Genomic DNA, 144,179 nt, shown 5'->3' on the forward strand with positions numbered 1-144,179 from the left:
AAAAGATGTCGAAATCAATTATTACATCATCAGTGATGTCACAATTGACATAATCGGTTTTAAAATTACTGTCGTATATGATGTCCGTGCCATCCGTGAGTTCAGAAGCGTCAATTTTACAGTTTTGAAAAGATGGTCAAAATCAATTATGACATCATCAGTGATGTCACAATTGACATTATCGGTTTTAAAATTACTGTCGTAGATGATGTCCGTGCCATCCGTGAGTTCAGAAGCGTTAATTTTACAGTTTTGAAAAGATGGTCAAAATCAATTATGACATCATCAGTGATGTCACAATTGACATAATCGGTTTTAAAATTACTGTCGTAGATGATGTCCGTGCCATCCGTGAGTTCAGAATCGTCAAATTTACAGTTTTGAAAAGATGGTTAAAATCAATTATGACATCATCAGTGATGTCACAATTGACATTTTCGGTTTTAAAATTACTGTCGTAGATGATGTCCGTGCCATTCGTGAGTTCAGAAGCATCAATTTCACAGTTTTGAAAAGATGTCGAAATCAATTATTACATCATCAGTGATGTCACAATTGACATAATCGGTTTTAAAATTACTGTCGTATATGATGTCTGTGCCATCCGTGAGTTCAGAAGCGTCAATTTTACAGTTTTGAAAAGATGGTCAAAATCAATTATGACATCATCAGTGATGTCACAATTGACATAATCGGTTTTAAAATTACTGTCGTAGATGCTGTCCGTGCCATCCATGAGTTCAGAATCGTCAAATTTACAGTTTTGAAAAAAAGGTTAAAATCAATTATGACATCATCAGTGATGTCACAATTGACATTTTCGGTTTTAAAATTACTGTCGTAGATGATGTCCGTGCCATTCATGAGTTCAGAAGCGTCAATTTTACAGTTGTAAAAAGATGGTCAAAATCAATTATGACATCATCAGTGATGTCACAATTGACATAATCGGTTTTAAAATTACTGTCGTAGATGATGTCCGTGCCATCCGTGAGTTCAGAATCGTCAAATTTACAGTTTTGAAAAGATGGTTAAAATCAATTATGACATCATCAGTGATGTCACAATTGACATTATCGGTTTTAAAATTACTGTCGTAGATGATGTCTGTGCCATCCGTGAGTTCAGAAGCGTCAATTTTACAGTTTTGAAAAGATGGTCAAAATCAATTTTGACATCATCAGTGATGTCACAATTGACATTATCGGTTTCAAAATTACTGTCGTAGATGATGTCTGTGCCATTCGTGAGTTCAGAAGCATCAATTTCACAGTTTTGAAAAGATGTCGAAATAAATTATTACATCATCAGTGATGTCACAATTGACATAATCGGTTTTAAAATTACTGTCGTAGATGATGTCTGTGCCATCTGTGAGTTCAGAAGCGTCAATTTTACAGTTTTGAAAAGATTGTAAAAATCAATTATGACATCATCAGTGATGTCACAATTGACATAATCGGTTTTAAAATTACTGTCGTAGATGATGTCTGTGCCATTCGTGAGTTCCGAAGCATCAATTTCACAGTTTTGAAAAGATGTCGAAATCAATTATTACATCATCAGTGATGTCACAATTGACATAATCGGTTTTAAAATTACTGTCGTAGATGATGTCTGTGCCATCCGTGAGTTCAGAAGCGTCAATTTTACAGTTTTGAAAAGATGGTCAAAATCAATTATGACATCATCAGTGATGTCACAATTGACATAATCGGTTTTAAAATTACTGTCGTAGATGCTGTCCGTGCCATCCGTGAGTTCAGAATCGTCAAATTTACAGTTTTGAAAAGATGGTTAAAATCAATTATGACATCATCAGTGATGTCACAATTGACATTATCGGTTTTAAAATTACTGTCGTAGATGATGTCCGTGCCATTCGTGAGTTCAGAAGCATCAATTTCACAGTTTTGAAAAGATGTCGAAATCAATTATGACATCATCAGTGATGTCAAAATTGACATAATCGGTTTTAAAATTACTGTCGTAGATGATGTCTGTGCCATCCGTGAGTTAAGAAGCGTCAATTTTACAGTTTTGAAAAGATGGTCAAAATCAATTATGACATCATCAGTGATGTCACAATTGACATAATCGGTTTTAAAATTACTGTCGTAGATGATGTCCGTGCCATCCGTGAGTTCAGAAACGTCAAATTTACAGTTTTGAAAAGATGGTTAAAATCAATTATGACATCATCAGTGATGTCACAATTGACATTATCGGTTTTAAAATTACTGTCGTAGATGATGTCCGTGCCATCCGTGAGTTCAGAAGCGTCAAATTTACAGTTTTGAAAAGATGGTTAAAATCAATTATGACATCATCAGTGATGTCACAATTGACATTATCGGTTTTAAAATTACTGTCGTAGATGATGTCCGTGCCATCCGTGAGTTCAGAATCGTCAAATTTACAGTTTTGAAAAGATGGTTAAAATCAATTATGACATCATCAGTGATGTCACAATTGACATTTTCGGTTTTAAAATTACTGTCGTAGATGATGTCCGTGCCATTCGTGAGTTCAGAAGCATCAATTTCACAGTTTTGAAAAGATGTCGAAATCAATTATTACATCATCAGTGATGTCACAATTGACATAATCGGTTTTAAAATTACTGTCGTATATGATGTCTGTGCCATCCGTGAGTTCAGAAGCGTCAATTTTACAGTTTTGAAAAGATGGTCAAAATCAATTATGACATCATCAGTGATGTCACAATTGACATAATCGGTTTTAAAATTACTGTCGTAGATGCTGTCCGTGCCATCCATGAGTTCAGAATCGTCAAATTTACAGTTTTGAAAAAAAGGTTAAAATCAATTATGACATCATCAGTGATGTCACAATTGACATTTTCGGTTTTAAAATTACTGTCGTAGATGATGTCCGTGCCATTCATGAGTTCAGAAGCGTCAATTTTACAGTTGTAAAAAGATGGTCAAAATCAATTATGACATCATCAGTGATGTCACAATTGACATAATCGGTTTTAAAATTACTGTCGTAGATGATGTCCGTGCCATCCGTGAGTTCAGAATCGTCAAATTTACAGTTTTGAAAAGATGGTTAAAATCAATTATGACATCATCAGTGATGTCACAATTGACATTATCGGTTTTAAAATTACTGTCGTAGATGATGTCTGTGCCATCCGTGAGTTCAGAAGCGTCAATTTTACAGTTTTGAAAAGATGGTCAAAATCAATTTTGACATCATCAGTGATGTCACAATTGACATTATCGGTTTCAAAATTACTGTCGTAGATGATGTCTGTGCCATTCGTGAGTTCAGAAGCATCAATTTCACAGTTTTGAAAAGATGTCGAAATAAATTATTACATCATCAGTGATGTCACAATTGACATAATCGGTTTTAAAATTACTGTCGTAGATGATGTCTGTGCCATCTGTGAGTTCAGAAGCGTCAATTTTACAGTTTTGAAAAGATTGTAAAAATCAATTATGACATCATCAGTGATGTCACAATTGACATAATCGGTTTTAAAATTACTGTCGTAGATGATGTCTGTGCCATTCGTGAGTTCCGAAGCATCAATTTCACAGTTTTGAAAAGATGTCGAAATCAATTATTACATCATCAGTGATGTCACAATTGACATAATCGGTTTTAAAATTACTGTCGTAGATGATGTCTGTGCTATCCGTGAGTTCAGAAGCGTCAATTTTACAGTTTTGAAAAGATGGTCAAAATCAATTATGACATCATCAGTGATGTCACAATTGACATAATCGGTTTTAAAATTACTGTCGTAGATGCTGTCCGTGCCATCCGTGAGTTCAGAATCGTCAAATTTACAGTTTTGAAAAGATGGTTAAAATCAATTATGACATCATCAGTGATGTCACAATTGACATTATCGGTTTTAAAATTACTGTCGTAGATGATGTCCGTGCCATTCGTGAGTTCAGAAGCATCAATTTCACAGTTTTGAAAAGATGTCGAAATCAATTATGACATCATCAGTGATGTCAAAATTGACATAATCGGTTTTAAAATTACTGTCGTAGATGATGTCTGTGCCATCCGTGAGTTAAGAAGCGTCAATTTTACAGTTTTGAAAAGATGGTCAAAATCAATTATGACATCATCAGTGATGTCACAATTGACATAATCGGTTTTAAAATTACTGTCGTAGATGATGTCCGTGCCATCCGTGAGTTCAGAAACGTCAAATTTACAGTTTTGAAAAGATGGTTAAAATCAATTATGACATCATCAGTGATGTCACAATTGACATTATCGGTTTTAAAATTACTGTCGTAGATGATGTCCGTGCCATCCGTGAGTTCAGAAGCGTCAAATTTACAGTTTTGAAAAGATGGTTAAAATCAATTATGACATCATCAGTGATGTCACAATTGACATTATCGGTTTTAAAATTACTGTCGTAGATGATGTCCGTGCCATCCGTGAGTTCAGAATCGTCAAATTTACAGTTTTGAAAAGATGGTTAAAATCAATTATGACATCATCAGTGATGTCACAATTGACATTTTCGGTTTTAAAATTACTGTCGTAGATGATGTCCGTGCCATTCGTGAGTTCAGAAGCATCAATTTCACAGTTTTGAAAAGATGTCGAAATCAATTATTACATCATCAGTGATGTCACAATTGACATAATCGGTTTTAAAATTACTGTCGTATATGATGTCCGTGCCATCCGTGAGTTCAGAAGCGTCAATTTTACAGTTTTGAAAAGATGGTCAAAATCAATTATGACATCATCAGTGATGTCACAATTGACATTATCGGTTTTAAAATTACTGTCGTAGATGATGTCCGTGCCATCCGTGAGTTCAGAAGCGTCAATTTTACAGTTTTGAAAAGATGGTCAAAATCAATTATGACATCATCAGTTATGTCACAATTGACATAATCGGTTTTAAAATTACTGTCGTAGATGATGTCCGTGCCATCCGTGAGTTCAGAATCGTCAAATTTACAGTTTTGAAAAGATGGTTAAAATCAATTATGACATCATCAGTGATGTCACAATTGACATTTTCGGTTTTAAAATTACTGTCGTAGATGATGTCCGTGCCATTCGTGCGTTCAGAAGCATCAAATTTACAGATTTGAAAAGATGGTTAAAATCAATTATGACATCATCAGTGATGTCACAATTGACATTATCGGTTTTAAAATTACTGTCGTAGATGATGTTCGTGCCATTCATGAGTTCAGAAGCGTCAATTTTACAGTTTTGAAAAGATGGTCAAAATCAATTATGACATCATCAGTGATGTCACAATTGACATAATCGGTTTTAAAATTACTGTCGTAGATGATGTCCGTGCCATCCGTGAGTTCAGAATAGTCAAATTTACAGTTTTGAAAAGATGGTTAAAATCAATTATGACATCATCAGTGATGTCACAATTGACATTTTCGGTTTTAAAATTACTGTCGTAGATGATGTCCGTGCCATTCGTGAGTTCAGAAGCATCAATTTCACAGTTTTGAAAAGATGTCGAAATCAATTATGACATCATCAGTGATGTCACAATTGACATAATCAGTTTTAAAATTACTGTCATAGATGATGTCTGTGCCATTCGTAAGTTCAGAATCGTCAAATTTACAGTTTTGAAAAGATGGTTAAAATCAATTATGACATCATCAGTGATGTCACAATTGACATAATCGGTTTTAAAATTACTGTCGTAGATGATGTCCGTGCCATCCGTGAGTTCAAAATAGTCAAATTTACAGTTTTGAAAAGATGGTTAAAATCAATTATGACATCATCAGTGATGTCACAATTGACATTTTCGGTTTTAAAATTACTGTCGTAGATGATGTCCGTGCCATTCGTGAGTTAAGAAGCATCAATTTCACAGTTTTGAAAAGATGTCGAAATCAATTATTACATCATCAGTGATGTCACAATTGACATAATCGGTTTTAAAATTACTGTCGTATATGATGTCTGTGCCATCCGTGAGTTCAGAAGCGTCAATTTTACAGTTTTGAAAAGATGGTCAAAATCAATTATGACATCATCAGTGATGTCACAATTGACATAATCGGTTTTAAAATTACTGTCGTAGATGCTGTCCGTGCCATCCATGAGTTCAGAATCGTCAAATTTACAGTTTTGAAAAAAAGGTTAAAATCAATTATGACATCATCAGTGATGTCACAATTGACATTATCGGTTTTAAAATTACTGTCGTAGATGATGTCCGTGCCATCCGTGAGTTCAGAAGCGTCAATTTTACAGTTTTGAAAAGATGTCGAAATCAATTATTACATCATCAGTGATGTCACAATTGACATAATCGGTTTTAAAATTACTGTCGTAGATGATGTCCGTGCCATTCGTGAGTTCAGAAGCGTCAATTTCACAGTTTTGAAAAGATGTCGAAATCAATTATGACATCATCAGTGATGTCACAATTGACATAATCGGTTTTAAAATTACTGTCGTAGATGATGTCTGTGCCATCCGTGAGTTCAGAAGCGTCAATTTTACAGTTTTGAAAAGATGGTCAAAATCAATTTTGACATCATCAGTGATGTCACAATTGACATTATCGGTTTCAAAATTACTGTCGTAGATGATGTCTGTGCCATTCGTGAGTTCAGAAGCATCAATTTCACAGTTTTGAAAAGATGTTGAAATCAATTATTACATCATCAGTGATGTCACAATTGACATAATCGGTTTTAAAATTACTGTCGTAGATGATGTCTGTGCCATCTGTGAGTTCAGAAGCGTCAATTTTACAGTTTTGAAAAGATTGTAAAAATCAATTATGACATCATCAGTGATGTCACAATTGACATAATCGGTTTTAAAATTACTGTCGTAGATGATGTCTGTGCCATTCGTGAGTTCCGAAGCATCAATTTCACAGTTTTGAAAAGATGTCGAAATCAATTATTACATCATCAGTGATGTCACAATTGACATAATCGGTTTTAAAATTACTGTCGTAGATGATGTCTGTGCCATCCGTGAGTTCAGAAGCGTCAATTTTACAGTTTTAAAAAGATGGTCAAAATCAATTATGACATCATCAGTGATGTCACAATTGACATTATCGGTTTTAAAATTACTGTCGTAGATTATGTCCGTGCCATCCGTGAGTTCAGAATCGTCAAATTAACAGTTTTGAAAAGATGGTCAAAATCAATTATGACATCATTAGTGATGTCACAATTGACATTATCGGTTTTAATATTACTGTCGTAGATGAAGTCCGTGCCATCCGTGAGTTCAGAAGCGTCAATTTTACAGTTTTGAAAAGATGGTCAAAATCAATTATGACATCATCAGTGATGTCACAATTGACATAATCGGTTTTAAAATTACTGTCGTAGATGATGTCCGTGCCATCCGTGAGTTCAGAAGCGTCAAATTTACAGTTTTGAAAAGATGGTTAAAATCAATTATGACATCATCAGTGATGTCACAATTGACATTATCGGTTTTAAAATTACTGTCGTAGATGCTGTCCGTGCCATCCATGAGTTCAGAATCGTCAATTTTACAGTTTTGAAAAGATGGTCAAAATCAATTATGACATCATCAGTTATGTCACAATTGACATAATCGGTTTTAAAATTACTGTCGTAGATGATGTCCGTGCCATCCGTGAGTTCAGAATCGTCAAATTTACAGTTTTGAAAAGATGGTTAAAATCAATTATGACATCATCAGTGATGTCACAATTGACATTTTCGGTTTTAAAATTACTGTCGTAGATGATGTCCGTGCCATTCGTGAGTTCAGAAGCGTCAAATTTACAGATTTGAAAAGATGGTTAAAATCAATTATGACATCATCAGTGATGTCACAATTGACATTATCGGTTTTAAAATTACTGTCGTAGATGATGTCCGTGCCATCCGTGAGTTCAGAAGCGTCAAATTTACAATTTTGAAAAGATGGTTAAAATCAATTATGACATCATCAGTGATGTCACAATTGACATTATCGGTTTTAAAATTACTGTCGTAGATGATGTTCGTGCCATTCATGAGTTCAGAAGCGTCAATTTTACAGTTTTGAAAAGATGGTCAAAATCAATTATGACATCATCAGTGATGTCACAATTGACATAATCGGTTTTAAAATTACTGTCGTAGATGATGTCCGTGCCATCCGTGAGTTCAGAATAGTCAAATTTACAGTTTTGAAAAGATGGTTAAAATCAATTATGACATCATCAGTGATGTCACAATTGACATTTTCGGTTTTAAAATTACTGTCGTAGATGATGTCCGTGCCATTCGTGAGTTCAGAAGCATCAATTTCACAGTTTTGAAAAGATGTCGAAATCAATTATGACATCATCAGTGATGTCACAATTGACATAATCAGTTTTAAAATTACTGTCATAGATGATGTCTGTGCCATCCGTGAGTTCAGAAGCGTCAATTTTACAGTTTTGAAAAGATGGTCAAAATCAATTATGACATCATCATTGATGTCACAATTGACATTATCGGTTTTAAAATTACTGTCGTAGATGATGTCTGTGCCATTCGTGAGTTCCGAAGCATCAATTTCACAGTTTTGAAAAGATGTCGAAATCAATTATTACATCATCAGTGATGTCACAATTGACATAATCGGTTTTAAAATTACTGTCGTAGATGATGTCTGTGCCATCCGTGAGTTCAGAAGCGTCAATTTTACAGTTTTGAAAAGATGGTCAAAATCAATTATGACATCATCAGTGATGTCACAATTGACATAATCGGTTTTAAAATTACTGTCGTAGATGATATCCGTGCCATCCGTGAGTTCAGAATCGTCAAATTTAGAGTTTTGAAAAGATGGTTAAAATCAATTATGACATCATCAGTGATGTCACAATTGACATAATCAGTTTTAAATTTACTGTCATGGATGATATCTGTGCCATCCGTGAGTTCAGAAGCGTCAATTTTACAGTTTTGAAAAGATGGTCAAAATCAATTATGACATCATCATTGATGTCACAATTGACATTATCGGTTTTAAAATTACTGTCGTAGATGATGTCCGTGCCATTCGTGAGTTCAGAAGCATCAATTTCACAGTTTTGAAAAGATGTTGAAATCAATTATGACATCATCAGTGTTGTCACAATTGATATTATCGCTTTTAAAATTACTGTCGTAGATGATGTCTGTGCCATCCGTGAGTTCAGAAGCGTCAATTTTACAGTTTTGAAAAGATGGTCAAAATCAATTATGACATCATCAGTGATGTCACAATTGACATTATCAGTTTTAAAATTACTGTCGTAGATGAAGTATGTGCCATCCGTGAGTTAAGAATCGTCAAATTTACAGTTTTGAAAAGATGGTCAAAATCAATTGTGACATCATCAGTGATGTCACAATTGACATTATCGATTTTAAAATTACTGTCGTAGATGATGTCCGTGCCATTCGTAAGTTCAGAAGCATCAATTTTACAGTTTTGAAAAGATGTCGAAATCAATTATGACATCATCAGTGATGTCACAATTGACATTATCGGTTTTAAAATTACTGTCGTAGATGATGTCTGTGCCATCCGTGAATTAAGAAGCGTCAATTTTACAGTTTTGAAAAGATGGTCAAAATCAATTATGACATCATCAGTGATGTCACAATTGACATTATCGGTTTTAAAATTACTGTCGTAGATGATATCCGTGCCATCCGTGAGTTCAGAATCGTCAAATTTAGAGTTTTGAAAAGATGGTTAAAATCAATTATGACATCATCAGTGATGTCACAATTGACATTATCGGTTTTAAAATTACTGTCGTAGATGATGTCCGTGCCATTCGTGAGTTCAGAAGCATCAATTTCACAGTTTTGAAAAGATGTCGAAATCAATTATGACATCATCAGTGATGTCACAATTGACATTATCGCTTTTAAAATTACTGTCGTAGATGATGTCTGTGCCATCCGTGAGTTCAGAAGCGTCAATTTTACAGTTTTGAAAAGATGGTTAAAATCAATTATGACATCATCAGTGATGTCACAATTGACATTTTCGGTTTTAAAATTACTGTCGTAGATGATGTCCGTGCCATTCGTGAGTTCAGAAGCATCAATTTCACAGTTTTGAAAAGATGTCGAAATCAATTATGACATCATCAGTGATGTCACAATTGACATTATCGGTTTTAAAATTACTGTCGTAGATGATGTCTGTGCCATCCGTGAATTAAGAAGCGTCAATTTTACAGTTTTGAAAAGATGGTCGAAATCAATTATGACATCATCAGTGATGTCAAAATTGACATAATCGGTTTTAAAATTACTGTCGTAGATGATGTCTGTGCCATCCGTGAGTTAAGAAGCGTCAATTTTACAGTTTTGAAAAGATGGTCAAAATCAATTATGACATCATCAGTGATGTCACAATTGACATAATCGGTTTTAATATTACTGTCCTAGATGATGTCCGTGCCATCCGTGAGTTCAGAAACGTCAAATTTACAGTTTTGAAAAGATGGTTAAAATCAATTATGACATCATCAGTGATGTCACAATTGACATTATCGGTTTTAAAATTACTGTCGTAGATGATGTCCGTGCCATCCGTGAGTTCAGAAGCGTCAAATTTACAGTTTTGAAAAGATGGTTAAAATCAATTATGACATCATCAGTGATGTCACAATTGACATTATCGGTTTTAAAATTACTGTCGTAGATGATGTCCGTGCCATCCGTGAGTTCAGAATCGTCAAATTTACAGTTTTGAAAAGATGGTTAAAATCAATTATGACATCATCAGTGATGTCACAATTGACATTTTCGGTTTTAAAATTACTGTCGTAGATGATGTCCGTGCCATTCGTGAGTTCAGAAGCATCAATTTCACAGTTTTGAAAAGATGTCGAAATCAATTATTACATCATCAGTGATGTCACAATTGACATAATCGGTTTTAAAATTACTGTCGTATATGATGTCCGTGCCATCCGTGAGTTCAGAAGCGTCAATTTTACAGTTTTGAAAAGATGGTCAAAATCAATTATGACATCATCAGTGATGTCACAATTGACATTATCGGTTTTAAAATTACTGTCGTAGATGATGTCCGTGCCATCCGTGAGTTCAGAAGCGTCAATTTTACAGTTTTGAAAAGATGGTCAAAATCAATTATGACATCATCAGTTATGTCACAATTGACATAATCGGTTTTAAAATTACTGTCGTAGATGATGTCCGTGCCATCCGTGAGTTCAGAATCGTCAAATTTACAGTTTTGAAAAGATGGTTAAAATCAATTATGACATCATCAGTGATGTCACAATTGACATTTTCGGTTTTAAAATTACTGTCGTAGATGATGTCCGTGCCATTCGTGCGTTCAGAAGCATCAAATTTACAGATTTGAAAAGATGGTTAAAATCAATTATGACATCATCAGTGATGTCACAATTGACATTATCGGTTTTAAAATTACTGTCGTAGATGATGTCCGTGCCATCCGTGAGTTCAGAAGCGTCAAATTTACAGTTTTGAAAAGATGGTTAAAATCAATTATGACATCATCAGTGATGTCACAATTGACATTATCGGTTTTAAAATTACTGTCGTAGATGATGTTCGTGCCATTCATGAGTTCAGAAGCGTCAATTTTACAGTTTTGAAAAGATGGTCAAAATCAATTATGACATCATCAGTGATGTCACAATTGACATAATCGGTTTTAAAATTACTGTCGTAGATGATGTCCGTGCCATCCGTGAGTTCAGAATAGTCAAATTTACAGTTTTGAAAAGATGGTTAAAATCAATTATGACATCATCAGTGATGTCACAATTGACATTTTCGGTTTTAAAATTACTGTCGTAGATGATGTCCGTGCCATTCGTGAGTTCAGAAGCATCAATTTCACAGTTTTGAAAAGATGTCGAAATCAATTATGACATCATCAGTGATGTCACAATTGACATAATCAGTTTTAAAATTACTGTCATAGATGATGTCTGTGCCATTCGTGAGTTCAGAATCGTCAAATTTACAGTTTTGAAAAGATGGTTAAAATCAATTATGACATCATCAGTGATGTCACAATTGACATAATCGGTTTTAAAATTACTGTCGTAGATGATGTCCGTGCCATCCATGAGTTCAGAATCGTCAAATTTACAGTTTTGAAAAAAAGGTTAAAATCAATTATGACATCATCAGTGATGTCACAATTGACATTATCGGTTTTAAAATTACTGTCGTAGATGATGTCCGTGCCATCCGTGAGTTCAGAAGCGTCAATTTTACAGTTTTGAAAAGATGTCGAAATCAATTATTACATCATCAGTGATGTCACAATTGACATAATCGGTTTTAAAATTACTGTCGTAGATGATGTCCGTGCCATTCGTGAGTTCAGAAGCGTCAATTTCACAGTTTTGAAAAGATGTCGAAATCAATTATGACATCATCAGTGATGTCACAATTGACATAATCGGTTTTAAAATTACTGTCGTAGATGATGTCTGTGCCATCCGTGAGTTCAGAAGCGTCAATTTTACAGTTTTGAAAAGATGGTCAAAATCAATTTTGACATCATCAGTGATGTCACAATTGACATTATCGGTTTCAAAATTACTGTCGTAGATGATGTCTGTGCCATTCGTGAGTTCAGAAGCATCAATTTCACAGTTTTGAAAAGATGTTGAAATCAATTATTACATCATCAGTGATGTCACAATTGACATAATCGGTTTTAAAATTACTGTCGTAGATGATGTCTGTGCCATCTGTGAGTTCAGAAGCGTCAATTTTACAGTTTTGAAAAGATTGTAAAAATCAATTATGACATCATCAGTGATGTCACAATTGACATAATCGGTTTTAAAATTACTGTCGTAGATGATGTCTGTGCCATTCGTGAGTTCCGAAGCATCAATTTCACAGTTTTGAAAAGATGTCGAAATCAATTATTACATCATCAGTGATGTCACAATTGACATAATCGGTTTTAAAATTACTGTCGTAGATGATGTCTGTGCCATCCGTGAGTTCAGAAGCGTCAATTTTACAGTTTTAAAAAGATGGTCAAAATCAATTATGACATCATCAGTGATGTCACAATTGACATTATCGGTTTTAAAATTACTGTCGTAGATTATGTCCGTGCCATCCGTGAGTTCAGAATCGTCAAATTAACAGTTTTGAAAAGATGGTCAAAATCAATTATGACATCATTAGTGATGTCACAATTGACATTATCGGTTTTAATATTACTGTCGTAGATGAAGTCCGTGCCATCCGTGAGTTCAGAAGCGTCAATTTTACAGTTTTGAAAAGATGGTCAAAATCAATTATGACATCATCAGTGATGTCACAATTGACATAATCGGTTTTAAAATTACTGTCGTAGATGATGTCCGTGCCATCCGTGAGTTCAGAAGCGTCAAATTTACAGTTTTGAAAAGATGGTTAAAATCAATTATGACATCATCAGTGATGTCACAATTGACATTATCGGTTTTAAAATTACTGTCGTAGATGCTGTCCGTGCCATCCATGAGTTCAGAATCGTCAATTTTACAGTTTTGAAAAGATGGTCAAAATCAATTATGACATCATCAGTTATGTCACAATTGACATAATCGGTTTTAAAATTACTGTCGTAGATGATGTCCGTGCCATCCGTGAGTTCAGAATCGTCAAATTTACAGTTTTGAAAAGATGGTTAAAATCAATTATGACATCATCAGTGATGTCACAATTGACATTTTCGGTTTTAAAATTACTGTCGTAGATGATGTCCGTGCCATTCGTGAGTTCAGAAGCGTCAAATTTACAGATTTGAAAAGATGGTTAAAATCAATTATGACATCATCAGTGATGTCACAATTGACATTATCGGTTTTAAAATTACTGTCGTAGATGATGTCCGTGCCATCCGTGAGTTCAGAAGCGTCAAATTTACAATTTTGAAAAGATGGTTAAAATCAATTATGACATCATCAGTGATGTCACAATTGACATTATCGGTTTTAAAATTACTGTCGTAGATGATGTTCGTGCCATTCATGAGTTCAGAAGCGTCAATTTTACAGTTTTGAAAAGATGGTCAAAATCAATTATGACATCATCAGTGATGTCACAATTGACATAATCGGTTTTAAAATTACTGTCGTAGATGATGTCCGTGCCATCCGTGAGTTCAGAATAGTCAAATTTACAGTTTTGAAAAGATGGTTAAAATCAATTATGACATCATCAGTGATGTCACAATTGACATTTTCGGTTTTAAAATTACTGTCGTAGATGATGTCCGTGCCATTCGTGAGTTCAGAAGCATCAATTTCACAGTTTTGAAAAGATGTCGAAATCAATTATGACATCATCAGTGATGTCACAATTGACATAATCAGTTTTAAAATTACTGTCATAGATGATGTCTGTGCCATCCGTGAGTTCAGAAGCGTCAATTTTACAGTTTTGAAAAGATGGTCAAAATCAATTATGACATCATCATTGATGTCACAATTGACATTATCGGTTTTAAAATTACTGTCGTAGATGATGTCTGTGCCATTCGTGAGTTCCGAAGCATCAATTTCACAGTTTTGAAAAGATGTCGAAATCAATTATTACATCATCAGTGATGTCACAATTGACATAATCGGTTTTAAAATTACTGTCGTAGATGATGTCTGTGCCATCCGTGAGTTCAGAAGCGTCAATTTTACAGTTTTGAAAAGATGGTCAAAATCAATTATGACATCATCAGTGATGTCACAATTGACATAATCGGTTTTAAAATTACTGTCGTAGATGATGTCCGTGCCATCCGTGAGTTCAGAATAGTCAAATTTACAGTTTTGAAAAGATGGTTAAAATCAATTATGACATCATCAGTGATGTCACAATTGACATTTTCGGTTTTAAAATTACTGTCGTAGATGATGTCCGTGCCATTCGTGAGTTCAGAAGCATCAATTTCACAGTTTTGAAAAGATGTCGAAATCAATTATGACATCATCAGTGATGTCACAATTGACATAATCAGTTTTAAATTTACTGTCATGGATGATGTCTGTGCCATCCGTGAGTTCAGAAGCGTCAATTTTACAGTTTTGAAAAGATGGTCAAAATCAATTATGACATCATCATTGATGTCACAATTGACATTATCGGTTTTAAAATTACTGTCGTAGATGATGTCCGTGCCATTCGTGAGTTCAGAAGCATCAATTTCACAGTTTTGAAAAGATGTTGAAATCAATTATGACATCATCAGTGTTGTCACAATTGATATTATCGCTTTTAAAATTACTGTCGTAGATGATGTCTGTGCCATCCGTGAGTTCAGAAGCGTCAATTTTACAGTTTTGAAAAGATGGTCAAAATCAATTATGACATCATCAGTGATGTCACAATTGACATTATCAGTTTTAAAATTACTGTCGTAGATGAAGTATGTGCCATCCGTGAGTTAAGAATCGTCAAATTTACAGTTTTGAAAAGATGGTCAAAATCAATTGTGACATCATCAGTGATGTCACAATTGACATTATCGATTTTAAAATTACTGTCGTAGATGATGTCCGTGCCATTCGTAAGTTCAGAAGCATCAATTTTACAGTTTTGAAAAGATGTCGAAATCAATTATGACATCATCAGTGATGTCACAATTGACATTATCGGTTTTAAAATTACTGTCGTAGATGATGTCTGTGCCATCCGTGAATTAAGAAGCGTCAATTTTACAGTTTTGAAAAGATGGTCAAAATCAATTATAACATCATCAGTGATGTCACAATTGACATTATCGCTTTTAAAATTACTGTCGTAGATGAAGTCCGTGCCATCCGTGAGTTCAGAAGCGTCAATTTTACAGTTTTCAAAAGATGGTCGAAATCAATTATGACATCATCAGTGATGTCACAATTGACATAATCGGTTTTAAAATTACTGTCGTAGATGATATCCGTGCCATCCGTGAGTTCAGAATCGTCAAATTTAGAGTTTTGAAAAGATGGTTAAAATCAATTATGACATCATCAGTGATGTCACAATTGACATTATCGGTTTTAAAATTACTGTCGTAGATGATGTCCGTGCCATTCGTGAGTTCAGAAGCATCAATTTCACAGTTTTGAAAAGATGTCGAAATCAATTATGACATCCTCAGTGATGTCACAATTGACATAATCGGTTTTAAAACTACTGTCGTAGATGATGTCTGTGCCATCCGTGAATTAAGAAGCGTCAATTTTACAGTTTTGAAAAGATGGTCAAAATCAATTATGACATCATCAGTGATGTCACAATTGACATTATCGCTTTTAAAATTACTGTCGTAGATGATGTCTGTGCCATCCGTGAGTTCAGAAGCGTCAATTTTACAGTTTTGAAAAGATGGTCGAAATCAATTATGACATCATCAGTGATGTCACAATTGACATAATAGGTTTTAAAATTACTGTCGTAGAAAATATCCGTGCCATCTGTGAGTTCAGAATCGTTAAATTTACAGTTTTGAAAAGATGGTTAAAATCAATTATGACATCATCAGTGATGTCACAATTGACATTATCGGTTTTAAAATTACTGTCGTAGATGATGTCCGTGCCATTCGTGAGTTCAGAAGCATCAATTTCACAGTTTTGAAAAGATGTCGAAATCAATTATGACATCATCAGTGATGTCACAATTTACATTATCGGTTTTAAAATTACTGTCGTAGATGATGTCCGTGCCATTCGTGAGTTCAGAAGCATCAATTTTACAGTTTTGAAAAGATGGTCAAAATCAATTATGACATCATCAGTGATTTCACAATTGACATTATCGGTTTTAAAATTACTGTCGTAGATTATGTCCGTGCCATCCGTGAGTTCAGAATCGTCAAATTTACAGTTTTGAAAAGATGGTCAAAATCAATTATGACATCATCAGTGATGTCACAATTGACATTATCGGTTTTAATATTACTGTCGTAGATGAAGTCCGTGCCATCCGTGAGTTCAGAAGCGTCAATTTTACAGTTTTGAAAAGATGGTTGAAATCAATTATGACATCATCAGTGATGTCACAATTGACATTATCGGTTTTAAAATTACTGTCGTAGATGATGTCCGTGCCATTCGGGAGTTCCGAACCGTCAATTTTTCAGTTTTGAAAAGATGGTCGAAATCAATTATGACATCATCAGTGATGTCACAATTGACATAATCGGTTTTAAAATTACTGTCGTAGATGAAGTCCGTGCCATCCGTGAGTTCAGAAGCGTCAATTTTACAGTTTTGAAAAGATGGTTAAAATCAATTATGACATCATCAGTGATGTCACAATTGACATTATCGGTTTTAAAATTACTGTCGTAGATGATGTCCGTGCCATTCGTGAGTTCAGAAGCATCAATTTCACAGTTTTGAAAAGATGTCGAAATCAATTATGACATCCTCAGTGATGTCACAATTGACATAATCGGTTTTAAAACTACTGTCGTAGATGATGTCTGTGCCATCCGTGAATTAAGAAGCGTCAATTTTACAGTTTTGAAAAGATGGTCAAAATCAATTATGACATCATCAGTGATGTCACAATTGACATTATCGCTTTTAAAATTACTGTCGTAGATGATGTCTGTGCCATCCGTGAGTTCAGAAGCGTCAATTTTACAGTTTTGAAAAGATGGTCGAAATCAATTATGACATCATCAGTGATGTCACAATTGACATAATAGGTTTTAAAATTACTGTCGTAGAAAATATCCGTGCCATCTGTGAGTTCAGAATCGTTAAATTTACAGTTTTGAAAAGATGGTTAAAATCAATTATGACATCATCAGTGATGTCACAATTGACATTATCGGTTTTAAAATTACTGTCGTAGATGATGTCCGTGCCATTCGTGAGTTCAGAAGCATCAATTTCACAGTTTTGAAAAGATGTCGAAATCAATTATGACATCATCAGTGATGTCACAATTTACATTATCGGTTTTAAAATTACTGTCGTAGATGATGTCCGTGCCATTCGTGAGTTCAGAAGCATCAATTTTACAGTTTTGAAAAGATGGTCAAAATCAATTATGACATCATCAGTGATTTCACAATTGACATTATCGGTTTTAAAATTACTGTCGTAGATTATGTCCGTGCCATCCGTGAGTTCAGAATAGTCAAATTTACAGTTTTGAAAAGATGGTCAAAATCAATTATGACATCATCAGTGATGTCACAATTGACATTATCGGTTTTAATATTACTGTCGTAGATGAAGTCCGTGCCATCCGTGAGTTCAGAAGCGTCAATTTTACAGTTTTGAAAAGATGGTTGAAATCAATTATGACATCATCAGTGATGTCACAATTGACATTATCGGTTTTAAAATTACTGTCGTAGATGATGTCCGTGCCATTCAGGAGTTCCGAACCGTCAATTTTTCAGTTTTGAAAAGATGGTCGAAATCAATTATGACATCATCAGTGATGTCACAATTGACATAATCGGTTTTAAAATTACTGTCGTAGATGATGTCTGTGCCATCCGTGAGTTCAGAAGCGTCAATTTTAGAGTTTTGAAAAGATGGTCAAAATCAATTATTACATCATCAGTGATGTCACAATTGACATTATCGGTTTTAAAATTACTGTCGTAGATTATGTCCGTGCCATCCGTGAGTTCAGAATCGTCAAATTAACAGTTTTAAAAAGATGGTCAAAATCAATTATGACATCATCAGTGATGTCACAATTGACATAATCGGTTTTAAAATTACTGTCGTAGATGATGTCCGTGCCATCCGTGAGTTCAGAATCGTCAAATTTACAGTTTTGAAAAGATGGTCAAAATCAATTATGACATCATCAGTGATGTCACAATTGACATTATCGGTTTTAATATTACTGTCGTAGATGAAGTCCGTGCCATCCGTGAGTTCAGAAGCGTCAATTTTACAGTTTTGAAAAGATGGTTGAAATCAATTATGACATCATCAGTGATGTCACAATTGACATTATCGGTTTTAAAATTACTGTCGTAGATGATGTCCGTGCCATTCAGGAGTTCCGAACCGTCAATTTTTCAGTTTTGAAAAGATGGTCGAAATCAATTATGACATCATCAGTGATGTCACAATTGACATAATCGGTTTTAAAATTACTGTCGTAGATGATGTCTGTGCCATCCGTGAGTTCAGAAGCGTCAATTTTAGAGTTTTGAAAAGATGGTCAAAATCAATTATTACATCATCAGTGATGTCACAATTGACATTATCGGTTTTAAAATTACTGTCGTAGATTATGTCCGTGCCATCCGTGAGTTCAGAATCGTCAAATTAACAGTTTTAAAAAGATGGTCAAAATCAATTATGACATCATCAGTGATGTCACAATTGACATAATCGGTTTTAAAATTACTGTCGTAGATGATGTCCGTGCCATCCGTGAGTTCAGAATCGTCAAATTTACAGTTTTGAAAAGATGGTCAAAATCAATTATGACATCATCAGTGATGTCACAATTGACATTATCGGTTTTAATATTACTGTCGTAGATGAAGTCCGTGCCATCCGTGAGTTCAGAAGCGTCAATTTTACAGTTTTGAAAAGATGGTCAAAATCAATTATGACATCATCATTGATGTCACAATTGACATAATCGGTTTTAAAATTACTGTCGTAGATGATGTCCATGCCATCCGTGAGTTCAGAACCGTCAAATTTACAGTTTTGAAAAGATGGTCGAAATCAATTATGACATCATCAGTGATGTCACAATTGACATAATCGGTTTTAAAATTACTGTCGTATATGATGTCTGTGCCATCCGTGAGTTCAGAAGCGTCAATTTTACAGTTTTGAAAAGATGGTCAAAATCAATTATGACATCATCAGTGATGTCACAATTGACATTATCGGTTTTAAAATTACTGTCGTAGATTATGTCCGTGCCATCCGTGAGTTCAGAATCGTCAAATTAACAGTTTTGAAAAGATGGTCAAAATCAATTATGACATCATCAGTGATGTCACAATTGACATAATCGGTTTTAAAATTACTGTCGTAGATGATGTCCGTGCCATCCGTGAGTTCAGAATCGTCAAATTTACAGTTTTGAAAAGATGGTCGAAATCAATTATGACATCATCAGTGATGTCACAATTGACATAATCGGTTTTAAAATTACTGTCGTAGATGATGTCTGTGCCATCCGTGAGTTCAGAAGCGTCAATTTTACAGTTTTGAAAAGATGGTCAAAATCAATTATGACATCATCAGTGATGTCACAATTGACATTATCAGTTTTAAAATTACTGTCGTAGATTATGTCCGTGCCATCCGTGAGTTCAGAATCGTCAAATTAACAGTTTTGAAAAGATGGTCAAAATCAATTCCTAACCCTAGTTTAATTGAACACCTGCAGAACCAGCCACAGATAGTTGATAACAAGAGCATTCTTTACCAATTGTCTTGCTGGTTAAAGACTATTTCATGATGGTCCCAGCAAAAGTTGTAAAATAGAAAACTGTTGACTGACATTACATAAACCAATCAGAATGGCTTATTTTGAATGACAATTGCATCAACCAATCAGATGATCTCAATGCTAAACTAATTTGCATAATGGCTTTATTTGCTCTCCATAACTTACTGAGGTCCTTCCTAACCCTAGTTTAATTGAACACCTGCAGAACCAGCCACAGATAGTTGATAACAAGAGCATTCTTGACCAATTGTTTTGCTGGTTGAAGACTATTGAATGATGGTCCCAGCAAAAGTTGTAAAATAGAAAACTGTTGACTGGCAGTACATAAACCAATCAGAATGGCTTATTTTGAATGACAATTGCATCAACCAATCAGATGGTCTCAATTCTGAACTAATTTGCATAAGGGTTTTATTTACTCTCCATAACTTACTGAGGTCCTTCCTAACCCTATTTTAATTGAACACCTGCAGAACCAGCCACAGATAGTTGATAACAAGAGTATTCTTGACCAATTGTCTTGCTGGTTGAAGACTATTGCATGATGGTCCCAGCAAAGGTTGTAAAATAGAAAACTGTTAACTGACAGTACATAAACCAATCAGAATGGCTTATTTTGAATGACAGTTGCATCAACCAATCAGATGATCAAAATGCTAAACTAATTTGCATAATGGCTTTATTTGCTCTCCATAACTTACTGAGGTCCTTCCTAACCCTAGTTTAATTGAACACCTGCAGAACCAGCCACAGATAGTTGATAACAAGAGCATTCTTGATCAATTGTCTTGCTGGTTGAAGACTATTGCATGATGTCCCTGCAAAAGTTGTAAAATAGAAAACTAATGACTGACAATACATAATCCAATCAGAATGGCTTATTTTGAATGACAGTGGCATCACCCAATCAGATGGTCTGAATTCTGAACTAATTTGCATAAGGGCTTTATTTGCTCTCCATAACTTACTAAGGTCCTTCCTAACCCTAGTTAAATTGAAAACCTACAGGACAAGCCACAGATAGTGGATAACAAGAGCATTGTTGACCAATTGCCTCGCTGGTTGAAGGCTATTGCATGATGGTGCCAGCAAAAGTTGTAAAATAGAAAAATGTTGACTACATTCTTGACCAATTGTCTTGCTGGTTGAAGACTATTGCATGATGGTCCCAGCAAAAGTTGTAAAATAGAAAACTGTTGACTGACAGTACATAAACCAATCAGAATGGCTTACTTTGAATGACAATTGCATCAACCAATCAGATGGTCTCAATTCTAAACTAATTTGCGTAAGGTCTTTATTTGCTCTCATAACTTAAGTAGGTCATTCCTCACTCAAGTCTAATTGAAAATCTGCAGAACATGCCACAGATTGTTGATAACTGGATCATTTTTGTACTTTTGTATTGGTGGTTGAAGACTATTGCATTGATTGTCCCAGCAAAAGTTTTAAAATAGAATACTGTTGACTACTTTTTTGAACAATTGTCTTGGTGGTTGAAGACTGTTGCATGATGGCCCAGGAAAATATGTTGACTGACAGTACATAAACCAATCATAATGGCTGATTTTGAATGAGAATTGCATCAACCAATTACATGGCCTCAATTCTAAACTAATTTGCATAAGGGCTTTATATGCTCTCCATAACTTACTTAGGTCCTTCCTCACCCTAGTCTAATTGAAAACTTTCAAAGCCAGCCACAGGTGGTTCATAACATGAGCATTCGTGACCAATTTTCTTGCAGGTTGAACACTATTGCGTGATGCTCCCAGCAAAAGTTGTATAATAGAAATTTGTTATCTGATAAACCAATCAAAATGGCTTATTTTGAATGACAATTGCATCAATCAATCAGATGGTCTCAATTATAAACTTATTTGCATAAGGGCTTTATTTGCTCTCCATAACTTACTTAGGTCCTTCCTCACCCTAGTCTACTGTCGTAGATGAAGTCTGTGCCATCCGTGAGTTCAGAAGCGTCAATTTTACAGTTTTGAAAAGATGGTTAAAATCAATTATGACATCATCAGTGATGTCACAATTGACATTATCGGTTTTAAAATTACTGTCGTAGATGATGTCCGTGCCATTCGTGAGTTCAGAAGCATCAATTTCACAGTTTTGAAAAGATGTCGAAATCAATTATGACATCCTCAGTGATGTCACAATTGACATAATCGGTTTTAAAACTACTGTCGTAGATGATGTCTGGGCCATCCGTGAGTTCAGAAGCGTCAATTTTACAGTTTTGAAAAGATGGTCAAAATCAATTATGACATCATCAGTGATGTCACAATTGACATTATCGCTTTTAAAATTACTGTCGTAGATGATGTCTGTGCCATCCGTGAGTTCAGAAGCGTCAATTTTACAGTTTTGAAAAGATGGTCGAAATCAATTATGACATCATCAGTGATGTCACAATTGACATAATCGGTTTTAAAATTACTGTCGTAGAAAATATCCGTGCCATCTGTGAGTTCAGAATCGTTAAATTTACAGTTTTGAAAAGATGGTTAAAATCAATTATGACATCATCAGTGATGTCACAATTGACATTATCGGTTTTAAAATTACTGTCGTAGATGATGTCCGTGCCATTCGTGAGTTCAGAAGCATCAATTTCACAGTTTTGAAAAGATGTCGAAATCAATTATGACATCATCAGTGATGTCACAATTGACATTATCGGTTTTAAAATTACTGTCGTAGATGATGTCCGTGCCATTCGTGAGTTCAGAAGCATCAATTTAACAGTTTTGAAAAGATGGTCAAAATCAATTATGACATCATCAGTGATTTCACAATTGACATTATCGGTTTTAAAATTACTGTCGTAGATTATGTCCGTGCCATCCGTGAGTTCAGAATCGTCAAATTTACAGTTTTGAAAAGATGGTCAAAATCAATTATGACATCATCAGTGATGTCACAATTGACATTATCGGTTTTAATATTACTGTCGTAGATGAAGTTCGTGCCATCCGTGAGTTCAGAAGCGTCAATTTTACAGTTTTGAAAAGATGGTTGAAATCAATTATGACATCATCAGTGATGTCACAATTGACATTATCGGTTTTAAAATTACTGTCGTAGATGATGTCCGTGCCATTCGGGAGTTCCGAACCGTAAATTTTTCAGTTTTGAAAAGATGGTCGAAATCAATTATGACATCATCAGTGATGTCACAATTGACATAATCGGTTTTAAAATTACTGTCGTAGATGATGTCTGTGCCATCCGTGAGTTCAGAAGCGTCAATTTTACAGTTTTAAAAAGATGGTCAAAATCAATTATGACATCATCAGTGATGTCACAATTGACATTATCGGTTTTAAAATTACTGTCGTAGATTATGTCCGTGCCATCCGTGAGTTCAGAATCGTCAAATTAACAGTTTTGAAAAGATGGTCAAAATCAATTATGACATCATTAGTGATGTCACAATTGACATTATCGGTTTTAATATTACTGTCGTAGATGAAGTCCGTGCCATCCGTGAGTTCAGAAGCGTCAATTTTACAGTTTTGAAAAGATGGTCAAAATCAATTATGACATCATCATTGATGTCACAATTGACATAATCGGTTTTAAAATTACTGTCGTAGATGATGTCCATGCCATCCGTGAGTTCAGAATCGTCAAATTTACAGTTTTGAAAAGATGATCGAAATCAATTATGACATCATCAGTGATGTCACAATTGACATAATCGGTTTTAAAATTACTGTCGTAGATGATGTCCGTGCCATCCGTGAGTTCAGAAGCGTCAATTTTACAGTTTTGAAAAGATGGTCAAAATCATTTATGACATCATCAGTGATGTCACAATTGACATTATCGGTTTTAAAATTACTGTCGTAGATTATGTCCGTGCCATCCGTGAGTTCAGAATCGTCAAATTAACAGTTTTGAAAAGATGGTCAAAATCAATTATGACATCATCAGTGATGTCACAATTGACATAATCGGTTTTAAAATTACTGTCATAGATGATGTCCGTGCCATCCGTGAGTTCAGAATCGTCAAATTTACAGTTTTGAAAAGATGGTTAAAATCAATTATGACATCATCAGTGATGTCACAATTGACATAATCAGTTTTAAAATTACTGTCGTAGATGATGTCTGTGCCATCCGTGAGTTCAGAAGCGTCAATTTTACAGTTTTGAAAAGATGGTCAAAATCAATTATGACATCATCAGTGATGTCACAATTGACATAATCGGTTTTAAAATTACTGTCTTAGATGATGTCCATGCCATCCGTGAGTTCAGAATCGTCAAATTTACAGTTTTGAAAAGATGGTCAAAATCAATTCCTAACCCTAGTTTAATTGAACACCTGCAGAACCAGCCACAGATAGTTGATAACAAGAGCATTCTTTACCAATTGTCTTGCTGGTTAAAGACTATTTCATGATGGTCCCAGCAAAAGTTGTAAAATAGAAAACTGTTGACTGACATTACATAAACCAATCAGAATGGCTTATTTTGAATGACAATTGCATCAACCAATCAGATGATCTCAATGCTAAACTAATTTGCATAATGGCTTTATTTGCTCTCTATAACTTACTGAGGTCCTTCCTAACCCTAGTTTAATTGAACACCTGCAGAACCAGCCACAGATAGTTGATAACAAGAGCATTCTTGACCAATTGTTTTGCTGGTTGAAGACTATTGAATGATGGTCCCAGCAAAAGTTGTAAAATAGAAAACTGTTGACTGGCAGTACATAAACCAATCAGAATGGCTTATTTTGAATGACAATTGCATCAACCAATCAGATGGTCTCAATTCTGAACTAATTTGCATAAGGGTTTTATTTACTCTCCATAACTTACTGAGGTCCTTCCTAACCCTATTTTAATTGAACACCTGCAGAACCAGCCACAGATAGTTGATAACAAGAGTATTCTTGACCAATTGTCTTGCTGGTTGAAGACTATTGCATGATGGTCCCAGCAAAGGTTGTAAAATAGAAAACTGTTAACTGACAGTACATAAACCAATCAGAATGGCTTATTTTGAATGACAGTTGCATCAACCAATCAGATGATCAAAATGCTAAACTAATTTGCATAATGGCTTTATTTGCTCTCCATAACTTACTGAGGTCCTTCCTAACCCTAGTTTAATTGAACACCTGCAGAACCAGCCACAGATAGTTGATAACAAGAGCATTCTTGATCAATTGTCTTGCTGGTTGAAGACTATTGCATGATGTCCCTGCAAAAGTTGTAAAATAGAAAACTAATGACTGACAATACATAATCCAATCAGAATGGCTTATTTTGAATGACAGTGGCATCACCCAATCAGATGGTCTGAATTCTGAACTAATTTGCATAAGGGCTTTATTTGCTCTCCATAACTTACTAAGGTCCTTCCTAACCCTAGTTAAATTGAAAACCTACAGAACAAACCACAGATAGTGGATAACAAGAGCATTGTTGACCAATTGCCTCGCTGGTTGAAGGCTATTGCATGATGGTGCCAGCAAAAGTTGTAAAATAGAAAAATGTTGACTACATTCTTGACCAATTGTCTTGCTGGTTGAAGACTATTGCATGATGGTCCCAGCAAAAGTTGTAAAATAGAAAACTGTTGACTGACAGTACATAAACCAATCAGAATGGCTTACTTTGAATGACAATTGCATCAACCAATCAGATGGTCTCAATTCTAAACTAATTTGCGTAAGGTCTTTATTTGCTCTCATAACTTAAGTAGGTCATTCCTCACTCAAGTCTAATTGAAAATCTGCAGAACATGCCACAGATTGTTGATAACTGGATCATTTTTGTACTTTTGTATTGGTGGTTGAAGACTATTGCATTGATTGTCCCAGCAAAAGTTTTAAAATAGAATACTGTTGACTACTTTTTTGAACAATTGTCTTGGTGGTTGAAGACTGTTGCATGATGGCCCAGGAAAATATGTTGACTGACAGTACATAAACCAATCATAATGGCTGATTTTGAATGAGAATTGCATCAACCAATTACATGGCCTCAATTCTAAACTAATTTGCATAAGGGCTTTATATGCTCTCCATAACTTACTTAGGTCCTTCCTCACCCTAGTCTAATTGAAAACTTTCAAAGCCAGCCACAGGTGGTTCATAACATGAGCATTCGTGACCAATTTTCTTGCAGGTTGAACACTATTGCGTGATGCTCCCAGCAAAAGTTGTATAATAGAAATTTGTTATCTGATAAACCAATCAAAATGGCTTATTTTGAATGACAATTGCATCAATCAATCAGATGGTCTCAATTATAAACTTATTTGCATAAGGGCTTTATTTGCTCTCCATAACTTACTTAGGTCCTTCCTCACCCTAGTCTACTGTCGTAGATGAAGTCTGTGCCATCCGTGAGTTCAGAAGCGTCAATTTTACAGTTTTGAAAAGATGGTTAAAATCAATTATGACATCATCAGTGATGTCACAATTGACATTATCGGTTTTAAAATTACTGTCGTAGATGATGTCCGTGCCATTCGTGAGTTCAGAAGCATCAATTTCACAGTTTTGAAAAGATGTCGAAATCAATTATGACATCCTCAGTGATGTCACAATTGACATAATCGGTTTTAAAACTACTGTCGTAGATGATGTCTGGGCCATCCGTGAGTTCAGAAGCGTCAATTTTACAGTTTTGAAAAGATGGTCAAAATCAATTATGACATCATCAGTGATGTCACAATTGACATTATCGCTTTTAAAATTACTGTCGTAGATGATGTCTGTGCCATCCGTGAGTTCAGAAGCGTCAATTTTACAGTTTTGAAAAGATGGTCGAAATCAATTATGACATCATCAGTGATGTCACAATTGACATAATCGGTTTTAAAATTACTGTCGTAGAAAATATCCGTGCCATCTGTGAGTTCAGAATCGTTAAATTTACAGTTTTGAAAAGATGGTTAAAATCAATTATGACATCATCAGTGATGTCACAATTGACATTATCGGTTTTAAAATTACTGTCGTAGATGATGTCCGTGCCATTCGTGAGTTCAGAAGCATCAATTTCACAGTTTTGAAAAGATGTCGAAATCAATTATGACATCATCAGTGATGTCACAATTGACATTATCGGTTTTAAAATTACTGTCGTAGATGATGTCCGTGCCATTCGTGAGTTCAGAAGCATCAATTTAACAGTTTTGAAAAGATGGTCAAAATCAATTATGACATCATCAGTGATTTCACAATTGACATTATCGGTTTTAAAATTACTGTCGTAGATTATGTCCGTGCCATCCGTGAGTTCAGAATCGTCAAATTTACAGTTTTGAAAAGATGGTCAAAATCAATTATGACATCATCAGTGATGTCACAATTGACATTATCGGTTTTAATATTACTGTCGTAGATGAAGTTCGTGCCATCCGTGAGTTCAGAAGCGTCAATTTTACAGTTTTGAAAAGATGGTTGAAATCAATTATGACATCATCAGTGATGTCACAATTGACATTATCGGTTTTAAAATTACTGTCGTAGATGATGTCCGTGCCATTCGGGAGTTCCGAACCGTAAATTTTTCAGTTTTGAAAAGATGGTCGAAATCAATTATGACATCATCAGTGATGTCACAATTGACATAATCGGTTTTAAAATTACTGTCGTAGATGATGTCTGTGCCATCCGTGAGTTCAGAAGCGTCAATTTTACAGTTTTAAAAAGATGGTCAAAATCAATTATGACATCATCAGTGATGTCACAATTGACATTATCGGTTTTAAAATTACTGTCGTAGATTATGTCCGTGCCATCCGTGAGTTCAGAATCGTCAAATTAACAGTTTTGAAAAGATGGTCAAAATCAATTATGACATCATTAGTGATGTCACAATTGACATTATCGGTTTTAATATTACTGTCGTAGATGAAGTCCGTGCCATCCGTGAGTTCAGAAGCGTCAATTTTACAGTTTTGAAAAGATGGTCAAAATCAATTATGACATCATCATTGATGTCACAATTGACATAATCGGTTTTAAAATTACTGTCGTAGATGATGTCCATGCCATCCGTGAGTTCAGAATCGTCAAATTTACAGTTTTGAAAAGATGATCGAAATCAATTATGACATCATCAGTGATGTCACAATTGACATAATCGGTTTTAAAATTACTGTCGTAGATGATGTCCGTGCCATCCGTGAGTTCAGAAGCGTCAATTTTACAGTTTTGAAAAGATGGTCAAAATCATTTATGACATCATCAGTGATGTCACAATTGACATTATCGGTTTTAAAATTACTGTCGTAGATTATGTCCGTGCCATCCGTGAGTTCAGAATCGTCAAATTAACAGTTTTGAAAAGATGGTCAAAATCAATTATGACATCATCAGTGATGTCACAATTGACATAATCGGTTTTAAAATTACTGTCATAGATGATGTCCGTGCCATCCGTGAGTTCAGAATCGTCAAATTTACAGTTTTGAAAAGATGGTTAAAATCAATTATGACATCATCAGTGATGTCACAATTGACATAATCAGTTTTAAAATTACTGTCGTAGATGATGTCTGTGCCATCCGTGAGTTCAGAAGCGTCAATTTTACAGTTTTGAAAAGATGGTCAAAATCAATTATGACATCATCAGTGATGTCACAATTGACATAATCGGTTTTAAAATTACTGTCTTAGATGATGTCCATGCCATCCGTGAGTTCAGAATCGTCAAATTTACAGTTTTGAAAAGATGGTCAAAATCAATTCCTAACCCTAGTTTAATTGAACACCTGCAGAACCAGCCACAGATAGTTGATAACAAGAGCATTCTTTACCAATTGTCTTGCTGGTTAAAGACTATTTCATGATGGTCCCAGCAAAAGTTGTAAAATAGAAAACTGTTGACTGACATTACATAAACCAATCAGAATGGCTTATTTTGAATGACAATTGCATCAACCAATCAGATGATCTCAATGCTAAACTAATTTGCATAATGGCTTTATTTGCTCTCCATAACTTACTGAGGTCCTTCCTAACCCTAGTTTAATTGAACACCTGCAGAACCAGCCACAGATAGTTGATAACAAGAGCATTCTTGACCAATTGTTTTGCTGGTTGAAGACTATTGAATGATGGTCCCAGCAAAAGTTGTAAAATAGAAAACTGTTGACTGGCAGTACATAAACCAATCAGAATGGCTTATTTTGAATGACAATTGCATCAACCAATCAGATGGTCTCAATTCTGAACTAATTTACATAAGGGTTTTATTTACTCTCCATAACTTACTGAGGTCCTTCCTAACCCTATTTTAATTGAACACCTGCAGAACCAGCCACAGATAGTTGATAACAAGAGTATTCTTGACCAATTGTCTTGCTGGTTGAAGACTATTGCATGATGGTCCCAGCAAAAGTTGTAAAATAGAAAACTGTTAACTGACAGTACATAAACCAATCAGAATGGCTTATTTTGAATGACAGTTGCATCAACCAATCAGATGATCTCAATGCTAAACTAATTTGCATAATGGCTTTATTTGCTCTCCATAACTTACTGAGGTCCTTCCTAACCCTAGTTTAATTGAACACCTGCAGAACCAGCCACAGATAGTTGATAACAAGAGCATTCTTGATCAATTGTCTTGCTGGTTGAAGACTATTGCATGATGTCCCTGCAAAAGTTGTAAAATAGAAAACTAATGACTGACAGTACATTAACCAATCAGAATGGCTTATTTTGAATGACAGTGGCATCACCCAATCAGATGGTCTCAATTCTGAACTAATTTGCATAAGGGCTTTATTTGCTCTCCATAACTTACTAAGGTCCTTCCTAACCCTAGTTTAATTGAAAACCTACAGAACAAGCCACAGATAGTGGATAACAAGAGCATTGTTGACCAATTGCCTTGCTGGTTGAAGGCTATTGCATGATGGTGCCAGCAAAAGTTGTAAAATAGAAAAATGTTGACTACATTCTTGACCAATTGTCTTGCTGGTTGAAGACTATTGCATGATGGTCCCAGCAAAAGTTGTAAAATAGAAAACTGTTGACTGACAGTACATAAACCAATCAGAATGGCTTACTTTGAATGACAATTGCATCAACCAATCAGATGGTCTCAATTTTAAACTAATTTGCGTAAGGTCTTTATTTGCTCTCATAACTTAAGTAGGTCATTCCTCACTCTAGTCTAATTGAAAATCTGCAGAACATGCCACAGATTGTTGATAACCGGATCATTTTTGTACTTTTGTCTTGGTGGTTGAAGACTATTGCATTGATGGTCCCAGCAAAAGTTGTAAAATAGAATACTGTTGACTACTTTTTTGAACAATTTTCTTGGTGGTTGAAGACTGTTGCATGATGGCCCAGGAAAATATGTTGACTGACAGTACATAAACCAATCATAATGGCTGATTTTGAATGAGAATTGCATCAACCAATTACATGGCCTCAATTCTAAACTAATTTGCATAAGGGCTTTATATGCTCTCCATAACTTACTTAGGTCCTTCCTCACCCTAGTCTAATTGAAAACTTTCAAAGCCAGCCACAGGTGGTTCATAACATGAGCATTCGTGACCAATTTTCTTGCAGGTTGAACACTATTGCGTGATGCTCCCAGCAAAAGTTGTATAATAGAAATTTGTTATCTGATAAACCAATCAAAATGGCTTATTTTGAATGACAATTGCATCAATCAATCAGATGGTCTCAATTATAAACTTATTTGCATAAGGGCTTTATTTGCTCTCCATAACTTACTTAGGTCCTTCCTCACCCTAGTCTAATTGAAAATCTACAGAACCAGCTACAGGTGGTTGATAACATGAACATTTTTGACCAATTGTCTGGCTGGTTGCAGATTATTGTATGATGGTCCTAGCAAAAGTTGTAAAATAGAAAAATGTTGACTACATTCTTGACCAATTGTCTTGTTGGTTGAAGACTATTGCATGATGGTCCTAGAAAAAGTTGTAAAATAGAAAATTGCGGAGTGATAATACATAAACCAATCAGGATGGCTTATTTTGAATGACATGCTTAATTTGCTCTCCATAACTTACTAAGGTCCTTCCTCAGCCTTGTCTAATTGAAAACCTAAATAACCAGCCACAGATGGTTGATAGCAAGAACAATTTTGACCAATTGTCTTGCATGATGGTCCTAGCAAAAGTTGTAAAATAGAAAACTGTTGACTGCTTTTTTGACCAATAGTCTTGGTGGTTGAAGACTATTGCATGATGGCCCCAAGAAAAGATGTCAAATAAAAAAATGTTGACTTATAGTAGATAAACCAATTAGAATGGCTTATTTTAAATGACATTTGCATCTCCCAATCACATGGTCTCAATTCGAAACTAATTTGCATAAGGTCTTTATCCGCTCTTCCCAACTTACTCAGGTCCTCTCTAACCCTAGTCTAATTGAAAACCTACAGAACCAGCCACAGATGGTTAATAACTACAAATTTTTGATCAATTGTCTTGCAGGTTGCAGATTTTTGTATGATGGTCCCAGCAAAAGTTGTAAAATAGAAAAATTTTGACTACATTCTTGACCAATTGTATTGCTGGTTGAAGACAATTGCTTGATGGTCCTAGCAAAAGTTGTAAAATAGAAAACTGCAGAGTGATAGTACATAAACCAATCAGAATGGCTTATTTTGAATGACAATTGCATCAACCTATCAGATGATCTCAATTCTAAACTAATTTGCATAAGGCCTAATTTGCTCTCCATAACTTACTAAGCTCCTTCCTCACCCTAGTCTAATTGAAAACCTAAATAACCAGCCACAGATGGTTGATAGTAAGAACACTTTTGACCAATTGTCTTGGTGCTTGAAGAATGTTGCATGATGGTCCTAGCAAAAGTTGAAAAATAAAAAAACTTTTGACTGCTTTTTTGACTAATTGTATTGGTGGTTAAAGACTTGCATGATGGCCCCAAGAAAAGATGTAAAATAAAAAAATGTTGACTGATAGTAGATAAACCAATCAGAATGGCTTATTTTGAATGACAATTGCATCACACAATCACATGGTCTCAATTCTAAACTAATTTGCATAAGGTCTTTATTTGCTCTTCCTAACTTTCTGAGGTCCTCTCTCACCCTAGTCTAATTGAAAACCTACAGAACCAGCCACAGATGGTTAATAACTAGAAATTTTTGATCAATTGTCTTGCTGGTTGAAGACTATTGCTTGATGGTCCTAGCAAAAGTTGTAAAATAGAAAACTGCTGACTGATGGTACATAAACCAATCAGAATGGCTTATTTTGAATAACAATTGCATCGCCCAATCACATGGTCTCAATTCTAAACTAATTTTCATAAGGTCTTTATCTGCTCTTCCTAACTTACTGAGGTCTAGTCTAATTGAAAATCTACAGAACATACCACAGATTGTTGATGATGAACATTTTTGTACTTTTGTCTTGGTGGTTGAAGACTATTGCATGATGGTCCCAGCAAAAGTTGTAAAATACAAAACTGTTGACTGACAGTACGTAAACCAATCAGATGGTTTAAATTCTAAACTAATTTGCATAATGGTTTTATTTGCTCTCCATAACTTAATTAGGTCCTTCCTCACCCTAGTCTAATTGAAAACTTACAGAACCAGCCACAGGTGGTTGATAACAAGAGCATTCTTGACCAATTGTCTGGGCTTTGCAGCCTTTTGGCCCGGGCTGAGGTCTGGGCCTGAGGTTGTGAGGTTGGAAAACTTTTCTGTGGGATCTACTACGCTGAGGAGGTATCAACACCGCAGGAATTTTGAAGCATCATGGCTGGAACACCTGGACTGAAGAATTCAATCTGTTTTTTCGTGCAAGAAAGAAGGAGGAAAGATTGTGGACTTTATCATCTCGTGAGGGAAGTTTTAGTGGAGCTAAGTACTATTTTTTGTATCCAAGATTTTCCTAACCAGGGCATGTATGATGTCAGTTTTTTCGATGGGAAAGACAGTTACAAAGTTTATGAAATGTTAAAAGAGAAATATCTGGACCCTAAAATGGAGGGGATAGAAATGTTTCCCCTATTTACTGCACAAGAAGTCCCAATCACAGTACATGCTTACAATCCGTTTATGAACTATGATTTGTTACTTGCTTTCCTTGCAAGGTATTGCAGTTCTGTGAGAGGAGGGGAATTTTTGAAAAACAGTATGGGTATCTTTAATGCCAAAAGAAAATTTTGGTGTAAACTAAGGAGGGATGATAGATGTCCAGGTGGGGTAATGCATCCTCCTGCTAATTTCACAATTGGAGGCAACAGGTGCTTCCTATATTACCCCACCCAACCCAGATTCTGCAGAAAATGTTTTGAAAATGGCCACACAAGGGAAGAGTGTGAGAAAGGGAGAACCTGTAGAAACTGCAGAAAAGAGGGGCATGAAGCAAACCGGTGCCCAGAGGAACGCAAATGCGACCTCTGCGGGGAACCTGGACATTCTTTCAAAACATGCTCAGAATTCACCAAAGCTCGAAAAGAGCAAGGTGCTCAAAGATTAGCTGAGCAAGCTGAAAGAGAAGCCAGAGAGGCAGCATGCCAAATGGCTAAGGATACTCGCACAACAGAGGCTAAAAAGACATGTATAGCCCCGGTGCTTGTTGTGCAAAATGGAGTAAAGATGGAGGTGGAGGCACAGGCTACACCAGATCCACAACAGCCAGTTAAGGCAATGCAAACTGCTGATACTGCAACTGACCACAGTGAGGAGCAGTTGAAAGTCTTTGCAGCTGAGGCTAGTCAACTCGTTACAGAGAGTGATGAAAGCTCAGCTGAAAGTCAAAATTTAGATTCAGAGGATATTCAAAGTGCTGATACCATATTGTCTGATGAGGAGTCTATAAAACTGAGGAAAGCAACTCCTGATGGAAGGGCTGTTAAAAAAGCCAGAATTGAAAGGGTTAAATACAGTCCCTGAGCAATTGAACCAGATGGTATGGATACTACCTTAAGTTCCGAAGACAATGCCAGTTCCCCATCTTCCACTGAATCTTCTAATATTTTTGGGGCATCCAAACAGTCAATCGCACGTTTGACTGGGAAGGAGAACTATGATGAAATTGGATGATGCTGATTTAAGTTGTGTTTTTGTAACCAACTACCTTGAAATTATTTATGGGACTTCTAAATCTACCTATGCCTAATATTACAAGCAACATTAGTGTAAAAGTTGCAACATTAAATGTCAGGCTGATAACAAGCAGACCCAGGCGTGCTGCGGTTTTTGAAATATTAAAAAACTTAAAAGCTGATATAATTTGTGTACAGGAATGTGGGATTTCAGAGCCCATTAAAAAAGAAGTGTCACAAACCGCAGATCTCACCATCGGAAACATCGCTCATTACCATCTCGATGGTCTGTACTGCGTGAGAGGTCTGTCATCCGCGTGGCTTCCGATGTGTGGCGCGATGTCCCCTGTGTCCCCACGGTCCGTTGCCATAGTTCCCTGCCAAGCGCACGCCGTTCCCGGGCAGCATGGGTGCCGCCATGACACTCTCAAGTCAGCTGATTCCCCAGACCAATCCCCGCTGTCCATTCACGTCACCTCTGACCCACACACCTGCACCTGGATCAAGGTGTATGCTCCTTTCCCCAGCATTGATTGGTGTTGCAGCCGGCAGCCAATCACAGACAAGCAAGGGGGATAAAGCCGGCCTGCGGCCTTCCTTCCTTGTCTTGAACAATTGCTTACCTGCTCTCAGTATTCTCCTGTGACAGAGAAGTTCCAAGACTCCGAGATCTCCAGGCTCCCCTGTGATTCTCTCCAGCGTTACCTGCACCCGCTATATCTACCTGGGTTGTCCATCTCCAGAAGACTCCTGCCTTTCCACCTCTGCAGTTGAGTACAGGTGCCTCGCCATTACCACCATTGGCTTCCAAGCCTTTCAGAGACATTCTCCATCTTGTCCTGAACTAGCGACTGGCTCCGTCGACACCAGCGTCGACATTCAGCTGCTGTGCTCTATAGAGACATTACCACCTACGTCCTATTGCTCCAGCATATACCTGAGTCATTCACCAGCCGTCGGCACCATTGTCGGCACCACAGTCTACCTCAGTTGTCGACATCCTGTGCAATCCTCCGCAGCCCCCAGATTGCCTTCTCCTATTCATTATTACCTCCAGTATCATCTCCCTTGCCTGCGTCCAGAGGACCAGGGCAGGGGGCCGCGACCTGCCTGTCAGACGCAGCTAAGTCCAAAGTTCCTTGCGGGGCTCCCTGGTGAATACCGCTGGCAGGTTAGACTCCGCGCCCCTGTTCCTGGTCTCCGTCAACTCTCTGGTTCGCTGTGCCCTGATCTCCCCGTGTATGTCCTACATCAAACCTTCTGCCTTTGGCTCTCCAGCGCCCTCCACTGGTCCACCACGGTCACAGCCGGGAACACAAAACCCGCCTGCGCTGACAGTTTGTTCAAGACCGATGGACTCGGCTCAAGACCCCAGTGTGGGACCAGCGGTCATTCAAAATGTTACCGCCCGAATAGAGACTCAAGAAGCCACACAGCAGCGTGTGATAAAATTCCTTCAAGAGGTATCCAATCGATTGGACACATTGCAGCAGTCATTGCCGACTCCTGTGTCAACTGCCCAGGGGAATCTGTCTCCACCCGCTGCTCTACCTTCTCGTCTCCTGCTACCTGTTCCCAGCAAATATGACGGCGATCCAAAACTCTGCCGGGGGTTTATCAACCAGTGTCAGATCCAGTTTGAACTTCTTCCACACAATTTCCCTACCGCCAGAATTAAAATAGCCTACATGGTTTCTTTGCTAACTGGCTCCGCCCTCAATTGGTTATCACCGTTATGGGAGAGATCTGACCCCCTGTTGTCAGACTATGGCAAATTCTTACAGACTTTCCGCCGTATATTTGATGTACCTGGACGCTCTACTTCAGCATCCACAGATTTACTACGAGTCAAACAAGGGTCCCGATCCATGGGACAATATGTGATCCAGTTCCAGACTTTGGCCTCTGAGTTACAATGGAATAATGAAGCCCTGACAGCCGCGTTCTGGCTAGGGGTATCAGACCGCATTAAAGACGAACTGGCCACCCGCGATCTTCCTGATTCCTTGGAAGACTTAATCTCCTTGTGTGTAAAGATTGATCTCCGCCTCAGAGAAAGAGGTCTAGAGAAACAAAAGAAGTTAATTCCCAAGTTTACTCAGAGTCAGAGTCCCCTGCGAGTGAAGAACCAATGCAAATAGGTAGATCACGCCTGACTCCTGAGGAGCGTTCCCGTCGACAGCGCAACAAACTCTGCATTTACTGTGCTGCTCCTAGTCACTTCATCAATGATTGTCCCGAGCGGTCGGGAAACTCCAGGGCCTAACCTGTAACGGAGGAGTTAGGTTAGGTCATGTCTCAAAGTCTCCTCCCTGTACTGACTTTATCCTTCCAGTGTCCTTAGAGACCCCCGCTGGACTCAGATCAAGCTCCGCTTTGGTCGACTCCGGGTCGGCAGGAAATTTCATTTCTCAACATCTTGTTACCAAGTTACAAATTCCCGTGATGCCTCTACATCCTCATCTCATTGTCACAGCAGTGGATGGCAGTAAAATTCCGGGCAGTGAGGTACGTGCCTGTACCAAACCGGTTCTGCTGAAAGTGGGCACATTACATCAAGAGCACATCAAATTTTTTGTCATTCCTAAAGCGTCTTATGATATTGTATTGGGCCTTCCCTGGCTCAGGCTCCACAACCCCACCATCAACTGGTCGCTTTTACAATTAGAGCAATGGAGTCATCATTGTCTTCAGCATTGCATTAATCCTGTGATACCTGTGCGCTCTGCTGTGGCCACCTCTGTGCCTGGCCTCCCTGAAGTTTACAGAGACTTTGCTGACGTGTTCTGTGAACAATCAGCCGACACACTGCCGCCCCACCGTCAGTAGGATTGTCCAATTGACCTTCTTCCTGGAAAGACTCCTCCCAAGGGACGTACATACCCCCTATCGGTCCCTGAGACTCAAGCCATGTCTACATATATTCGTGAGAACTTACAGAAAGGCTTCATCAGACCCTCAAAGTCCCCAGCGGGCGCAGGATTCTTTTTTGTAAAAAAAAAGATGGTGGTCTGCGACCTTGTATTGATTACAGAGGGTTAAATAACATCACAGTCAAAAACAGCTATCCGCTCCCCTTGATTACAGAATTATTCGATCGAGTGAAAGGTGCCTCCGTGGGGCATACAACTTGATACGTATCCGCAAGGGTGATGAGTGGAAGACTGCATTCAATACGATGGATGGTCACTACGAGTATTTAGTGATGCCCTTCGGCCTCTGCAATGCCCCAGCTGTCTTTCAACAATTCGTTAACGAGATCTTCCGGAACATGCTGTACATCTGTCTTGTGGTCTATTTGGACGACATTCTAATATTCTCCAGAGATTTACATTCACACCATTCCCAAGTCAAAGAGGTCCTCCTCCGTCTCAGAAAAAATCGACTCTACGGCAAGATTTCCAAATGCACATTTGAGGTACCTTCTGTCCCATTTCTAGGATACCTAATTTCCGGGTCACAACTGAGCATGGATCCCGAGAAATTGGAAGCCATCACTGGGTGGTCTCAACCCACTACATTGAAAGCCGTACAACGCTTTATTGGCTTCGCCAACTATTACCGAAAATTCATCCGGGGTTTCTCCACTCTGATTGCTCCTATTACGGCCCTCACCTCAAGGGTAGCAACCCGTCTGTCTGGTCCCCAGAGGCCTTGTCGGCATTCCAGTTGCTGAAACAATCATTCATCTCTGCACCCATCCTGTCCCAGCCTGATATGGAACGACCTTTCTCCCTAGAAGTCGATGCCTCTAACATAGGGGTAGGTGCAGTACTGTCTCAGACATCCGAGGATGGGAAACAGCATCCCTGTGGTTTTTTCTCACGCAAATTCTTACCAGCAGAGAGAAATTACTCCATAGGCGACCAGGAGTTACTGGCTATTAAATTAGCACTCAAAGAATGGAGGTATCTCCTGGAAGGTGCCAAGTTTCCAGTCATCATATACACCGATCATAAAAATCTCCTGTACTTGCAGTCGGCTCAGTGTATGAATCCTCGTCAGGCCCGGTGGTCTTTATTCTTTTCCAGATTTTCTTTCAAGATCTTGTACCGTCCTGGTTCTCAAAATGTAAAGGCCGATGCCTTATCTCGTTCCATGGAAGAGGATCCTCTAGTACCCGAGAATCATCCCATCATTGACCCCATCGCATTTGCTCCCACGCAACTGTCTCCGGTACCTCCTCCTGGCAAAACTCTTGTACCCCATGAGCTCCGCCAAAGACTGCTGTCCTGGGCTCACACGTCCTTATTCTCCGGACACCCTGGCGTCCAGGGCACTTTTGAAATCCTTCAACGTTCTTACTGGTGGCCCCAGATGAGAAAAGACGTCAAAGACTTTGTGGCATCGTGTACTGTTTGTACCCAGCATAAAACCCCTCGTCAAATTCCTGCTGGGAAACTGTGCCCCTTATCTATCCCAACACGTCCATGGATGCACATCTCAATGGACTTCATCACAGAGTTACCCAAGTCCCAAGAATACAACACCGTCTGGGTGGTAGTTGATCGTTTTTCGAAGATGGCCCGATTCATACCCCTCTCCGGGTTACCCTCCGCTCCTAGTTTGGCGCAATTATTCGTGCAGCACATCTTCAAAAGCCATGGCCTGCCTACAGAAATCGTCTCTGACCGAGGAGTGCAATTTGTGGCACGCTTTTGGAGAGCACTGTCTTCAGCCCTTCAAATTAAATTGAAGTTTTCATCTGCTTATCATCCGCAGTCCAATGGCCAGACAGAAAGAGTCAATCAGGACCTCGAGACATTCCTACGGCTATACATCTCATCCTCCCAAGATGATTGGGCCAAGCTACTCCATTGGGCTGAGTTTGCCCATAATTACAGGTACCAATCATCCACAGGTCACTCCCCCTTCTTCATTGTTTATGGCCAACATCCCAGGCCACCCACCTTCGAGGCATTAGCAACCATCGAAGTGCCAGCAGCTACCGCAGCCCTGAGACACTTTTCACAAATTTGGAAAAAAAGGCACTTCAATCTGAAAAAAGCTTCTGTTCATTACAAGTTCTTTGCGGATCGTAAGAGGCGTGCAGTACCAGAATTCCGTCCTGGTGACAAAGTATGGCTTTCTACCCGAAACATACGACTGAGGGTCCCCTCGATGAAATTTGCGCCTTGATTCATAGGTCCATACATTATCGAACAGAGGATCAACCCGGTAGCATACAAAATAAAATTACCCAAGTCTTTGCGCATTCCCAACTCCTTTCATGTCTTTTTGCTACGACCTCTAATTCTTAACCGCTTCCAGTCCTCGTCCCCAGTATCACCGCAAGTCAGAACTGAGCGAGGAGTTGAATTTGAGATAAAAAAGATCGTGGATTCTCGCCATCGTTATGGACGCCTTCAGTATCTCATTGACTGGAAGGGATATGGTCCTGAGGAGAGAAGTTGGACTAATGCTGAAGACGTTCATGCTCCTCGTCTAAGGGAAAAGTTCCATCAGGAACATCCTTCCAAACCCAAAGGGTGTTCGGTGCCCACCCTAAAAGGAGGGGGTACTGTCACAAACCGCAGATCTCACCATCGGAAACATCGCTCATTACCATCTCGATGGTCTGTACTGCGTGAGAGGTCTGTCATCCGCGTGGCTTCCGATGTGTGGCGCGATGTCCCCTGTGTCCCCACGGTCCGTTGCCATAGTTCCCTGCCAAGCGCACGCCGTTCCCGGGCAGCATGGGTGCCGCCATGACACTCTCAAGTCAGCTGATTCCCCAGACCAATCCCCGCTGTCCATTCACGTCACCTCTGACCCACACACCTGCACCTGGATCAAGGTGTATGCTCCTTTCCCCAGCATTGATTGGTGCTGCAGCCGGCAGCCAATCACAGACAAGCAAGGGGGATAAAGCCGGCCTGCGGCCTTCCTTCCTTGTCTTGAACAATTGCTTACCTGCTCTCAGTATTCTCCTGTGACAGAGAAGTTCCAAGACTCCGAGATCTCCAGGCTCCCCTGTGATTCTCTCCAGCGTTACCTGCACCCGCTATATCTACCTGGGTTGTCCATCTTCAGAAGACTCCTGCCTTTCCACCTCTGCAGTTGAGTACAGGTGCCTCGCCATTACCACCATTGGCTTCCAAGCCTTTCAGTGACATTCTCCATCTTGTCCTGAACTAGCGACTGGCTCCGTCGTCACCAGCGTCGACATTCAGCTGCTGTGCTCTATAGAGACATTACCACCTACGTCCTATTGCTCCAGCATATACCTGAGTCATTCACCAGCCGTCGGCACCATTGTCGGCACCACAGTCTACCTCAGTTGTCGACATCCTGTGCAATCCTCCGCAGCCCCCAGATTGCCTTCTCCTATTCATTATTACCTCCAGTATCATCTCCCTTGCCTGCGTCCAGAGGACCAGGGCAGGGGGCCGCGACCTGCCTGTCAGACGCAGCTAAGTCCAAAGTTCCTTGCGGGGCTCCCTGGTGAATACCGCTGGCAGGTTAGACTCCGCGCCCCTGTTCCTGGTCTCCGTCAACTCTCTGGTTCGCTGTGCCCTGATCTCCCCGTGTATGTCCTACATCAAACCTTCTGCCTTTGGCTCTCCAGCGCCCTCCACTGGTCCACCACGGTCACAGCCGGGAACACAAAACCCGCCTGCGCTGACAAGAAGAATGGGACAAAGGGGATAGTTTTTGGTCTGGGTCTTGTTTAAATAAAAATGATGGGGTGGGTATTGTAATAAATAATAGGGATATTATAGGGGAGGATTTTTTTGTGGTGGAAGAAGGGAGGTGTATTCAGGGCCGGCTCTACCCACTCAGCAGCTCCTGCAAAGCAGGGAGGCGCCAGGCTGAAAAGGCGCTGTCTCCCTCCCTGCTCTGCAAAAGTTGCCTCAGCCCTGTCTGTCACTGCCTCCTGCACGCCGCCCACAGCGCCTGTCTGACAACTGGCGGGCAGCAGTATAAATAGCTGCTCCCTGCACCGCGCACACACTGTCCTCCTCCTGCGACCTGACCCCTCTTCCTCACAGACACTTGCGCTGAGGCATGAAGCGCTGTCTGTGAATGCCTGGATGTCCGGATCCGCCCCCTACCCATTGCTTCCTGCGCCTGTCAGCTGTCAAACAAATGACGAACAGGCAGCAGCGTCGCCTCCCCTTCCTTCCCTCTTCTCAGTGTGCTGTGCCAGTGCCACTGCCAGTCCTCAACACTCCGCCCCCTCTATCTCCTCCCCTCTTCTTCCAACTCCTCCTTCTCTCCCCTCTTCTCCCCCTCATTCACGAGAGGGGTGTAATGGCATCCTCAGCGTCCTGCCTACGCAGATAGAAGAGGAGGGACTGCACAAGAGTTAAACAGCAAAAGAACAGTGAGTCTTTTATTATACATTTATATTTAGATTTTTTTATATTAATTTAGACACTTTTTAAATAACGGGCTGAGTTATGTGCCTAAAGGTGGCCATACACGCTCCAATAGCAGTGTGCAATGCGATGTGCGCTCCTGCGGACATCGCACAGTACAAAAAGTATGTGCTGCACATACTTTTTGTACTGCTTTCGGATCGCATCACACACACATTGCATGCATGCCGTGTGATGCGATCTAGCCCATAACGTATGCGAATCTCGCAGCGGGTATGGGCACCTTTAGTGCTGGCAACATTTTGCGGACACAGCACTGAGATGGTGTATGCATACATGTACATGCACCTGAGATCCTCCATAGAATCGCATGTTGCATACGCTCCCACAATCGGGCTTCAGCTTGTTGCAATGGCAATGTGAAAGGGCGCAAATTTTATGGTTTGCAGGAGGGCGCCAGACACCCTAGCACCGGCCCTGGGTGTATTGTTGGGACTTTTAGTCTTAGAGGGTGGAGGTTTAGGATCATCTGTATATATGCTCCTGCTTGTAAATTAGAAAGAAAGAAATTGTTTGATAAGATAAGGTTATTCCTTCCTGGAAGAACACCCCTTATGTTAATGGGGGATTTCAATTGTATAATTGAGAAAAGTGGGAGAGGATATGGAAGTACTAGGAGTGTTGATATAACTGGGAATATATTAAATCAGATTATTACGGATTTTTCCTTTATAGATGCAGCTGCGGTGTGTATGGGGAAGCCACCTCCACCAACGTATATTGCTGATAGAGGAGGCATAACTTCCAGAATTTACTATATTTTCATATCCAAAGGTATATCATGTATGAATGGAGAGCAGGTAAGAATGCCTTTTTCAGATCACGAATGCATTATTTGTGAAGTCCAAGGGAATGGAAACAATGTATATGGTAGAGGTATATGGAAATTAAATGTTCGTTTGCTAGAAGACTGTAAAGTAAGGGATGATTTGATTAAGATGTATGCAATATGGAAGAGGAGAAAAAATGACTTTGAGAATATATTAGTATGGTGGGAGTGGCTGAAAGTTAGGATGAGGTGTTTTTTCAGAAAATGGGGAATCAAAAAAGTAAGGAAGGAAAGAATGAGGTATGAGGCATTATGTGTAAGAATGAGGTATCTTTACAAAATGAGAGATCTAGGATTTGACATGAGTGAAGAGATTGTGAAAGAAAGGTGTGTGTTAAACAACTATTTGGAAAATAGGGGGAAGAAAATCATTTTTAGAGCGAAAGTTGAGCATCAAGAGAAAAAATGAGAAATGTACAAGGTTTTTTTTCAGGAAAATATGTAAAAGGAAAAATGATATGGATGTATTAAGGAATGGAGAAGGAATGGATGTTAGTGGTGGTAAATTAACAGAAGAAGTAGTTAAGTTTTACAAAGAATTGTATGGAAGGAAAAGTATTGAAAGTGATATGGGAGATGAAGTTTTAAGTGTATTACAGAATGAAGTGAGTCAGGAAGATAAAAGTGTTTTGATGGAAGATAGTGGTGTGGAAGAAGTAAAAATGGTGGTTATGAATGCAAGAAAAAACAAAACTCCTGGGCAAGATGGATTGCCAGTAGAGTTATATTGTATGTGTTGGGATATGTTGGGAAGTGATTTAGAGGAAGTATGCCAGTTTATGTGGATAAATGGTATAATTGGCAAGTCTATGGGTAAGGGTGTTGTAGTTTTAATATATAAAAATAATGATAGAAGAGATCTGGGCAACTGGAGGCCTATAACTTTGTTAAATTCAGACTACAAAATATATTCAAAAATTTTGGCGAATCGAATGAGAAGTGTAATAGGAAAAATTGTGAATGAAGACCAAGTATGTGCTGTACCGGAACGTAAAATTAGTGATAATTTGATTTTGTTAAGGGATATACTGAGAGATTGTAAAGATAGGAAACAAGGTTGTGTGGTTTTGAGTCTTGATTTTGAAAAAGCCTTTGATAAAGTTGCACATGAGTTTATGTTCAGAGTTTTGTTAAAAATGGGGTTTCCCGCTGGGTTTGTAGAAAGAGTAAGAAGTTTGTATGTTTTGGCATTGAGTCGTATGTTGGTGAATGGGAATGTGAGTGAGGAGATCATGGTTAAATCAGGTGTAAGGCAGGGGTGTCCTGTGTCCCCTGTGTTGTTTATTTGTGTGATGGAGCCACTGTTACAAATGATTAGGTGTGATAAGGTTTTGAGAGGAGTACCTGGGAGTGGTGGTAAGAGTGCTAAAGTAATGGGGTACATGGATGATGTGGTAGTATTGTGTCAAAACCAAGCAGCCTTAAACAGGACAAGATTATTAGTGGGGTTTTTTTGTAATGCATCAGGCTTTAAAATTAATTGGGATAAAAGTAATTATAGAGTGTTTGGTGAAATTAATGTGGAAGTGAATGAGATTACAAGAGTGGTAGGGGGGATAAAGGTGTTGGGTTTAATTTTCGATGATAACTTAAAAGGTAATGATAGTTGGAATGAATGTAATAGGAAGATTATGAAGAAATTGGATTTCTGGAAATTAAGAAATTTATCAATGACAGGGAAAGTACTAGTTGTGAAGAGTGTGATTCTTCCCATAATATTGTATGTTGCATGTGTGTTTCCCCCCCCCCCCAAATGGTGTTTTTAGAAAAATTGTAAGGAAATGTTTTGTTTTTTTCTGTGGGGTAGTAAAATGGAGTGGTTGAGACGTGAGAATGTGGTTAAATCTAGGATTAAAGGAGGGGTAAATTTTCCAAATTTTGATAGATTTATAGGAGTGAATTATGTGGCAATTGTGGCGAGATTGTTAAAGGGGAGTTCAAAAACCTCATGTATGACAAAATACCTGGGTGGATGGATGTTGTGTGGGATTGGATGGATGAAGAGGTCTTTGAGTGTGCCAATGGCCTTCAGTTGCCCAGAATGGTATGTGTTTGTGGAGCGATTTATTAGGAAGAATGATTTGTTAAGTATGAGTATGGAAGATTTTATGGGGAGGAAGAAAATAATAAAGATTTTGAAAGACAGAGAAACTGTATGCAATATTCAATATTTGAGATTGAAAGAAGCAGAAGAGGTGTGGAAGAAAATGGAAATGAATGGGATGTCAAATAAACAAAAAGATGTGGTTTGGAAAGTTATGCATGGTGTCTTGCCTGTAAGAATGGTACTTAAAAAGAGAGATTTAACAAGAATAGAAATATGCCCGAGAGAAGAATGTGGAATAAATGAGACAGTATTGCATGTAATGTGGGGATGTGGTTTTGCTAAAAAAGTATGGAAGGGTATGAGTGGATTATGTAGAGAATTGTGTGGTGTAAATGGGATTTCATGGAGGTTGGCAATGTTTGGTTTGGTTTGGGAGTAAATGGGAAAATAAAAGAAAGAGTGATGTGGCTATTAATGTGTTGTGTAATGGAAGTATTGTGGGATAATAGGAATATGTATGTGTATAAGAAAGAAGATAAAAGTGTAAATGATTGTATTAGGATGGTGTTGGGGAAATTGTATACATGTTATTTGTTTGATAAAGAAGGTGGAGGTGGTATGGATGCAGAGGGAGTGTGGAAAGTAAAGAAATGGATGCATGTTGTAAAATTTGTATAGTTTAGGGGAGAGGGGATATGTTACATAGTTACATAGTAGGTAAGGCTGAAAAAAGACTTGCGTCCATCTAGTTCAACCTGGTATAGATATCCATTGCTAATTTGGTAGGTTCTGGTATTTTACAGACAAATTATATTTCTTATTTGTACCCATGGATGTTTTCCTCCAGTAAATGTTTGTCCAACCTTGCCTTGAACGCATTTAATGAGCCAGCCGTTACCACCTCTCTGGGAAGAGAGTTCCAGAGTTTGACTGTTCTGACCGTAAAGAAATTCTTTCTACTAGCTGAATGAAATCTTTTTTCTTCTAATCTATACTCATGCCCTCACGTCCTAGATTCCTTTCTAGTAGAAAATAGGGTGTGTGACAGTTCCTTATATTGGCCCTTGATATACTTGTACATGTTGAGCATGTCCCCCCTTAAACGTCTCTTTTCTAATGTAAATAGTCCCAAATTGCTTAATCTCTCCCCGTAGCTTAAATTCTCCATTCCCCTAATAAGCTTTGTTGCTCGCCTTTGGACTTTTTCTAATTCTATGATGTCCTTTTTATAGTGTGGGGCCCAGAACTGTACTCCGTACTCTAGGTGAGGTCTCACCAATGCTTTATATAGTGGCATAATTACCCTTGAGTCCCTAGTTTCCATTCCCCTCTTAATACATGCCAGAATTTTGTTTGCCTTTTTTGTAGCTACATTACAATGGGCACTACATCCTAGATTGCTGTCTATTTGGACTCCTAGATCCTTTTCAAGTATGGAATTACCCAGTTCCTCTCCGCTAAGGCTGTAACTTGCACACTGGTTGTGTCTCCCAAGGTGCATAACCTTACATTTATCTACATTGAACCTCATCTTCCATTTTTTTGCCCACTCATCTAGAATTGCAAGATCATTTTGAAGCATGGTGACATCTTCTGGTGATTTGATGACTTTGCTAAGTTTTGTATCGTCCGCAAAGATGGATACATTGCTGAGTAACCCTATCCCAATATCGTTAATAAAAATGTTAAACAAAATGGGCCCCAAAACCGAACCCTGGGGCACTCCACTTAGTACCGGTATCATATCTGATACGGCACCATTCACAACCACTCTTTGTTCTCTATTACATAGCCAATTCCCTACCCATCTGCAGATATTTTCACCCAATCCTATGTTCTCCATTTTATTAATCAATCTCTTGTGTGGGACAGTATCAAATGCTTTAGCGAAATCTAGGAAAATCACATCTACAGCATTTCCATTTTTGAGGTTTTTGCTAACCTCTTCATAGAACCCTAGTAGATTAGTTTGGCATGAACGATTTTTCACGAACCCATGTTGGTTAGTACTGAGTAGACGGTGATGATCTAAATATTCCTGGATACCATCCCTTAAAAATCCTTCAAATAGTTTACCCACAATTGATGTTAAACTAACGGGTCTGTAATTAGCGGGATCTTCCTTTTTTCCTTTTTTGAATATTGGCACTACCTCTGCTATTCTCCAATCTTTTGGTACTATACCTGACGATAGTAACTTGCTCAAGATATAATGTAGGGGGGTAGCTAGTTCATCCCTTAATTCCATTAATACCCTTGGATGAATCCCATCTGGCCCTGGTGACTTATTTGTTTTGAGTTTGCTTAGCCTCAGTATTATTTCCTTCGGCGTGAAATCCACAATGAGATCTGGCTTATTTGTCCCCTTTGTGGTGAATGTTCGTTCCACAGTCTGCTCTCCCTTAGTAAATACTGATGAGAAGAACTCATTTAACAGTTTTGCTTTTCCCTTGTCCTCAGTAACACTTTTTCCACTAGTATCAGTTAGTGGGCCTATGTTTTCCTTAATTAAACGTTTACTATTTATGTATTTAAAAAACTTCTTTGGGTTAGTTTTGCTTTCAGTGGCTATGCACTCTTCATATAATATTTTAGCTGCTTTGATTACCCCTTTACAAGTTTTGTTTGATTCTTTGTATTTTGCGAACGCCTCCTCATTCAAGTTATTTTTATAGAATTTAAAGGCTCTGGTTTTATTGTTGATAGCTGACCTTACTTCTTTGTCCAACCATGGTGGCTTTTTTTGGTTGAATTTACCTTTAGTTACTTTAGGAATGTATTCAATAGTTAGTGAATCAAGCACCTTTTTTAGAGTATCCCACATTTCCTCTGCATTTTTTCCCTCCATAACCGTTTCCCACCCAATTCCTGTTAGGGCATCCCTGAATAATTCAAAGTTCGCTTTTCTGAAGTTTAGTATTTTTGCAGATCCTTTTTGATGTAATTTACTGAAGTTGATTTCCAGTGAAACCATATTGTGATCACTATTCCCTAATTGTTCAATCACTTTTGTGTTTGAAACTAAGTCTGTGTTATTTGTTAATACTAAGTCCAAGAGCGCCTCATCACGAGTTGGAGTTTCTACCGTTTGTGTAATAAACTGGTCTTTAAGTAAGCTTAAGAACCCATTGCTTCTTGCTGATTTACCTGTTTCGTTTTCCCAATCAATGTCGGGTAAATTAAAATCCCCCATAATTAATACCTGACCCTGATTTGATGCTTGTTTGATTTGGTTTAAAAGAAGAGACTCTTCCCTTTCATTTATATTTGGTGGTCTAAAGCATACCCCTATTATAAATTTGTTTTTTGGTTTCTTATTATTGTCGGTTATCTCTGCCCACACTGTCTCCGAGTTGTCGTCTTCCAGGTCTGTGCTCATATTTTTCTCACATGATGTTAAGTTATTATTTACATATAGGCACACACCCCCGCCCCTTCTATTTTCCCTGTCTTTCCTGTAGAGTGTATATCCCTCCATGTTTAATGCCCAGTCATGCGACTCATTACACCATGTTTCTGTAATACCAATGATGTCGTAGTCATCCCTACTGATCACCGTTTCAAGCTCCCCAATTTTACTCACTAAGCTTCTTGCATTAGCCAGTAAGCATTTTAATTTATGTTTATTTTTAGATATGGCTCTAATATTGTGATTAGTTTCACCCCAGGACCCATTTGAATTCTTTACTAGCTTCCTCTTTCCCCTCTCCCCTTCAATAGACTCTCTACAGGCCTCCCCACCATGCACACTGCCTGCCCTCTCCATAGTTCCGGGAATTCTTCCTCTGTCATTCCCTCCTTCCCATATACTAAGATCATCTGTACCTAAGAACTGTAATGGGGTAACGTGACTGTTACAACATAACATTTTATTACATGACATTCCTGATGCACCCTGAGAGTTAACCCCGTTTATACCCTTGTTATGTCCCAGGACTTTGTCTATGTCTCCGTCCCCCCCCCCCATCTCCTTCCCCCATATGATTCCTGATCCCAGTCTGGCTTCTCTCCCTGATGGTCCCATAATGTCTTGCTGCCCCCACCCCCCCGTCGCCTAGTTTAAAATCTCCTCCAACCCTCTATGGTATTGTGGTGCTTTTTATTGGTTCTTTGTAAGTTTTTTTTTCATTTCAAAAAAGAAAAATAAAACCAGTTGATGAAGGAGAAAAGTTTATCACTCAGAAAGTCACGTGAGAGATAGTCTAAAGGGTAGACTATTTAAGCGATTGCTTTTAAACCTGATGGTTTTATAAAAGAAAAAAAAAATTTGTCTTGCTGGTTACAGATTATTGTATGATGGTCCTAGCAAAAGTTGTAAAATAGAAAAATGTTGACTACATTCTTGACCAATTGTCTTGTTGGTTGAAGACTATTGCATGATGGTCCTAGAAAAAGTTGTAAAATAGAAAATTGCGGAGTGATAATACATAAACCAATCAGGATGGCTTATTTTGAATGACATGCTTAATTTGCTCGCCATAACTTACTAAGGTCCTTCCTCAGCCTAGTCTAATTGAAAACCTAAATAACCAGCCACAGATGGTTGATAGCAAGAACACTTTTGACCAATTGTCTTGCATGATGGTCCTAGCAAAAGTTGTAAAATTGAAAACTGTTGACTGCTATTTTTGACCAATTGTCTTGGTGGTTGAAGACTATTGCATGATGGCCCCAAGAAAAGATGTAAAATAGAAAAATGTTGACTGATAGTAGATAAACCAATCAGAATGGCTTATTTTGAATGACAATTGCATCACCCAATCACATGGTCTCAATTCTAAGCTAAGTTGCATAAGGTCTTTATTTGCTCTTCCTAACGTACTGAGGTCCTCTCTCACCCTAGTCTAATTGAAAACCTACAGAACCAGCCACAGATGGTTAATAACTAGACATTTTTGATCAATTTTCTTACTGGTTGAAGACTATTGCTTGATGGTCCTAGCAAAAGTTGAAAAATAGAAAACTGCTGACTGATGGTACATAAACCAATCAGAATCGCTTATTTTTAATGACAATTGCATCAACCAATCACATGGTCTCAATTCTAAACTAATTTGCATGAGGGCTTTATTTTCTCTGCATAACTTACTGAGGTCCTTCCTCACCCTAGTCTAATTGAAAAGCTAAATAACCAGCCACAGATGGTTGATATGCAAGAACACTTTTGACCAATTGTCTTGCTGGTTGAAGAATGTTGCATGATGGTCCTAGCAAAAGTTGTAAAATAGAAAACTGTTGACTGCTTTTTTGACCAATTGTCTTGGTGGTTGAAGACTATTGCATAATGGCCCCAAGAAAAGATGTAAAATAAAAAAATGTTGACTTATAGTAGATAAACCAATTAAAATGGCTTATTTGAAATGGCATTTGCATCACCCAATCACATGGTCTCAATTCGAAACTAATTTGCATAAGGTCTTTATCCGCTCTTCCTAACTTACTCAGGTCCTCTGTAACCCTAGTCTAATTGAAAACCTACAGAACCAGCCACAGATGGTTAATAACTACAAATTTTTGATCAATTGTCTTGCTGGTTGCAGATTTTTGTATGATGGTCCCAGCAAAAGTTGTAAAATAGAAAAATTTTGACTACATTCTTGACCAATTGTATTGCTGGTTGAAGACAATTGCTTGATGGTCCTAGCAAAAGTTGTAAAATAGAAAACTGCAGAGTGATAGTACATAAACCAATCAGAATGGCTTATTTTGAATGACAATTGCATCAACCAATCAGATGATCTCAATTCTAAACTAATTTGCATACGGCCTAATTTGCTCTCCATAACTTACTAAGGTCCTTCCTCACCCTAGTCTAATTGAAAACCTAAATAACCAGCCACAGATGGTTGATAGCAAGAACACTTTTGACCAATTGTCTTGCTGCTTGACGAATGTTGCATGATGGTCCTAGCAAAAGTTGAAAAATAAAAAAACTGTTGACTGCTTTTTTGACTAATTGTCTTGGTGGTTGAAGACTTGCATGATGGCCCCAAGAAAAGATGTAAAATAAAAAAATGTTGACTGATAGTAGATAAACCAATCAGAATGGCTTATTTTGAATGACAATTGCATCACACAATCACATGGTCTCAATTCTAAACTAATTTGCATAAGGTCTTTCTTTGCTCTTCCTAACTTTCTGAGGTCCTCTCTCACCCTAGTCTAATTGAAAACCTACAGAACCAGCCACAGATGGTTAATAACTAGAAATTTTTGATCAATTGTCTTGCTGGTTGAAGACTATTGCTTGATGGTCCTAGCAAAAGTTGTTAAATAGAAAACTGCTGACTGATGGTATATAAACCAATCAGAATGGCTTATTTTGAATAACAATTGCATCGCCCAATCACACGGTCTCAATTCTAAACTAATTTGCATAAGGTCTTTATTTGCTCTTCCTAACTTACTGAGGTCTAGTCTAATTGAAAATCTACAGAACAAGCCACAGATTGTTGATGATGAACATTTTTGTACTTTTGTCTTGGTGGTTGAAGACTATTGCATGATGGTCCCAGCAAAAGTTGTAAAATAGAAAACTGTTGACTGACAGTACGTAAACCAATCAGATGGTTTAAATTCTAAACTAATTTGCATAATGGCTTTATTTGCTCTCCATAACTTACTTAGGTCCTTCCTCACCCTAGTCTAAATGAAAACTTACTGAGCCAGCTACAGGTGGTTGAGAACAAGAAAATTCTTGACCAATTGTCTTTCTGGTTGCAGATTATTATATGATGGTCCCAGCAAAAGTTGTAAAATAGAGAAATGTTGACTACATTTATTGACCAATTGTCTTTCTGGTTCCAGATTATTATACGATGGTCCCAGCAAAAGTTGTAAAATAGAAAAATGTTGACTACATTCTTGACCAATTGTCTTGCTGGTTGAAGACTATTGCATGATGGTCCTAGCAAAAGTTGTAAAATAGAAAACTGCTGACTGCTGGTACATAAACCAATCAGAATGGCTTATTTTGAATAATTGCATCAACCAATCAGAAGATCTAAATTCTAAACCAATTTGCATAAGGGCTTTATTTGCTCTCCATAACTTAATTAGGTCATTCCTAACTCTAGTCTAATTGAAAATCTACAGAATAAGCCACAGATTGTTGATGATTAATATTTTTGTACTTTTGTCTTGGTGGTTGAAGACTATTGCATTGATGGTCCCAGCAAAAGTTGTAACATAGAATACTGTTGACTACCTTTTTGAACAATTGTCTTGGTGGTTGAAGACTATTGCATGATGGCCCCAGGAAAATATGTTGACTGACAGTACATAAACCAATCAGAATGGCTTATTTTGAATGACAATTGAATCAATCAATCAGATGATCTCAATTCTAAACTAATTTGCATAAGGGCTTAATTTGCTCTCCTTAACTTACTAAGGTCCTTCCTCACTCTAGTCTAATTGAAAACCTAAATAACCAGCTGTAGATGGTTGATAGCAAGAACAATTTTGACCAATTGTCTTGCTGGTTGAAGAATATTGCATGATGGTCCCAGCAAAAGTTGTAAAATAGAAAAATGTTGACTACATTCTTGACCAATTGTCTTGCTGGTTGAAGACAATTGCATTATGGTCCTAGCAAAAGTTGTAAAATAGAAACAAATCAATCATCGAAACAAAGCAGGTGTCAAAATATCCCTGTATTGGGAGGTCTCCAGCCAATCCATTTTAAACAAAAAGATTAGACGAGAAGTTGCCATGGGTAATGTGGGTCTAACGTCATGGATCCATTGTTGCAGGATCGTTTAATGGCCTATGGCTGATAAGATCATTATTAGTTTTTTATCATCTCTAGGAATGTCTGGCTGATCTGCTAGATAGCCAAAGATTGCCCAAGAAGCTGTGCAACGAATGGGATGCCCAGGACTGTGGTGCCATATACATGTAGGTCGGACCAATATTGTAAAATATGAGGGCATTCTCAAAAACAATGCATTATATAAGCCTCTGTGGAAAGACATTTCCGAAAGGAAGTTTTTAAAGAGTAACCCTGTGCACAGGAAATTAAGGGGTGTAAATCGGAAATAGTTCTTCAGCCTGGTACATACAGTAGGTAGCTGCAGATTCAGTCACTCTGCAGCCTTGAGGAAGACAGCAGTTGAAACACGTTGGAAGAGGAGTGACTGACAGTTTATACCTGGGTTGTGGCCGTGTCCACTCCAGGCCACCTATCAGGTATGTTTTTATAATTTTTTATCTTGTATTTGTGATGTTTAATTAAACTTTTTATATGAGTCTAAGACGTCCCTATTTGTATTTTTACACATCACCCTATGTGTGAGGTGAATGGTCCCAATTTAACATCACTAAAGAAACCCCGATAGTAACATCACTGCAGGCTGTGCTGTAAGTACAGTACACCATATTTTGTTCCAGGATCCCCTGCACATGGTGTTTAAATATAAGGAAACCTTTATGAACACGGTGTGATACGATTCCTTGTGAATTTGGTATGCTATATAGGTGCTTCATAACCCCTTAAATTAGCAAATGAAAGTAGAACCATCGATCTGAACCCTATACTGTATTTGTGTATTTTTTTCGGTATATACAATATCAGTCCCTGGAGATACACTAAGGGTGGGCTGGAATGATGAGTGCAAAAGAAACCTTGATGACAGGAGAAAATGTATTAATCCAGTAAGTACGGTACGCAGTCCATCCATGATTTAGGATTGAGCACGATTGGTGAACCTATAAAGATAACTTTATGTGTGGGCTCTCATGATTAATCCTGTGAGTTTGGTACGAGTTGATCACATATTTCCCTATAGAGTTATTGGCCTTACCATTTGAAGATATCTTATACACGCTATCTTTTGATTTTTACATATTTAAAAAATCACCCCAATTGATTCAACCACCATCGATTATTTGGAGTCAATATTTGTGGAACAACACCATTCAGTGTTGTTCCACAAGTACAGTATTCTTCGAAGGAGAGATCTTCAGTGACTCTCCATCAACATTGAGGCATCAAGGACTTCCACATTGCGCCTTGGGACTTTCTATTTTTTTGTTGTTTCTAAGACATTTGGTGCAGCCCGCAGTGTCAGATATTTCCATTAAATGTCTACTTATGGGGGATAAATATCCATAGGATTGATATAATCAGCATCAGTGACCATCTTCATACTCATCTCCATCATTGGCCTCAAGCCTCTAGTTGTATGTTGATTGGGTCCTCACTACTTACATTTAAGCTGTAATGTGTATTGAACTGTGGTGCTCTTTATTTGTACTGTATTTTTGTTATTTATTCAATGTTATGCCAAGTTTTGTCTCCCTGTATTGTTCCTTTGTACGGCGCTGCGAAACACTTGTGGCGCCTTATAAATAAAATTATAATAATAATAATAATAATCCTGTAAATTAGGCAATACGGTCTATATATATAATGAACAGCTTGGGCATAAAAAAAACGATGGTTATGGCTAATGTTAAATTTCTCCCTTGCCTCATCAAATGAAAGTGGTGTATTTAAATAATTAAAATGGATACGAATGCCTAAGATACCGTGTGTGCACCAAGCAGTAAAAGGCAGTGTAGCGGTTCCTAGTTGAAACTCTAAATTGCCAACTAGTGGAAGGAAAGGGGAATGTAAAAAGAGTTTAACAGGATATTATCTAAGTGAGGGATTTTTAAGGTGGAAGGAGTGGCATGTAAAAAATAGCTGAGGGAAAGGGGAGCACATAATTGAGATTCTAAATCTGTGAATACATTTGTTTCCCTAATCCAATCCATGGCGAAGCATAGAAGGCAAGCTATGTTATATTGAAACAGAAACTATCAGGCGCGAAGGTATAGACTTTGTTCCCACAGAATAAAAGTAAATTACACTATAAAATAATATAATATAGGGATGCTCCCAAATGCAATCCTGGAAATTGCTTTATAAAGAACTAGTGAATATTTTACGATTACAGAGCAATTTAATGAAATGTACACACATATATATATATATATATATATATATATATAGAGAGAGAGAGAGCTAGCTCTGTAGTTGTAAAAGAGAGCACCAAGCTATGTTATATTGTCTGATGTCTGGTAATCCTGGGTCTTTTGTTATTCCAAATATATTTTGGAATTGTGGAGTTGAGGATGGAGAGGTCTGATTTAGAGACTAAGTGGGGTCATTTGAAGCACATATAACAGTTTAGGGAAGCTATCCATCTTAATTAAATTACATCTACCTAGAAAATTAAGTGGTAGGGTATGTATTCCAGAGACAGAGTTCAGTTTTAATTTTGAGGTTGTAAATTATTGCAATAGTGATGCACAGAGTTAGATGACAATTGAATACCTAAGTATGTAATGTATGAGTTAGTCCATCGTTAGTCCATCGAAATGGAAATGGGGTAGTCCAACCTAATCTCGCTAGACATTGTGTAGCAAGAGCTTTGGATTTTTCAAAATTAACCAAAAAGCCTGCAAAAGATGAAAATTAGTTTATGGCCTCAATGAGTAAGGTAACAGTGTGATGTGGTTCGGAGATAAATCATATTACTGCATTTGCGGATTATCTGTTACGAATTTCTTTATTACCAATCTGTATTCCTTTGAATCCTAACATATTAGGGGCTCCAAGGCTAGATTAAAGAGAAGAGGTGATAGGGGACATCCCTGCCTAGTGCATCTCTCTAATATAAATGGTATGGAGGTGATATTATTAACTGTTACTTGTACCATAGGTGTATTATAAAGGGTGCGTACAAGATCGCAAAAAGATGGGCCAAAATGTTGAAAGTGCAACACCCTATCCAAATGCGACCAGACTATTTTTATCAAATGTTTTCTCTGCATCCAAATTTATAAGAATTCCCTGAAGAAGGCCCAAATAGGGTCGCAACCTACAAAGCGACCTAGTCTCCTCCCGGCCGGGAGTAGAGTGACTGAGACTCCGGTGCTGGGATCTCGTGATATCGACACCCGGAAGTCCCTGTGATTCCACAAGATCCGATTTCCCCTATCCCTGACTGTGCCATTTTCCCCAACTCCCCCTGTGCAGCATCACCGCACCACTATAACTCACGCAGTGAGAATATACAGACAGCTTTGTATGTTTTGCTTGTTTGCAATTTTTTATGCAAGCAAGTGTTTCTTACATTTATTATCATTCATTTACAATGTGTTAGCAAACATTTCCACTGAGATTTGTTATTGTGACATACAACGTAATAAATGTGATTTTCTTTTCTGAACTCACATTCTGGGACATTACTTTCTTCTTACACACATTGAGGGCAGGCCTTGTACATCTCGTTATTACTTACTTAGAGGATGGTCCCCGTCTTTTGAGGACCAGCAGCCTGTGTCACCATCAATCCCATTAGGATTAGCGCCACCTCCCATTCTTTCACAAATGTATAAGAATGTTTTTAAGTATTTTCTGGGTACGTGAATGTGTTATAGCAGCAATGGCGGCTTTAATGCCTTATACCGATTGTCTATTTTTAACAAAACCAAGTTGCACAGGTGAAATTAAATGAGAAAGACATGTCTGGAGTCAGTTGGCTATCAATTTGGTCAGGATTTTAAAGTCATGATTGATAAGTGAAATGGTCCAGTAGGAGCTAACAAGTGAGGGGTCCTTGCCAGGCTTTGCAAGTACTATGATTTTGAAATCATTAAAATGGAGGGGCATTTCCCTGGAGTGAAGAATGTAATTATAAAGATTGGTAAGGGTGGGGGTCAGCTCTTCGCTTAACATTTTATAGTATTCGGCCCCAAAACCGTCATAACCAGGGCTTTTATTGTTAGCTAGGGATTTAATGGTGCCCTTAATCTCCTTTCAGTAAAAGAACTATCCAAAAAAACCTCTCTGCCTGGGAAAGAGCAGGTAATTTGGCTTTTTCTAGAAAGGACAAGCCCACTTGTGCATTATCCAGACCTTTAGTGTAAAGCATTTTATAAAATGTCATAAATTCCTAACAGATAAGTGAGGGGTCTGTTACCATAGCAGTAGCAGTATTTATTGTGTTGACCCATATTCGAGGCCTTTGTCTCTTAACCAGATTGGCCAACAGTTTTCCCTATTTATTGCCCCATCTGTGAAACTTATTCCGTTGGAAACCATATGATGTATGGTCGTGTTCAGTAAGAAAAAGTGTTGTATATTTGTTTGGCAGAGAGGTATATCTCTTTATGAGAAACAATTAATTAAACTTAATTCCTGTAAGCCGAGGTGAGTGTATTGCTTAGTTCCGGCAATTTAGTTTGAATTTTATTTTTGTATGGAATGAATATAAGTCATAACGTGTCCTCTAAGAACAGCCTTAATGGTCCCCCAGAACAAAGGAGCATTCGACTCCTGGGCTTTATTGTCAGCAGAATATAGCTGCCATGTGTGTCGTTACTTAAAATGTAGTCCACGTCCCCTCGCGGGGCTCTCTGCGCTCCCACACTTCGGGCTCGGTGGCTCACACTATATAAAATCAACTCCATGCCCACTTGAACAAGAAATTATTCCCTAGGGAATATACAGGCGCTTTGACACGAGCTGTTGCCTCAATGTAAGCTGCTGCTCAAAATGTGGGGGTAGTCACTCCCCACCAAAAAGACAAGAAAAGGGACAAGCACAAGGCGAGTTGAGCAGCGCTATGAATAATAACACCAGATGATTGGAAATATATGAAATGTTTTACTCATGTTAAAAAATCACAATAAAATACACAATGGGGGAAATTTACTAAAGGAAATTTGTAAAAAATAGGTGTATTTGTATCCAGAAATACACTTATTTTTGACATTTACTATCCCGAAAATACGGCAATTCATATTCGTATTGATGTGCTATTAATACGAATACGAATTGCCGTATTTTCGGGATAGTAAATGTCAAAAATAAGTGTATTTCTGGATACAAATACACCTATTTTTTACAATTTTCCTTTAGTAAATTTCCCCCAGTATTACAATACAATATAACAATATGGGGGGGGGGGGGGGGGGGGGGAAGTAAATTGGAATGAAGGTAAAATAAGTAGCCAAGCCTCAATGGATTCATGCAATAATCGGTGGAAATAATCACTGGTTGTAGTAACTGGGTGTATATTACCACATGTAGAATCGGGTCCCAGGTGAGTGTAGAATGAGCTGAAGTCCTTACGATGTACGCGGTGTAGCTGTCTTACCGCTGGAGGATGTATCAGTCGCTGGAGCTCACTGGTGTAGTTTTACCCATTTGTAGGGAGACGAAAGAGGTAGTAAGAGTCACCAAAGGGAGTCCTTTTCAACGAACCACCACCTGGGATATCACTGGCTGGAATGGGGAAATCGGCTTCCGTGCACAGTTGATTGTGGGCACATGTGTGCACAGGATGATTTTTGCAGATGTCCTGAGAAAGACTGTGCACGGTGTCTGCCGCTGTATTATACCTTACTTAATGAGGGAGTGAGTAACACCTGTTAGGTCCAATCATCGGTATAAAAGCAGTTTCATTAACTATTTTTAATAATTTTCAATAAATAAATGTGGAGGCAGACATATATCTATAAGAAAAAAATGAATAGTTATCATTTATAATAAAGATTATTACAAAATACAAAAATAGCCATGTATAAGCTCCGATCACATGATCGTGGTCACAAGTTCATAATATGCATATGCCACAAATGATCGGCATTATTATGCCACTATGGTAATATATTTGCTGTATGTACCAGCGTCTATCTGTAACCAAGTGGGAAAAGGCAATTTTATTTCACTTAATAGTAATACACTATGTGCTGCGTTAAGTGGAACGCATTTGCGTTTCATTTGAGTGATTGGAAGTACTTCCGGTATCGCCCCGGATACGGCGATGTAGTGGGCTGAATGATAGAAAGAAGGAGGAAGGACGGTGCATATAAACACCGTGTTGGTGTGACGTGGGCGGTCACATAACAATAATATGCCCGCATGTATGTAGGCATCATTGCGGACCACGTGTACATCACGTGACCTCAGTTCAAGTCTCCTAGAACTAGATGTTATATCAAAAGGTCACACGTGTATCACGTGATCAGGATGGATTTCTACTGGAACGCATATGCGCTCCAGGGAGCATCATGAATGCCATGTGACCACAATTTTGATAGGTCATAAACAGCATGAAAGTAACGTAGTTTCATGTAAAGTGTTACTATTGGTTTAGGATGTCTAAAGCTATACCATGGAACATTTTACATTTATTTCCGTTTTTGTTTTAGTTTAAACTCATATACTGAGATCTTATATCTGTTCCATGGTATAGCTTTAGACATCCTAAACCAATAGTAACACTTTACATGAAACTACGTTACTTTCATGCTGTTTCTGACCTATCAAAATTGTGGTCACATGACATTCATGACGCTCCCTGGAGCGCATATGCGTTCCAGTAGAAATCCATCCTGATCACGAGATACACGCGTGACCTTTTGATATAACATCTAGTTCTAGGAGACTTGAACTGAGGTCACGTGATGTACACGTGGTCCGCAATGACGCCTACATACATCGAGCGTGCGGGCATATTATTGTTATGTGACCGCCCACGTCACACCAACACAGTGTTTATATGCACCGTCCTTCCTCCTTCTTTCTATCATTCAGCCCACTACATCGCCGTATCCGGGGCGATACCGGAAGTACTTCCAATCACTCAAATGAAACGCAAATGCGTTCCACTTAACGCAGCACATAGTGTATTACTATTAAGTGAAATAAAATTGCCTTTTCCCACTTGGTTACAGATAGACGCTGGTACATACAGCAAATATATTACCATAGTGGCATAATAATGCCGATCATTTGTGGCATATGCATATTATGAACTTGTGACCACGATCATGTGATCGGAGCTTATACATGGCTATTTTTGTATTTTGTAATAATCTTTATTATAAATGATAACTATTAATTTTTTCTTATAGATATATGTCTGCCTCCACATTTATTTATTGAAAATTATTAAAAATAGTTAATGAAACTGCTTTTATACCGATGATTGGACCTAACAGGTGTTACTCACTCCCTCATTAAGTAAGGTATAAATACCTGAGCCAGGTACACAGCCAAAACACCTTTGATAAAGCTGCAGGACGCAGTGAAATGCGTAAGGTGCTTCATCCCAGCCTCTGGATCTTACAAATTATTGCCTCCAAATCGTGGACTTTCCATCTTTCCACTTGAATACACGTGTACATTCCATACAGCGGCGGACACCATGCACAGTCTTTCTCAGGACATCTGCAAAAATCATCCTGTGCACACATGTGCCCACAATCAACTGTGCACGGAAGCCGATTTCCCCATTCCAACCAGTGATATCCCAGGTGGTGGTTCGTTGAAAAGGACTCCCTTTGGTGACTCTTTCCACCGATTATTGCATGAATCCATTGAGGCTTGGCTACTTATTTTACCTTCATTCCAATTTAATTTTATCTCCCCCCCCCCCCATATTGTTATATTGTATTGCCCGTCCTCCATCGTAGCCGCTGATTTTGCTACCTACTTTTCAACCAAAATCTCCTCTCTCAGGACTGCCATCACCGCTGCCATGACCTCACCCTCTCCCTCCTCCCCTCCTACATCTCCACTCCCCTCCTTCCAACCCCTGTCCTCATTTTACCCCACCACTGCTGCTGAAGTCCACTCTATCCTCCAATCCGCTTCTCCCTCCACCTGCCCGCTCGATCCTATCCCCTCCAATATTATCCGTCGTCTCAGTCCATCAGTCTGCTCTCACCTGGCTCACCTCTTTAATCTTTCCCTATCCTCTGGGATCTTCCCTTCCTCCTTCAAACACGCTCTTGTCTCCCCAATTCTCAAAAAAACAAATCTGGACCCCAACTCTCCATCCAACTACAGGCCCATCTCCCTCCTCCCTTTTGCCTCCAAACTCCTAGAACGTCTGACCTATAATCGTCTCCTAAGCCACCTTACTGCTAACTCCATTCTAGACCCCCTCCAATCCGGGTTCCGCCCTTTACATTCCACTGAAACTGCCCTGACCAAAGTCACTAACGATCTACTATCGGCTAAATCCAAAGGCCTCTTCTCTATCCTCATCCAGCTTGATCTGTCGGCTGCCTTTGACACTGTTGACCACCCTCTCCTGCTCAACACCCTCTGCTCCTTTGGCATCACTGGCACGGTCTTCTCCTGGTTCACCTCATACCTCTCCGATCGCTCCTTCTCCGTCTCCACTCCGAGCTCCTCCTCTCCTACTACCCCCCAGCCAGTCGGTGTTCCCCAAGGGTCAGTCCTTGGCCCTCTCCTCTTCTCCCTCTACACCACCTCTCTGGGCACCCTCATCAGCTCCTATGGTTTTCATTACCACCTTTATGCTGATGATACCCTAATCTATCTCTCCTCCCCCGACCTATCCCCATCACTCCTGTCCAAGGTCTCCGAATGCCTCACGGCCATCTCAGCCTGGATGACCCAACGCTTCCTGAAACTAAACATGGCTAAAACTGAACTTCTAATCTTCCATCCCCCGAACATCCCCTCTTCTCCCACTATCTCCATCAGCATTGGTGAAACCGAGATCACGTCCACCGACCAAACGCGCTGCCTCGGTGTCATCATTGACTCCTCCCTCTCTTTCACCCCCCACATTCGTGCTCTCTCACAGTCTTGTCGCTTTCACCTACGCAACATCTCACGCATCAGACCATTCCTCTCCACTGACGCGACCAAAATTCTCATTCACTCTCTTGTCATCTCCCGCCTTGACTACTGCAACATCCTTCTCTTTGGGCTACCTCTCACCCGCCTCGCACCTCTCCAATCCATTCTTAACGCTGCTGCTAGGCTCATCTTCCTCTCCCGCCGCTCTACCTCCGCTTCCCCCCTCTGTCTATCTCTTCACTGGCTCCCCATTCCTTTCCGAGTTCTCTTTAAACTCCTCACCACCACCTACAAGGCTCTCTCCTCCTCCACAGCTCCCTACCTCTCTTCACTGATCTCTATCCACACACCCTCCCGTCCTCTTCGCTCCATCGCTGACCGCCGACTGACCTCTCACCTAATCACCTCCTCCCACTCCTGTGTCCAAGATTTCTCTCGCGCTGCCCCGCTGCACTGGAACAACCTCCCGCCACCCATCAGGCTATCTGATTCCCTTACCTCCTTCAAGCGCTCCCTCAAAACCCACTTTTTTTCGACTAGCCTATCCCTCCTCCTAACCTCTTTTGATCCTCCTATCCTGCCTCCGTTCCCCTCCGTTCCTACTTATCCTATTGTATTTCGTTCGTCCACCCACCTATTTTTAGTATGTTAACTCTTATGAGCAGGGCCCTCCTTCCTCACGTACTCACCCTACCTCATTACCTCACCTGTGCTCCTGTCCTGTTCTTCCCTTCCTCTACTTCATCTTCAGTCTCCTTGACAATTTTGACACCTACTTCTGAACTGATGCTGATTTTAGTTCTACCAGCTATACCCCTATTTATACTGTATCTTTCAACACACCCTGTACGTTACCTTGTAATTTGTTTTTTTTGTTTGCTATGTACGGCGCTGCGGACACTTTGCGGCGCCTTATAAATAAACGTACTACTACTACTATTGTAATACTGTGTATTTTATTGTGATTTTTAACATGAGTAAAACATTTCATATATTTCCAATCATCTGGTGTTATTATTCATAGCACTGCTCGACTCGCCTTGTGCTTGTCCCTTTTCCATGCCCACTTGGATAGTGGGGGTATGAACAGGGTGGGTATACAATAAAAATGGGGTCTGGGGGGCATTTAACATTGGACCCAATGTAAAATCGGATCTCAGGGACCATTTAACATTGGATCCAATGTAAAAATCGGGTCGATAGTTTAATCTGCCCATAGGGTAACAGAAAGTCCATGCACCCCGGAGGGCTCATAAATCTGGTATATGAATTGTTATGATAATGATTATTAATTGGGTGCATCGTTGTCCGCTAAACATGTCCGCTAAACATCTATTAGTGTGAGATTTGGTAATGTCTTATTGTTTTTTGTTGTTTCTATTATTTTTGTATGTTGTTTGATGAAGATTTGTATGTAGGGATATGTCGTGGGCAGCAGTCCACTGAGTAATATGTATTATGTAACGATGTCAGTGGCATAGTGGGGCTAAGCTTGTAGTCCCGCGTAAAACAGAATATCCACTAGAGATGTTTCTTGAAATAATGTATTGTAATTGGATTTGTAATGGATATTATGCAACGTGCTGCAAATGTCATGTCCCTTTTTAAAAAACAATAAAAAGTATTAAAACAAAACAAAAAAAAAATCGGGTCGATCGCATCGCATCGCATGCGATTGGTTGCATGCGATGCGATCGACCCGATTTTTCCGAAAAAAATCGGGTCCATCGCATCTGCCTTAAGTCAAGGCATACAATCAAAAAATCGGGCGCCCATATATTACACAAGTACCAGATAGTGAATTACCATCCACAGAAGCTGAAGACCAAGGTGTCTGATTCCTCCCAAAAGTTTGAAGCCGGGACATATAAAGCTGAATCGCTGTCCGAATATGTTTAGTTCTATTCACCATATTGCTGGTTGGTCTGGGTGGCAGATAGCCTTTTTCCGAAATAGGTTGTAGGTTCATGAATAGGTGTCCTGAGGCTGGTCCAGTTCAGTGCAAAGTACAAGGTGCAGGTGTGGGCAAGGGACTGATGTGTTTCGCCGTCTCAGCGGCTTTATAAAGCTTTTTTCTGTTATCCATTCTGTTTCATAGGTACTTGATCGTCAGGTCAACATTTATTAGGTTGACCACTATTGGTCAACAGGCAGGTCAACACATGAAAAAGGCCAACATGCATTAGATAGACATGGTCAAAAGGTTGGCACAAGCCAAAGGTTGACATGAAAAGGTACTACTACATACTTTACCATTCCAGTGAATGTGGAGGAGGAATATAATAGTGTCCTTGCCTGAAGCAATGCAAGCGCAGTGAGCAATGCGAGACGATGAGGAACACTTATTACAGTGCCCATGGTGACCTATGTCAACATACACACCAAAAAAAGCAAACAACTCATGTCATCCTTTTTCATCTCAACCTTTTGCACGTCGATCTATTGCTTGTGTCGACCATTTCACCATGTTGACCTAATGTATGTCGACCTTTTTCATGTGTTGACCAATAGTGGTTGACCTAATGACTATCGACCTAAATATTGTGGACCTAATGATCTATACTGTTTCATCAATGTTATTGTAACAAACAAAAACCTAAAGTCACAAAAATACAGAAAAAATTAATCACACTATATATAAGTTTAATTCAAAAAATACAAAATCCTTCATATATGAGAGCAGAAAATTTGCAAGAAATGTATTTCATGTATTGTTTTGAAATAGACTTTGCTGATGACAACACCATTTTTGAAATTGCACTATTGTATAAATCAAAGCAATAATAGAGAATTAAAAATTCACACACTGTATGAAGGCATAATGGATTCATGTACAACAAATGACTGCTTCAAAAGTAATGTCAATGATGTGCATCTGCATGCAGGAGAAATGATGGTGCCTTTGAGGGAAATAAATCACTGTCAATCACTGTAAAAACATAACTGCAGGATTGCCCATTCAACATGTTTGCCAAATTGGCAATAATTATCAGACCTTAATCTACAGTATATTGAATAAACACCTGGCAAATGGATCCACTGAGCGATGTAACTAGGAAGGTACATGCACAAACAATCTTGTGTAAACAGACTTATCAATCTGCAGCCCGATATGCCAAAACAAGCCAAATTGTGATTATTCAATGGCTGCAATGAATACACACAGCCAGATGTATTAATATATCTGCATTGTTCACAGACATACTGTATCAGGTGTAAATATCTGCTAATAATATATTGTTCATAGTTCAACCAGATGCAGGGACTGTGTCTGCTTGCACCCACATACCGAATTCGCAGCCTTGCAAGTCCATTCACAGCATGTGTTCGCAAGCACTGGCTGCGAATGGATGTTTGACACAAACATCCATTAGCAGCACATCATTCGATGGTCGCCATTTTCATGGGAATGCCTATGAATTGCTGGGCGTTCCCATGAGTGAGTCACCTGGCCCACCACCCCACAACCCCTCCCACCCACCGGACAAAATGTTGGGTGCTTGCACCTAGCAAACAATCTGTTCGCCATTGGTGCACGCACCCGGTGCATGCACATGCACAGAAATGCGCATTTCATAAACATTGCGATCGCATGCAAATTTGCATGCTAACATACGAATCTGAATAAGAACCTTTGTGTCTCTGGGACTTTAATCAATTTGGTGGCCCCTCTCTAAACCTTTTCTACTTCGATTAGGTCCCATTTACGGTGTGTTGCCCATAACTGCACGCTGAACTCCAGGTGAGGCCTAACTAGTGCTTTATATTGTGGTACTATAACTGTGTCATCCCTTGCCTCTATACCCCTTTTTATGCAGGCCAATATCTTGTATGTCATGGTTGCTGCTCCTTGGCACTGTGCCAAGGTCCTATTCTATTTGTGATACACCTAGGTCAATTCCATTGTGGGTATGCCCTTAAAATTTTCAACGCTGAACTTAATTTTCCTTTATCGGCCCAATCCTCAAGTTTATTTAAATAACTCTGTTAAACAGTGACATCCTGATCGGATTCAGATCTTATTATCATTTGCAAAAATAGACACTGCTTATTAGATCCATTTTTTTTAATCTCCTATGAGACACTGTAGCAAAGGCCGTGGCAAAGTCAAGGTAAACCACTGCTTCGCCTTTGCTAAATTCTCACTATGTCATAGAAACTAATTAAGTTGGTTTGACATGTTCTATCCTTTACTAATTCATGGTGGTTCCCACCTATTATCTTATTATGTATTACAGATTCATGTATTCCCTTATTATGTGTTAAATATACCATACCTCTGAACTTTTATCACCTGCCAAGTGGGTCCTCATCTAAAGGAGCGTGGCCTGAGGCAGAGGGGGAATGGCCTCAGGTAGAGGGAACTACAGTAGCTGAGCAGCATGCCCTTGTTTTTTTTTTTTTTTTTTTTTAAGGCATGCCTGTGCTTCCTGAGCAGCTGCCTGCTATGCCTCCAACCCACAGGACATTGTGAGCCAAGAGTAGAAAGAAGGGACAGTGACCAATTAGTGACAGTTGGGAGGTAACGTCTGTGCTGCATATATTTGCTTCAGCAGTAATTGTAGAAGTTCTGATTGTGTTCATCCAAATCTCATGTTTCCAGCATAGGCACAATGAAGTCCTGAAAAATATAACGGTAGCTTGTCCATGTACACTTTTTGTTTTACTGACAGCCAGTAATGTAAACAGTAGTACTGGTTATTTATTTCCTTTTGGTGACTAAAGCATTGGCTGCATTCTTTTATATACTTAATATGATGTCATCAGTTTAAAGCTTTGCAGTATTCAGTAATGCAGGAAGATTCTTCATGATTCAACAATATACATTTATCAACAATAATAGTAATTTCCTTCCTGTAGACTTGCACTTTGTATTTTGTTTTCTGAGTGAGTTTCATGCATCCAGTTTGAAAGCCCCAAAGAAGTTGGACGTTGCATCAGCATATAGCATATCAAGAGAGGACACTGTCACAAACAGCTCATCCCCATATCTCAATTCAAAAATGCCTGCCTGGTGCACTGAGTGAAGTCCATATTGAGCATTAGGTGCCCAGCATTTTGTTCCAACTCCTTTTAGAAGCAAAAGTGGTGAGTCATATGCTGTTTTCTTATTTACACATTGTACCAGCTGTTGCCCCAGTTTAGAACTAACTGTTTGGTTTTGTGGGTATTGGAAATAAATTTGAGAATATATATAGTATTTGCCATCTTGGAGTATTTTGAGGCGTCCATCTTGATAACTCATATTTTGCATATGGACCAAGGGGCTATTGGTTTGTTTAAATTCCCACTGACGGATGGGGTTTCGGCAGGATTGGGAAGTGGCTTCATCATTTCTATAATTTTGTGCTGATGAGAAAAAGGAAAAAACAATCATGTATTTTATAAGCAATGCTTTGAAACTGTAGAAAAAAATGTCACCCCATATTATTTTATTATTTATTTTAATTGCGACTTTCAATTAAAATTATAACTAACAAGACTAGAAACACAAGATAAACAGTTGTATGATAAAAATTTGATATTTAAAAATACTTGACCAATTTCACCATAACCAGATTAATGGAGGGCACAGGGCATAATGCTCCCTGGGCTCCCTTTGTAAGGGGCCCCCTTGACCCTAGCAAATTGACATAATTAGCTCTCACTCTTGTGCGGCAGCAGAATCAGGCAGCCAGAATTTTAGGAGACACAGGACCATATGTTTCACAAGTTACCAAAGGAGCTGTCAAACCTGAGGAGAGATAGTGGGGTGGTGAGAGATGTAAGCGACACAGGGATTCCCGCTTTTCCTTCTCCCTTTCTGGATGTCTGGGTTCTGTGTAACCTATTATCTTATGAGGGCCTAGAGAAATACACTAAGGGAGGTATTCAATCCTGGGTCACGACTGTAAGTACATCCCTGCTGATCAGCGATAAGGGTGCGTGTCTGTATAAAAGGCCACGGATTGTAGAGATCTGGCGGTGATGGCGACAATTCATGGCCGTTCTTGGCAAAATGGCCAAGACAGCACTAAATAGGCCCTCTCCCCTATTTACCCCATCGGAAATTGCAGCGAGGATTGAATACCCTCCACAGAGTCATCCTGAGTCCTGTCTCAGTGTGTAAGTAGTACAGGGCCTGATGCTTTTCTTGATTGTGAGATAAATTATGGATTTTAAGATTGCTTAAGTTGTCTTAGTTTCACTACAATGTTATTATATAGTTGTCTTTCAATTACGTGTAGCTATGAACAGTACCCAGGCAATACTTACCTACTTTCTTTTGCTCCTCACAAGATGCCACTGAGAAGACACTGGTATGCACGTCAGGAGGCGTGGACAAAACACCGCCCCCATTACAGCCAAATGGCAGTCCAGGGGCAGGCGGGAGACTTGTCTACCTTTCAATGGTTCAAGGAGGGTTTTTCCGTAGCCTCATGTCTGTCACGAAAGTATGATCCTGGCATATTTACACTATTAATCTAATATACACCATTGCTTTCCATTTAACATATGCAATCCCATACCTCCCAACATGACCCACTCCAGGAGGGACACAATGCTCTGTTAACAGACTTCCCTCTTATTTTAGGATTGCCATCATCTGTTTTGAACAGGTTAATTGATACGAAAGGTGATAGTGGCACAATACAAGTGATAGCAATAATAAATAAAGAAGGAAGTCCAGCAATAGAGTGTCTGTCCCTCCTGGAAGTGGCCATGTTGAGAGGCATGCAATATATACATCCAAATATGATCCCTTCTAGGAGGGAAATGTTCTCTAACTATACAGTACTTGCTTAAGTTATGACTGCAATCACCTGTGTTGAAACACCATTTAGTTTATCAATGAAATAGTTCAACATCAATCATATATATCAAGTAAATACATGAAATGGACTATGTTTGGAGGTATACACATTATAATATAAACATTCCACCTTCCACCAGCACCTCCATTCCTTAAGTGTCCTGGGCACCCCCAAGGCTTGATTTGGCCAAAATGGCCTGGCACCACTGTCAAATGCAGCTGCTATTGTGCAAAAATCACAATAGCAAGTCTCTGTGCACCAACGTTTCGAGGCTACACTTGCCCTTTGGTTTACTCACCCTGACAAACGGGCAAGTGTGGCCCCGAAACGTTGGTCCACAGAGACTTTTCTTGGATACATAATAAATAAATATATATATATATATATATATATATATATATATATATATATATATATATATAACTTGATAAAAGTTGTGAAAATACAACTGAAACTTTGTCGAAGCAAAGCCATCTGCTTTGTTTGGATATATATATAAACAGTGCTATTTTTCAGCAGGCTCCAGCAGGAACTGAGGCCCTTATTCTAGTTCACTCTTTCTGACAAAATCCTTCTTAGATGGACAAAACCATGTGCACTGCAGGTGGGGCAGGTGTTACTTGTGCAGAGATAATTAGATTTGGGTGGGGTTTTACTTCAAAGTGAGATCTATATTGCAGTGTAAAAATAAAGCAGCCAGTATTTACCCTGCACAGAAACAAAATGACTCACCTAAATCTAATTCTCTCTGAACATTTTAAATCTGCCCCCTGCAGTGCACATTTATTACTGTGCAGCCATGCAAACATATATATATATATATATATATATATATATATATATATATATATATATATATATATATATATACACAGGTCGAGTATCCCGTATCCGAATATCCGTTATCCGAATTATTCCGAAATACGGACATTCCAGAAAGTGAAAAAAAAAAATTTTTTTTGCTATAAACTCACTGGGGACATTTGTAACAGCACTACTGGGGACATGATATGTAACTGGCACTATGGCCCTTATTCTAATCGGCACGGTACGGCCCGCGTGCGGCCGTACCGCCGATGTTTTTGGTCTGCACATGCGCAGAGGTCATTCTGCGCATGTGCAGCCCCCTTCGCCGCAGACGTCTTTCGTCCGCCGCAAAGGGGGCGTATAGGGGCGTGAGAGGCATCATGCCCTCATTTCCCTATGTGTACGCCCCGCGTTTCATGGGCGTTCCCATGCAAACGCGGGGCGTATGCATGGTAATGAGGGCATGACGCCCTCATTACCATGACATGGGGGCGGAAAGCTGACGTCGCCGGATGTCAGCTTTCAGCCCCCATACAAGCTACCACACGGACGATTGTCCGTGTGGTCTCAGCTTGCGGGAGCTGCCGCGGCGTGCGGCCCTGCCTTCGATGGTCGACGACCATCGAATGCAGGGGGCAGCTCCCACCATGGTGGAGGCGTAGCCTCCACCATTTTAATGCGGATCGCCAGCCGTCCGTATACGGACGGCCGTGGCGATCCGTCTGGTGGGCGGCCCTTGGTTTGTGCGGTCGGAGCCCCGTGTGCGGCTCTGACCGCACCAACCAGAATAAGGGCCAATATATGTGCAAGACAATGATTGCTTGGCATTCAAATTCAGTGCTGAGATAGTACACACATTTTGTTTCACGTTTTGAAACCTTGTTTTTTGAACAATTAAAATATATTTGTGTGTATTTTATGTGGTAATAAAATATATTTGTGTGTATATTATGTGTTTATACAGCATAAATGCAAGATACTTCAAAATACATAATTGAAATATTAAAATATTCCGAAATACGGAATAATCCGTTATCCAAAATTCTCCTGGTCCCGAGCATTTTGGATAAGGGATACTCAACCTGTATATATATATATATATATATATATATATATATATATATATATATATATATATATATATATATATATATATATATATATATATATAATAGAAGAATTCGCGACACTCCAAGGGACTTTTCAAATAAGTATAATTGAAGAAAAAATGCAATAAATTTACATCACACAGGTCAGCGCATATGCGCTGACCTGTGTGATGTAAATTTATTGCATTTCTTCTTCAATTATACTTATTTGAAAAGTCCCTTGGAGTGTCGCGAATTCTTCTATTCTATCTGCACTTACATCGAAGGCACCCAGGGCAGCTGTACCTAAGAGGAGAGTGACGGCTCTTACCCCACGACTTTATATATATATATATATATATATATATATATATATATATGTGTCCATTAGGTAGTGCACGCTGCACCATCGTGTGTAGTTGTATGCATGTGTACTCCTCCTTTGTGCAAGCCATTTTTTTGTCAGCGGCATTGCGATGTGGGCGATGTGGGTGCGAGCAAATAGCACATATTCCAACAGGTGCGAGTGAATGTTCGTGAATGCGATCAGGTTTGAATTACACCTACCTGTGTGGAAATGGGAAGAAAAGGAGCAGAACAGCATATTGGAAAACAAAGGAAAACAAGAGAAACAGGGAAACACTATAGAGTAGTTTAATTATGTTCCTCCAGTTTTCAATCTCAGAGGAGAGAGAGAGAGTAGGAGTAGAGAAATGACAATTCTGTACAAAAGCTACAGTAGCAGTCACACTGGTCAAAAATACTAGTGTAGATATAATTTTACAACTTACCCGGAACAGAAATGTCTTGAAGTATGAGATGAGCTGATGTCTTTGTAAAAAGTCCTCTTGGTATCACTATGCCTGAGTTATTTAAGAAACTTTTTGCAGCTTCTAAAATAATTGAAAAGAAAAGCATGATATTTTTCTACTTTTCTTCACATGCAAAATGCTGAAAGCCATAATGCTTTATTTAAACATAACAAAGCAACTCAGACAGTGGAAGAACTATAAACTTTGCTCTTCCTGCTTAAAAAAGTTCCTGGCATCCCCCCCCCCTCCCTTAATTTTCCTTACACATTACACCACACACCATAATGCCACTTACACATTACGCCACACACCGTCATTCACCTTATACTATACGCCACACACAGTAATGCCAATTACACTTTTCACCAAACTATAATGCCCCTTAAACTATATGCCACACACCATAATAGTAATAATAATAATAGTAATAATGATATTTATATAGCGCTTTTCTCCCAATAGGACTCAAAATGGATATCCGTAAAATGCTTGAGTAAATAAGTACGTCTTTAGTCTATTGTGAAGGATTCTACAGTTGGGGCTTCTTGCACTGTGCGAGGAAGAGAGTTCCATAGAGTTGGAGCAACAAAGTTGAAAGCTCGACCCCCAGATGAATTCAGGGACATTCTGGGTACTTTTAGTAGTCCTTCTTCAACGGATAGTAGTAATCGAGTAGGACAGTAAGGAATCAGAAGCTGCTGCAGGTACCTTGGGCCCTGGTCATGTAGGGCCTTAAAAGTGAGTAAGCCAATCTTGAAAATGATTCGCCATTGTACAGGTAGCCAGTGAAGGGTGTAGAGAATGGGAGTTATGTGGCTGGAGTGGGGTTGGTTATTTAATAGTCTGGCGGCTGCATTTTGTACCAGCTGCAATTGGTGCAATTCTTTTGCTGGAAGACTTACACTGTAATCCACACACTGTAATGCCACTTACACTATACTGTACACACTATAATGCCCCTTATAATATTCATTACACCGTAATTCCCCTTAAACTATATGCCACACTCCGTAATGCCCCTTAGAGAATACAGAACACATATAAAAATGGGGGATAGGGGATTCAGTGGAGATTCAACTGTATTAAATTGGAAAACAAAGTATTATTTAACAATATAAAAGTATTAAAAAGAGTAAAATATTGAGTCTAAAATGGGGCAGAAAGCAGGGAATTTAACTGTAGACCCAGCCATATTCAATTCAAGTTATTTAAACTACTAGCAATCCAATAGACTTTAGAAGGGGAATGCTGTATTTTTCAATTATTTAGTAGGTCCTAGTTCTGGCTACTGTATTTTTCACTATTAAAGTATGAAACCAGTATCCTATACTTCGGTAGATTTATAGCCATTGTGGTCATTTTTATAGAAACACTTATGATAATAAGAATTTAATCAATTATTTACATCTAAAAAAATATGTATCACCTCTGTACTCACCTCTCCTTGCTGTTTTTTGTATTGCATTTTCTGTTACCTACAGAGGAAAAACAGTCATGAACACTCATAAATCAAAGATGAGCGTCTAAACAAAACTATAGATTTGATTTATCGAGCAGTGTTAACAGTGGAAAAAGCGTAGCAGGGAGAAGTTGCTTACACCCATCATTTTATAGAATGTACTTGGTAAATAGTACCTCACCAATAGAGGCATTTTGAACACAGAGCTGCCCATCCTGCTCTATACGTGAAATGTTGCCATGCTGTCTCTACCTAGCTGCCATCCGGTACTCCAGCTGGTGGTACTGATCTACACCACTGCCACCTGGGCCCTTCTCTCTTTTGGGCCCCTCAGCACCTGCCTGATGGCAGGCCTGCACAGCAGTATAGGATGATGCATAAGAAACATCTTATTTGCTTTATACATTTTAAGAGAGGTGAAAATACACAAAATACTAAGTGCCAGATATATCAAGCTTCTAAAAGTGATAAAGTGGAGAGTGATAAACAACCACCTCCTACCTTTAATTTTACAAACCCAGCCTGTACCATGGGAGTTAGGGCTGGCTCACTCTCCATTTTATCATTTTTTAAAGCTTGATACATCTGTCCCTAAATCTTTTCAGACTTGTTTTGTACATTAAGTTCTTCATATCTAAACTAATGATTGAGGAAGAAATTTGGGGATTACCTGGGCACCGAGTGTGTTATTATTATTTCTATATATGCTTTGGGTAGTGCTGCTGGTTTCTCAGGGCTGTTCTCCCTGATTTGTTAAATAGAAAGGGTTTGTTGTGGGAAACAGCGCTCAATACCCTATAGCTAATGTGCTGTAGTTGTGAGGAGTGATAGTAATCAGGCAGCGTATTATTAATACAAAATACATACAATAGAAATACAATCTGTCACTTGTTTTTATAACTTTCAGAATGAAACATTCTGTGAATGTTGCCCTTATGTGAAATGTCCTGATTGTTGAGATTAGGAGGAGATGGTCACTGTTTAGCACTATAGATTGATTGCTGGTCGAAAGAATATTTACTTGTTTTAAAAAAAATGGTCTGTATCTGAAAACAGTACACATACACATATACAATACAATGCAATTAAACATATATTAAAAACAGTATTGAGGCAAGATTAGAGCTCAAAATTCCTAAAGTAAAAAAATGAGTATTTGTGAAAAAGGCTAATGTGCAAACATGCAGGTAGCAGCGTGTTAATATTGATAACAAGCAGTTATCCATCTTAAGGTCCCCATACACGCTCCGTTGTTGGCGGACGTTTTGTACTTAAATAGTACACATCGCATCGCATGCCTTGTGCATGCATTGTGCAGGCAATGCGATGCGATGAAAAGCTAGTACAAAAAGTATGTGCAGCACATACTTTTTGTACTGTACGATGAGATGCGCGGGAGCGCGCATCTCAAAGTACAAAATGGACCGCCGGCGAACGGAGCGTGTATGGGGACCTTAACTCTTCAAAAAAGTATAACATTTTAAAAGTTTGAAAGTATATGTGTCCATCAAAGTACTTAAATAAGTTAATGGTTGATGTTGGTTTCTGATGCATACTGTGGTGTCCTGTCAGTTGCATCCAGATATTTATCATAAGTTGATTGCATCCAGATGATGTTAATCAGGGTTGCCTACTTGACTCTCTCCTTCACAGAGAAAATGTTCTGTTCTTGGACATCCCTGGTAATGTATGATTAGCATCACCTGTGGCGAACTAGGTAATTGATAAGAAAGGGGTTTCACCACAGGTGATGGCAATCATACATTATCAGGGAAGTCCAGGAGCAGAGCATATTCTCCCTGAAGGAGAGTGTCAGGTAGGCTACCCTGATGTTAATTGGTCAGTCAGATATGACCTGGGATGTTGTATCCTAGCTGTCTGGGTAGGACTGCGTTGGAGGGGAAGGTAATGTGAAGCTGTGTCGGTCGGGACCTAGCAGTTGCCCGATCAGCACAGCCGCTGCTCTCTCCGGATGTGATTACAGAGTTCTGCTGCCGCTGCACCACATCCGCTGCTTGCAGTCTTATTGTTTGACGTTTGTGGCCCCAGCTGGACCGCTGATCGCTTCCAGGGCCACCCAGGGGGGGGGGAGCAGGAGCAGGTACAGTTTACCTGGGCCTGTCAGGGGGCATGGGTCTGAGCACACACAAATTTTTTTTCCATTTATTTGGTACGCGAGCAAGCTGTGTAGTGGCTGGCTGCATGCCTGACAGTGTACAGTGCACAGTGCACTCACTTCTCATGGACACAATAGTCAGTCCATCGCTGCGGGTCTGTGTCTGCAGCTGCAATGAGACAAATGTAGGGAGGGAGGGGGAGGAGTGGCAAGGCTGATGCTGGCTGTGCGTTCCTCAGGCTTGTGGTGCAGCTAGATTCTGAACTTCATTTCTGTACTTCTACACTGCTACTCTCTCAAGTACCTTCCTTTCCCAGTCACCTTCAGTGACTCCATACCATTGGTATCCAGCATTGTTATCCAACATCATCAGGTGTACTCCACCATGCAGTATCAGTACTCCAAGGGGTGAATTTATGAAGCTTGGAGAAGTGTTATCTATCCCCATAAAGAACGTTATGAGCAAGGTGATAATGGTTCAGCCAATCAGCTACAATATGTAAATTGACAGGTAAGAGCTGATTGGCTGAACCATTATCACCTTGCTCATAACGTTCTTTATGGGGATAGATAACACTTCTCCAAGCTTCATAAATTCACCCCCAAGTCTCCTGTAGATCTCAGCATATTACCTGCCAGTGTCCTCCAAGATACTCACCTCTACTTCATCCATCAATGGTCATCATCGGACATCAGTGATTCCATTCCTCACTAGTTCCATTCTGGCCATAGACTCTACTCGGATAATATCCAAGCCACTCCCTCCCACTCCTGGGGGGTCTGTGCATATGCGTATTTGGGTATGTGCAGACTGTGTAAACGCCTTTGGTGATTATCACACTCACCGAGGCATTCAAATGGGTAGGGGAGGGAGTGGGATTGGCAGGGGTGGCTGCAGGGGAACCTCCAGTGTTTTATAGGCATCCCCTGGGATTGGAGGCAGGGTATTCCCTGCTCTGGGCGGGTGGCTGATGTCACATGACATCAGCGACCGCCCCATCTTCGGCGATTAGCGGCAGAAATAAAAGTCAGTTTAGACCGATCATCAAATGATTTCTATCCGCGTTGGCCGCACGCGAGGCAATTTGTTCTTGTACATATCCCCTTGCATGCTAGCATCAGGGCAACAATTACACGATCGCTAAATAGCGAGTGCATGCTGCCTAGCAAGCGGGTCTGAATCAGGCCCTAAGTGTGCCCAACACAAGGTTAGTCATCTCGCTTGGGCAGGACAACTTATTCCACTTCCCATGCCTCATTGTCCATCAACACATCTTTCCATGAATGTTGTTACTAATCTTCCAAGAATATTACCATCTGGGTGTTAGTAGACCAGTTCACCAAGATGACACACTCTGTTCCCCTCATCGGTTTTCCATCTGCATCTATATTGGGCTATCCTTTGTTCGTGAGATCTTTAAACTCCATGGTTTACCACAATAAACCATTTTGGACAGGGGACTGCAATTCGTTACTAAATTCTGGGGTAACTACTGTGCCATTCTCCAAGTCAAGCTCAAGTTCCGAATGGCCTACCACCCACAAATGAAGTGCCAAACCAAAAGAGTAAATCAAGACTTAGGGCAACATGTAGTAAGATGCAATTTCTGGTAAGGTTCCAAAATCTCAATAAATCACGTTTAAAAATTGCAAATTTCTGTCCAAAATCGCAAATGTAATTAAAAACAGTATCAGGGATAGAAACGGAATTTGTAATGAAAGAATTATATACACTTTGTAGTTATAGAATAGATTTGTATTGTATATGTATATATATATATATATATCTATATCTATATATATATATATATAGATATATATATATATATGGACAATGTGCTCTGCACTCCGTGCCTATAAGCAGCAGCTTGTCTGGTGCTAGTGTAATGGTATGCCCCGGTGCTGGGACAGCTCCCCTGCTCCCAGCACCGGAGCAGCAGCAGGGACGAGGAGAGGGAGGGCTGGGTCCCCCACGGGACGCCACCTCCCCCGGCGCAGGGATCAGCTGTCTGATCCCTGTGCCAATAGGGCAGGCAGCGGCGGAGAGGACCAGCGCTGGGATCAATGCACCGATCCCAGCGCTGACAGTGCGGGCGGCGAAGCGCCGCTCGCGTCAGTTTAAATCTCCCGCCGTTCGGGAGCCAATCATGGCTCCCGAATCGGCGGCCAATGACAGACGGCCGCGGCGAGCCAATCAGCGCTCGCCGCGCCGTCCTAAAGCCCGCCCCCGGCGTCTGACGTCAGACGCCGCCGGGAGGCGAAGGAGGAGGAAGGTCCCACGCCGGCGGAGCGCAGGAGCGCCCCGGCTGAAGATAGAAGACGCCGCAGAGAGCAGCAGACAGCGGCGGCGGAGACCAGAGTTCCGGCGGCCGCTGAAGAGGCCAGAAGACGCCGGGATCAAGAAGGGAGATCTCCGGCGACTCCTGGAAGAGCAGAAGAAGCAGCGCCGCCGCTGGCCAGGACAGGCCAGTGGCAGAAGAAGGAAGATGGCTGCCGCGCACGGAGAGGCCAGCGGGGGTGGAAAGCATCAGAGCTGAGGAAGCTCCCCCCCGTGGCCTCTCCCAACCCCAGGTAGGCGGCCCCAGGCCACCTACCCCCTACCCTTGACCACCGGGAGTCGGGCACTAGGCCCGTGGGTATTTTCAGGCCCCTCCGGCCTGTGGGATTTGTAGTCGGGCCCTCTTGGCCCGTGGCCACTTGATTGTTGGGCCCTCCTGGCCCTTTGGTATTGTGCTGGGCCTCCTCCCCGTGGCCCCTGTCCCGATAGGCCGGGCATCAGGCCCGTGACCCAGATAGCCGGGCACTAGGCCCGTTGCACAGTAGCCGGGCGTAAGGCCCGAGGCCCCCATAGTTCGGGGGGCTAATTGAATCAGGCCCCTAGGCCTGTGCACCAGTCAGGCACTAGGCCTGTGGACCCAGACAGGCACTAGGCCTGAGCCGTCAGTTAGGAGCGATTGTGGTAGCGAACTGGTACTGATTTAGAGTGAGCATACGCTGGCCAGCTCTAGCCAGGGAGGGAGTACATCTGAATACAGGCAGAGGTTAAAGGAGCAGTTGGTTGGTAAGGTCTTGTACTGTATTGTATGTTGTCCGTGCAGAGCAAAGTTGTTTAGGTTTCCGTAGTTGTGTTGCACCACACACACTTAGTCAGTTCTAGGGCTTTGTGTTGTAGTTATGTAGTCGTGCCACGTTTAGGTTTGTTAGGCTCTGCACGGGTCTGGTGTTTGTCTCCTTACAGGGACCTGTGAGGAGAACCGTGGGTTAGAGTACAAGAGTGTGGACGCAGTACAAGAGTAAGGACGGTGAGTGTCGTCTTGTTTGTTTGTGTGTTCCTGCCTATCTCCCTTCCTTCCTCCATCCAGGGCGTACGCGGACCTTGTACCCCGTGCAAGGTCAAGGCCTCACCTAGGTGCGCAAGTGCCAATAGGTGACACTCCGGGCTCTGAGGCAGTGCGCCGATGATGATGTTTCCCGGAGCCCGGAGGGTGCCTCTGTAGAGACGTCGCGGGACGGAGGGCGCATCGGTCTTCATCAAGGAGGAACCGCTCTCACCTACTCTCCTTCCTCCTAGGTGTTCGTGTCCGGGTGCCGGAGAATTCCAGGACCGTGATTTGGCACGGCCTGAAGGTGAGAGGGTGCGGCGCCAGGTAAGTGGTCCGACGACACCTGCACGGCAGCAGGCACCACACCGCACCGCCCCTACACCCATCTCACACTAGCAATCCAAAATGTAGGAGAAATATACGGCAGTGTGAGCCAGCACTCAGACGAATATCAGCAAGTCAATTTCAAAGAAAGACAAAACCCACGGGTAATGCTGTCAACGTTTCGGATAGTGAAATCCTTTATCAAGACATAGATGTCTTCTATGTCTTGATAAAGGATTTCACTATCCGAAACGTTGACAGCATTACCCGTGGGTTTTGTCTTTCTTTGAAATTGACTTGCTGATATTCGTCTGAGTGCTGGCTCACACTGCCGTAGATATATATATATATAATTAATTTGATGGTACTTGTGTATTTTGGCGGCGCCCCCGATGTCCGTCAAACGATGAACGTATCGCATCGCATGCCATGTACCCGATGGCATGCGATGCGACGCGATTTTGACCCCCTATACGATCAAAAATCGTATAAGCACCCTAAAGGGTGCTTTTGAGCACCCTAATGGGTGCTTACAATGTTAAATGCACCCCCACGCCACCCCCCCACTATAAACGTGAACCCGAAGCGTGGCGAGCGCAGCGCGCCCGCCAGGGGCGGCGGTACGCGTCCTACGACCTATTCATACCCCCACTATCCACGTCGGCGTGGAGTTGAGAATAGAATAGTGTGGCGAGCGCAGCGAGCCACCGTGCCCGAAGCGTGGCGAGAGCAGCGAGCCCCGCGAGGGGACGCGGATACCCTCACAGGTAAACGCGTCCCTTCGCGGGCTTCACAGGTATCCGGGGACGCTGCTTCACAGGTATCCGGGGACGCTGCGCTCGCCACACTTCGGACTCGGTGGCTCGCTGCGCTAGCCACACTATTCTATTCTCAACTCCACGCCGACGTGGATAGTGGGGGTATGAAAAGGTCGTAGGACGCGTACCGCCGCCATTAGGGTGCTTAACATTGTATAAGCACCCATTAGGGTGCTTATACAATGTTTAATCGCATCGCATCGTATGGCATTGTATGCCATGTACAATGGCATACAATTTCAAAATTGTATGCCATCGTGCACTGTCGTACGATATCGCGTCGCATCGCATACCATCGTATGCGTTATGGTATGCGATGCGATGGGCGCCGCCAAAATACACAAGTACCAATTTGATTATTTTAACCATTTACTGTGTGAGCAGAAATACAGGGCATTATTTTAGTTCACTCTTTCTGACAAAATCCTTCTATGCTGTGTACACACGGGGGCGATAGGGGCTGAAATTGCTGGAAATATGGTCGCCTCGTTCTAATCGCTGGTCGCAGCGGTGGCGGTGGCGCTGCTTGTCACTCGGTGGGAGTGTGCTGCGGTGGCGCTGCTTGTCATTCACCACTGCCAGCCTGGAGCCCACGTGCTGTGACTGCACATATGTGATTGCTGTGCTGTCTCGCAGCGGTGACGTCTCCGTCCGCTCCGGTAGTTGAGGTTCAGCTCAACGTGCCCCCTACCGCTATTGGCTGCTCTGTCAATGGGCGTGCAGGGTGGGCGTCACAGTGTGTCTGTGTGCCTCAGCTCTAGGCTCCCGCCCTCCCTCTCTCCCTCCCGAGTCCACTGCACTACAGAATAAAATAAAAAAAAGATACGTACTACTGTGGCTGAAGTTTGAGATATATATATATATCCTTCAAGAAAAGAAGCGGCACTCCAGGACTTGTATAAGATGTCACTCTTTATTCATGTTAGCTGTTTTGATAAAAGCCGCAAGGCTGAAACGTCAACTTCAATAAGTTTGGTTTATTTCTATACTGCCCTGAGTGCCGCTATTCCAACATCAGCCTGAACGATGAATATGTTACAGTGGGGGATGGCAAAAGTGTTGTGCCTAGGGGCGGCCTCACCCCTAAATTCGCCCCTGCCGCATGGGGGGCATTAATGTGCCCACTGGGCCTCATAGTTTACCTCTAAATAATGTGTAAATAAGAAGACACACACACAGAAATGTATAACTTTAACAAACACCCTTTTTACACTATAATTTCATTCACATATACTCACCTGCTCTAATGTTGTCCTCTCTCTGACACTGCTCACTCGCCACTGACAGCTGCTGCATGAGCAGCCTGTATTATAGCGCAGATAGAGACCCCGCGATATCACAGGGGAGGTTATTCTGGTTGGTGCGTACATTTCCGAAGAAACGCCCACCGGACCTCCGCATACGGACGGACTCACAGTAGAAGAACAGGGCGTGTTTACGGACGACATCCAAACCTTGCGTGTGCGGTGGACACACATATATTCTGCAAGGTCTTACAGCGTCCGCACGGTCTTACCACGTCAGAACGGACGGGAACCTGCCCGTACACACCGATATTTATTTTAATATTTATATTAGTGATAGGAAGTTCTGTCCATTGCTTGCAGTATAAATGTGTGTCAAAAATGCAGCATATATTTGTGTGTTTAGTAATGGTCCATTTAAGCTGCAATGGTTCCAATTGAAGCAATGACAAGAGTGTAATTAATGAGTAATGAGTAAAGGAGTGGATTGCATTGTGTTCAGCTGACATTGGTTCAGGTGCGCCCGTACTGATTGGGCGTTCCGAATGCCTAGCGCATGACCGAGTGGTGTCCGCAAAGCAATACTTGCTTATAAAGACCGCATATTTCCTGCATTTTTGTTCGTGTGCATTCGGTGTGCTGTCCGAATGTACGCGTACCAGAATTAGTGCACTCCCTCGTGTACGCCCATGTTTACGCCCAGTTTAGCCCACTTTGAAACTACGCCCCTGTGTACTTCCGAATGACGCCCATAATACGCCCATATCTCCAGAGTGAATGCGGTGCACATTTCTGTACGGTATTGGTGAGAATGAGTACGGAGACCTTGCGTGGCACATGCGCATAGCGTTGCCCACGCATGCGCAGACGGCTAAAAAGAGTTCAGGAAAGTACGCACAGACCAGAATAAGGCCCCCTGGTCTCTATGTCCGCTATAGTACAGGGGACACTCATAGGGAGGGTGCTGTCATGATCCTGTGTCTGAGAAACATATTCTTACCTTCTAAGTGTTTTTCTGAAGTAGTATAGAAGTGCTGCAGAAGATCATGGTGCAGTATCAGACTATCCCATGGTTACCTAACAGCACTGATCATGTCACACTGGCGCATACCGCTTTGCTACATTTTGCTACCTCTGACAGCACTCTGTTGATCTCATCTCCACAAGTCACAGGCCACAGCCATGCTTCCAGCACGTTGACTTTCTCTCCTATTCCAAAAAATGGGTGCCGCCATCTTGCCTGCCTTCACAGGATGTTCAGCAGCCATCTTGGGAAACTCTACTCTGATATTATTTCTCTCCAACCAATCAACAACACCTTATCCCCAGGCTTGCCTACCCTCCCGGAATTGCCAGAAGGCTCCCAAAAATCAGGTCCCCCTCCCAGCCCCCCGGGAATGTGGGCAATCCTCCCGCATTGGCCAGGCAGCCTCCGCACCCCCCCCACCTTCCACGCTGCACAAAATTACCTGTTTTTGTCCGCGGCGAGGGGCGGGGCTAAAATTATGTGAATCATGTCATTTCACGTCATTTTAGCCCCTCCCCCAATTTGCAGACCTGCAAATTACATTTTTGACTGCCATGGGGGCGGGGCTTGATGATGTCTGCCCACCCGCCCCCCTGACATGCTATTATCGGGTCTCCTCTCCGGAGAGGGACAGTAGTACAGTAACAAATGGTACATGGTTTGTTTCCCACATTGTCTTTACTGAGTGGAGTTTGTATATTGTCTCCATGCTTGGCTGGGTTTCCTCTAGGTACTTACTTCCAGTATGGGTAACAGGGTGAGTTTTTTTTTTTTTTTTGGCCCAAATCGGTGCACCGCATCCCCTCGCATGGCTCGCTGTGCTCACATGCTTCAAGCACACTGCCTTGCTATGCTCAGCACAATATTTTATTCTCCCTCCATGCCCTAGTGGATAGTAAGGCATGAAATACTGCCTGTCGACACGTCAGATAAAAAAAAAAGAAAAACCCATGTTGACCTTTTGACTGTCGACATTGCCTATGTTGCTATAATGCTTGTGTCAACTTAATGCCCATGTCAACCTTTTATGGTGTCAACCTAAGTCCATGTCGACCTTAAATGGTTGACCTAACACCTAGATGTGTTGACCTAACAACTGTATACCCTTACTTAAATGGGTTTCCCCACAATTCAAAAATACTGGCTGACATTCTATTCACTTTTTTAATATCACATTTTTGCCGCGAATTCGCATATTTAATGAGGTGTGAATTCCAGAATGAAAAGTGCGATTAGGTGCGATAATGTGCGAATTTTAGGCATGAAAATGTGCGAATTTTAGGCATGAAAATGTGCGAATTTAAGGAAATGTGCGATTTTTTGTTCATCAAAAAAAAAAAATTGGCGTGGGGTCCCCCCTCCTGAGCATAACCAGCCCCGGGCTCATTGAGCCGGGGCTGGTTCCAAAAATACGGGGGTCAAAAAGCATAGGGGTCCCCCGTATTTCTGAAACCAGCCCCGGACTCTTGGACCGGTCCTGGTTCCAAAAATACGGGGGACAAAAAATCTGGGGGTCCCCCGTATTTTGAAACCAGCACCGGGCTCCAACAGCCCTCGGTGTCATGCCACAGCCGGGGGACACTTTTTATATAAGGTCCCCCGGCCGAAACATGAGCACCGTGGTTGGTCAGCCTTGGACGGGGTACCTGGAGGAGTGGGGACCCCCCCATAAAGGGGTCCCCCCCCAGGATTCACCCGTCCAGGGCTGAAGCCCGGGGCTGTCACCGGCGTCCGTGGCCAGTGGACGCCGGCCTGATAGTGTTAAATCTTCCATTCATAACATTGCTTGATAAAGAAGAACTACAAGTGCCAGCAGACCTCCCCCGCATGCTGGGACTTGGAGAACCACAAGTCCCAGCATGCGGGGCATTAATGGGCCCGCTGGGACTTGTAGTCCACCTGTAAAAAGAATGTTAAAAAACACACACACACAGAGAAGTAAAACTTTATTACACACACACACACCTCACTTTTACACCCACATACTCACCGATCCAGGATCCAGCACTGGTCTCCCTTCTGCTGCAGAGCCGGCTACCCCAGCACTGACAGCGGGAACAACCGGCTCTCTCTGATGCCACTAACAGCCTATGTAGCGCTGTCCCAGCGCTACAGAGGCTGAGAGCGTCTTTGGCTTATGCGTCTCCATGGAGACGCATAGCTCAGCCAATCAGGGCTGAGCTATGCGTCTCCATGGAGACGCATCGGCCAATCACGCTCTCAGCCTCTGTAGCGCTGGGACAGCGCTACATAGGCTGTTAGTGGCATCGGAGAAAGCCGGTTGTCCCCGCTGTCAGTGCTGGGGTAGCCGGCTCTGCAGAAGAAGGGAGACCAGCGCTGGATCCTGGATCGGTGAGTATGTGGGTGTAAAAGTGAGGTGTGTGTTTGTGTGTGTGTAATAAAGTTTTACTTCTCTGTGTGTGTGTTTTTTTTAACATTCTTTTTACAGGTGGACTACAAGTCCCAGCGGGCCCATTAATGCCCTGCATGCTGGGACTTGTGGTTTTCCACGTCCCAGCATGCGGGGGAGATCTGCTGGCACTTGTAGTTCTTCTGTATCAAGCAATGTTATGTATGGAAGATTTAACACTATCAGGCCGGGGTCCACTGGCCACGGACGCCGGTGACAGCCCCGGGCTTCAGCCCTGAACGGGTGAAGCCTGGGGGGGGGACCCCTTTATGGGGGGGTCCCCACTCCTCCAGGTACCCCGTCCAAGGCTGACCAGCCACGGTGCTCATGTTTCGGCCGGGGGACCTTATATAAAAAGTGTCCCCCGGCTGTGGCATGACACCGAGGGCTGTTGGAGCCCGGTGCTGGTTTCAAAATACGGGGGACCCCCAGATTTTTTGTCCCCCGTATTTTTGGAACCAGGACCGGTCCAAGAGTCCGGGGCTGGTTTCAGAAATACGGGGGACCCCTATGCTTTTTGTCCCCCGTATTTTTGGAACCAGCCCCGGCTCAATGAGCCCGGGGCTGGTTATGCTCAGGAGGGGGGACCCCACGCAATTTTTTTTGTCAAAAAAACACTTTTCCACATTTTTTAACACAGGGCCATGCACAGATCTCTATGATCTGTGCAGGGTTCTGGCCAAATCGCATATCAGAACCTGGTCTGATTTTTTTGAGATTTTTAGACACATTTTTCAAATTCACATCTCATTAAATATGCGAATTGTATACTTTTCAATGTGAAAACATCTGGATGCGAGTTCTGGCGAAAACTAAAAATCGCACTTCTACAAAGTGCGATTTCGCGGCAAAACCGCACTTTTTGCCGATTTTCGCATCTCATTAAATATGCGAATTAGCTAAAAAGTGCGAAAACGGCCGTTTTTGCGATAAAATTCGCCAAAGTCAGATTATCTCATCCCATAGAATGTCACCCAGAGTGTTAGGCTAATTGGATCCCCAAAAAAAAGGGGATGCGGTCATTTGGTCTACTGCATTATGGTCGACAGTCATTAGGTCGAATCCATTAGGTCGACATGCTAAAAGGTCGACATGACTCTAGGTCGACATGGGAAAAGGTCGACATGGTTCTAGTTCGAAAGGTCATTAGTTCGACAGGTCATTAGTTCGACAAGGTCATTAGTTCGACATTGTCTATGTCGACATTCACAAGGTCGACAAGGAGTTTTTCACTGTTTTTTGAGCCAACATGTGCCGACAGGCGGTATTTCATGCCCTACCATCCACTAGGGCGTGGTGGGAGAATAAAATAGTGTGCCGAGCGTAGCGAGGCACCGTGCCTGACGCATAGCGAGCGCAGCGAGCGATGCGAGGGGATGCAGTGCACTTTAAACTGTGTCCATGTCGACTGTGTTGACATTCAGGTAAAAAAACAGTGAAAAACCCCATGTCGACCTTGTGAATGTCGACATAGACAATGTCGAACTAATGACCTTGTCGAACTAATGACCTGTCGAACTAATGACCTTTCGACCTAGAATCATGTCGACCTAGAATCATGTCGACCTTTTAGCATGTCGACCTAATGGATTCGACCTAATGACTTTCTACCATAATGCAATAGACCAAATGATCCCAACCCAAAAAAAGAACCCTAGTATGTACATGGGCAGACTAGATGGGCCAAGTGTTTCTTGTTTCCTTGTGTATCTTTTTTCTATTTTTTCTATGGATACTGAAAGGAAAGCGATCATGGCACACCCTATGCATTTTTCGTCTCAGTAAAATATTTTAAAATATTTTTCAAAATATATTCTTAGCTTTATCAATTTTTTTTAAATTATCAATTTCTGATCATTTTTGTATAAATGTTATGCAATATATGGGTAAACAGCTTTGATAAATTGCAGCGAAAACAATGCAAAATTAATTGTTATTCATCAGGGTAAAAACGTTTAAATAATAAATAGGTAAAGAACAGAAGAACTTGGCATCTTCCCCTGTAGATAATACGTTTAATGCAAAGAAAAAAATGACAATATGATTTGATTGCTGCATCAAACACCAATATGAGGAATACTAATAACCAGTGCTGCCATTAGAAATTGTGGGGCCCCGGAAGTGAAATACAATTTAGGTACCCCAACCCATTTCATCCAACAGTGAATGTGCAGGTAACCATCGGTAGCCAGTCTGGTACTATCCTGTATCATCGGTTCCAGACTACCATCGCTAACCTGCCAAGTACTATCAATACCAGCATACATCCTTACCAAAGACTGTACTACTTGTTACTCATATACATCCTTGGTACCCAGAGCTTGAATAAGGGAGACTCTGGCAGAGGGCCACAACTTGCCAATCACACGCAGTTAAATCCATAGTTCCATGCAGGACTCCCTGGTGAAGACCACCAGTGGGTTTAGACTCCGCAACTCTGTTAGAGTATTCATCAAATCCCTGTTCATCTGTGCCCCCAGTGTATCAGTACTCCCGCTTTTTTATGCACCATCAATATATTGAGTCTCCTCAGTTCCAGTACCTTTCTGTCTCTGCTGATCCACTTCGGTCACACCCGAGAACACAACCCCCCCAGGCCTGACATCCCCTTTTTGCATCTCCAAAAGGGTCCCCTCTAAATGTTAAAGTGTGCCTGCGGCAGGGCCACCATCAGGGAGATACTACCAGGCCTGGAGTCCTGGTCTTGGATACTCAGAGGCTTCCCGCGAGCAGCTCTGTCCCTGCTTCTGACAGCTTTCAGCAGCAATAAACAAACTTTATCTTTGCACCTGGACCCACAACTCGCTTGTTCTGCCTCTGTTTGTATATCACAGTCACTGTTAAACTGCTGTAACACAAGACATTAAACACGAGAAAAAGGGAATCTAGGCCCTATAGAATTCTTTTGCCTATTTGCCTGTCCACCCCCATGAAAATGTTAGTTTCTACGCCCCTGCACCCAGTGATAAATTTCCCATTAGGTACATGCCTAGTGATGGCACTTCTTTGGGTCCTTGTATTGGTAATGTCAATTGGAAATCTACTTAGTAACTGCAAGATATTTCCACTGTACCACACCATATGCCATCATGAATGGAATCTAAACGGGAGGGACATATCCCTACACATACTGCTCCTGTAAACTGTCCTACTGAGTATGTACACATATTTAAAAAAAAAAACTGTATCATGGTTCTTTTTATTATTCTATTAATTTAGCTATCATTAAATGAGGACCTATGACAAAATAGAATTAGGCAAGGGGGGCACCCTCACCCCTATATCTACCTCTACCTGCACCTGCTGTATGTATAAATTTGGGAACTGTCCTACAGCTTTCGGAGTACAATTCTAAATCCCATGTAGTACTGTATGCACGCAAATGGTTTGTTGCTTATTGCAGTAAAGGTTACAGAGGTAAAAATAGGAAGAGTGCCAGGGAACAGTGCCATATGTATTCACCTGTGTTACGTAAGAAGTTATTCTCCTAGCAAGCTTTTGGCATGATTCACTTGGAAGCAGTCCATCCCTCTCAAATTCCAAAGGATCAGATATATCTTCCATGCTGTTGATAATTTGGAGGCAGCGGAGCTCTTCGGACATACCCTGGGTTTGTGCCTTCAACTGAAAGAGAGATTAGTAAAATAATAATTTTGTCTTCTACCCCATTTAGCCAGCAAATAAATACAGAATTCTGTGCTGTCCTAATAATACCAGTCTCTCTGCCTTTTTTTAACCTGATTTAGTGATCTAGTCAAACAGTAGCTGTCTAGTATCTACAAATTGCTGTCCAAAGCAAATACAAATCATGAAAAATAATACATGGCATGTTTTCTAGAGAAATCTAGCCACATTGTTTAATATATACTCCTCAAAAGATACGATGAAGAAATGCAATTATTCATTGTCTTATAATAAAAACAAAACATTATAAGGCTGAGTTAATTACAGCCAGCAATTTTATGTTGATACATGCATAGTATAATTTATATAATAAACTACAGTATATAACTGTAAACACTAGTGACCTAGTGCACACAAGGAGATTTAAGGCCAGATGTATCAAGCTTCAAATAGTGGGGCAGATGTATTAAGCCTTAACAAGAGATAAATGCAAGGGTGATAAAGAGACATAAACGTCCAGCCAATCAGCTCCTTACTGCCATGTTACAGGCTGTGTTTGAAAAAGTCAGTAAGGAGTTGATTGGCTGGACATTTATCTCTCTTTATCACCCTTGCATTTATCTCTTGTTAATGCTTAATACATCTGCCCCAGTGATAGAGTGGAGAGTGAGAAACAACCAGCCAATCAGATCCTACCTGTTATTTTTCATACCCAGCCTGTAACATGGCAGTTAGGAGTTGATTGGCTGGGTGTTTATCACTCTCTATTTTATCACTTTGAGCTTGATACATCTGGCCCTTAGGAGTCTATTAATTATAGAGCCTATTCCTGGTATTAAGATAATTTATTGCTAGTTATACTCAAACGCATAAAGAAGGAAATATCATGCAATTTGACTTGGGTTATAAGAAGAGTTAAACCCGGGTCACCTTCTGTATTATGGGCGACCCATGTTTAATGACAAAGCACCAGACCTGGGTCAATGCTGTGTGGGACCTGGAATTGTGATCCCAGGTTCAAACTGTGTTTGCGATGTGAAAGAGGTAATATTGTACTTAAACTCTAACCTTTATTACAAACGAAGACTAATAAGGAACTCATGGGCATTCAGTGGAGCAGAGTAACAAGGCAGTGTCATATGAGGGACCTCAGGTCACATGACTTAGAAACTGCTGAAACCTTTTACAGGTGGCTGAGGCAGACTCTTGTCAGTTATGAGAGTCTCCTGAGGGAGTGGTTGCAACAAAAAGGAGATGCGCAAGCATAGCGCCGCCTCAAGTCACACTGCGGCTACTATATGTGGGAGATTATATGTGAGAGAATTTTATGACTAGCAGCAGCACAAAGGTGCTTCTAATTGACAGCCACAGATTGGAGGATGGGCCTGGAGGCACTGGGAAGCAGGCCAGTGACAGCAATTACTGCAGAGGTAAAGACATTAGATAGACCAGTCCACTGTGACACAGACAAGGTCTGTCATTTACAATAACACTGCATTGCTCATACCATGGGCAGAGGAGCAGGTGGAGGAAAGTGATTATGCCAGGGAAAGAGGGTGGGAAATACCAAACAGAAGCTGTACATGATGCCGCCCATTCCACCGATGCTCATTGCATTTGTACTGATATATGCGATGAGCGATGCAAAGGGCAGCCCTCCCAATAAGAGCTGCCCTTTGTAACCCCCACCGCTGCTTGAACTTCCGGGTCTGTGTTCCAGGAGTCTCTATGCACATGCACAGAGACACTGGTGGCTGCGAGGCATGCAGGGAGGGATCCATGTCTGATTATTCACATAGCATTGGTGCAGAGAGAAGCCAAAGGCTTCTATGGGGTCACATCAGCTTTAGTACATTAAAAAGTGCGGTAAAAGCTAGAGATGTGCAGACTCGGATTCCAGAGATCCGAGCCCCCACGAACGTCATCATTCCGAGCCCGGTTCCGAGCAGCGCTTGGAGATTCCCGCCTGACTCAGGTCCGTCCGCGTGGTCAGAACGTCATCTCCCGACGCCGGATTTCGCGAGGCTTTAAAAGCGGCTGCTGCGCCTGCCATCTTCACTCCAGTCTAGTAGTGGGTGTCACATCCACCATGGTGTTTACCCAAAGACCCCTGTGTTATGCTTAGCCCTGGACCCTCTAGGTACACTAAAACCATGGTGCTCACCTCTGCTCATGTCTCTGGCTTCACAGGGGTACATATGGCCGGGATGTCACCACGTGGTGACACCGGTGTATTGTGCTCCAGTGCCATGCAGGGTGTGTGTGGCGTACCGCCATGTGTGTTTGTGCCTGGTCAGCGTCTGAGTAAAGACCGGGGATTGCGCAGCTGCGTATCATCAGGGTCAGCTGAAATCTGTCGCCCTCTGTGGTGGGCGCCATCTTCTTGGTTTCCCCAGCCTCTCCTGCACGGCTCCGCCTCACTCCCTGATTGCCTGACCAATCCCGGCGCAGCTCACCTGGTAAGTACTGACTGCTCAGGCTAGTCCGGCAGTCAGTACAATGATGTCCACCCCGCAGCATCATTGGTCTCATCTGGCTCTGTAGTACTCGCTACGTTCCTGAGCTTTTCCCTGAAGAGATCCTGCTGGCCATTCACTACTTCATGTACCACCGGACTCTGCCTACCGCCAATGTGGACCACGTAAGGTCAGGTCCTCTAAGGGGTCTCACCTTGCTACTCTCCCGACGGTTACTTCCACGGTTACCTCTGTCAGCAGCTACGACCTTATACAGCAAAGGACAACTCTTTTCCATTCATTATTCTTCATTTATTATTCTCCCTCAACCAATCTTCCAATCCTCCAATCTTCAACCAATCGTCCAATCCTCCAATCTTCAACCAATCATTCAATCCTCCAATTCTCAACCAATCCTCCAATCTTCAACCAATCGTCCAAATCTCCAATCTTCAACCAATCTTCCGATCCTCCAATCTTCAACCAATCTTCCAATCCTCCAATCTTCAACCAATCTTCCAATTCTCCAATCTCCAACCAATCATTCAATCCTCCAACCTCCAACCAATCATCCAATCTTCCAATCTTCAACCAATCAACCAATCTTCCAATCTTCAACCAATCCTCCAATCTTTCAATCTCCACTCAATCATCCAATCTCCAATCATTCATCCAATCTTCCAATCTGCAATACAATCTTCATTTGTTCTCCAAACCAGCCAATCCACAAATCCTTCTACTACCTTCAAGTATTGAACTCCAGTTTATATTCACTTCCACTCCTCAAATTATGGGGGAAATTTACTAATATGAAAAACCTAGGTTTTCGTATTAGTTTTTTTCCTACGACTGCATCCGACTGTTTCAGTCGTATACAAAGTCGTGTTCCGAAGGGGGATTTACAAAGCAGTCATATACGACTGCTTTGTAACCCTCCGATGTCGTACTAATTCGTATTAGGTTGCCATATATACGGCCGCTAATATGAATTAGTAGAGGCAGTCTGCACGGATCAGTCAGATCCGTGCAGGCTGCAAGGTGTAAAAAAAAATAGAAAAAATAAATAAATAAATAACCAGCGTGGGGTCCCCCCCACAGCTGTAACCAGTACAAGGCTAAAGGAGCCGGGGCCGGTAATTAAAAATCAGGGAACCCGACAAATAGGGGTTCCCCGATGTTTAACAACCAGCCCCAGGCTCCAGGTCTGGGGCTGGTTCACAAAATACAGGGGACAAAATGACTAGGGGTCCCCCGTATTTTAAGAACCAGCCCCAGGCCAAACCAGCCAGCAGGGTAATGTCACAGCCGGAGGACACTTATTATGTAAGGTCCAGCGGCCAAAACATTAACCCCCTGACCGGTCAGCCTGGCCAGGGGCCCTGGAGGAGTGGGGACCCCCCCAATAAAGGGGTCCCCCCCTCCAGGACTGACCTGACCAGGGTGAAGCCTGGTGCTGTCCCCGGTGACCCTGGGCTGTGGTCACCGGGCTGATTTCAGTGTAAAAGAATAGAATAAAAACTATTGTTTAAAACTGTGGAACTATGAGTCCCAGCAAGCCTCCCCCGCAAGCTGGGACTTTTAGAACCACAAGTCCCAGCCTGCGGGGCATTAAAGGGCCCGCTGGCACTTGTAGTTCCACAGTAATAAAAATAGTACAATAAATACACACTGACACAATGAAAATAAAACTTTAATACATCCATTACGGGATGCGGTCATCTATTAGAATGAACTTAGGTCTACAGTCATTAGGTCGACCCCACTAGGTCGACTGGCAGGAAGGTCGACCTGACTTAAGGTCGACATGGGCTAAGGTCGACATGACTTAAGGTCGAATTTGCATAAAGGTCGACATGAGGAAGGTCGACTGGTCATAAGGTCGACATGGGTTTTTCACTGTTTTTTGAGCAGACATGTGCCGACAGGCGGTATTTCATGCCCTACCATCCACTAGGGCGTGGTGGGAGAATAAAATAGTGTGCCGAGCGCAGCGAGGCACCGTGCCCGAAGCATTGCGAGCGAAGCGAGCGATGCGAGGGTCCGATTCTCATTGCCAACTGTGTCCATGTCGACTGTGTCGACATTCGGATAAAAAAACATTGAAAAACCCATGTCGACCTTATGACCAGTCGACCTTCCTCATGTCGACCTTTATGCAAATTCGACCTTAAGTCATTTCGACCTTGGCCCATGTCGACCTTAAGTCAGGTCGACCTTCCTGCCAGTCGACCTAATGACTGTAGACCTAAGTTCATTCTGACAGATGTCCCGATTCCTCCATTACACACACATACTGATACTTACCTATCTTGATCCCGTAGGTAGCCCTCTGTCCTGGTGTCCGGTGTCCTGTGTCGTCCTCCAGGTCCATGTCGGTGTCCGGGTCCGAAGTAATCCATGATGGAGCTGTGGAAGGAAATCCTACTCACCTGGTCCTGTGGTGAAGATGTCTTCTCTTGGTCCGCCGTAGTCCAGGTAATCTTCAAGCTGCCGGCGCTCCCCGCACTCTCCGCATCGCACTGAGGAGAGATGCTGAGATATTTCATACTCGGCGCCTCTTCTCAGAATGATTCTATTGGCCGCCTAGCGGCCAATAAGGAGCCAAGAAAGTCGGCACCTGATTGGCCGCTAGGTGGCCAATAGAATCATTCTGAGAAGAAGCGCCGAGTATGAAATATCTCAGCATCTCTCCTCAGTGCGATGCGGAGAGTGTGGGGAGCGCCGGTAGCTTGAAGATTACCTGGACTACGGCGGACCAAGAGAAGACATCTTCACCACAGGACCCGGTGAGTAGGATTTCCTTCCACAGCTCCACCATGGATTACTTCGGACCTGGACACCGCCATGGACCTGGAGGACGACACGGACCGCCGACATGGACCTGGAGGAAGACACAGGACACCGGACACCAGGACAGAGGGCTACCTACGGGATCAAGATAGGTAAGTATCAGTATGTGTGTGTAATGGATGTATTAAAGTTTTATTTTCATTGTGTCAGTGTGTATTTATTGTACTATTTTTATTACTGTGGAACTACAAGTGCCAGCGGGCCCTTTAATGCCCCGCAGGCTGGGACTTGTGGTTCTCCAAGTCCCAGCTTGCGGGGGAGGATTGCTGGGACTCATAGTTCCACAGTTTTAAACAATAGTTTTTATTCTATTCTTTTACACTGAAATCAGCCCAGTGACCACAGCCCAGGGTCACCGGGGACAGCACCAGGCTTCACCCTGGTCAGGTCAGTCCTGGAGGGGGGAACCCCTTTATTGGGGGGGTCCCCACTCCTCCAGGGCCCCTGGCCAGGCTGACCGGTCAGGGGGTTAATGTTTTGGCCGCGGGACCTTATATAATAAGTGTCCTCCGGCTGTGACATTACCCTGCTGGCTGGTTTGGCCTGGGGCTGGTTCTTAAAATACGGGGGACCCCTAGTCATTTTGTCCCCCGTATTTTGGGAACCAGCCCCGGACCTGGAGCCTGGGGCTGGTTGTTAAAAATCGGGGAACCCCTATTTGTCGGGTTCCCTGATTTTTAATTACCGGCCCCGGCTCCTTCAGCCTGGAGCTGGTTACAGCTGTGGGGGGGACCCCACGCTGTTTTTTTTTTTTTTATATTTATTTTTCTATTTTTTTACACTGCAGCCTGCACCGATCTGACTGATCCGTGCAGGCTTAATACAAATATGACAGGACAATCAAGGTGTATTTTCCTGTCGCATTTTCGTGGCTGTTTCACGCCAATTAGCAGCCATATTATCAATACGGCTGCTTAGTAAATCAGGAACCACCATTCTTTTGAATGGTGATTCCTGTCGTATTCTATCGATGGTGTAGACATTCGTATTTGTAAATACAAATACGAATGTCCCATCTTTAGGAATACGAATTGCTGTATTTTTGGGATAGTAAATCCCGAAAATACAAATGTGTAAAAAATAGGTGTATTTCTGCCTACGAATACACCTATTTTTTACAAATTCATATTAGTAAATTTCCCCCTATATTGCAATATTCTTCAAGTACCAAGCTCCATCATTTATTACAATAACCTGCTGGACAATTGACTTTATATTTGCATGCCTGCCATATCCCAGTTATACCATCATTATCACTGTTTGCAATATCTTTATTAAATTCATTATATTTTATCTTCATTGTTTCCTCTACTCTGTCGTGGACACATCCTCAAACGTTAAAGCACTCAGCTTAAGATATTCTACAGCTGGTGCTTTTACGTGCATGACAGTGGGTTGGGAGAGGGTGTGTTGGTACTGCTGCTGGGGCTTAAACTTGAGCTGGGGCTGTCTCTCAGTGCTGCTGTGTAGTCTAACTGTGTACTTGTAGTACTACTGTCTCCTCTGTGCGGTCTACCTCTGGTGTGCTGTGCTGTAATTATTTTATTCGCTGGGGCTGTCTCCCTCAGTGCTGCTGTGTACTCTGTTCTCCTCTCTGCTTAGGGCGGGCTCTCCCTAGCAAGGAGGACAGTCTAACTGTGTACCTGTAGTACTACTGTCTCCTCTATGCTGGGGCCCACCTCTGGTGCTGTGCTGTAATATATATTATATGAATAATTAATTATATTATATATAGTCCACTGGTGCTGCCTGCACTGAAGCTGCCAGTATTATTTAGTTACTCAGTCCACTGTTGCCACTGGCAGTGCTACTGCCTACCTAGTGTACCTACCTAGTACATACTAGGCTGCTTTATCATTTAATTAAAAAATAATACTTGTGCTGTGTGGGACTGTAAAAAATAATTCCATGCTGCTGGTGCACTGATGTGTGCCACTGAGTGCCACTGCCAAGCAGTACCTAATAATAAAATTAATTATTATAAATTCTGCTTGTGCACTGCATAAAGCTACTGGTGGTGTGTAATATAATTACCTTTTGTGGTGACCACTGGCAGTGCTACTGCCTGCCTGCCTACCTACAGATGGGTCAGGTCCCATCTTTGCAGGGGATGGCGCTGGCGTCGCCAGCCGCCATCCCCCGCCAGCGCCATGGCGATGGTGAGAAGGGGACGCACGCGCACGAGAGGCGCGCGCGTCCCCTTCCGACGGCGCTTCGATCCGTTCCCCCGGGTCCCCGCCGGCTTGCCGGTGGTAACCCGGGGTCCCTGCCGGCTTGCCGGCGGTAACCCGGGGTCCCCGCCGCCTGCCCGCACCCCCCCTAACCCCCCCTAACCCTGTCCGTCTCCCTGAGGCGGAGACGGACAGGGTTTCCGTCGCGCTAGCGACGGAGACTGAGACGCGCGTGCGCGTGAGACGCACGCGCGTCTCAGTCTCCTCGCTGGCGTGGCTGCTGGCGGGTCGCCAGCGCGTACGTTCTGGCGACCCGCCAGCAAGGATGATAATAGTAACGTACTGTACCTAGTAGTTTATTTTCTCTACCTACTAGGCTGCTATATTATTAATACTTGTCCACTGGTGCTGCCTGCACTGAATACTGTTAATAGAGGTTGCCAGTATTATTTACTCAGTCCACTGTTGCCACTGGCAGTGTTACTGCCTAAGTGTACCTACCTAGTAGTACAACTACATACTAGGCTGCTACTGTATATCTAATTTAATTTAAAAATAATACTTGTGCTGTGTGGGACTGTAAAAAATAATTCCATGCTGCTGGTGCACTGACGTGTGCCACTGAGTGCCACTGCCAAGCAGTACCTAATAATAAAATTAATTATTATAAATTCTGCTGGTGCACAATACTAGTATTGCTGACGTATCTACCTGTCTTGTGCCTAGTACTGTCTTATCTACCTGTCTGGTGCCTAGTACTGCCGTATCTACCGTCTGTTTTGGGGCCCACTGCCTAATACTGCCGTATCTACCTGTCTGGTCTGGTGCTCACTGCCTAATACTGCTGTATCTACCGCCTGTTTTGGGGCTCACTGCCTACTACTGCCGTATCTACCGTCTGTTTTGGGGCTCACTGCCTAATACTGCCGTATCTATCTGTCTGGTCTGGGGCTCACTGCCTAATACTGCCCTATCTACCTGTCTGGTCTGGGGCTCACTGCCTAATACTGCCGTATCTACCTGTCCGGTCTGATGACGCCATCAGTCTGTTCCGGTTGTCAGGGCGACGCGTTACTAACAAATGTGTACATATACATCGGACAAATCTGAGAGAAAAGAAAGAAAAAAAACACATAAAGAATCTACATATATACAATAATGTGCATTCATGAATACCAGCAATAGGCACTCAAATGCGCAAATGAACGTTTTTAAACAATCAGAACAGACTGATGGCGTCATTGGTGGGCACGTCACACTGAACCGGGGCCGGACGGGCGACTGCATGTGGTGTGGTGTTTCCCATATAGGTATGTACACTGCTGTATTCTTTATCCTGATGACGATGTTAGAATAAACATCGAAAACGGTTGATCTGCATATCGCAGTTTTGTCTACATTCATTTGCCTCCGGGTGCCGCCTCACAAACCTGTCCTACATTTGGGGTGTTTTATCACTCCGGGAGGGCACCGAAGTAGAGGTATTTATTGAAGCTGGGAGTGCTGCCCCACACAAACTCTGTATATATATATATATATATATATATATATATTGTGTAGGGGCATTATGGTGTGGCATACAGTATAAGGTGCAGTGTGGTGTTTGGCGTAATATGTATGTGGCAATTTGTTGTGTTGTTTAATGTGTAAATGGCCATTTGGTTTGTTTTATATAGCCCAAGTGGCATTGCAGGTTGTGGCGTAATGTGTAAGTGGTAAGTGGCATTATGGGAGGGGGGGGGGGGCAGAATCTTTTTGGTAAGGGGGGGAACAAGGAACAATTTCCCCTTTTTTCCCCTTTTCCCCCCCTTAGAAATGAAATTTTAAAAAGTTACTTCTTAGTAAATCCCCATTATGCTGTTAATTTAGGGGCGTGGCCTATACTCCCGCCTCTCCTGCGAGGCCACGCCCCCATTTTGCCGCTATGGGGGCATGACCCAGAGGCTCTGTGAGCCTCTCGCCATGCCCCCAGCCCCCTGTGGCTGCGGGAATAGACGCTGTGCACAGCGTTTATTCCCCGCTACTTAGCAGCCGACAGGGGGGACTCCCAACAGCCCCCCCTCACCGCGGGACACTGCCGCCCGCGGGTGGGACAGCGGGTGGGACAGCAGGACAGGCCCTAATAATCGGGACTGTCCCGCTAAAATAGGGACTGTTGGGAGGTATGTATTATAACTGGGCTGGGCAACACTGGCCCTCCAGATGTTAGTGAACTACACATCCCAGGATGCTTTGCATTAGTTTTGCTATGTGGCCATGCTGAAACTGATGCAAGGCATGCTGGGATGTGTAGTTCATCAACATCTGGTGGGCTGGTGTTGCCCATCCCTGTATTATAACATAAAATCTTTGCTATGATTGCCTCTTCAAATACTTAACATGTAAACAATTAAAGAAAGTAATATGCCAGAGCATATACTTTTTTGTAAAAGTCCCTGTTATTAGCAATATACTGTAGGAATAATGTTATTATTGTGAGCTCCCAAAGGAAATTACTGCAGCATTGTTTAATTTCCTCTGTAAAACAGGATTTCATTTTGGTGGGATTTTTTTTCTATTTCCCATTTTAAGGGAATACACATGCAACTGCTATGTGACCCAGCTGCTTGGGGATGTGGGGGTTAGGGGGGGATGAGTCACACACACACACATGCTTTACCCTCCTCACCTGTGTGTGTCTGTGACTCCCCTACAAGTGAGTCTGCGACCCCCATGCAAGTGACACCTTCCACAACTGCATGCACATGTGCCCCCTTATGAAAGTGACTGCCTACCTTACATTCTCCTGTATGTGCCTGCCTCCCTGCTATCTCTTGCATGCCTCACACTCCTCATTTGTGTGTACCTGTGAACCCCCCTGCAAGTGACAGCCTGCCACCTTGCTTTCTACTGCGTGTGACTGCAACCCCACCATGCAAGTAGAATACTGCCTCACCCGCCACACCTCCTGTGCGTGCTTGCCCCCTGCTTTCTCTTGCGTGTGCTTGCCAACCACCCTGCAAGTGACAACCTGCCTCCTCTCCCACCTGCGCACACCTACCAACCCACCCAGGGTTGTTTCTAGGCAATTTGTCTCCCAGTGCACAGAAATAAAAATGCGCCTCACCATACACTTGTTAGTGAAGTAATTGCATGATTCAAAAAAGGGACTTGGATTAATATAGGGGGCGTATCATAGTTATAATGGGTTTTGGTCTACCAGGAATACAAATAACAATGGTTACTGCAGGCATGGTCGTTGTCCTCCCACGCGTAAGTTGGCTGGCTGAAGGCCACACAGTGACATATAAACATAAAGGGTTACACAGTGACCTAATACGCCTCACAAATCAAGCCCAAACAATAATAGACTGCTTAAATCAATATACACTGTTTTTCTGTAATGCCAGTTACACATTATGCCGCACAACGTAATGCCCATTACACATTATGCCCCACAGTGTGCAGCCCATTACACAATACGCCCAACATCGTAATGCCCATTACACAATATGCCCAACACCATGATGTCAATTACACATTACACCCCACACTGTGATGCCAATAACACATTATGCCCTACACCGTGATGCCCATTACACATTACACCACACACGGTGATGCCCATAACACCACACACGGTGATACACAATACACATTATGCCACACACCATGATGCCCATTATGCCATACACCATGATTCCCATTATACATTATGCCCCACACGCCATATATATATATATATATATATATATATATATATATATATATATGCGATAGGAGGGCGGAAGGCTGGGGCCCGGCGTCCAGCGTGCGAGGTGAGGGTATAATAAGGTAACATGTATTTTATTCACTGTATGTCATTCTAGCCTGAGGATGGGAAATAAATCCCGAAATGTTGCTAAACTATTGCTTTTGCCTAATCATTTGAACTCTGTGTGAAAGTCAGGTGAGTGCTGCATATTCGTTACACATCTATCTATCTATATATATATATATATATATATATATATATATATATATATATATATATACAGGTAGACAGAGGACTGGCACTTGGAACAGCGGGGGTCACTGAGTGGAGGTGCCTTCCACAGTATTAGTATAGCAGCGTATCTTCAGATAAATGAAAAAGCAGGTTTCTCCAAGTAAAGAAAGACAGGAGGCGGCACTCTCAAACAAAAACGTGGGCAAATGTATTCAAAACATAAATTAGTGAGAACAGGTCAGCATAACAGTGTCCACAAGTTTCGGAGCATTTCGCCCCTTCCTCAGGACAGCTGACATAGCAACAAATCAAAACATATGGTGCATATGTTCTGCACCATATGTTTTGATTTGTTGCTTTGTCAGCTGTCCTGAGGAAGGGGCGAAATGCTCCGAAACTTGTCGACACTGTTATGCTGACCTGTTCTCACTAATTTATGTTTTGAATACATTTGCCCACGTTTTTGTTTGAGAGTGCCGCCTCCTGTCTTTCTTTACTTGGAGAAACCTGCTTTTTATTTAACTGAAGATACGCTGCTATATATATATATATATATATATATATATATATATATATATATATATATGCAGTCAATGAAGAGGCGGCACTCTGAGACTTGCAAACAAAATATGTGCTATATTGTGAAACACATCATCAACGTTTCGGGTAGAGTATCCCCTTCATCGGGATACAGTGTCAAAATATCAAACAACTTAAATACCATCTTACCCCATTGTGTGTTGGTCATGGCCCCGCTGCCCGCAGTCCGTCGGAGTCCAGCCCCGTCCCGTGCATCTACTGCCACCGGACGTGACGTCATGGCGTCGGGCCGCGTTGCTATAGCAACACTGTGCAGCCGCTTCCCTCTTCCGCTGTCATAGTGAGGGGGCTGCGTACGACCATCAAATTATTGTGCCCCACATTTGCAAATAAAAATCATCCTAGACTGACTTTTATTTGCAATCGCCTGGACGCAGAAGGGGTGGGTGGCTGATATCCTGTGACATCAGCTGCCTGTATGCGAATGCCTCAGCGAGTCTAACATACCCTCCAACATGACCCATTCCATTAGGTACAAAATGCTCTGTTCCTGGACTTCCCTGCCACTGGCAGTTACAGATGTGAGCCTGCAGCACAGTCCAATATTCAAAAAGGGGAGTCACACCTACTGCCACCCCAGACATCACTGGCAGTTGATGTGACTCCCCCTCTTTGAATATTGGACTGTGCTGGATTCCAACCTGCGTAACTGCCACTGGCAGGGAAGTCCAGGAACAGAGCATTTTGTACCTAATGGAATGGGTCATGTTGGAGGGTATGGTCTAATACAGGCATTTGCACTTCAGGGCTGCACAGACCCTCAACATCGGTTCCCGTTACGAATTCAGCTCTTTACAAGTCAACCTAAATCAGGGCCTCTCTGTATCTCCCCCTTTCACTCTCCATCTCTCTCTCCCTATCCCCTCTCCCCATCTATCTCTCTCTCTACCAGCACAGATGAAACTTGCCACTACCAGCACTGCTCAACAGGAGACCCAGCGCTACCTGATTCACTGCACATAAGACCTGCCATTGCCAGCATTGCTTAACAATAGGCCCAGCACCACACAGGAAACTCTGCACCACTGCCGCTGTACAAGAGGCAGGCAACTGCAGGCGCTAGTGAATGGTAGACCCAGCACTGATGGCTGGTGAATGGAAGACCCATCATCGCTGATGCTGTTAAGAATGAGACCTGTCACTGCCAGATGTACTGGGGGGATATTAAAAGTGATGCCTGTCTCTACCCTTTCAGACCCCTGCCCTCCCTCCCCCTCTCCTCCTCCCTCCCTCCCCCCCTCTCCTCACAGCCTCCCTCTACAACCCCTCTATCTCTTTCTCCCTACATATCTCACAGTCCCCCTCTGTCTCACCTCTATCCCCTTTTTTTCTTTCTCCCACCTCATCTCTTTTGTTTTTTTTTCCACTCTCTCCATATACCATTTTCTCTATAGCTCTCCTGTGATCTCTCCCCCACCCTCTCCCTCTCCCCTGCTGTCTCTTTTTTTCTCCTCCTGCTCCAGCTCTCCCTCCCCTTCCCTATCTCTCTGCCCCTTCACCCTCTATTTCTCTAAACCCTCTCTCAATCCCCTCCATCTCACCTCCCTATAGCTCTCTTTGTCTTGCTCTCTTTATCTGACTGACACAGTCTCTCTCCTTGATACTCTCTCTCCCTCACTCTTGCTCCCTTTCACTTGCTCTGTTCCCTCTCTCTCTCTCTCTCTGAAACTCTCATCCTCCCCCACACTCTCTCTCCCTGACACCCTCTCTCTCTCTCTCTCTCTTGCTCACTCCCTCTCTTTCCCTCTCTTCCTGACAACTTGTCTCTCTCCCTCTCCTGCTGCCCTCTTTCTCCCACTCATTCTTTTTCTGAAGCCCTTACTCTCTCATCCCTCTCTCTCCCCTCTTTCCTCCTCTCTCACTCACACACCCTCTCTCCATGACATCCATGACACCCTGACCCTCTCTCCATGACATGACATTGCTTCACTCACTTGCACTGATACTTTTTCTCTTTCACAATAACACCCTCTCTGTCACACTGACACACTCTCACCCTTTCTCTCACACTGACACCCCCCTTAACCTCTCTCACACTGACACCATCTCTCCCTCTTTCTCGCACTGCCACCCCCCCCCCCCTCTCTCTCTCTGACACCCTTTATCTCTGGCACCCCCTTTCTATCTGTCTCTCTCCTTATTCCCTTCCCCATCTCCCTTTCTCTTCCTCTTTCTCTCTTTCTCCTCTCTCCCTGACACTTTCTTTCTCTCTTTCCCCTCTCCCTTTCTCCTCTCCCTGAAACTCTTTGTCTCTCACTCGCCTCACTTTGTTTCCTGTGCCCCTAAGGGGAAATGTAGTAAAAGTAGTTGGACCAGAGTCAATTGTATCAGTGGCTGGGTACAGTGGAGCAATGTGTAAACAGCCAATATAATGACATATCAGAACCTGGGTACACATTGAGCAATGTCAATGAAGGATGGAACGATCACTATTCTGTCCTTCATTAGCCTATTTGGTGTCACTAGTGATATTGTCACTTTTAATGTGCAGCACATCAAACCTAATTATTAGCAACCACAGGCATTGCTTATTGGGCATATACTCTGCTTGATATGTGCTGTTGTGAGCGATTTGTCGGTCCAAATTAGTAGAGGGAGTGAGATTTTTGTGTGTGAAGGAAGGTGGGTAACTATTCTCTCAATGGGGCTAGCCACACCCCATGATACAGACCACACCCACATATCAGTAGTCACACACCCTGTGGTGGCACACAATAGGCCTTATAAATTTCAGCTTCAGGCCCATCAGGGCATTAATCTGGCACTGCCCGTACCCTGGCTATATTACAGTGAAACACACTGAAACTGCAGCCATAGGAAAAAGTACAGTATGTTTAAAACTTAAAGTTACAGACACCCATTTATTGTGAAATCCATGGTGGTAGCCTTGACAGATGCTCAGAAAAACCAGATTCAGCTTCAAACCTTCACCTAAAGATAACATGGAGGACGTTGTTAACGCCTTGCTGCAGGCTACAGAAGCTCGGCAGGAAGCTACCCGGTGCAGTAAGCTGTTATTCAGGAACTCCGCAAACAATAATACTTAAGAGAGGGGATACAGAAACTTTCTGCCTGGTCTAGAGATGCTTCCACTGACACTCAACAACACGAACACACACCACTCACACACACGGCTGACACGCTGTACTACTGATTGGTAACGATGTTGTAAACCTCTCAATACAATTTTTTTTGCTTCACGTGAAACGTGTGTGATGGTTACATTATTTTCCTCACCTGGGGAGGTAAATACATATGTTAATTTCTCTTGACCTTGCACCACACAGATTTACCGTATTAGTGAGTGCCGTCTTGAAAAACCAAATATATGTATATATTCAATTTGCACCAAAGAAAGATCGGGTTTCAGAAACTCCCCCACACTTCAAAAATCACGTGTTTGCCCCTGTGTTACATTTATCACTAATAAGATAGATACATCTACAGTATTACAGTATTACATATGTCTATGCTTCGCTAAAGTGGTGAATAACTAAAACTGTGATAACCACAAAAGTCATTTTGTTAAAGTTTAATTTTAAAGGCTAATAACTATGCACTACAGCAGCATCTAATTAATTGTTCCTCTTAAAGGTTGAAAAGTTGACATGGGGGCACCAACATTTATAATGCCCACAGGAGTACCTGGACCTGGTGCAGTGGTCTGCCTGTACTGGACGCAATGTGTCTAAGGGGCACTTTTACCTGGTGCAATGTGTGTAAGGAGTTATACCTGGTACAATGTGTCTAAGGGGTTCTACCTTGTGAAGTGTATCTAAATGGCTTTACCTGGCACAAAGGCCCTTATTCTGATTGAGTCGGATGGCTGTGTGTGCGGATGGACGGACGATGTTTTGCAGGTACGCATGTGCAGAGGCACTTCTGTGCATGTGTGTATGCCTTGCACATCCATGTTTGGGTTCATTATCATATGAGTATGCCCCGCGTTTCATGGGCATTCCCACGAAAACGCTGGGTGGGCATATGGAAATGCGGTCCTGACGCATGTGTGGATGGCAGACAGCTGGCCTGTGGGAACCTCCCCCATCCTCCGATGGTTGCCGACTATTGAAAGATGGACCGAGCAGTCAAGCAGCCACAAGTGCTCCAGACCACTCGGGTAGTTTTCTGTGTGAAGACAATATCTTCCAACCTGACCTCTTCGCTCCTCACAAGATCTACATCTCTCATCCACATTCATTACTCACTCTTATTCCTGATTCAGGCTGCACCCACTTTGTGGAATGCTCTCCCACGCACACAAACGCTCTTCCAGTCTCCTAACCTACAAGCATTCCGTGAAACCTCAGCTCTTCAAGCAAGCTTATCAAATTCCAGAACCAGACACTTAACCACCATATACCATTCCTATCTAATCACATCAGATGAATGGGTAACAGGACGGCACTCCAATGATGTAGCTTTCGTCGGTGCCAAGTCATAAAATGAAATGCAGTACACTTACCCCCCCGTAGAAGGATGAAGACCAGCACTCAGACGTAGGTTTAGGTGAAGAAAAAGCGTGTTTATTCCATATAATCAGGTAATAGCAACACGGGCTGTCCCGACAGCCGTTTCAACTGGGCATCAACCAGTTGTCATCAGGGGAACAGAGCACTCAGCAGCCCCAGTTTAAATACAGTAACAATCACATCGGCATGGTACAGTCCACACATATCCGCCTTTTTTTGCATTTTTCATCCTCCTGACCCCCGGCCAAAATGCTGGGTCACTCACCGTATCATATAGCACACCAGGAAACTTTGCATTCTGGTGGAATTATTGCCTATTTTCCTATAGATTGTAAACTTGCAAGCAGGGCCTTCATACCTTTGACTGTAAATACCAAGCTTGTTGTATCACTGTCTCCTATTGTAAAGCGCAACGGAATATGTTTCGATATATAAGAAACTGGTAATAAATAAATAAATATAATAATGAGCTGTAAGGAGGTTAGACTAGACTGGAAATTAGTGGGAATTAATGTTATTGAGGTTAATATTTCTGTAGGATCAACTAAAATTCTGTGATTTTAGCTGTTTTTATGAATAAAAATAAATAAATACAGAAACAAAGCTCGCAAGGGTGGTTTTAGCAAATCCAATCCAGATCCAAAACATGGAGGAAATCCAGATCCTAAAACAAAACACAAAACCAGAAAAATGTCCCAGTGCACACACCTAATTACAGTTCATAGGTGTGTATTAGGAAGAAATGTCTTTTACCAATATTTCAAACAAGAATCTAAAAACTTTACAAGTTGGCAATGTCATCGCTGGGACATCCAGATATCAACAGCATGGTCCCAAATATACTTTATAGCACAAAGCAGTAAGAGTACATTTGATAACATTCATTATAAACAATGATTACATTTTTTTAACTTTCCGGTAAGTTCACAAATTAATAGACACTTTAGGCAGGGCCGAAACTAGGGTTTCCGGCGCCCGGGGCAAGGCAGTCTTTTGGTGCCCCCCCCCCCACCCTAGTGATGCTGCGCGCCGGAGGCGCGCCGAAATTTTCGGGGGGCGTGGCTGCTCCCCCGCGAGGCCACGCCCCCATTTTGCCGCTATGGGGGCATGACCCAGAGGCTCTGTGAGCCTCTAGCCATGCCCCCAGCCACACCGTAATGCCCATTACATACTATACAACACTGCAATGCCCATTACATACTATATAACACTACGCAATGCCCATGACATACTATATAACACCGCAATGCCCATTACAAATAAATACTCCGTAATGCCCATGTCATACTTTATAACACTAAGCAATGCCCATGTCATACTATATAACACGACGCAATGCCCATGACATACTGTATAACACACCATACACATTTGACACATAAGTACCACTTACCAATATGCTCAATGCCAGGGGCTTCATGCCGATGCCAAGGTGGACTGAATTTGCTTGTTGCCGAGGGGGATAGATCTGTGCCTCTGTGCTCGTTGCCGAGGGGGATAGATCTGTGCCTCTGCTCGTTGCCAAGGGGGATAGATATGTGCCAGTGTGCTCGTTGCCGAGGGGGATTGATCTGTGCCTCTGTGCTCGTTGCCGAGGGGGATTGATCTGTGCCAGTGTGCTCGTTGCCGAGGGGGATTGATCTGTGCCAGTGTGCTCGTTGCCAAGGGGGATAGAATGCCAGTGTGCTCGTTGCCAAGGGGGATAGAACCCCCCCTCCCCCGCCTGCGGGAGGCAGACAGGCAGGCAGGCTTGTCAGTGTGCCTGTGCCTGCCTGCCCGTCCCCTCACGTCTCCCCCGCTGTATTCGCGGGAGAGACGTGCTGCTGCTGTGCTGTATGATTTTAACATTTCTAACTCCCGCTGCTGGACCGCTAGCCAATGGCCGTTCGCGGTCCAGCAGCCAATCAACTGGTGGCTGCTGGACCGCGAGCGGCCATTGGCTAGCGGTCCAGCAGCATATGCAGCACCGCAGCAGCACGTCTCTCCCGCATACACAGCGGGGGAGACGTGAGGGGACGGGAGCAGGGCAGCCAGCGGGGGAGCGGGGAGACGAGGGGGCGGCGGCGGGCGGCCATCTTTGATGTGGCAGCGGCTGCGGCGCTAGCTCCCCGCTGCTGCCGCTGGTCACACCAGCGTCCCCCTGCCTCCAGCGCCCCCTGCCTCCAGCGCCCGGTGCGCGTGCCCCCCCAGCCCCCCCCTAGTTACGGCCCTGCTTTAGGCCTTTTGGGCAAGTAAGCTGTCTATAAAAGCATTTTACTTTTCAAAATTAAGAGTTCTAGTTTCACCACACTTACCAAATTGAAGAGTGTGTTACTTATGTAGCAGCCGGGCACCAAGTACGCTCTTAGCGTACTGGGCTATTCTCCGTAGTGAAATCGCATTGGATTGCACGCCGTGTATGGTGCCGTGAGATCCGATGCGATGAGATGTCCCTTTAGTTAATATGAAGTTTACAAGATCTTATACCATGAAATATCACATGGGATCGCACGGCACCATACACGGAGTGCGATCCGATGCGATGCGATATTTCATTGTATGGCCACCCCTGCTAGTAATATTAAGTGTTTAAGAGTGCTTATACAATGAAATATCACATGGGTTCGCATGGCACCATACACGGAGTGCGATCCGATGCGATGCGATATTTCATTGTATGGCCACCCCTGCTAGTAATATTAAGTGTTTAAGAGTGCTTATACAATGAAATATCACATGGGATCGCATGGCACCATACACACCGTGCGATCCAATGCAATGCGATATTTCATTGTATGGCCACCCATGCTATGAGATATGATGGGTGCTTCATTGTGGAAGCACCTATGCATTTTTTGGGGGTTTGTTTTTGCACACCCACACTATCCACGCCACCCCGAAGCATGGCGGGCGGCGACGGAAGGCGTCCTCCCGTGGCGAGCACAGCGAGCCACCGAGCCTGAAGTGTGGCGAGCGCACGCAGATTACTTTACATACATTTATTCTCCGTCCCCTCGCGGGGCTTGCTGGACTCGCCACGCTTCGGGCTTGGTGGCTCATTGCGCTCACCACACTATGGCCCTTATTCTGATCGGTGCAGATATTCCCGAATTCTGACGGTGCGGTCCGCACGCCACGCTGTGCGGCAGCGTGCGGCCATCGTCCGTAGAAACGCCCACGTGTCCTCCGCATTCGGACGGACTCACTCTTTAAGAACAGGGCGTGTTTACGGACGACATACAAACCATGCGTGTGCGGGGGAAACACTCCGATTCTGCACGGTCTGACCGCGTATGCACGGGCTTCCCGCGTCAGAACGGACGCGAACCGGCCACTACGCACAGATGCGGTGTACTTACGCAAAAAAACAGACTACTGTTATCTGAGTGCCCAAATAGATCACATGACACACTTAGGCAATTATCAAACCACTTTGAGCACAGATTGTTGCTCCTGGTCATCTGTTATTTAGCTAATTGATCCTTAAACACTTACAATACATTAACCCTAACATTCCCTATGTGGATAAAAATGTTATCTACCCTTTTGCTGTGTACATATCTAAACATCCACATGTTTGTGTTTTAAATGGTTTTTATACTTTTAATGTTAAATACTAAAATAACACACAGACAACTTCTTAAACAACGGCAAACTTTTATTAAAACAAATCAAACAAATGGACCACCATCAGTCGTCCAGCAGCAGGACACAGAGGTCCTCCACATGAGCGGTCATCCGCCTCAGGTCCTCCCTTAAGCTCATGAGAGCCCCTCTTACTCCCTGGGGTGGCTCCTGGTAATCTGTGTCCATGAGAAAGGGGGTATAACATTAATTATGCTACTCACGTACACCTTGTACAGTCTATCCTAAGTACCTACACCATGAGAAATCATACGTACAAAAAAAGCCTTATCCACTCTTGTATGTTATGTCATCAAATATATGATCATGATGCTGCCACCACACACACACACTTGTGTGACATATACATTTCACAATCTATATATCAAAAACAGAACCACACTTGAGGATCACTCACACTTGTCCTGGCCAAAGACTCCTCACTCAACTCAAAACATACACCCACTACAACATGCCACATTGACCCATACATATATACCTGCATGTTACTGCTTAATAGGTAAACTGCATGATAGATAGATAGAATAGATAGAATAGATAGAATAGATTCCACATGAAAATGCTAGGCTACTCCCTCTTCCCATTACTTCATGATTCCTTGTCACATTTGCCACATAGGTGAAAATGCAGCACTAATCCGCTTCCATACACCAAACAATTTCTAAGGTCAATCCATCATACATAATACCTTACAAAAATACATGACAACAACACGGGCACACTGGCTAGAGGGGGGCCCATGCAAACTGCCCACATGGGACTCCAGTATAAATCAGGCCTGCCCATATTCCATTGATGCTTTATTGTTGCTTCTATACAAAGAGCATCCATAAATTAACACTCATCACCTACATGAGCATCCAGATTGCACGTTTGCAGCATGGGCCTATAAGACCAAAGTGTGTCAGTTGTTTTCCATTTTTGGGCCTACTCTTTACTATATTATAGGAAAATTTAATCAGCTGTGCGACATAACAACCTGTACCTAACTCAGTAATGAAGCATTATGTCTACTTACCCCTGCCAGGCAGCTCCACCAGGTCCTCATCCTCCACATTGGGAGGTGGTGGCACATCGTCGAGGGGTAGGGGCACCTCCTCCCCCTCCACTTCGACCTCCTGGCCGACCTCCTGTGCCTCCTCCGTGTCCTCCTCTGTGACGTAACTGTGGGCCTGTGTGGCCTCCTCAATGGCCACCTCCTGTCTGGCCTCCTCAATGGGCACCTCCTGGGAGTCCTCCTCATTGCCCACCTCCTGTCTGGCCTCCTCATTGGCCACCTCCTGTCTGGCCTCCTCACTGCCCACCTCCTGGGCCTCCTGACGGGCGTGTCTGGCTCTCTCCCGCGCTGTGGGTTAAACAAACAAAATGGGTGAGTGTCATTTCACATTGAAATTACTCTAACAAGTACATCTCATAACCACATTATATATGTGTTATATATCACACATATAGTATATGGCTTTTCTATGTCATAAACACCCAATTGACCTCATGTAATATTAATATTAAATAATGTGAAAATGCAAACACTCACTGGCCTAGATGCACTAGCCTTCAAAAGTGATACAATGTAGAGTGATAAACACGCAGCCAATCAGATCCTTCCTGTCATGTCACAGACTGTAGTTTTAAAATGCCAGGTAGGAGCTGATTGGCAGCCTGTTTGTTACTCTCCATTTTAACAATTGTGAAGCAGACCGAATCCTGGCCACTGTCATTTATATGTATTTGCCCAAAATACTTACAGCGTTGCAGACACCGCCTCAGAGCCTGCAGACGCTCCGGCTCCCGCCTCCGCAGGTCGGACCATCGCCTCTCCAGTTGGGCGATGGTCCTCCGCACATGAGTGCGGGCGAATATGCGGCGCCGGGCCGCAACATATGCCCGGCGCTTATCCCTATTGGAGATGAAGGGGCCTGCCTGCCCCAGTCTCTGCTCCATCACTCCCACCAGCGCCAGTAGCTCCGCAGTGGAGAAGGGATCTGCACGCTGGTAGGCAGCCATTTTAGGAGTGGCACTAATCAAACAATCATGTGCTGTCATTGGTTGGTTAGAGTGATATTTGGTATTAACTTTATTGTTAATTTTTACACTAACAGCGTGTATGCGCCCGAACATACGGCTAACCCATTGCATCGCACCCCCATCCTAAACACACAGTCTAAACTAAGATGTAAACACATTATATATAATCTATAACATTCACCAAACATGGGTATAAGCACCAGGTGAAATAGTCTGCATCACTAGACACTTACACCTAACTCAACAAGGTACTAAACAGCTATTTTATAATGAAAGCTATGCAACAGAAACATAGCAAATAGTGGCAGACCTTTTCCCAAAATTGTGCCATGGTGCCATGTGTACACTTACCTTCTACTGGGCCATACTACAGAGGTGGAATGAAAAGTAGCTAGAATCCTGGCTGAATTTGGAGTGGTTTCACATGTGATTTGGATGCTAGCACTGATTACTTGTGGCTAAGTGGTGGACTGGATTGACATATGGAATGGGTAGTGTCAGTTGTACTACATAGCAAACAAGTGCACAGTACAGAAGTACATTCAAATATACATTGCATGTCTGACCTCAGTTGTATTTGGTCATTGGTGTTGGAATCTGCATTTAGCAAATAAATCAGACTTACTGAGTTTGCCAGGTTTTTTGGAAATATTTGTCAACACCAAGGGGCGGGACGTATGCGCCGCACGGTTGACGCTGGCGTACGGGACGCGGCCGTACGGAACGCAGGTTGCAGCTGATTAACGCCAATTACAGAAATAGTATTTAAAGTTGTCCTAGAAAGGCAAACACTTGTTGCAAACATGCCAGGCTCAGAGTCAGAGGAAGACCAGGTGGTGCAGAATCTCTTGGCACGCATGGAGGCCAACACCACCTATGTGCCCCTCAACCCAGAGCAGCCAGATGGCCCATCCACATCAGGCCAATCAGCAGCAGGGCCATCCTCAGCATCAGCAGAATCATTGGGAACACAGCAGGTGGCTTCCCAACAGAGTAGCCAGGCCAGCACTTCAGGTACAGCAACCAGTGGCCGTGGCAGTGGCAGTGCCCGTGCCCGTGGCCGTGCCCGTGGCCGCAGTGGGGCAACAGAGGAACCAACCACAAGAAACATGGCATATGAACCGCGGGAGCTTGACATCCTGGTGACCCGGGCACGTGATTTAATTGAGTGCCCAGCGGTGAAGTTGACACACACAAGGAGATGGAAGATCTGGGAGGAGATAACGGCGGAGATTAATGCAGTGGCTCCACAAGTTCGTCAGACGGAGCACGTTAAGAAGAGGCAAGTACATGTGTGTTACATTTGAGTAGGACAAGTCCAGTAATGTTAACATTCAATATTAGATGGAGTTGGTCAATGGGTGTTCACGTTGCTTGGAGGCACAGACATGTTGGCCATGACATAGAATTGATAGTTATTGGAGGGTGACTGTTTTTGTATCTTCTAAGGGTTGGTTTGAAAAATGAATATAATGTAAGTTTGGTGTCAGTAGTCACATGTTGTATTATGTTTCAGATTGCAATGGGTGCTACAGCAAACATGAGTAGTTACATGTATTAATATGTACACTTTGATTGCAGGTGGCACGACTTCAAAGGCAACCTCAAGAAGAAATTGACCCAGCGGTGGGAACACAGCCACACCTCTGGGGCTGGCCCCATGCCATACAAGCTGGAGCTCACCCCCTGGAAGAGATGGCCCAGTGCTGTATAGCAGTGGAGGAGATCCGGGGGGTGAGCACTATAGACAGCGAGTCCCCAGCGGAAGTGATGGCTTCTACACTTGAAGGTAATTATTTGCCAGGCCATAAGTAGATGTTTAACATTTGGCACGGAATGTGTGGTAATTGGTAATTTCTCGTTCAACAGCATCCCCACCGCTTGGTCCAGATTCTCTTGAGGAGTGAGGAGGCCGTGGAGTCTGTGCCACCTGGCCCCAGTAGCAGGCCCGTGCAGCAGCCGCCGGGATTGTCCGCGGCTGAATTGTCCATGTGGGGCCGTGTGCTGGATAGTATTGTGCAGCAGGGAGAGTCTGCATTCGAGCGGGTGCGTAGGGCCGAGGAGGTGCTGCAGGGTTTGACCACCAGCCAGCAGAGTATTGCTGAGAGCCTGCAGGCTATGAGTGCCAGCCAGCAAGCAATGAGTACCAGCCAACAAGCTATTGCTGCTAGCCTGCAGGTGCTGGCTGATCAAGCCCTGCGGCAAAATGACCTCCTCCTCCGCCATAATGAACTTATGGTGGAGCTAGTTACCAGCAATAGGGCCCTAATGTCACCCGCTTCGGGTGCATTACCAACACCATCACTCTCTGCTGCCAGAGGGGAAAGAACATCCACCCCCTCACCAGCATGTGCTCCACATGAGGCATCATCTGACTCTGGCCGTGGACGAGGCCGAAGACCTGCTGCACGTGGCAAGGAGCCTGCCAGGGGCAAACGTGCTCGCAAATGAACTTGTGTCCCCATTAATCTCCACCGTTATGTCTTCCCAAATCTTCCATTGAGCTGTGTGTGTCAGCATCCTGTGTCAACATCCGTGCCCAGGGTCACCACATTTCCCTGCGGTTCAAATGTCATGTTTGGTTCCCCTGTTGCCCTGTTTCGGCTACCATTACTGTGTGCTGTACTTGAAGTGTTGGTGCTGTACTTTTGTTGTGAAGCCACCTGATGTGTTCCTAATGATTCTGCTGTGGCTATTTCTTCTATATTATTTCTTTTTTGGCCTGTTATGGTCCCATTTGTTTTGTGTTGTTTTTTACATTTTTACCAAAGTGTGTTTAATAAATATTATTTTGGCCCCACAAATGTCTGTATTAATTGATACATGCAGAAGTGCCATGTGTATTAGTATTAATAATATTAAGCTGTGTTCATTATTTGCAGTGTAAAAGTGTGTGACAAGTGCAGCATGTAATGTTCCCTTTAAGCTGCAATGCTTCCAATTGTAGCAGTGAGAAGCGTGTAATTAACAAGTAATGGGTAAAGTATGTGATTGTATTGGGTTCAGGTGACATTGGTTGAGGTGCGTCCGTCCTGATTAGGCGTTCCGATTGCCTAGCGCATGACCGAGTGGTGTCCGCAAAGCAAGAGTAGCCTTTTGGACACCGCACATTTCTTCCCTTTTTGTTCGCGTGCATTCGGCGTGCTGTCCGAATGCACGCCTACCCAAATATGTGTACTCCCCCGTGTCTGCCCATGTTTCCGCCCAGTTTAGCCCACTTTGAAACTACGCCCCTGTGTCATTCCGCATGACGCCCATAACACACCCATATTGCCCGAGTGATTGCGGTGCACATTTCTGTACGGTATTAGTGAGAACAAGTACGGAGACCATGCGTGGCACATGCGCGTTGCGTTCTCCACGCATGCGCAGACGGCTAAAAAACCCCATCCGAAAGAATTCGGAAAAGTATGCACCGATCAGAATAAGGGCCTATATAAAATCAAATCCACGTGGATAGTGGGGGTATGAAGAGGTCAGGAGGATGCGTTTTGACACCCCTCACGGGGCTCGCTGCGCTCGCCATGCTTCAGGGTGGCGTGGATAGTGGTGGGGTTTTAGGAACACATTCACACCAGCCATACAATACATCTGACACAGTGTGGACACGTGTTAAAGTTAAACTCTGAATTTACTGATAAGAAAAAGATAAAGAACAATAATAACAAAATTTATGAACAATAAGAAAGGAATAATAAGGATAATTAATCACATATATGATCAATAATAAAAAGTTAAAGAACAATAATAACAATTTTAAAACAGTAAGGAATTATAAAAAAAGCAGTCACTGTGAGGGCAGTGCAGTACCCTTTGGCAGTAGGGTCAGCGCATGAAGAATCCTTTCAAATGGCTTGTCAGCTCCCAAACTTTTCGTCCACATGGATTCCTGTAGATAGGATTGTAAGTGGTGTTTTGCGGTGCCTCTCTGCCTTTTATTTTCGCTATTTCGTGGCCCCCCACAGCCACTCAATATTTTGTGTGTGGACACCTGAGTCAGGGTCCACAAAATGGAACTTGTGGTTGACCCTGGAATGTTCGTAGCCTGCCTACTGCAGTTCCTGGGTATTATAGGCCCTCCAGCAGTCCGAATATATAACAGAGCCGGGGGCCACATGACCATTGTGGGGCGTGGCGTCTCGCCTTTCAACAGCGGTAAGGAAGCAGGCCCCTGTCTCCCTGCATATACCGCCAAAAACCCATTGCTGGGGCAGCATCCTCCCAACATTGTATTTATGCCTCACACCATGCCAGGGCCTCCAATTTGTGTCTGAGGCTGGAACAAGAGATCCATGGTGCAGGCCTCCCTCATGAGAGCATTATACTGCACCGTTCTCTTTATAGACATGTGCAGCTCCCTCTTGCAGCACTGCACACTCAGCTCCTGTGCCCAAGAATAGAGAAAACGGACCAGAGTCAGGAACGGCAACCGGCACCCGGGGAACCAGTGGTCCGCTCGAATGCTGCACTTCTGCCGGCAAGACATAATGCGCCACGTCCCTTCCTTAAGAGACAGCCTCATCGGATGGCCGTTTACGCAAGTCTGCGAAACGGACAGCAATTCTTTTTGCTGAAAAAACAGCACAACCTCTTCCTCTGTTGTAGGCAGGGTGAACATGGACATTTGCTCACCTGCCATGCCTACGCCTTGCACACCGGTCACTGTCACACTGAACTCTGAGAAGCATCCATAACTGTAAGCTATTCTCCTCAGAGTGAGTGCCCGGGAGAACTTACGCAAGTTCTGAATGACTACGCTATTTCCGTAGCTTAAGCGTATTCAGAAAGCATAGCTACGGTAACTGACAAATGTCTATCAGTACTCTATGCATATAAACTAGTGGAACTGCATTGCATCGCATCACATGGATCACATGCCACCAAAATGGGACATGCGATGTGATGCAATGCGATTTTCTTCCGCAAGCGGACATATGTTAAATGGGCGCCCGCCTACTACATAAGTACCATGAGTGTTTTAAATTCGATTTCTATACTTTTTCGTTTTTTTTTCAGCATAGCTTGATATTGGGGCTTAGCACTCTGCCAATTTATGATGATGCAAAAAGCTATTTTTTTATTCCCCTCGATATTTTGTTAAAAACATAACGCCATCTCAGAACAGCACTTCACTTATCGGATTTCAGCTCACGAATCCACAGACCTACTAACCTATATTTTTTTTACAGTGTATGTGCAGCCTTACTACCTGGCGCATGTGCACACTACCAGCACCAAATGCCATTGAGGGCATTGCTTTCCCCAAAAGACTTTTCAGTGAGTATTTTTCTTTGCAAGACACGTCCTTGCAGGGTGAAGAAGTTAAATACTATAACCCAAGAAACATAGGGCATAGTTGCTGACTTTTTGGCCAGCTCAGTGAGGCAGGGGGCGGGGCTATCGCCGGGAGGCAAAGTCACTGATGGGCTGACCTGTTTGGGGGCATGACTAAATCACATCAATTTAGTCACCCCCCAATGCCGGTATTTCAGGCATTGCACCATGGGGCTAAAATGACGCGATCTCATCATTTGACCCACTGACACACACCCTCCCCCCCCCCCCCCCTGCGCTCACCATGGGGCGGTTTGTGGGAGATGGAGGGCTATGTGGGATTGATTCTCAGCTATATTATATATAATATTTTAAATGCTGCAGGCGCTGTTTGCTTTTCTGCGATCTAATGCAATTCATCTGGCAGCACCAATCCACAACGCTACCACGGGGACCCCTCTCTATTCTGGCAGATGGGCCTGATTAAAGGTTCAAGGTGCCCTAAGCTAGTACACATCTAGCTCCCCTTGTAATGCTGTTAAACACATGTGAGTGGGCACCCAGGCACTCATACTGCTCAAATGCATGTAATGAATATTATACAACAGGCATATATGATTTAGTACTTGTGAAGTGAGACTTTAGCTTTAGGCTGACCAAAAGGAACTGTAGCTCAATGTACATAAAGTAACGGTAAGAAGCATGAAAAATAAGGACTTAATTTAATTTCTCAGCTGTCACCTGCAAGGTGCCCCCCAATCTTGGTGCCCTAGGCTGCAGCCTAATCAGCCTATTGGCACTGCCCATCAGTACCCCCTTGGTAGCCCTGCAAATGACACTCCTATAAGGTGCAATATCTTTGTGTGTCTTTTTCAGTCACCATCCTTTTTCCAGTGGTCTCAAAAGTGTAAAAAGTTGTGTAAAATCAGAAAGATGAGCTTATTGACATCTAATAAGGCCCATACACACTGGGCGACTTTGAGCTAGATGTGAACAGCATGTTTGAGTGGCTTTCAGCTCAAAACAGCTCAAAACTGCCCAGTGTGTATGCCCCAGCTATGAGCGCTCCCGCATCATCGCCGGGAAAGCCGTTCATTGGCTGGTATTACCAGCCGATGAGCGGCTTTGAATAGCTCTGTGCTATGCAAAGCCGTCCTCCCCCGTCCTCGGCACCGGGCAGGGAGAAAGCCGCTCAGTGTGCATGGGCTTTCCCCCCAACGATGAATGCGATCATCGCTGTCCATACACGCTGGGCATAGTCGCTGGGCATAGTCACCCAGTGTGTATAGACCTTTAGCATATGACAAACTATTATTTATTTATTTATTTATTTATTTATTAACAGTTTCTTATATAGCGCATATAGATTCCGCAGCACTTTACAGAGTATAGTTGAACATTCACATCAGTCCCTGCCCCAGTGGAGTTTACAATCTACATTCCCTACCACATGTACACGCACACACAGACATTATAGGGTTAATTTTTGTTGGAAGCCAATTAACCTACCAGTATATTTTTGGATTGTGGGAGGAAACCAGAGTACCCGGAGTAAACCCACGCAAGTACAGGGAGAATATACAAACTCCGCACAGTTAGAGCCATGGTGGGAATCGAACCCATGACCTCAGCGCTGTGAGGCAGTAATGCTAACCATTACACCATACAAACTATGATGAAAATCAGGAAGATGTAAAAAGGTGATTTGACTCACCCCTATCACTAAGTAAACATAGACCAAGACAAGGAATATGTTTTCTGTATCACATCAGTTCTAACCCTTTTCTTTTATTGATTGTAAAATGTACAAGGAAAACTTCAGCAGTTCATAGTTCACATACTGCAACAGATAACTGGAGCACAACATAGCAACTTAAAGACAACACACTTTGAAAAACTTGCATGCAGGTATTTATAATAATAACATCACTGCAATATGTTAATATATGAATAAATCATACCTTGGAAATGGACATGCTGAGGAAGACATAAAGACCAGTAAAGCAGGCGATTTGCAATACCACGATAAAGAGGAAGGCCATTACCACCCAAAGGGGGCTAAACTTTCTCCTCAACAGCACCTTTTCTCCAGGCTTTTTACAGCATTCTTCCCCGTCCCCAGCTCTGAGGATGTTGGCAGCAGAGTCATTGCTGTCTGTGCGATAGTAATGCTGTGTTCCTTGACTTGACATTTTCTTACAGTGATTTGAATTTTGATTCTGATTTTTGTTCCAGATTCTCCCTAAGTCTGAGCACACTATTGTATTAATTAGTATCTTATTATTTATGGTTTCCTTTTTGTATTGCTTTGTTCCCAGAAATTCCCTACCACTACATTGTTTCCTTTCCTGATGTTTACATTACTGTTATACTCAATTTAGCCTCCTTTCTTTAACTCTTTCCGTCTCCCCTTATCACCAGTCCTTCCACCTCTCGTAACCAGTCTGGATATAAACAGCAAACTCGGAAAGAGAAATAACTGGCACTGGGAGGGACCAGATTTATTTTTTTCTCTTTTCCTGGTCAGAGATATTAAAAGAATTTGCTTAACCCGCCCTGATTTGCACAGTCCAAAGTCACCCTACTGGTTTCACATGTTAATGAGAAGAAAGAAGAAAGGTTTAAAAACTAGAGGTTTTATCTAACATATGTCAAGTTAAAAGTTATAAGGTCCACTAATAAAATTTTAATTCTATTTTGAAAGCGTTATCAGAATTTGATATTCAAGATCAGAGTCTATTTATAATACATCATGTACTTTAATCCTGTGAAAATTACCATTTTTGTAGGATTATAGTACTTTTACATTTCAAAGGTATTTATTATTCTCTTCTGAGGGCCCATGTGATGTCCCATTATGTAGATATGACATTACTAGACAACTGCGTTGTTACTGATGGGGGATTTCGCACTAGGCACTTGATAGGGTGCCACTTGCAGGAGTGCGGCACAGCAAGATACCCTGCAGGAGAGTTCTGTTAGCCACATGAAGAATGTCTTTTTTTGTCATTACTACTTATTTTTTTAATTTGCACCTGGAAGGAGCTGGGAGCAACATACCTGCCTACTTTTTATAACTCCTCTCTGGGAGAAGCCCAGAGAGGAGTGAAAGGGGGCGGGATGAGGCTATGTTTCAGGGGCGGGATGAGGCTGATGTCACCAACCCCTACCTCCACGACATCCAGCTGCATTAATTTGCGGTTCAGTGGATTGGTGGAGGGGCTAACATGACCCGATTTAAATCATTTCAGACGCAGACCCGCAAAATTCTGGATTTTATACCGCGGGGAAGGGTGGAGCAGGGGCTGTGGAGGGGATGTGGGAGATTTTTCCACCTTCCTGGGGGCCTGGAGAGGGACCCAATTTGCAGGACCCTCTCGGCCATTCCAGGAGGGTAGGCAAGTATGGAGCAATGATTAGAAAAATTTGTTGTGTCTGAGGTGGTATGTAAGGCTGTCTGTCTGGAAGCATGAGGACGGACCTGACATGGACATGAATGGAGCGAAGGAGGAAGTGATGTGAAGATTGTAAACAATAATGTTGCGCCTAGGGGAGGGATGTGAACTGGACACTTTGTGGGTTTTGTGATTTGGTTTTGGATCTGGATCTCCTTTTGTGTTTTGGATCTGGATTTATAATGCCAAAACCACCCTTTCGGATTTTGGATCTGTATTATTTTTCTTAGAAAAAAATCATATAAACAGCTAAAATTACAGATTTTTTTGGTTGTTCCTACAGTATTATGCCCCTTTCCCACTGCAGGCCTAAAACGGTAAATTGACGATTTTTCAGCGCATTTAAGGCTGCAGTGGGAAAGCGCCAGAGTTGAAATACCGGTTAAAGTTAACCGGTATTTCAACCCGTTTCAAAAGCAGAGTCCTACACGGTAAAATACCGTTTTTGAGGCAGTGGGAATGCCTCTTAAACGGTATTTAACATCCCACACTACTTCCCCCTCCCCTGGTACCTGTCCTGGAGGAGGGGGAAGTAGTGTGGGAGGAGGAAGCAGAGGAAGGTCCATTAGGAGATTGTCATTTCATCTGCGGGGGTCCCTGTCGCAAATGGGAAATAGCGGAGCCGCTCATTAAATATGCGCATATTAAATGAGCGGCTCCGCTATTTCCCATTCATGGCAGGGACCTTCCTCCTCCTGAGCATGGACCTGCCTGGATCCCAAGTTGCCTCAGTGCCCCTGCTGTCTGCATCAGTGGGGGACCTGCCGACTCGTTGCCTACTGCATTGCCCCGGAGCAAGGTACCAGGGCAGGGGGGGAGGGGAGTACGGGGGAGCAAGGTACCAGGGCAGGGGGGGGTACGGGGGAGCAAGGTACCAGGGCAGGGGGGGTACGGGGGAGCAAGGTACCAGGGCAGGGGGGGAAGGGGGTACCAGGGAGGGGGGGAGCGTGGGTACCAGCTGGCAGGTAAGGGGGGAGGGGGGGCAGGACAGGTACAAGGGGACACAAGGGGATTAAAAACGTTTTACCTGCAATGGGAATGGTACTTAAACGGTATTTAAAACGGTAATCTGCTGCAGTGGGAATGCTAATACCGTTTTAAATACCGTTTAAAAATACCAGTACTTAAAACGGGTCTGCAGTGGGAAAGCAGCATAAGTAACCTCAATAACAAAAAAATGAACACCTCACAATATTGTTTGTAAGCCAAAAGGTTGCAAAGCGACTGATACAGCACACTTAGCAGCACCTCTGGAATTAAATGCCACGCTTAGCAGCACCCCTGGACTGATCCTTGCACTTAGCATCACCTCCCCTGGAATTAAGCGGTACACTTAGTAGCACCCCTGGACTGATATGGCACACTTAGCAGCACCCCTTGACTTATATATCACACTGGGTAGCACCTCTGGACTGCTATGGGACACTGGGAATTGACGCCTCCTCCGCCTGCACCATAGAGGAGCTGGCCAGCGCTGTGACAAAATCAGGAAGCTAGCCGGTACCCACCTCCTCCTCCAGCAGAACAAGCACCTTGCCACAGCCACCGGCAACACCATTGTCCGCCGCTGCCAGCTGAGGTGACCCTCCTGCTGACATGCCCGCTGCTGCCTGCAAGACAATGAAGCACAGCAGGTAACATAAGGATTTTTAAGATTCTGAAACCTCCAACACAACCCAACCAGTGGTAAGTTTGGTGGCTTGAGGGGTAGGCTGGTGGGGGTTAATGGAAACAGTGGCTGTATGTATGTGAGCTAAACAGTATGTATGTATGTATGCATGCATGTATGTATGTACGTATGTATGTATGCATGAGAGCAGCACAGTATGTATCTATGTATGCATATGTGCATGAGAGCTGCACAGTATGTATATGTATGTATGTACTGTATGTATGAGAACTGTACTGTATGTATGAGAGCTGCACAGTATGCATTATGTATGAGAGCTGCACAGTATGTATGTACAGTATGTATGAGCGTGGCACAGTATGTATGTATGAATGAGAGCGGCACTGTATGTATGTACAGAATGTATGAGTGTGGCATGTATGTATGTATGTATGAGTGGCATGTATGTATGTACAGTATGTATGAGAGCGGCACTGTATGTATGTACAGAATGTATGAGAGCGGCACTGTATGTATGTACAGAATGTATGAGAGTGGCATGTATGTATGTATGAGTGGCATGTATGTATGTATGTAGAGTAAGAATGAGAGCTGCACTGTATGTATGTACAGTATGTATGAGAGCGGCACTGCATGTATGTACAGTATGCAGGGGAGCCGAGAGAGGGGGGGAGCAGGTACTAATTACCCGGGCCCAGGCTTGCTGAAGGGGCCCCGCAGGGGCCCTGGTTCGACCCCTCCCTTCCCCCTCCGTCAGTGCCGGAACATATGAGTGGTTGGCCCAGGTGCAAAACTAAATTTTTGGGCCCTCCTCTTCCACTCCAACCCAACTCACAATATGCCACACAGCAGTGGGTGGCAGAAGTGGGCCCCTAAGTCTTCAGGGGCCCCGGTGCAATGCACCTGCTGCACCAATGGTAGTTCCGCCTCTGCCCTCCGTCCCTCCCAGGTATCAACAGTAGCACACACTTCTACAGCATGTGCTGTTCTGACAGCAGGCTCAGCATGAGTGTCTCACTGACAGCGTGAGAGGTCATGCTGAGCCTGCTGTCAGCACAGCACATGCTGTAGGTGTGTGCTGCGTCTGAGATTACAGTTTTTAGAGTTTTCTTTTACCCACCTCTAAACATTTTGGGGGTGTGGCCTAAGTGTGGGAGGTGCCCACTCCACACACACACTTAGGCCACACCCCCAAATTTTTACCGGGGCCCGGCATTCCTCTCGGCTGCCCTGACAGTATGTATGAGAGAGGCACTGTATGTATGTACAGTATGAATGAGAGCTGTACTGTATGTACAATATGTGTGAGTGACACTGTATGTATGTATGTATGTATGTACAGTATGAATGATAGCAGCACTCTATGTATGTACAGTATGAATGAGAGCGGCACTGTATGTATGTACAGTATGTATGAGTGGCACTGTATGTACAGTATGTATGAGAGTGGCACTGTATGTATGTACAGTATGTATGAGAGCGGCACTTTATGTATGTACAGAATGTATGAGAGTGGCATGTATGTATGTATGAGTGGCATGTATGTATGTAGAGTAAGAATGAGAGCTGCACTGTATGTATGCACAGTATGTATGAGAGCGGCACTGCATGTATGTACAGTATGTATGAGAGAGGCACTGTATGTATGTACAGTATGAATGAGAGCTGCACTGTGTGTATGTACAATATGTGTGAGTGACACTGTATGTATGTACAGTATGAATGAGAGCGGCACTGTATGTATGTACAGTATGAATGAGAGCTGCACTGTATGTATCTACAGTATGTATGAGTGGCACTGTATGTACAGTATGTATGAGAGTGGCACTGTATGTATGTACAGTATGAATGAGAGCGGCACTGTATGTATGGGAATGGCAATGTTCGAGAAGGAAGCGTAAATATGAGAGATATGAGATAAATAAATAGTCCTGCTGCTCTTTGACGGGCAAAAGCACCTACACAGTCCTGGTGACCCCCATCCTCAACCCCACCTCCATATCGGCCTGGAGCCCAAAGAGTTTTGTGGGCTGGTGTGTGTGGGGGGGGCTTAATTTTTTTTTGCTATGGGGCCCACAACGTTCTAGTTACCCGTTGTCTGACAGCGGGCGGGCAGCAGTATAAAGAGCTGCTCCCTGCACCGCAAGGCACACAGCCTGCATGCCACCCGCAGTGCCTGTCTGACAGCGGGCGGCAGTATGGGTAGGCTGGGCAGCTCCCTGCACCGCGCACACACTGTCCTCCTCCTGAGACCTGCCCCCTCTTCCTCAGAGACACTTGCACTGAGGCATGTAGCGCTGTCTGTGAATGCCTGGATGATGTCCGGATCCGCCCCCTACCCATTGATCCCTGTGCCTGTCAGATGTTAATTAAATGACGAACAGGCAGCAGCGCCACCTCCCCTTCCTTCCCTCTTCTCAGTGTGCTATGCCAGTGCCACTGCCAGTCCTCATCACTCCGCCCCCTCTATCTCCTCCCCTCTTCTTCCATCTTCTCCTTCTCTCCCCTCCTTTCCCCCTCACGAGAGGGGTGTAATGGCGTCCTCAGTGTCCTGCCTACGTAGATAGAAGAGGAGGGACTGCACAAGAGTTAAACAGCAAAAGAACAGTGAGTCTTTTATTACACATGTTTATAACAATTTTTTTAATAATTTTATATTTTTTTATATTAATTTAGACACTTTTTAAATATTGTTATGGGTTATGTGCCTCAGGGGTAGATGTATGAAGCTGTGATAAGGGAGGAGAAGTGATAAAGTGCCTGGTACTTTATCACCGGCCAATCAGCTCCTGACTGCTCCTTTTTAAACTCAGCCTGTAACTTAACAGTCAGGAGTTGATTGGCCGGTGATACGGAGTACCAGGCACTTTATCACTTCTCCTCCCTTATCACTGCTTCATACATCTACCCCTAAAGGTGGCCATACACACTGCAATAGCAGCATGCGATGCGATGTGCGCTCCTGCGGGCATCGCATCACACAGTACAAAAAGTATGTACTGCTTTCAGATCGCTTTGCACACACATTGCATGCATGCCGTGCGATGCGAGGCGTTCTAGCCCATAACGTATGCGATTCTCGCAGCGTGTATTGGCACCTGCCGTCTTATACTCATATTATGTATGCCGGCTCCCGAATCTAAGTGTAGAATATCTGGGCTCAGTAATGGACTAGCCTGTATTGTTTCTGGGCGTGTATTGTTTCTGGGCACTAAATTATGTATTTAAACATAATACTGCTAAAAAAGCCGGGCGCCATTTTCTCGTAGATTTTTGTCTTAGACTATAGAGTCTCACAAGGACGCGGCGGCCATTTTTATTATGTATATATCAATAATAATGGATAAGGTGCTTAGATAAAAAAAATTTGGGCACATTTTTGTCCCGCGGCAGGGGGAGGGGGGCAGTTGGGCGTCCCCCCCTGTCACACTGAATATATGCTGTGCGCATGCGCACAGCGTCTATTCCTGCAGCCGGAGGGGCTGGGGGATTTGCCTACACAGTGGCGAAAACGGGGGCCTGAGGACACAAAGTTGGGAGGTATGCTATAGATAGCTAAATTAGTATGCATTAAGTTCTTGATAAAGGTCTAACCGACCAAAACGTTGGACTTGAACCCCACAGTGGTCTGACGCTTGATATTTGAAGTCCTTTGAGTGCCGCCATACCTACCTGCTCTGTATTCTAAATTGCTTGCTGCAACCTGGAAGGCACCTGGGCAAGCAAACCTATCCACAAAGAGGAGTGCCGTCTTTTTCCCTATATATATATATATATATATATATATATATATATATGTTGGAGGATCCGCACTCACGGCCAGCCTTTGTTAGCACAAGGGGTGCTCCACTAAGCAAACATCCACAGATTTTCCACTAATAGCATGGCTGTAGAACTGTATAAGATCCACAAGGAGCAGTCACCAACTTCCTTTTCAGGATATAATACATCTTACTTTTTATATGCAGTCGACGTTTAGGCCACTAGAGGGCCTTTGTCAAGACAGGTCAGCAATGCACGTCTGTACAGCACAAGAAAATCCAGTACTGGATTTTCTTGTGCTGTACGGACGTGCATTGCTGACCTGTCTTGACAAAGGCCCTCTAGTGGCCGAAACGTCGACTGCATATAAAAAGTAAGACGTATTATATCCTGAAAAGTACCATTAAATTGTCTTAGGTGATCTTATTGGTGAGTGCTCCTTGTGGATCTTATACAGTTCTACACCCATGCTATATATATATGCAGGCTCCAGCCCCCGTTGTCAGCTGCAGCTATGGAGGGCACTGATTTTAAAGAACTATTGCTGTATATGGATTGGAAGGTGGTTGAGTGCCACAGCCACCATTTTTTATATATATATATATATATATTATGCAAATGACGTCCCGACACTCCACTCTGTAGGCTGGGGAAAGAGCTGGCATGGGTGCTCGCTGAGGCAGGAGCAGTGCTGCTGCCAAAGAATAGCATCACTCCATCACTGTCAGTGCAGATAAGACTTTTAATATGGTCATTTCAAAAGCCATATCTACACTGTTGACAATCCCGGAGTGATGCTATTCTTTTACACTTTATTATATGCAGACCCCGTCTATCATCAGACCCCGCCTCTCATCAGTCTCCGCCCCCATTAGGGCTGCTGCTGAGAATTTCCCTGGATGGTTTTCTAACCCAATCCGCCCCTGCTGGAGCCCCTGCGCAGAGGACACCCAGCGCGCTAGATCGGAGCACATGAAGGAGGCTGGAGCCCCTGCGCACAAGACACCCAGCTCTCATGAGATCGGCGGCTGCCTGAGCCACATGCAGGATCCTGGAGCACCTGCGCACAGGACACCCAGCTCGCTAGATTGGAGCACATGAAGGAGGCTGGAGCCCCTGCGCACAAGACACCCAGCGTGCATGAGATCAGCGGCTGCCTGAGCCACATTCAGGATCCTGGAGCTCCTGCGCACACAACACCCAGCGTGCTAGATTGGAGCGCATAAAGGAAGGAGGCTGGAGCCCCTGCTCACAAGACACCCAGCGTGCATAAGATTGGTGGCTGCCTGAGCCGCATGCAGGATCCTGGAGCCCCTGCGCACACAACACCCAGGGCGCTAGATCGGAGCATATGAAGGAAGCTGGAGCCGCTGCGCACAGGACACCCAGAGCACATAAATCGGTGGTAGCCTGAGCCGTTTTCAGGAGCCCCTGCGCACAGACAGTGACCCCCAGCGCATAGGATGTCAGCAGCTGCCTGTGCATCTTGCAAGAGACTAGGCACAAAGGAGAAGCAGGGGCTACAGGTAGGGAGGCCAAACCCGGGATCGGGATCGGTGGGATCCCGGGATTTGGGCCTAAAATTGGCGGGATTTGAATCCTGCGATTGAAGCTCCCAATCCCGGGATTTCGGGATTAGTCCCCCGTGTAAAATTCACTGTTTTTTTTTTTTAAGCCGGGCAGCGCTGAGCACCTTAGTTTATGGCTCAGATGCTGCCCGGATGACTGCTACTGACCAGTGACCAACCGGCGGTGCCGCTGTTCGGGACAGTGATCTGTGCCGACAACTATGGCAGCGCCCAGGCTGTGCAGCGTGACCCCTGACATCATGCCGCCACCATGCCTGTCAGCACAGATCACTGTCCCGATACCGATACCCTCACTTCCCCTTTTTCTCTTATGCTCACTCTCTGACAGTCTCTCATTCTCTTTCTCTACCTGAAACCTTCTCTTTCTCACTCTGTGTCTCTCCCCTTCTCTCCATGATCTCCAACTCCTTGTCTCTATCCCTGACTCCCTCTCTCTCTCTTGATAATGGAGGGGGGGGGGGGGGGGCCTTACAAAACTTTGCTATGGGGCCCACACAGTTGTAGTTACGCCTCTGTGAGGGGGGATGCACCTGACTCAAGCACAGTGGAAACTGATTTTCGTGTTTTGCAAGGATCTTCAACCCTTTGAAATTGCCACACGTGAAGTCAATTCAGACACTGCCAGCTTGAGTCAGGTCATTCCCCTGATCAGGCTAATGCAGAAGCAGCTGGAGAAAGCATAAGGAGGAGCTAAAATGTGGTCATTCTGCAAGCTATGTAGGTTTTGTGGATCAAGCCCTTTATACGCTTCGCCAGGATACAAAGGTGGTTAGTCTATTAAAGTCAGAGCACTAAATGTTGGCCACCGTGCTTGATCCTCTGTTTAAAGTGTATGTTGTGTCTCTGTTTCTGGTAGACACAAGTCTACAGTGGTGCAAAGACCTGCTGGTCAGGAGATTGTCATCTGAAGCAGAATGTGAAATGACATTAGCTTCTCCTTAATTTTTTTTCCACAACTGTGGCAGCAAGGAAAAAACTAAGATTTCCTAACCAACTTGCTAGCAGGGATAATTGGAGGAACACATGCTCACCACCCACCAACGTACTGTATTCACCCCTGCTGCCGTTTGCCTCCAGACCACGCTTATCTTATCCAGTCCTCCCACACCAGGAACTGAATTGGGCAAGTTATTCACACCCCCCCCCCCACTGATCAGTTTGCTCCTGACCGTCCCGACCAACTGACTGAACCCCATTCCGGCAGACTAACTACCGTCCCAACTAGCATAACATCACAAGTGACGTAGTTAGAGAATCCCAGGGGATACCCTCAGCAGGCTACCGGGACAGGCCAGCCCTCACTGCTCAGAATTAACCATCAAGGGTCACAGCATTGTGACACAGACATTCCAACCTTCAATCCCTGTATACGTGCTTTTTCAATTCACTGTATATATCTGACACTGATCAGTTTATATCACTTTGTTGTTTTTTGCACCAATAAAAAGCTTTTTAAAAATAAGCTTTTATCTCCATTCATCATTTATGTAGGGGTAAAGCGCAGAAATTCCTCCAATTATCTCTCACCTCTGCAGTTTGATCTTCTGCACTTTTCTAGCAGCTAACCCCGCACATTTGCACTTAGTGCGCAGTCTCACAACCAACTTTTATCCTTGCTAGCAGGGATGTAAGGCAGGCAGAAGCGAGTTTTGACATCTGCCCTGGACTGAAGGACCTGCCAACTATTGCTGACATGTCTACTGTCATTGCATGCAATGCTGCACCATTGAAAACAATGGTGGAGAATTACATTGGTGACAGCATCCAAGTAAGCATGAAAAAGAGGCAGTTTGGAGGCCAGTTTTCCCCTCTCCAGTGTGTATTACAAAAGAGTTTTTAGTGCAGCTGGGAACCTGATCAGCTAGTGGTGTAGGAGGTTGCTTCTGCAAAATTTGGAGAAGATGATGTTCATCAAAATGAATGATCAATTCTACAACAAAGACCAGCAATTGCCTCCAAAGAATACAGAGAGACATGTGATTGTGGAGACCGTGGAGACAAGTGGGGACAAATAGCTAATCTGTGAGTATGTACTCACTGAAGGGGGTAAGGAATCGGAGGATGAGGACAACATCTTGCCTCTGTAGAGCCAGCTTGTACAGGGAGAGATTAATTGCTTCTTTGTGGGGGCCCAAACAAACTAATCATGGTATATGGAGTCCTGTCCACTAGCTTCTGTTGCGTCTGAATCACCTGCAGACATTTGGGATTGGCTTTCTAGATCTGCAAATTTGGCCGGGGGTCTACTACCGCTTCCTCTTTTATATTGAGGGCGGGGACTTTTTGCATTGATCCGGGCGTACCAGGCGTATACCCTGTTATCTTTATAATCATGTTTTACCTGTTATATATATACGCAATGGGATGCAGTCAAAATCCCGAAGGTCAAAATCCCGACAGGGTCAAAATCCCGAATGGGTCAAAATACCGACAAGGACAAAATCCTAACAAGGTCAAAATACCGACATTTAAAATCCCGACAAGGACAAAATTCTGACATTTAAAATCCCGACAAGGTCAAAATACCGACATATAGAATGTACAGTTGAAACAATCAACATGACTTTCGGTCGACAAGTCGCGAGGTTGACAGGTCGCGTGGTTGACATGGGTTTTTTCACTGTTTTTTGACCCGACATGTGCCGACAGGCGGTATTTCTTGCCCTACCATCCACTAGGGCATGGTGGGAGAATAAAATAGTGTGCCGAGCTCAGCGAGGCACCATGCCCAAAGCATTGCGAGCGAAGCAAGCAATGAGAGGGGCTGCGGTTCACGAGGGGCTGCTGTTCCAACTGTGTCCATGTGGACCGTGTTGACATTTGAAATAAAAAAAATGTGAAGAAACCCATGTTGACCTCGCTTGCTGGCTGGACTCCTAGGAGCACACAAGGGACACACATAGAATTGGAACCATTTCCTTAGTGTTTTATCTTATAAAATGGGATTTCCGTGCTAACCGCATTATGGAGGTTATTCTGATCGTAGCGGCCAAACGTGCGTACGTTCGCAATTAACGTACGCTATCCGTACGCGGCCATTGGGGTTAGGTCCACCCACAACTCAGCCGCATTCGTACAGCCAGAAACATCGGCAAAGGGGAGTGGCGTACAATTGAGCGTACGCCAACGTACACGGACGGGCCAGCCCTTACACTCCGACAACTGGCGTACAATTGAGCGTACACCACCGTTTACGGATGTCTCTCGGCCGTCTTCCCACCGACTTCTTGCGGCTATCTGAGCGTACGCCAGCTTGCACGGACGGGTCCCTATTGTTTTCAATAGAAAAGTCAGCTTATGTCACTGCTTGTGAGAGTGAGCGTACGTCCGTGTACGCTGACATACCCTTCATATATATGGACCTGCAAATCTTGCCTTTCAACTATAATTATGAAAATTAATTAATTGATTGAATGAATTAATGTGCAAAATAGTGGCCATGGGCTTAAAACATTGCTGAAACATCCTTTGTAGGTGTTAGATGTGGTTTATGTTATTGTATCATAAATACAAAACCTATGTTTGTATTAGAGTGAACACGTTGACACATGTCGACTTGTGTAGATTGAGTGTGCTACTGTGTAAAGTCTATGAAAGCACGTAGTGAATGTGTCGAACTGTTTAACAAATACCTACCTTAGCATATATAAGCAGGTCTTACAAAGATTCTTACCTTAAATTAAACAAACCTTTAAATGTCGAGAAGTATAGAAAGATAACCTTCCAATGTGTTAGAGTGCTGTGTGTGGCTTGCAGGTAGTGAAATCATGGTTTGGACTTAATAGACTGCAGCATTGCTTATTACATTCAGGTGTATGTGTTTGGTAGTAATCCGCGTAAATTAGCTAACCCAGGCGCACGCTGGCATGCGGTATCTGTAGGGGTGGTTTGAGATGGCGGTTGGCGGCCGCCTGTTTTGTGTCCGAAATGAACGGTGCTTTAGTCGATCGTGCGGTAGTAGCACCGCTCATTTTTGGTGCACACCCCCGTGTACGCCCATATTTACGCCCATTTTCCCTCATTATTTCGGCCGCTCCCCTCATCACGCCCCTATGCCGCCCCCAATGCCCGTACACTCGCGTATAGGTTTTTTCGCACGTAGAGACCCGGCCGTAAGCGTTGTGGAGTGTTCGCGCCTGCGCATTAGCGAATGTACGCATGCGCAGATCATAAAAAATCCCGGGACGTACGCGTACGGCCCGGCCGCTCCAACCAGAATAAGGCCCTATATGAGGTGGAATAGACTTTTTTCGATTACACTATTGGAGACCGTCTACCTCGGTTAGAGGTTATTTTTTAATAAAGGCCTTATTTTCTACTAAGTAATTTAAGGTCAATGAACGTCACCATTGCAAAAATTCTTTTTACGTCATCATATTCCCAATGGATTCAAAAATCACCTTAGTCTTCGAAAGACATTATTATCTGTTAAGATCAAAAAAGCCGGAATGAAACGCGTTGGGTATTGATCAAAATCTTTGAAAATAAACAGAAAATTCTTCCAGAAAATAAGAAGCTAAAAGCGTATTATTATTCATATCTTATCAGATATTTTTATGGACATTACATACTGTACAAGGGCGCTTTTGACACTTTTGTGGATATATATATATATATATATATATATATATATATATTTATATAGTTTCTGGGACTGGTGTTTTATTGTGAGTATGGTTAATATGTTAATATGCTGATCACATGACCAGGGTTTTAGCATGAGAGACACAGTAACTGCCACTCACAGAGAAACAGCCACTACAATGGCTGGAGGAGAGATGAGCTGGATATTTGCTAAGCACCACCTTTCCTCTATTGAACTGCCCAAAAAAATAGGGAGCTGTTCCGTAAAAAGAGGTGCTGGCTTCACAGATCGGGTTGTAGCTGATCGCAGCAAGCGACAGAGCTGGGGGAGCTGCAAATGACCCATGATAGGGGGCCCACATCAGTGCCCAGTAAAGCTGCGTTTTTGTGCTTCTAACTAGGGAGCCAAGTGAACTAAAGAGACAACTATAGCCAGGGCCGCAGACAGGGGGGGTCTGGGGGCACTTAAGTCCCGGGCCCCACCGCTCTGATAGGGCATGGGCAACTCTCCCCAGCAGCATGGTCACAGGCTCAGTCACTCACCCCCACGGTTGCCTGCCCCTCACTGTCCGGCAGCCAGCTTGACTGATCCCACCCGCCGCCCCCCGGCTCCGAGTTGATTATGAGCCTGGTGGCCAAGGCGGCACATTGTGACTGCGCACTCACTGCGCAGTCACATACATCGTACAGTGTCAGCGTGTCACTGACAAGACAGCCGCCGGGACTCGGCAAAGGAAGCCCAGCCCCATTATAGTGAAACTTAATGTTACAAATATGTAAACTATTATTACCTATTGTTTATCTGTAAATTGAGAAGCGGCTTATATGGGCTATAAGTAAACAAAATCAAAATTCATGAGTGTGTTAAGTGTACTTACCTTGACTAAATAATTCTTGGTGAAAGAAAGGAGCGCATTTGTCATAAAAATCAATGAATTTATTAATAATAAAATATAAATTTCTGAATAGAAATGGAGGTTAATCACAATGACATATGTAGGACACTTATGCAGATTCACAAATTGGGGGAAATTTACTAATATGGAAAACCTAAAAATTTGTATTTGTATTCTTACTACGACTGCATATGGCTGTTTCAGCCATATGCAAAGTCATGTCCTGGAGGGGAATTTACAAAGCAGTCATATACGACTGCTTTGTAACCCTCCGATGTTGTAGTAATTCGTATTAACGACCGTGTATTCGGCCGCTAATACGAATTAGTGTAGGCAGTCTGCATGGATCAGTCAGATCCGTGCAGGCTGCAAGGTGTAATAAAAAAAATTGAAAAATAAATAAATTAATAAAAATAAACGTGGGGTCCCCCCCCCCACAGCTGTATCCAGCACCAGGCTGAAAGAGTCGGGCCGGTAACAAAAAATCAGGAAACCCGACAAATAGGGGTTTCCCGATTTTTTACAACCAGCCCCAGGCTCCAGGTCTGGGGCTGGTTCCCAAAATACAGGGGACCAAATGACTAGGCGTCCCCCATATTTTAAGAACCAGCCCCAGGCCAAACCAGCCAGCAGGGTAATGTCACAGCCGGGGGACACTTATTATATAAGTTCCCGCGGCCAAAACATCACCCTACTGACCAGTCAGCCTGGCCAGGGGGGGGGGAGTGGGGACCCCCCCAATAAAGGGGTCCCCCCCTCCAGGACTTACCTGACCAGGCTGAAGCCTGGTGCAGCCCCCCTGTCTGGCTTAATTTACACACTTGTGTATGTGGTGTTGAACACATTGAGGCTTGACGCTGTGATAATCATGCCACCGGCCCAACAAGTGGGTCTGACGGTGGCATATGGGATCTTATCAGTGTTCAGCTGTTCTGCTGACTGTTGGTTACTAGCTGAATTGAAATATTCGGCTTATCAACTTAACATATTGGGGGAAATTTACTAAGATGAAAGTTGTATTTAAAATGGATTTTTTTTTTCAAAGTGAGCCAGTGAGACACCCAAAAGAGGAAAAGGAGAGCACAAAGAGTTGCGTAAAAAGTTGTTGCACTGGATGAATGCACATATAAGTGTTTATATAGAAGCTTTTTTGGTTTTTAACTTTTACTGATAGAGTCAATAAAATGTATTTATTAAAAATACCCCTTTTATTGTATTTATTTTATTTATATATAAACAGAGGAGGATAGTTGATACTATGTGAAATAAAGAGTTAAAATCACATATAACATTTTTTGGTACTTGTTTCCTAGCACGGCGCCACCGATTTTAATTGTTGCATAAATCGGGTCAATTGCATCGCATGCAACCAAATTGCAAGCGATGCGATTGACCCGACCGACCCGATTTTTTACATTGGAACCAATGTTAAATGGTCCCTGAGACCCGATTTTACATTGGCCCCAATGTTAAATGCCCCCCAGACCCCATTTTTCATTGTATTCATTAACACCACGCCACGATCAACCAAACCCGAAGCGTGGCGGGCACAGCGAGCCCGCGAGGGGCAGCGGTACGCGTCCTCTGACCTTCTCATACCCCCACTATCCACGTCGGCGTGGAGTTGATGTTATATAGTGTGGCGAGCGCAGCGAGCCACCGAGCCTGAAGCGTGGCGAGCAGGGGACGCGCAATACTTAAGACCTATTACGCGTCCCCTCGCGGGGCTTGTGGGGTGGCGTTAACAATGGGGGGCATTTGACATAGAAATTACCCATCAGGGTGGGTATACAATCAAAAATTGGGTATGGGGGGCAATTTAACATTGGTTCCTATGTAAAATCGGGTCCATCGCATTGGTCGCATTGTATACCATTATAATGGCATACAATGGACCCGATTTTACATAGGAATTTAACAATACATACAATGCTTACAATGTAAAATCGGGTCGGTCGCGTCGGTCACATCGCATGTCATTATAATGGCATGCGATGGACCCAATTTTACATTTGTCGGGAAACCTAAAAAAAAGCCCGAAAATCGTGTCCGTCGGGTCCCATCGCATACCTTAAGTTAAGGTATGCGATGGGACCCGTTGGGCGCCGTGCTAGGAAACAAGTACCCATTTTTTAGACATGGTGCTCATACAAAGAATGAGAAAAAGTTTAAGTAGTAGTTTAAAAATCAGAGCTCCTCTCTTGCTGCACTGTATTTGATTATGTATTGTTTCTCAAGGGATTTGCTGGGTCTATTTATTTATATTGTTGCCATTCGTTGGCTTTCAGCCCAGTCTAGTCTCCTTTGATTTGTTTCAGAAAGATTTATACTGGTTATTCATTTGTTACTCATTTGTTTCCATTTATTGATACATATTCCAGTATATTGTCTCCATGGAAATGTGTGTGTATTGGTTATTCTTACTATGTTAATTTATCTCAGGCTCTCTTGGAGCTTAGAGTTATATCAATTTTACAAGGGGGGGGGGGGGGGGGGGTCTGCATATACGTGTGGTTTTTATATGCACTGTGATTTTATTTGGTGTTTGTTAATTTATACTGTGCCCTTTGTTATCATACACAATGATTAATTTATAGTCTCATATATAATGATGTTTATTTATAGAGGAAATCCTTAAATTGGACCCATTGTTGGAGTCCTGTATCTATCTACAGTCGTAGTGTGCCGCACTTATGAGTTATATTTTAATATTTGCTCATATATATATGGCTTTTGTTTATATTCTTTAGGTTGTCATTCTGCATATAATTCAGTTTTTAAATGTATACCGGTGCAGAGATCCCCTGCCTGGACCGGCAGTCGGAGCTCTGCTTTGAGTTCCTGGTTGTGGACCTGCAGTAATGGCTATTCCTATATGTGCCTGTATCGGGTCGGCCACACTGTATATAACTTATTACCAGATATATTCTGAATTGAGGAGCTATAGGTAGCTCTGTGATTTTATTTGATATTTATTGATTTATACTGTGCCCTCTGTTATCATACACAATGATTGATTTATAATCTCATATGTAGTAATGTTTATTTATACAGGAGATCCTCTAATTGGATCCGCCATTGGAGTCCTGTATCTGTATACTACATTACTACATATTGCGGTCTGTAACTATATATAGCTGTATATATCTGTTATCTTAGCGATCATGCCCAATAGCGCCCGCCGCAATAGGCGGAAATTATGCTTAGGGAGGGCGGAAGTGCCACAGCCCAGGGGTATCGAGGACAGCCCCGGGCTTCAACATACGCAGGTAAGTTCTGGAGGGGGGCCTTCTTTGGGGGGTCCCCACTTCCCCAGGACCCCTTCCCATGTTGACCGGTCAGTGGGATAAATGCTTTGGCTGGGGGAACTTGTATAAAAAGTCTCCCCCCGGCTGTGGCATTACCCTGCTGGCTGGTTGGGCCCGGTCCTTGAAATACGGGGGACCCCTAGTCATTTTGTCCCCAGTATTTTGGGAACCAGGCCCGGCAATTGAGCCTGGTGCTGGTTATGTAAAATCCAGGGAACCCCAACATGTTTGTCCCTGCAGAGCCGGCCCTAGCCTAAATGACGCCCTAGGCAAGATTTTGGCTGGTGCCCCCTAACACCGCCACTAGTTCCGCCTCTGACCCTGCTCCCCTTTCCCAGCACCATCAACCCTCATCATAGCAGTCATCATTTTGGTGCTCCTACCCGCAGTATTTTAAATATAAACAGTGCACACATTCGGTGTGTAGCCCAAACAGGGGTGTGTTCTTGCTGGGAAGGGGCATGGCCACACAATAGTACCCCCAATTCAAATAATGCCACACAGTAGTGCCACTTTATTCACATTATATCATGCGATGGTGTCCCTTATTCAGGTGACATCACACAGTAGTGCCACTTTACCTTATATACATTACTCCTCACATTATTTACATTATACCCTTAGAAAAAAATCCTGAGAAAATATTGTATTTTAAGCACCTCCATGGCCACACTCAAACCCAGCACAAAGCAGTGTGTGCTGGGCAGAGGAGAAGAGCTGCAGCTGCTGCTGTCACTTAAGGGGAGGGGGCCCGGGGCCCCCACTCGGCCCTTCCATCAGACTTTGGCCTGGGCAATTTGTACCCCCTACCTCTTTCTCTCTGTACCCCTGATAATACCACACAGTAATGCCCCTTACACATGACACACGTTATTAATGTCCTTATAACCATAATGCCCCTTACACATTATGCCAACCTTTATTAATGCCCTTCATACACATAATGACACACATAATGCCCATTACACATATGTTGCACATTATTAATGCCCTTATACACATGACACACATAATGCCCATTACACATACCTTGCACATTATTTATGCCCTTATACACATGACACACATAATGCCCCTTACACATATGCCAAACACTATTGCACAACCATCCCACACACAGACAGCACTCGCACAGCCGCTAACACTGTGACCTCTGCCTCTGCTTGGATACAGATGTTTCCTCATACATCTTGCCTCAATAGGCTATGCAGCTCCTGTCCAGTTCTGCTAACGTTGGGTGCATTTTTTTGCTGAAAATTCGTCTTATTTGCATTGTTATGACCAGCACACACAAGGAGCTTCCGATAATTAAGATGATATGTGGCATAAATATATTCTGTGTGCGACTGTGGCTGTACCTGCATACAGAATGCTATGTTACAGTGATTTCCATGAATACACTATTTCATATGCAGATACATCCTCACTCACACACAGAATATAGGCATGCTGCATATCATATTTTAATCTGCAGAAGCTGCTGATTCCCCTAGGCCAGGGGTGGCCAACCCGCGGCTCGCGAGCCGCATGAGGCTCTTCTGCCTCTGATGTGCGGCTCGAAAGCTCCGGCATGCACAGCACCGCCGGGCTGCGGCCACAAAGGCATTAAACAGGTCCCTGCAGTCGCGCTAGGAGGATGATGCTGGCACTGGCAGCAGCGTCTTCGGTCACTCCACAGTCCCTGCAGAGTGTCCTTGGCTCCCGCCCCCTTCCGCCTCCCGCTTCCCCTCCCGCACTGCTTGCCATCCTGAATGAAATGGCTGGTGTCACTAGGGTCGGTGCGGATGTATGTCACCCTTCAGTGGGGTGACACCAAAGATCCGCACCCCCCGCCATACCTCCCCCCCCCCCCATCAGCCGTGTGCGCAACTCCCTTCCCGGCCGCCGGCAGCATCTGCAAAAGGAGGAGATGGACCCTTCTTCACACCGCACATATGCACCCTGGCAGCACTAATGAGAAAGCTGGGGACAGTGATGGTATCAACAAAGAAGACCAAGTGGTGAGTCCTATAGTGGGGCATTATATGTATTGGGGCCCAGTCACCACAGGTGGCATTATATGGATTAACAGCACCGCAGGGGGTATATGTATTAGGAGCAACACGGGGGTATTATGTGTATTTGCAGCACAACAGGGGGCATTATAGGAATTAGCAGCACCACAGGGGGCATTGTTTGTATTACTGGGACCACAGGGGGTATTATATGTGCAAAGGGAACCATGGGTATTATATGTATACGTGGCACCATGGGGGCATTATATGTATTTGCGGCGCCACAGGGGGCATACCTGGCATCGTGGGAGCATATGTGTATCTGGCACTATTGGGAGTATATGTATATATGGCACTGCACTATTGGAGGGATATGTGTATCACGCCCACCCAAAGGGTCCAAATAGATCACACCCCTTTTTGGTGCGCGCACCTTCGGCGCGCATGTTGTTGGCTCTTTAGCTTGACCACAGATATTTTTCGGCTCTTTACCTCTGACCGGTTGGCCACCCCTGCCCTAGGCATTCCAAATGCCCTAGGCAATTACCTAGTTTGCCTATGCCTAAGGCTGGCTCTGTGTCCCTGTGATTTTCTGAAACCAGGACCAGCTCTTTGAGCCTGGGGCTGGTTATGCTGAGGAGGGGGGACCCTACGCCATTTTTCTTTTTTTTTACACAAAATCGCATGGTTTAAAATGCACACATTTTCAAGTCTAAAAATCACACTAAATCGCACCGTATCGCACTTTTTTGCCACAAATTCGCATCTCATTACATATGCGAATTCGCAACAAAAAATTTGATTTTTGCACATGCGATTTGGTGCGATTTTTAAACATGTCCAAAAATCGCACCCTATTGCATTTCGCCCGCTATATTTGGCCACCTTTACCTTGCAGCTTATGTTAAAATGTTTGCAGCTCTAGTAGAGGTTTAAAGCTAATGTAGCAAAACTGTGGTTGTGCCATTAAGTAAGTCCCTATCTCTGACCTAAAACATAACCCCAAACCTACAGTGTCATGCTACATTGTTGCTATGTATAGCAGTTTATTGTAGCAGGACTGTGATGTGAAGGAAAACTGATGGCTGACTAAGTACAGAGTTCTGAAGAGGCTGTCACTTTAAGTTGCTACTGTAGTTGTTAGTTTACTGTGAGATCTTATGATGGAGCATCGACCAATGGGGTGCAAGAGAGGAGCAGTGGGCAGTTACAAAGTGGCAGGAAGTGATATAACAGCCTTCTTTGTGCATTTTCCCTTCCTACCATCCCTATGTTTTATGTTGGGTGTCCGTAAAGAACGGTCGCTTGTTTATATTTATTAGTTAAGTAGCTAGTGGGTGTGCTCTCCCAACATTGATATATGTCATTAAACCCATCATTATCCTTGACACGATAAACCTTAACAGGACAAACCCATCACCTGCACGGGTGGGTTTCCAGTGGGAGAGTTGTTCACCAGTGGCTGTTATGTTTGTGTGTGTTTATGTTACCCTTTGGCTATTCTTTAGTGTCACCACCACTTATAGTCAGAGCTAATAGTCAACTTGTCAATCAACAAATTTGACATTACTTTGAAATGCCAGCATTTGTGGTGTGCCTTCTTTTAGAAGTTACAGTAAATGTTTAAAGTGTTAAGTTATTTTGAAGAGTCATGCATGAAAGATACCAGATGGTGAGTTTAAGCAGCTCTGCATGCCACACTCATTCACATTGCTACCAGCTTCCATTGATATAAATGGGAGGTGAGCTCATGAGCACGCCATCTCCCATTCACTTCAATGACATAACAGGAGCGAGTGAACGCCTGCTCCCCCCTATGCCAAGACATCTTTTAGACATTTTTTAGACTTAAAATATCAAAGTCTAGGCTGACCTCTTCCCACCCTCTGCATAAACCTGACCATCTCTCAACCTAACCTCCGGTTTATGCTCACTTCTTCCCCTTCTGCGTGACGCAGTCTGTCTAACCCTCCCCTTTAGAATGTAAGCTCTCACGAGCAGGGCCCTCTCTCCTCATGTGCCTTTCTTAGAATATGTAAACCTCTGCCACCCTGATGATTGCTTCAGTGTCCTGTCTCCTGATGCAACTATCCATATTAACCATGTACTTGTCCTAAACTGTCTTGTAATGTAATTTGTTATGTGTTTTTGCTCATAACGATGCTCTGTAAAGCGCTGCGGAATATGTGTGCGCTATATAAGAAACTGTTAATAAATAATAATCAAATAAATCCTCACAATGACGTAAAAGGACACATCTGTAATATTGTCATTTCACTAATTGTTGGCATCTTACTTGTTGACATTTGAGACAGCTACATTGTGATCATGTTAATATTTTGCTAATGTTGCCTTGTTAGCTGAATATTGATACAATTGTGACAATAGACATGCTCACTACATGCCAGCAGAGCTTTAGGAACATTACATAAAAAACTAGTGAAGAACATAGATGCTCCTCTTAATTTTTATTATTCACATCAACACCACCTACATCCCATTGACCTTCAATTTATTATTTAGATAGCTACTGGTAGCATAACATACTTTTGTTTTGACTAGCTCACGTATTGACTTTTAAGAAGAATGTGTGTGTTTACATTTTAGTTTGACCACATTCCATGTGCTATTTTAGACTCTATTGATCATATTACATACCAGTGCTATTGTTGTCATAATTTAAGAGGAGGGGGTTTCTGTGCAACCAGAAACTCCCCCTGCGCTTGCCTATGGCGAATAATACACTTTGTGAACTTTTGAGGAAGTTATGTTCCAACAAAATGGTTGATATGTATTGGGTTGGCAGGTACAACATGTCGATATTTACAAAAAATTGACAGATGAAAGAACAACAGGGGGTAAGGTTGAGAGATACAAAAGGTGGACATATGGATAATGATCGACACAAGTTGTTCTTTTTTTTTTGGGGCTCAAATCTTGTACAGTAATATGTGACCACGTCAGTAAAAATGTATATCCTTGTGGGCTTGCTATGCAAGGTTACTATACATTTTCCAATAGTAATCCACATATATAGTAAATCAAGCAAATGTTGGGAAAACATAAGACAAAAAACCCTTGTCGACCTTTTCAACATCCCGAGGTTAAGGACCTCATGATGTTAAGGACATCACAGTGGAGCAGTTTGCCCCGGTATTTTATATAAAATCATGTGGTAGCCATCCCACAGTGTTGTAATACTCAATACAAGCAATTGCTTTTATCTTGCTCTAGAGCAGTGGTAGCCAACCCTAGCCCTCGAGAGCTACCAACAGTTCACATTTTCCAGACAACCTAGCTGCTGCACAGCTGCACTCATTAATCACTGACACATTTTAAAAGATACACAGATGGAGCTAATTAACTCACTTGTGATTCTGTGAGGAGACCTGCAAAACATGCACTGTTGGTAGCTCTCTAGGACTAGGTTTGGCTACCCCAGCTCTAGAGCTATGTGTGATGTGTGACCGGAGGAAAGTCGGGTGGGCTCAGGCACACGGCCCCAGTCCAGGTTTTCAGACCTGCATAACCACAGGTGTGAACTGGGCTAATTGCAGGAGAAGGGATAAAAACCTTGTTAAGTTTAGTGCTCATTGTGCTGATGGGTATTGGATGATTGGGTAGACAGCATGATGGTCAACAAGCATTAGGTCGACACCTTTAGTTCAACATGCATTAAGGCTGACAAGCAGGAAAGTTGACAAGACTGTAGGTCGAAATTGGCTCAGTCGACAGTGTCATTAGGTTGACACAAGCATTAGATTGACATGGGAAAGATTGACAGTCAAAAGTTCGACATGTGGTTTTTAAAAAAAAAATTGTCCTGAATTTGAACACAGTCGACATGGACACTGAAACATAGCACAAGGTCCCCTCACATGGCTCGCTGTGCTCACTATGCTTCAGGCATGGTGCCTCGCTATGCTCAGCACACTATATTATTCTCTCACCGCACCCTTTTGGATGGTAGGGCTAAAAATACCGCCTGTCGGCACATGTCGGCCCAATTTTTTTTTAAAAACCACATGTCGACCTTTTGACTGTCGACCTTCCCCATGTCGACCTAATGCTTGTGTTGACCTACAGTCATGTTGACCTTCCTGCATATTGACCCATATGTATGTCGACCTACAGTATATGCTTGTCGACCATCTGCTTGTAGACCTAGTGACCATATCTCGTGCTGACGCCCAATAGGGGCCAGTAAGTAGAGCTAAGTACTGTAACCCAGAGACTTGAATTACCAGTACCCTGAGGCACTGAGGCACCGCACCCTCAGAGCGCTGCATGGACAAAATTCCTTTGTTTGTTTGTATGAATCTTATGTTGATGTAAAGAGGATATGTGGCTTGTATGGCATTAAATATACGCACAAATACTGAAAACTGCCTGCTATGTCCTATCTGAACTGCAAACCTGTTACATTGTGGTGGCCAGTGTAGGAATATCGCTGCTTGAGTTACACCAGATGCCGCTGGTATGGTGCGGACATTGCTGTGGCAGTTTGTACGATCATAACAGTGGGTAGGCCAGTGGGCCAGAGGAAAATTCTTACTTTTATTTCTTAAAGTGACAGTAATGCTAATAAAGTGTTTATGGCCGGTTTATCCAAGTGGTGACAGGGACGGTCGTCCCGGGGCCCCCACACATTAGGGGCCCCCACAGACTGCTTTATAAAGCTGAGCAGTCTCTTGAAAAGCAGTCTGCGGGGGCACCCAGGGACAGGCAGCACTCTTTCGCAGAAGGACCGGAAAGTCCCATTGCCTCCCCGTGCTCTCTCCCAGCATTTGCCCTGATTGGTCAGCATGTCAGGACACTGTCTCAGCGGCTGCAGACAATAGCAGCCTCTGGGGAAGTGTATATTATCTCCCCCCAATCTCCCCCTGTGTATCTGGGCTGTCCCTGCTGTTAAAAAATGGATGTCGTGATGGTCGTGATGCTCCCGACCGATGTTTGACTATGTGTCTATAACGCTTGGTGGAGCCTCTGACTCCGCCCACACACACTCACATAGGGCCTTATTCTGATCGGTGCGTACTTTCCCGAATTCTTACGGTGCGGGCAGCACGCAACGCTATGCGGACATCGTCCGTAGAAACGCCCATTGAGCCCCCGCATTCGGACGGACTCACTCTTTAAGAACAGGGCGTGTGTACGGATGACATCCAAACCTTGCGTGTGCGGTGGACATGTACAGATTCTGCACGGTCTTACAGCGTAAGCACGGTCTTACCGCATCAGAACGGACGGGAAGCTGGCCGTACGCACCGATGCGGAGTATTTACGCTAAATACAACACTATTTCTCTGAGCACACACAGCGATCACATGATTCACTTATGCAATTAGGCAACCTCATTAAAAAGGGATTGTTATCTATTTGAATCAATTAAATCCTAATATATACTGAAACACATTACTACTACATTCATTACACACATTAACCCTTACAGCATGTGAACATAACATACATCTATATACAGTATGTACATTTTGCTTATTTAAAAGATTATAAACAAGTTACACATATACTTTTCCATTTAAAAAAAACACACAGACAACTTTGATGAAATAAAAATAAAAATATAAATTAAATACGTAAGAGGGCCCCACGGAGACCCTCTTGTGCTTGGGCTGGCTCATCTGTGGACAAATTAAAAATGGTAAAATTACTAATGATATTCATGCATACATTTAACATAGTCATACCTAAATTTTAAACATGCACCGTGACAGGTGTGTGTGTGTGTGTGTGTGTGTGTATATATATATATATATATATATATATATATATATATATATATATATGTATATAGACACATATATAACTATATATATGACACATACATCTATACATACATGCATACATACTACATGGAAAGCCTGTTTTTTCCCCTCTACCCTTTACTCTGTAGAACACCTCACAGTCATACTGCTCCTTCTGAATACAAACCCACCCATGACTAAGCTCTGAGAAGCATGTCATGCGCTGCACCAATCCCAACTCATCAAAAAGCGCTCAGTGTCTGTTATATGATGGAGCGTGGCATGGGACTTAGTCAACTCTCAGGAATGCTCAGTACATTTGTGCAATCAAGCATGGGTTGCCTGCTGATGGTCCGCTCCATAAATCATTGTCATAATGCCAGTTAGGTGAAGCTGCAGCACTAACCCACTCCCATGCACAAAATCATTACTAACCACAAATCAACACACAATTATGGTGCCAACCATACATGCAGACCGCAGGGGGGGTTTAGCTAGAGAAGGGCCCAGGGGCACTGACCACTTGTGACTCCATTCTAAGCCACGCCTGTCCATACTCCATTTATGCCATACTGAATCTAGTTTAGTAAAATTAATCACCTGTAAACTCTACTCACCTATATGAGGCTACAGATTGTACGCTTGCAGCAGGGACAAGTAACCCTTACATGAGCACGTCTTCCCTTTCTTCCAGGATACAGATTAACTACACAGGTTCAGTGGCACTTAAAATCGACCTGAAAGCCATCCTCACAACCTGTGTCATTAATATGTGTCCAGGATGAAAGGGATGGTTTGGCCACCAAATCTAACCCCTAAGTGTGTCTGTTGGTACCCAGTTTGTTTGATCACTTGATAGTATTTAAAAACACAATTGAATCACCAGTGCTACATAGCAAATAGTAGATGACAAAAGGAATACTGATTCTTTATCTATACATACCAATTTCTGGCGCATCCACCACCTCACAGGCCTCCTCTTCTTCTGGGGCCTCCTCTTCTCGCACCTCCTCCTCATCTGCCACCTCGTCCTCCAATGGCACCACCTCTGCCTCCACTGCCCACACCTCCTCCACTTCCTCCCTTTCCTCTGCCTCCACTTCCTCCGCCACCCCTTCTTCACTTTGAACCTCCTCGGCCATAGCTGCCTCCGCCTCCTCCTGGGCCTGGGACGCCTCTGAATCCGCTCGGGCCTGTCTTGCTCGTTCCCGTGCTGTGTTTGTGAAAAAACAAAAAAGTGCCAATTAGGGGTCATTTGTATTAAGCCTTATTAAGCTATAAATCCAAAGGTTATAAGTACTGATAAATGTACAGCCAATCAGCTCCTTAGTGGCTTTTACAAAACACAGGCTGAAACATGGCAGTTATGCTGTGACATTTGGGCCATTGTAAGCATCACAAACATTAATCCTACACAATGACATATTTTATCACCATAACAGGGTGTCAAACAGGAAGTAGCACACATACTGTATAGTGTATGCCATGTTTAACTCATGATCAGGCTGGTTACCTTATTGGCTTAAATAAGGTCATGTAAGCAATCATGTACAAATGGCCATTTAATGTATAAAAACTTACATCTCGCAATCCTGGCCCTGATTTGCTGGAGCAAATCCGGCTGGCGACGCCTCAGGTCTGACCACCGCCGCTCCAGCTGAGCGATGGTCCGCCGCACCTGTGTGCGGGCGTATATGCGCCGGCGGGCCACCGCATAGGCATTCTGCTTCTGGCGGTTTAGTGATAAATGGGCCCGCCCGCCCCAGCCTGGTCTCCATAACGGAGACCAGTGTCCTCAGCTCCGCAGCTGAAAACGGTGCTGCTCTGCCATAGGCCGCCATCTTAGCAATGGCACAATTCAAGCAATCATGTCCTGTAATTGGTTGATCAGAGTGATATTTGGTATTAACTTTATTGTTCATTTTGACAGTAACAGCGTGTATGCGCACCAACAGACGGCTAACCCATTGCATCGCAAACCCACACTTGCTGTACCTGTGCATAGTTGAGCAGACCATGCCATTACTTACTATCTCCTAAACAGACAGTGTAAAATAAGTTAGGAACCCATTCTATATAAACTATTACATTCAACAAACATGGGTATAAGCAACAGGTGAAATAGTCTGCATCACTAGCCACTTACACCTAACTCCACAAGGTACTTAACAGCTTTCTTATAGTGAAAGCTATGCAGCAGAAACATAGCAAATAGTGGCAGACCTTTTTCCAATATTAGGCCATGGTGGCATGTTTACACTTACCTTCTACTGGCCCACACTAGAGATGTTGAATGAAAAGTAGCTAGCATCAAGGCTGAATTTGGAGACCTTTCACATGTGATTTGGATGCTAGCACTGATTACTATTGCCTAAGTGGTGGACTGGATTTACATATGGAATGGGTATTGTCATTTGTAGTACATACCAAACAAGTGCTCAGTACAGATGTACATTCACATATACATTTCATGTCTGACCTCAGTTTTATTTGTTCATTGGTGTACAAATCTGCATTTACCTACTAATTCAGACTTACTAAGT

At 42.7% G+C, this 144,179-nt stretch overlaps 1 protein-coding gene across 1 annotated transcript; it reads right to left on the minus strand.

The window, feature by feature from the left end:
* Positions 1-63,994: 63,994 nt before the first annotated feature.
* Positions 63,995-117,112, minus strand: LOC146035527 (tumor necrosis factor ligand superfamily member 10-like). The gene is made up of 5 exons (XM_083159032.1): positions 116,615-117,112; positions 87,053-87,214; positions 72,308-72,344; positions 70,849-70,950; positions 63,995-66,717 (listed from the first exon to the last, which is right to left on the minus strand). The coding sequence occupies exons 1-5, from the start codon at positions 116,843-116,845 to the stop codon at positions 66,263-66,265; spliced, it is 987 nt and encodes a 328-aa protein (XP_083015158.1). The 5' UTR covers positions 116,846-117,112; the 3' UTR covers positions 63,995-66,262.
* Between the last annotated feature and the right edge of the window lie 27,067 nt (positions 117,113-144,179).

This window comes from Crinia signifera, chromosome 9 (genome assembly GCF_055691185.1).
Source record: "Crinia signifera chromosome 9, ASM5569118v1, whole genome shotgun sequence".
In the NCBI taxonomy this organism is placed as follows: domain Eukaryota; kingdom Metazoa; phylum Chordata; class Amphibia; order Anura; family Myobatrachidae; genus Crinia; species Crinia signifera.

Coding starts and splice junctions, on each gene's coding strand:
- LOC146035527 (XM_083159032.1), bottom strand. CDS start 116,845: ATGTCAAGTCAAGGAACACAGCATTACTATCGCACAGACAGCAATGAC. Junction 72,345..87,052: donor TAACTTCTTACGTAACACAG/GTGAATACATAT, acceptor TTTCCTCTGTAG/GTAACAGAAAATGCAATACA. Junction 70,951..72,307: donor ACAAAAAACAGCAAGGAGAG/GTGAGTACAGAG, acceptor CAATTATTTTAG/AAGCTGCAAAAAGTTTCTTA.